The 143,387-nt window shown below is 44.8% G+C and overlaps 2 protein-coding genes, 1 long non-coding RNA gene and 1 other non-coding gene across 7 annotated transcripts; 3 read left to right on the forward strand and 1 right to left on the reverse strand.

Moving 5' to 3' along the window:
- Positions 1 to 22,298: 22,298 nt before the first annotated feature.
- Positions 22,299 to 59,312, forward strand: USPL1 (ubiquitin specific peptidase like 1). 4 transcript variants are annotated; one of them, XM_047878813.1, is made up of 9 exons: positions 22,299 to 22,442; positions 25,717 to 25,882; positions 26,406 to 26,534; positions 33,151 to 33,796; positions 37,781 to 37,894; positions 42,587 to 42,716; positions 46,402 to 46,527; positions 54,727 to 54,884; positions 57,244 to 59,312. In XM_047878813.1, the coding sequence occupies exons 2-9, from the start codon at positions 25,784 to 25,786 to the stop codon at positions 59,127 to 59,129; spliced, it is 3,288 nt and encodes a 1,095-aa protein (XP_047734769.1). In that variant the 5' UTR covers positions 22,299 to 22,442; positions 25,717 to 25,783; the 3' UTR covers positions 59,130 to 59,312. The 4 variants fall into 4 exon arrangements, with proteins under 4 accessions (XP_047734769.1, XP_047734774.1, XP_047734781.1 ...); XM_047878818.1 differs by having other exon boundaries at positions 25,717 to 25,864; XM_047878825.1 differs by lacking the exon at positions 25,717 to 25,882 and having other exon boundaries at positions 22,322 to 22,442.
- Positions 59,313 to 67,924: 8,612 nt separating this feature from the next.
- LOC125168591 (uncharacterized) lies at positions 67,925 to 90,750 on the forward strand. The gene is made up of 3 exons (XR_007153212.1): positions 67,925 to 67,985; positions 88,489 to 88,565; positions 89,231 to 90,750. It is a non-coding gene; the product is annotated as an uncharacterized LOC125168591 (long non-coding RNA).
- On the reverse strand, positions 69,501 to 69,574 carry TRNAN-GUU (transfer RNA asparagine (anticodon GUU)). Its single transcript has one exon. It is a non-coding gene; the product is annotated as a tRNA-Asn (tRNA).
- A 20,191-nt stretch (positions 90,751 to 110,941) lies between the features above and the next one.
- On the forward strand, positions 110,942 to 139,823 carry ALOX5AP (arachidonate 5-lipoxygenase activating protein). Its single transcript, XM_047873896.1, has 5 exons — positions 110,942 to 111,089; positions 117,322 to 117,421; positions 127,290 to 127,360; positions 131,635 to 131,716; positions 139,338 to 139,823. Exons 1-5 carry the CDS (start codon positions 111,020 to 111,022, stop codon positions 139,498 to 139,500), a joined length of 486 nt encoding a protein of 161 aa, XP_047729852.1. The 5' UTR covers positions 110,942 to 111,019; the 3' UTR covers positions 139,501 to 139,823.
- Positions 139,824 to 143,387: the final 3,564 nt, after the last annotated feature.

Below are 143,387 nucleotides of genomic sequence, written 5' to 3' on the forward strand. Positions count from 1 at the left end.
TCAATTATTAAACATCAGGTGAAAGGGTAGAAATGGCCCCTGTATTAGTTTGCATGGGCTGCCATAGCATACGACTACAGACTTGAGTGGCTAATACAATAGAAATTTATTTCTGAAGGTTACAAGTCCAAGATCAAAGTGTCAGCAGGTTTGGTTTCTTCGGAGGCCTTTCTCCTTGGTGTGTAGATGGTCACTTTCTCACTGGATCCTCATGTGGTCTTCCCTCTGCATATGAGCAGGTCTGTATTCTAATCTCCTTTCCTTATAAAAACACCTGTCATAATGGATTAGGGCTCATCCTGAAGATTTCATTTTAACTTAATGCCCTTTTAAGACCTGCCCTCCAAATATAGTCACATTCTGAGGTACCGGGAATTAAAGCTTCGATATATGAATTTGGGAGGGGACACAATTCAGCCCATAACAGGCCCAAAACTTGTCAGCACTGTAGTTTGCATTAATAGTAGTGACTGCATCTGTGTTTACCTAAATGTCACATCTGCAAATGAAAGAATACCACATGGTGATCTGAATTCATTAAAAGGAATCTCTCCCTTTTATCTATACAAACCCAAATCTATGAGTTGTATACATGATTGACTTGATAAATTGCCAGGGCTGGCCCAGGTCTGTAGACAGACCACAAGGAACACCTCTGAAAGATCCCTTTCCTAATCTTAGCTTCTTCGCTGGCTTGCCACAAAACCTAAAATTCTTTTATTCTATTCCTTCATTGGCATTTTATTTCCTCTGAAAATGTAATTTCTGGAGGAGTAATACATTAAGTGATCATCAGACATTAACACCTTAGGGTAGAACAGCTAAGATCACAGTGTTATAATAAATAACTAATTCCATCAGATGGAATGTTCTTTATTATTCCTCTAACATTGGAATGTTAATGACCATCTCCCTTAATAATAAGTTTTAAGATAAAAAGACAAATGACATGCATAAAAACATCTAATAAAGAAACTTGAGAAGAATAAGAGGAAGGTGGCGAAATTAACATTTTTGAGTCTCTGTTCTGTATCATGCACTCTGCTAAGTGCTTAATTTTTCTTATTATTTTTCTTTATTTTTGAGAGCTTAAGTCAGGGAGGGGCAGAGAGAGAGAGAGAGAGAGAGAGAGAGAGGTAACAGAGGATCCAAAGCGGGCTCTGCGCTGACAGCAGTGAGCCTGATGAGGGGCTCGAACTCAGAATCTGTGAGATCATGACCTGAGCCAAAGTCGGACACTCAACTGACTAAGCCACCTAGGCATCCCAAATTTTCATTATTTTTTAAATCGAGGTATAACTGGCATATAACACTTCCTAGCTTCAGGTGTACAACATAATAATTTAGTATTTATATACAATGGGAAATGATCACCACAGTAAGTTTATTTAAAAAACATTTTTTAAAATTAAATTCAAGTTGGGGCGCCTGGGTGGCTCAGTTGGTTGAGCGACCGACTTTGGCTCAGGTCATGGCCTCACGGTCTCTGAGTTTGAGCCCCACGTCGGGCTCTGTGCTGATCGCTCAGAGCCTGGAGCCTGCTTTGGATTCTGTGTCTCCCTCTCTCTCTGCCCCTCCCCCACTCGTGCTCTGTCTCGGTCTCAGAAATAAACATTAAAAAATTTTTTTAAATTAAATTCAAGTTAATGTATAGTGTAGTACTGGTTTCCAGAGAATTTAGTGATTCATCACATATAACACCCAGTGCTCATCCCAACAAGTGCCCTTCTTCATGCCTAGCACCCATTCAGCCCATCCCCCTACCCACCTCCCCTCCAGCAACCTTCAGTTTGTTCTTTACATTTAAGAGTCTCTTATGGTTTGCCTTTTTTTTTTTTAATGTTTTATTTGTTTATTTTTGGGAGGGTGAGAGTGTGGGCGAGGGCAGGATCACAGAGGGAGGGAGAGAGAGAATCCAAAGCAGGCTCTGCAATGTCACCACAGAGCCTAATGTGGGGCTTGATCTCACAAACTGTGAGATCATGACCTAAGCAGAGATCAAGAGTCAGACACTTGGGGCGCCTGGGTGGCTCAGTCAGTTGATCATCTGACTCCTGATCTCCGCTCAGGTCATGATCACACGGTTCATGAGTCCAAGCCCTGCATCAAGCCCTGCGTCAGGATTCTCTCTCCCTCTCTCTGCTCCTTCCCTACTTGTGCTAAGTAAATAAACATTAAAAAAAAAAAAAAAAAGAGAGAGGTGCTTAACTGAGCCACCCAGGTGCCCCCTTCCGTTTTGATCTTATTTTTGATTGCTGAGTCATATTCCATTGTATATACACACACATCTTTATCCGTTCATCAGCTGAACCACAGTAAGTTTAGTTACCATCTGTCACCATACAAAGAAAATTTTTTTCTTGTGAAACTTTAGCAACTTTCAAATATGCAAAATGATATTATTGACTATAGTCACCATACTGTACATTACAACCCATGACTTACTTATAACTGGAAGTTTGCACCTTTTGATCCCTTTCATACCCATTTTTCCCACCCCCCAAAACCCATCCTCTCTGGCAACCCACAATCTGTTGTCTCTACCTATGAGTTTTCTTTTGGTTTTTTTAGGTTCTAAATATAAGTGAAATCATATGGTATTTGTCTTTCTCTGATTTATTTTACTTTGCATAATTTCCTCAAGGTCCATCCATGTCCCAAATGGCAGGATTTCCTTAATTTTGATGACCAATCAGTATTCCGTTGTGTGTGTGTATATCACACGTGTTTCCATATCTTGGCTATTGTAAATACTTTGCAATGCTGTTGCAGCGAGCATAGGGATGCATCTATCTTTTCAAATTATGGTTTTCATATTCTTCATATAAACACCCTGAAGTGAAATTACTGGATATATAATAGTTCTATTTTTAACTTTTTGAGGAACTTCCATACTGTTTTCCATAGTGGCTGCAACAATTTACATTCCCACCAATGCACACGGGTTCCTTTTTCTCTATATCCTTGACAACATTTGGTATCTTGTCTTTTTGATAACAGTCATTCTAACAGGTGTTAGGTGACATCTCATTGTGGTTTTGATTTGTGTTTATTTGATGAGTAATTTTGAGCATCTTTTCATGTATCTGTTGGTCATCTGTATGTCTTCTTTGGAAAAATGTCTCTTCAGGTTCTCTGCTCACTTTTTAATTGGATTGCTTGTTTTTCTGCCATTGAGTTGTATGAATTCTTCATAATACTAACCCCTTATCGAATATATGATTTGCAAATATTTTTTCCCGTTCAGTAGGTTGCCTTTTCATTTCATTGATGATCTCCTTTGCTATGCAGAAGCTTTTTAGTCTGATGTAGTCCCACTTGTTTACTTTTGCTTTTGTTGCCTTTGCCTTTGTGAGTCAATTCCAAAAAAAATCGTTAAAATTCATGTTGAGGAGCTTATCATCTATAGTTTATTCTAGGAGTTTTATGGTTTCAGGTCTTACATTCAAGTATGTCACCCATTAAGAGTTAATTTTTGTTTATGGTATAAGACAGTACTCTATTTTCATTCTTATGCATGTGATATCCAGTTCTCCCAGCATCATTTATTGAAGAGACTGTCCGATCCCCACTGTTTATTCTTGGCTCCTTTGCTGTAAACAAATTGACCATATGGCCTTTATTGTGGTGAGATATGTCCCCTCTATACCCAATTTGTTGGGAGTTTTTATCATAAAGTGATGTTAAATTTTGTCAAATGCTTTTTCTGCACATATTGAGGTGATTAGATTATTTTTACTCTTCATTTTGTTAATGTGGTGTATCATGTTGATTGATTTGCAATCATCAGATATTCAACCATCTTTACATCATTGGAATAAATCCCACTTGGTTATGATATTTGATCCTTTTAAGGTATGTTGAATCCAGTTTACCAATACTGTGTTTAGGATTGTTGCGTTTATGTTCATCAGGGATATTGGCCTATAGTATTTTTTCCATGGTATCTTGTCTGGTTTTGGTATCAGGGTAATGCTGGCCTTATAAAATGAGTTGGTAAGTGTCCCCTCCTCTTCCATTTTTTGGAAGACTTTGATAGAGAACGGTATTAAATCTCTGAAAAACAAAAATCTCCTGGGCACCATGGTGGCTCAGTCAGTTAAGCGTCCAACTCTTGATCTCAGCTCGGGTCTTGATCTCAGGGTTGTGAGTTCAGGCCCAGCGTGGAGCCTACTTAAACAGAGAAAAAAAGAAAAAAGAAAAAAAAAACAAACCACTTTTTTTCTTTTTTTCTTTTTTTTTTTTAATTTTTTTTTTCAACGTTTATTTATTTTTGGGACAGAGAGAGACAGAGCATGAATGGGGGAGGGGCAGAGAGAGAGGGAGACACAGAATCGGAAACAGGCTCCAGGCTCTGAGCCATCAGCCCAGAGCCTGACGCGGGGCTCGAACTCACGGACCGCGAGATCATGACCTGGCTGAAGTCGGAGGCTTAACCGACTGCGCCACCCAGGTGCCCCGAAACCACTTTTTTTCAATGTCTGGTAGAATTCACTAGTGAAGCTGCTTGGTCCTGGACTTTTTGCTGGGAGTTTTTTGATGACTGATTTAATTTCCTTGCTAGTAACTGGTCTATTCAGATTTTCTATTTCTTCATGATTCAGTCTTGGAAGATTGTATGCTTCTAGAAATTTATCCATTTCTTCTAGGTTGTCCAATTTGCTGGCATATGATCATTCATAGTAGTCCCTTATGATCCTTTGTATTTCTTTGGTAGCAGTTGTAACTTCTCCTTTTTCACTTCTGATTTTATTTTAGCCCTCTCTCATTTTCTCAGTCTAAAAGTCTGTCAGTTCTGTTTATGTTTTGAAAAGATATCAAAAGATAGCTTTTCTTTTTCTGATAGAAACATAACTACCCCAGCTTTCTTCTGGCTGCCATTTGTATGAAACATCTTTTTCCATCCCTTCACTTTCAGTCTGTATGTTCTTGCACGTGAAGCTTCTTGCAGGTAGTATATAGGAGGGTCTTGTTTTTCTTACCCATTCAGCTACTCTGTGTCTTTTGATTGGTGAATGTAGTATATTTACATACAATTATTGGTAAGTGTGTATTTATTGCCATTTGTTGCTTTTTGTCTGTTTCATAGCTCCTCTCTGTTCTTTATTATTATCTTACTCTCTTCCCTTGTGGTTTGATGACTTTCTGTAGTGTTATGCTTAGATTCCTTTCTTGTTATCTTTTCTATAACTTCTACAAGTTTGTTCTGTGGTTATGAGATTTACATTTATATATGTTATATCTAACAATCTAAGTTGATAGCAAGTTTAAACACATCCTAAAACTACATTTTTATTCCTCTGCCTATGTTTTATTTGATGTCACATTTTATATCTTTTAATTGTGTATTCCTTAACTATTAAATTTGTTACTTTTCACTACTTTTAACCTTCAGACTAGCTTTCTAATTAATCCACTACCTTTATTACATATTTACCTTTACCAGTGAGATTTTTTACTTTTATATGTTTTCTTAGTGCCCTTTCTTTTCAGCTTGAAGAAATTCCTTTAACACTTCTTGTAAAGCCAGTTTAATGATGAATTCCTTCAGTATTTCCTTGTCTGGAAAACTCTTTATCCCCTTCTTAATTCTGAATGATAACCTTGCTGGGTAAAGCATCCTTGGTTGCAAGTTTTTTTTCATTCGGTACTTTGATTGTATCATGCCACTCCCTTGGCCTGCAAAGTTTTGGCCAAAAAAACCCTGCTGATAGTTGCATAGAGGTTCCCTCGTCCGTAACATGTTGTTTTTCTCTTGCTGCTTTTAAGATTCTCTTTAACTTTTGACATTTTAATTATCATTTGTCTTGGTGTAGATCTCTTTGGGGTCATCTTATTTGGAGCTTTCTGGGTTTCCTGGATCTGAGTGTCTTTTCCACAGCCAGGCAATCAAGGGACGTCCTCTATGTGGACTATGCACCTGCCAGCTTTAAAAAGGCAGCCGGAGAGCACAGGGGTAGGGCACGCCTGCCAGCTTTAGCAATATAGCGGGGGAGCACATGGACTGGGTATGCTTGCCAGCTTTAGTGGGGCAGAAGGGTGCCATGACTGTTACGTGCCTGCTGGTGCCAGCAAGGTAGGAGAGCACAAAAATGGCACCTGCCAGCGCCTCTGTCCCCAGAGGAAGTTGCGACAAGTCCCTACTCCTCTGGCAGATGTTTCAAGATTAGCAAACGAAGCTCCTTCATATCAAGTCTAGGTGCTTTTCAAACCGCTGCTTTTGTGCCGGGCCATGGGGTGAGTGACTCTGCATGCAAGACCCTTAAGAAAGGATCTCAGTTCCTAGCAGCCTTTTGGTTCTCCTAGACACGTAAGCCTCGCTGGTTTTAAACGCCAGTTGTTTTAAAGGTTTGTCTCTTCGACGCGGATCACAAGAGTTGGGGGGACTAACGTGAGGCAGGAATCCCTTGCTCCTCAGGGAGAAGTGTCGCGTTTGTGAGCTCTCTTCCGGCTGTGGGCTGCTGTGCTGGAGATGGGGTGTTCAGCGAGACTACACCGCTGCCTCTCCTACCGGTCTCTATGTGGCCCTTTCATCCTTTGCTGTAGAGGTGCCGTCTCTGGAACTGTTCCACATGTAGCTGTAGATCTGGCGTGTCTGTGGGAGGCCAAGAGTTTAGGGCCTTCCTACGCTGCCATCTTGAATTGCCTTTGCTCAGGACTTTAGAAAGCGAATCATTCAATCCTGAAAATAAGTCTGTAGAGTAGTAGTACCCTCGTTTTACAGACGAGGAGTCAGGCTCAGAGAAATTAACATCACAGAGTTTGCTGGGTGGTAAGGAGAGACTGAAACCCATGTTTTGCTCTGTGGCTTGCTCGTCTGGTGCCTGTGGCCAAACTACTGGTGCTGAGCTTTAGTTTTCTCATTTTGAAAATGAAGATAATAATGATATTTACTTTTTGTAGCACTGTTGCGAGGTTTACATGAGAATCCGCACACATAACAGTGTGGCAGAATGCAAGAGAACCGATAGCATACCACTTCTGAGACCAGCTTTAAGAAGCCTGTAGCCTTCTGCTTTTGCCCTCTTGGAATACTCTGCTGCCATGGTAGGAAGCCCAAGGGAGATTACGAACGAAGAGACCCTGCTCGGAGACAGAGAGAGATGCCCAGCTGGCAGGAAGCACCCTGGCCTCAGATATGTCAGCGCGGCCGTCTTAGACCCTTCCGCCCCGGGCCAGCTGCCAGCTAACCGCAGCTGTGTGAGTGGATCCAGGTGAGACCGGCAGAAAAACTGTACAGTTACATACAGAATTGTGAGAAATAAACATTTTTTAAAGCCACAAAACTGTGGAGCAGTTTGCTGTATAACAAATGACCATTAGACTAAAACATGTTAGTTTACTCCTCCAAGTTCAAAGTAGAAGAATGAGAGAAGAACTTCATAGTCCACACCCTAAAGGTTTCACACCCCCAAATTTCCAAGTTTGAAAAACTGATTTTCCTAGGCAAACCATAAGACACTCTTGACTACAGAGAGCAAACTAAGGGTTGCTGGAGGGGAGCTGTTGGGGGCTGGTGATGGGCATCAAGGAGGGCACCTGTGATGAGCACTGGGTGTTGTATGTAAGTGATGAATCACTGAGTTCTACATCTGAGAAACACTACACTATATGTTAACTTGAATTTAATAAAATCTTAGAAGAAAAAAAAGAGAAAAACTGATTTTTCTAAGGCAGAAAATGTAGAGTCTTAGAACTTGTATGTCCCAACCAGCAGGCTCTGTTTGTCTGATGTGATCAACACTCTTGATAAGCCCTGAGGAAGAACGATTATTTAGTTTAAACCAGGCTGAAGTAAGGTAAGGAGTTCCAACGTATGAGTGATCTAACTGACCCTAACTTATTTATTTCCCTTGTCTTCGAGAGGCACACCATCAGTCTCTCATCTACATTCTCCCCTGTGGCATGTGATCAGGAATGTCCTCAGATTATCAGACTACGTTTCAAGGTTATCCTTCCAATTATGACATGTGAACATTCTCATTTCTGCCTACTTATTGATTATTCCCAAATCTGTAGCTACAGCCCAGATGTCTCTCTTGAGATCAAGACTCACATCTCTTAACTGCCTGATGGAATAATCTCATGGAGGGACCCCAGAGTCAGTTTGAAACTGAACTAACCATTTGCTCCTCTCTTTCTCTTCTCCCTCTATTGTGAATACCTTTCTCTCCTTCTCTACTACCAGACGAAGTCTTTTTATTATAATTTTTTTTGAACATTTATTTTTGAGAGACAGAGAGAGACAGAGCATGATCGGGGAGGGGCAGAGAGAGAGGGAGACACAGAATCGGAAACAGGCTCCAGGCTCCGAGCTGTCAGCACCAAGCCCGACGCAGGGCTCGAACTCACGAATCGCGAGATCGTGACCTAGGCCGAAGTCGGACGCTTAACCAACCGAGCCACCCAGGCGCCCCACTACCAGATGAAGTCTTATTTGGACATCGTTTCTTCTGAGAGATCTTTTAAAAATCTCTGGACTAGGTTAGGTGCTAAGCCTTTCTTGAAATTTCAGCACTTATTCTGGCTATATTTGTATTATGTACAACTGTACATATTATTAAAATCGTAGACTTTGTATACGTTATTACAATTATACTTATTTTACCATTCACTCAATAAATGCAACACGTAAACTGACATATGATGCAGTAAAGAAAAATGAAGTAGCACAAAGGGCTGCATCTACCTAGTGAAAGGGGTGTCCTTTTCCATTTGCATAAAGAGAAAAAGCTTTAAACAATGGCAATAAACTGCTCTTCAACGGGGGTGTGTGTGTGCACGTGTGTAGAGAAGGAATCTGTAGGCACATATAGATTTTGAGCCTAGTGAGAAGGGAAGCCACGGGAATGTTTTGAGCAAAGAAATGACATGACCTTACTGATGTTTTTAGTGATACACTGGTTGGCAGATGGAGAATAAACCGTGGGGAGGGAAGGAAGTAGGGAGAAGAGGAGACGACTGCTATAATCCAATGGTCCTCAACTGGAGGCAATTTTGCTCCCAAGGGGACATTTTAGCAATGTCTGGTGACATTTTTGGTGGTCACAACTGTGAGAGGCACTTGCTACTTGTATCTAGTGGGTAAAGGCTAGGGATACCACGAAGTATCCTACAAGGCATGGGTCAGCCCATCCCCCCAAAAGAACTACTGGCTGCAAATGTCAATAGTGCTGAGTTGGAGAAACTGTTCTGATGTCACAGAATGGTGGCATGGATTAAGATGGCAGTGGTGACAGCTCAAGACGTGCTTAGTTCTGGATAGATTTTAAAAGGAGAGGGGCCACCTGGGTGGCTCAGCTGGTTAAGGGTCTGACTCTTGGTTTCGACTCAGGTCATGATCTCACGGTTTGTGAGATCGAGCCCCGCATTGGGTTCTGTGCAGTGTAGAGCCTGCTTGGGATTTTCTGTCCCTCTCCCACTCATGTTGCTCTCTCTCTCTTTCTCAGAATAAATAAATAAACTTAAAAAAAAAAAAAAAGGTAGAGCTGACTGGGGATACCTGAGTGGCTCGGTTGGTTAAGCAACAGACTCTTCATTTCAGCTCAGGTTATGATCTCAGGGTTCATGAGTTCAAGCCCCACATCAGGCTCTGCACTCCCTCTCTCTCTGCCTCTCCCCCACTCTTGTGGGCACGCTCTCTCTCTCTCTCAAAAAAGAATAAATATGTTTTAAAAAAAAGTAGAGCTGACTGTATGTGTTGTGGGATTAAATGTATAGTATGAGGGAAAAAGAGGCAGAGAGGATATCAAGCTTTCTCACTTGAGCAACTGTAAGAATGAAGTGCCTACTATTGAGAGGAGGAAGAATGTGGAAGCAGTAAGTAGGGAGGAGGTGCTCTGTTTTGTTTGCAGGTGAGAAGTGGCTGATGAGACTCAAGCAATTGTTTTACACATATTAAATGCTGAACTTTGTCTATCTACCTGGTGTCAAGTGAATGTATCAAGTAGGCAGATCGATGCGTGAGCCTGAAGCTCTGGCCAGAGGCTGGGGCTGGAGACAGGCACTTGGGAGTTTCAGCATCTAAACAGTACGAACAGCTACAGGACAGGAGAAGATTAGTTAGGGAGGGAATGAAAACTGAGACAAGATCTGGGTTCTGAGGCATTTCAATGCTTGAAGGGGAGGGGAATCAACACAAACTACTAAAAAGGCAAAGGAGAAGGACTGAGGTAAGAGAACCAAGAGTAAGTGAGAATGAGGAGCTGTGTCAAACGCTGCTGAGAGGGAAAGGGAAACTGAGGGCTGAGAAATGACCACAAGACCTGGCAACACGGATGTCGATGCTGATGTGGAAATGAACGGTGCCGGTGGGAGGCAGGAATGAAAGCCTGACTGGCCTGGAGGCCAAAGAGTTCATAGCAGAGGAAGGTAGAGACAGTGGCTGTAAGCAGTGATACACTCTCTTGCGGTCTTTGTAAAGCTGAGTGAAACAACAGGTAATATCCGGAGGAGGATTTTTTTCCCTCCCAGCTTATGGTACGTGTTCGAACCTTCAGAAAACTTGACAGTATGACAAAACTGCTTATATCTACAACAGACTCAACATTTAACACTATCATGTGTTTTTCCTATTTGTACACATGTATACACACACACACACACACACACACCCCCTCCCGAACACTGAAGGTAACTTCATCTCTAAATATGCTTCAGATACATCTCCTAAAAAAAAAAAAGAAAGGCAATTCTCCGACACAACCGTAATAACCATTAACAACACATCTAGGAAAATAAAATGTACACTCCCAGATACAGCTTATTGCTAGGCATATTAAAATCCCCCCCAAATAGGTTTTGCAGCAGTTTTTCTCAAACCAGGATTTAATCAAAGTCTACGCATTACATTTGGTTATCATGTTCCTTTGGTGTCTCTTAATGAGTTTTTGAAAAGACCTGTCTTACAGAATGGACCTGACTGATTCCTGGTGAAGCCACTTAACTTGTTCTTCTGTCCTGGAAGGGAAGAGTTTGTAAAAAGTAGTAAATATATTCATTATTCTTGGCATAATATCCTAAAATTAACACTTCCCAACTTTCTGTATCTCTCTGCCCTTTCATTTTACAAAAATTCTCAATTTATTCCAGGATTTTTTTTTTCCATTTAACTGCCTCCTGTAAGCTCTAAAGACTCAACTGAGCAACTTACAGGGTTTATACGTTCCATGGTCAAAAAAAATCGACTACAGCCTCTCACTATAAGAATCATGGGGATCTCATCCTAAAGCTAATCAGTACTGACACCAAACATTTTATTGGTTAAGCACAACAAACTACATTTGGAAAGTAAAATGAATTCTCTGAAATTTCTTTCCTGATAAGTAAAATAGTGCCTCCTAATAATTGAGGGTGAAAGCTGCTGTGAAATACGCCCACGTGCCCAGAAATTACAATAGCCAAAAGGGTGCACAGAGTCTGGTGCTGGTATGCTCTATACACCATTCTATGTAGTAAAGAACTTAAATACAGATGCAAGATTTGATTAAACTTGTATTTGGCCTTCTGTAACTGGTCAGTCAGGCATAAATGCTTTACACAACTTAATGGACGTTCTTCAAGCAACTTAAAATGCAAACTGACCAACAATGTTTGGGACTAGAATTCTAAAGAACATTTAGGCATTATCAATTTGTCATAAACATTTTCTGCCACAATCTTAAAATTGTCTTTTCCACAGTGTCAGAAAGCATTAGAAACAGAATGATTTTATACAAATGATTAAACAGTATACAAATTTTATACTGTTTGATCCAATAAATGTTTCATGTTCCCCCTTACATTGCTATTTATTTTTTGCTATGTTACAAAACCTGCATTTAGCATGGCATATGAAATATCATAAAATAAATGAATTCATCTCATTTACGAGTTCATAAGAGTTCATCGCACATGGTGAAATAAATGACTAAAATAAAATGGTTAATGATTTTTTTCCAAAGATTTTATGGGGCTCGAACTCACAACTCTGTGATCAAGAGCCACAAGCTCTACTGACAGAGGAGCCAGGAGCCCCAAAACGGTTAATGATTTTTAACCATTTCCTTGCACTTACTTGGACTTCTTTAGTGCTTTGGCATTGGAATTTTAATTAAACCACTGATGCTTATTTTAAGTGATATTTTTCAACCCTTTCGGGCCTATGGTTTATTTCAGCGAGGTAAATGACCTTCACTAGCCACCTAGTCCCACCTCATTCTGATTACTACTGCAAAAAACCCCTTACTTCAATAAATTAGAAGCTAGGGACCAGACTTCATGAAGCACCTCCCAGAAGTAAATTAATTCATGTTAAAATAAAAATTGTAGCTATTATCACCTGTAATTATAAGTCTGCCTGTAGGTCATCTCAACTTTCAGACTGTCTGGAAGATCATAAAAACCACTGGTAGTCCCTGATCACGTTATGTAAACTTCTCATTTAGATGGAGCGAGATGAGAAGGAGGGGCCAGCAGCAGAAAATTATCCTTTCAACCTATTCTCCAGCTAGGAAACTATGTTACTCAATTATTTGATCTCAAATGAAGCAAAGTGAAGTAACAAAATCAAACTAACATGTTATATAACTGTGGCAGCCAGCTTCCAAGATGGCCTCTAGCGAGTCCTGCCTCCAAGTATTCACACCCTTGTGTGGGTCCCTCCCACAGTAGATCAGGGTGGGTCTGTGCAGGAGAGTGATGGCATAATTTTTTTTTTTTTTTTTTTTGAGAGAGCATGCATGGGATGGGGGGGGGGGGGGGGAGAAGAAGGGAGAGAATCTTAAGCAGGTTCCATGCTCAGCCTGACACAGGGCTGAATCTTATAACCATGAGATCATGACCTGAGCCAAAATCAAGAGTTCCAACACTTAAATGACTGAGTCACCCAGGTGCCCCAAATGGTATATTACTTCTAAAGCCAGGTTATAAAAGACACTACGGTTTCTGCCTCTCTTTCAGATCACCTACTCTGGTGGAAAGCCAGCTGTCATGTCAAAGGACATTCATGCAGCTTTCAGATGACTGCAGTCACATGAGACTCTGAATTGGAACCACCCAGCTAAAATACTTCCAGATTCCTACCCATCAGAAACTGTGTTTAATAATAAATATCTATGGTTGAAGCCTTTGGGGGTACTTTCTTGCACAGCAAAATATAACTATACAATGATATATACTAATTTAACTGGTTGAAGTTATAGCTATATAACATCCCACTTAAGTATTAAAAATCACAGAGTCCTGATGCAATGCAAGGTATTAAAAGAAATCCACTAACAAATACCTATCGAGTACCACTGACGACAAGAAAGCTTTGTCACACTGCACATGAAACTTCCTTAGAGTAATATTCATGGCTGATCTCCCCTTTCTCACTAACTCCTCCCTGGGGTAGGAAGGAGTAACCAGTCTGATAAATTTGAGAGAAAAAATTCTGGGCTCAGCCACTTCCTTTTTTCTTTTCTATTTGGGATTTGTCTAACTGAAGACAGCCATTTATTCTGGGCTGTTCTCTATCACACAGTAAATGTAGTGGGACAAACTCCATTCTTGTAGACAGAGAAAGGTGAGGCTGAAATCAGCCTAATTCCGGAGTGCAATACTAGGAAGTTCCTTGTTGCTGCAAACCTCAGCCACGTTTCCAAAACAACTTTTTGGGTAAACTTGTATTTGAATCTTCATCTATGTGATTTCTACATCTTATTTCTTACCACGATTCAAACTTCAGCAAGGAAAAAAAGGGTGTCATTACTTATCAATCTCTAAACTAAATACACAGCACTATAATGGGTATTTCGTGTCCATATGGACTGTATGGTATATTTGGGATGTAAACTAAGATAACCTGAAGGATTAAATAATAATTACCTGTCAAATGTAAACTATAAGAAGCACATAGTTATTAATCAATAAATGAGAAATTATGATCACTGGTAAGCATCAGAAAATCTGAAGAAGAAAGGCAAAAACACAGATGCCCAGACCCCATGCCAAACCCACAGAATTGGGAATAGGACCCAAGCAATTGCATTTTTAATAAGTTCCCAATATAATGCTGATTCATACCAATTTAGGAACCCGAGCTATACACAAGGAGCGCAATGACTCTGGAAAAAAAGAGACTGCTGTGAGCTATCAAAGGAAAGATTACAGCAAACAGAACTTTAAGCAAATTGTAAATGACATGCAGGGTTTAGACGAGATGGTAGATAACGGAGGGAAACCAGAATGTGCTGAGGGCCTATTAACTGCCAGGCACTGTTCTACGCATCACCTCATTTAAGATAATTTCACTGCATACATGGAAAAACTGAGGCTCAGACAGATGAAATCATTTACCTCAGGTCACAAAACTAGTTAAATGACACAGTGGGATTAGTAGACATTTTCATCATATGGATGAAATTGAGCCTCAGGGAGGTTAAGTATTTTGTTGGAAGAAACAAAATTGGAAAGTGGAAGATCTGTGATTAATAAGTGGACAAGGTGAAATCAGGTCTGTGACTCTAAGGCCTGTTTTTTTTTTTTTTTCTTTTTAGTAAGATGGAAAGGAGAGAATCTCCTTTGCTTAAAAAGAACACAAGAACAGAAAAGCAATAGTAAACTTAGAAATCAAATTAGACCATCAAAAAATAGTCTACACTTAAACTTATGATGTGGTCAGACAACCACACATTAAAGACCACCAATGATATAAAAATCAGTTTTTTTTTTTTTATTTTTTTTTAAATTTTTTTTCAACGTTTATTTATTTTTGGGACAGAGAGAGACAGAGCATGAACGGGGGAGGGGCAGAGAGAGAGGGAGACACAGAATGGGAAACAGGCTCCAGGCTCTGAGCCATCAGCCCAGAGCCCGACGCGGGGCTCGAACTCCCGGACCGCGAGATCGTGACCTGGCTGAAGTCGGACGCTTAACCGACTGCGCCACCCAGGCGCCCAAAAATCAGTTTTAAAAAGATTTTTTTTAACAAAAGACATTCTTGGCGCCTGGGTGGCGCAGTCGGTTAAGCGTCCGACTTCAGCCAGGTCACGATCTCGCGGTCCGGGAGTTCGAGCCCCGCGTCGGGCTCTGGGCTGATGGCTCAGAGCCTGGAGCCTGTTTCCCATTCTGTGTCTCCCTCTCTCTCTGCCCCTCCCCCGTTCATGCTCTGTCTCTCTCTGTCCCAAAAATAAATAAAAACGTTGAAAAAAAAATTAAAAAAAAAATAAATAAAAAAAGACATTCTTGAGTTTTTAAAAAAATTTTTTTAAATGTTTATTTTGAGAGACAGACAGTGCAAGTGGGGGAGGGACAGAGAGAGAGGAGAGAGACAATCCCAGGCAGGGTCCACACTGCTAGCACTGAACCCGACATGGGGTTCAAACTCACAAAACCATGAGATCATGACCCGAGCTGAGATCAAGAGTTAGACATTTAAGCGACTGAGCCATCCAGGCACCCCTTAAAAAAAAAGATCAAAAGAAAAAAATCAAAGGCAGTTTTGTCTGAATTGATTAGTTTACTAAATAATTACCAACTGCAATTAGCAATCAGAATCCAATTATTAGACTGAACTGATGATTCAGCAACTAGTTGGAAAGCACCAACCTAGTCAAAACAGTCAAATTAATTTTACAGTTAGTCTTATAAGCATAATGTTTAAGGCCAGAGTAATTTCATTTATAACTGAAAAAAATTTTTTAATGTTTATTTTTTGGAGAGAGTGTGCACACACGTGTGAGTAGGGGAGGGGCAGAAAGAGGAAGAGAATCTTAAAAACATTTTTTTTTTTAACGTTTATTTATTTTGAGGGAGAGAGAGAGAGACAGAGCATGAGCAGAGGAGGGGCAGAAAGAGAGGAAGATACAGAATCTGAAGAAGGCTCCAGGCTCTGAGCTGTCAGCACAGAGCCCAATGTGGGGCTGGAACTCATGAACTGCGAGACTATGACCTGAGCCGAAGTCGGATGCTTAACCGACTGAGCCATCCAGGTGCCCCAAAGAGAGGGAGAGAGTCTTAAGCAGGCTCCACACTCAGTGCAGAGCCCAACGTGGGGCTCAATCTCACAACTGTGACATATGACTTGACCCAAAATCAAGAGTTGGAGGCTTAACTGACTGAGCCACCCAGGCACCCCATAACTGAAATTTTTAAAGACTGCTTTATGACAATATTTTATAAGACTTTGTGATAAATATTACTATCTTAAGGACTTTAAAAAAAGTGTTACTTGAGAGAGAGAATGTGCAGGCATATGCAAGAGCGGGGCGGGGTAGGGAGGGAGGGAGGGAGAGAGAGAGAGAGAGACAGAGAGAGAGAGAGAGAGAGAGAGAGAATCCCAAACAGGCTCCACACAGCACAGAGCCTGACTTGGGGCTCTATCCCATGAACTGTGAGATCATGACCAGAGGGGAGATCATGACCAGAGCTGAAATCAAGAGTTGGATGCCCAACCAACTGACCCACCCAGCACCCCTTAAGGACTTTCTGAAAAGTGAAGCTAAATACTTACTTATCTCTATTCTCCATGTATCTAGGCACCTCAACTGTTTTTCCATCTTCAAGACCAAAGTCAAAATTCAACTTCGTGAGACCCTTCCTGTAATTAAAATTAACTAGTTTCTTTCCATTGTTGCTACGGAATATTGCTTGCACATCTCTATTTAGCATTTATTTCATTTTGCCTTTGTATGAAAACTATCCATTTACAAATGCTTCTACTTTTTTTTAGGGACAAAGATAATGCATTAAGCACCTTTGTATTCATCCAGCATTTAGCACAGTGCTTTGCATACTCAATAAAAGTGTGTTGACAAATAAGTTAATATTTTTCTCACATCTTCCAAAACCCTGAACTAACAAGGATAAGAACGTGGGGAAATATACTGTGGAAAACACTACATTTTAAGAGTAGGTTTTGTCAGCCCTGTGAACTGGGAACCATGATGATCATTCATTGATTAGCAAATATGTACTATGTACTAGGCAATGTATATATAACCTCGAATAAGACCGACGTAGTCCTTGCCCTCACAAGTTAGTAGACACTTAATATATACATAGGTTGTGAAGAAAACAAACAGCAGGTGATAATAAGGAATTAGAGTAGGGATGGCAGGTAGAGGGCTGCTCATAGGGTGGACAGCCTGACAAGTGAAACCGAGGCTGACACTTGAAGGATGAGTCACATACGCAAGGACAAGGGGACCAGCTAGGAGAATTAAGGCCCTGAAGCCGGGGTGGCGGCCACATGCTACAACGCCAGCTTCAGGGGAATCCAATTACCACAGCATATTCTCTACCCTTCTATTTGTCAGTTCTTTTGCAATTGTTTCTATCACTTCTCTTTTTCTGATGGTTCAGATATTCCTGGCAAAATTGTACAAATGGCATGAACTCAGGGGGATGTAAGGCTGTTTCCAAATAATCCTAATTTCCCTCGAATCTTACGACTGATAAATTCATCTCCAAGAGACATCTGTGTCCCAATTAGGAAAAGAGTGTTTCTCTAAATCATCTTTAATTTTTTGATTTGGGAGTCCTCCTGATTGCTAATCAACATGTATAATTACTTCAATAATTATAGAATGTTCTTTTGTTTTCAGAAAAATGACCTGCTGCTTTCCGAACTGTAAATTGCTCTAGAACCTACGTAGAGGAAACCTACCTAAAGTGGTCCCTAACCACGGGGCATTCTCACATCTGCTGCTACAGCTACCTGTGAAATGGGAGCATGTACTGGAAAAAGCCCTGCATTAGAAATTAGAGGACACAGGTTCTAGTCCCAGGTCTGCCACTTTGTTATGCAAATTTGGGTCAGTTGTTCACTTCTAGGTTTAGTTTTATCATTGGTAAAGTGGGAATATATAGGACACCTGGTGGCTCAGTCGGTTAAGCGTCAGATCGGCTCAGGTCATGATCTTGTGGTTCCAGAGTTCAAGCCCCGCATCACGCTCTATGCTGAGAGCCTGGAGCCTACTTCAGATTCTAGGTCTCCCTCTCTCTCTGCCCCTCCCCCCCCTCTTTCTCTCTGATAAACATTAAAAAAAATTATAAAGTGAGAATACATAAAAGTTGCAACTTCTACAAAGTCAACTCCATGTGCTTGGCAAAAAGTTTAAAAGAAAAATATCAATTTAAATAGTACTCAGTGAGTATATGCCTAGAGGTAAGCATGAGCTGGAAAGCCCAAATATGTTGTTCCATCATTAGTCTCAGTTAAGAGCCTTTCACTGAAAATCTTACTGTGCTGTATGATTTTAGTGTTTAAAGATTTATATACTTATTTATATACGCATACATACACACACATATATACGTGTATACACACACACACACTTACATACTTCTTTGCCTAAAACAAGGTCCCTGCATATCCATTTGCTTCATCCACAGCTCAAAAAAAAAAAAAAAGAACAGTCATTCAGGTGATGTGATTTAGTTCATATGTTTACTCTAGAACCAAATAGGGTACAGACTCCACTACATGACTATACTATACTGCCATAGAGAGCACATAAGTCAAAGTGGATGGAACCCTGGCAATATACTGTTGAGACCCTGATCCATCAATTTTTTTGTTACTGGTTGCTAAATAACATAGTTTACCAACTATGTCACTATCCCAATAGACCTGTGCCACTGTTTAGGGAAAAGATATATTCACATCTGTGGAAACCGATGAATGTACAAAGTTATTCATTGCACAATGCTTTTACTAAAGACCAGGAAAAAAACCTAATGTCCAAAAGGAAAGGGCTGATTAAGTGATACATCATACAGTGGAATATCATGCTGCCATAAAAATGAATAAGGAACCACTTTAGATAATGACATAGAACAGTTTCTAAGATAAATGAAAAAAACAGGGTACATACACTGTGCATAGTACCATTTACATACAAAAGGGGGGGGGAATATATGTAGTATTTATTTGCTTATATACATGTGAAAGTTTTTTCGAAAAAAATATAAGAAACTGGTAGCATTGGTTGCTTCCTAGGGAAGAAACTCGGACAGGAGTGGAAGACTTTTCATTGCATATTCTTTTTTACCTTTTTAAATGTGAACCATGTGAATCTATTACCCAATCCAAAAGAAAATACAAAATTTAGATGAGCACCAAAGTAGTTTGAAATGAAAAAGGATCATGCTCTTAATGTTAAACATTTGCAAAAAGTAGGCATAGCAGGTAGAATATTGGAACTGTAAGTGACCATCTATTCTAAACTCACTTTATAGATCTGGAAACCGAGGCCTTGAGAATTAAGCGACTTACGTGAGGTCACATAACAAAAGAGCGAGGATTAGAAATCAGATGTTCCAAGATCTACTCTACAACTCTTCTGTATCACACCGTCTTCTCATTTTGTGTGGGCAAAATGGAAACAAGTCTAGACTACATAAAGGGTCGTCATGTTCTGTCTAAAATTCAGAGGCTCAAGTACAAAATAACTTCAACTCCTCAGACGACTCATTTTTAGTGTGGCCTTGATGTGGCGACACTTATAAACAGGCCGTGCATATCCTCATCACTGCACATATTACAGTATGATAAATGTACTGTCTTTATCCTATCTCAATTGAATCCACTGAGGGCAAGAACGAGAGTGTCTTCTTTTAATTTTCTAAATTTGCAAACGCCTAGCACAAGTATAACTGCCAAAAATAGTAATATAGGTTTACATTCCCTATCCAAAACCCAGGGTCTGGATATATTTAGAAATAACAATTCCTTGAAATTTAAAAATGTTACAGGATACACATAACACTTCCCACACCAGTGGTCAAGGGGAGCACCCCACAGTCAAACATATAACCTATTTCCTCAGCAAAACATATGGGGTAAAAACTATATCACTTTTCATTAGCTTGGGTGATATTTTGTTACCAAATTAATTTTCTCTCCAAGTTTAGTAAGTTTTTGGTTTGTGCAGCCTCCTGAATGTTGGAATTAAATAGATTATAGACTGCACTCACAAAGGTGCTGCTAAAAAAATAGGGTTAGTTCCTTCAACTCTCATCTTTTTTGACGAGATCAGAACGACCAATCACAGCAGGCAGCTTTTACATCCCAGGTTTGGGCTAAAGACTTGGCTCCTGATTAAGGAATCCAATCCAGCAGAGGGGACAAAACCTGATGCTATGAAAAGAAAACATTTAAAAGAGAAGAGAAAAATCCTAATTGTACATTATATTCCTATTTTGGCTGTTCACGAATAAAAGCTTCCTTTAATCATACTGTGTTCGTTTTTTAAATGGAAACACGTTAAATACAATTTCTGTACCACATTGCTGACCAGGAGATTGCTTTCTACTGAAAGGTAACTGTACTCTTTCTGGGACCAGTGTACATAGAAAGAGGCATTCCAAACACATTCGCAAGGAAAAAGCATAAATGTATTCAATTTTTTCAACCTGGGACTGCTACTGTACTGTAACTGAGAGTTTCTTCCAGTCAACCTCTCCTAATTGTCCTTATTAGCATCACTCCTTTTAGAAAGTCTTGCGGAACTTTTTCTACCTTTTACAAGGGGGGAAAATTCTGGAGTCAAATCTGTATATCTAAAATCCTCTTTTCTTTCCACAACCCAAGCCCTACATCCATTTTGTTTCTGTCACTATTACATATTTTTTCCTGGCAAAAAAATCAAATTTGCACTGCAAGACTATAAATCAACTTCACAAACAACGTTTCATTGATATAATTCAGTTTGGCAATGTTGATTTTTCCATCTTAAAATTGTAGCTACAATTTTAACTGAATCAATTGTTTTGTTCAACTTACGAAGTTAACAATTCGGCAAGCATTATTTACAAAAAAAAAAAAAAAAAAAAAATCCTGTATTCTATCCTGAAAATGGAAATAGCAATGGTGAACAAGAAAAACGCTCCGAGTTTGTCTATTATTTCAAGAAGGAAATACTATGTTCTATTTTCATAATTCATTTAAAAAAGAGAAAACTAGTTAGATCTTACAACAAATATACCAGCATATTAATAATCGAGGACAACAAGAAAGGTAAGCAAAAATTAACCAGCCTAGTTTTCAGTCTGGAGGAAAAACAAACTCCCTACTGGATTTCTTGGCCATATGCATTCGTAAGTACGGACAACTAAAATCCTTTTTACTGAAGAATTTCTTGGTATAAGGGACTTGTTTCCTCTATACCGCCCTATCAAAATTACCAGCATTATTCTAGAATATAGTTATTTACTTTGAAACCACTAAAAACACCCCCCCCCCCGCCCCAGCCCAAAATGCTAACGGTGGTTACTCTGTCACGACAGGGTCACAAAATCCAAACTGTCACTCTAGGTTATAGAACCAGTCGACCAAAAGGACTTCTAGAATATGCTGCCCCAAGATTCAGAATGCAACTCAGAAATAGCACACGCGGTCACGATGTCCCTTAAGCCACATGACCTTCCTACGAAAGCAGAGCCTTAAACTTATCAACTACAGGAGAACTATCCTTTTCTCTTAAGTTCAAGCAAGGCAGGGCAGCTAAAATGAACGCAGCAGGGACAAGACAGATCGGCTGCTGACTAGCAAAAACGGGCGGTGGACAGCAAAGTCCCTGTGCTTTGGCTACTCCCCTTACCGTTAGAAGATCTGGGAGGGAGGAAAGGAGAAACACCCCAGAATCCTGGCAGAAAAGCCCCTGGCCTCGAAGATGGGGTTTAGGGAGACAGGGAGGGGCAGCTCCGTGTGTGGTGACCCTTTGTGAACACACACTCTGTGGCTGCTCGGCTCTCACCGAGGCTTTAGGAGAGCGGACTACGGGGGCCTTGCGCGGCCCACAGTCGTCGTGGAGACCGCAGCGCTGCAGGGACGCGCCGGCCGACAGGCTCCATTGCACCCTCCGCCTCTGCAGGCTGGGGAGCCCTTCCCTCGCCCCACCACCCACCCACCCAGGTCACTCTCCGCCGCGTCGACTTCCGACCCGGGCTCGCGTCGGCCCGGGCGCAACGAGGTGCGCGCCACTCTCTTTCCTCAGCGTAATCCCTCCGCTGCCGAGCGCGCACTAGTTTTAATCACGCCCCACCCCCTGGTCGCCGGCGTCACCTCCGCCACTCGAGCGCTTTCCAGCAGCTTCCAGAAACGTCGCCTCCCCAAACCCAGCCACTCACAGATGCCGGGCTCGGCAGCCACCGGCCCCGCCCCTAGCCGTCGCCGCGGCTGAAACTGCGGCTGCGACAGCCGGGCGGGCAGCCACGCCTCTGCAGAGGCCGTCCGGAAGTGCTCCCGTTCTCACCTTCCCCGCCACGCTGACGAACTTTCAGGCCCCGCGCCGAGCAGGAAGGGGAATTCTTTTGCCGCGGACTCAAACCGGAAGCCGCTTGGCGAGCGGAGAGGCCGGTGGGGGAGGAGCGGGCCGGGGGGAACGTGGGTTGAACGTTGCACGGTGTGGTGTGGACCCAAGCTGGAACAGGAGTTCGGACCGACCCGGTGTGAAGAAGGAGCGTGCACGCGGCAGGTAAGGGAGGAGAGGAAGTGGTTTCCTTCAGCTCCCGAAGTAGGGAAGGGGGCACAGAGCTGGGGAAAAGGGACTGCCGCTGGGGGGGTCCGCGCGCTGAAAGGTGGGCTAGGCTGGGAGAGGGAAGGGGCTGGGACTGGGCTCGGGGGGGAAGGGTTGGCGATTAAGGTAGAGAGTTACTGATTCGTTTTGGCTCAGAGAGGTAAATGCTGAAGAGAAACCAGAGTTGTTTTGTGTTTCGTTCTTCCAAAGAGCGTGGAGATGGGGAGGGTTAACGGAACCCTGCACCTTGGGTTTCCAAGGTTTGGTTTTGAAACTGACATGTCTTGGTCCTGTGCGTCTCTGATTCTGGAGGGCCGGGCACCCAAAGCCGACCCCAGTCCTCGGCTTCAAGTTTACTGTGGTCTTGCCTTTGACAATTCATGTGCTGAGCTCTCTTGGTCTTGGAGGGCAAGCTCAGATGTAAAGTTTGAGGCTCTTCTCGGAGCCGCTGGTTCTCTGGGCTTCCCCACTGTGCACACGGGGCTATGAAAGAAGCTTAATTGCATATCTTTCGGCATACCCCGGGGCAACTTTACATATTCTTTGTGCTGTAACTGGGTTCATACTGGGCTAGGCATTCACACTGGGGCTCCTGGAGTATCAGTGGCTCACCGAAATAATGAAAAGAGGGAGTCAGAAGGAAGGTGCTGAGGTTGAAGTGGAGGAGAGGAAGGTAAGACTGGAAAGCCGGGCTGGTCGGTCTCAAGTACAGTGAGTTTTAAGGTCATAGTATTACCCTTAGGTCCATACTGAGCTGTTTGGACTTTCCTACAATCAGGTTGGGGTAAATGATTTTAAGTTGAGCCGTGACAGACTCAGACTTGTTTTATACTAGCGTTACTTTGGCTGCAATACGGAGTGGGGATCGGATGGAAAGAGGTGGGATTTGAGATGCTTCCCAAGAATTGTCCTCAGAATTTGGACAGGAGGAAGTGGGAAGTGAAAGTTTAGAGAACCACTCGAATTTTCTAGTATGTGTATTTGGAAGGATGAAGATGCCAAAATCTAGGTGAGATACAAGAAAGAGGAGCAGGTTATGTTTGTAGCGAGAACAATGGAGACCATCATTGAGGGCAAATTAACTTGCAAGAATCACCCCCAGGGTTTTGTGTATAAGACAAAGTAAATTGTTTTTGAAAGTCCTGGATAGCTCACCTCTGCTTTTTTTTTTTTTTAAATCAGTTTTCTTTTGCCAGGTTTTGCATAGTCAGAATTTCAACCACCAGCCTATCTGCTTGTCCTATTGAAATGTTGGCTGCTGAGATCAGGATCAGAGCAGATTTGAAGGCTTCTTATTTTTACTTTTATAATTGAGAGAGAGAGAAAAAAACAAAACAAAACAGGCCAAAAAAGTTTTTCTAGATCTCACAGGCAGATGGAAGTTTTCATTAAAAACATCTTATTCAAGGATTATAGCATACCAGGTTCTACCAGTTTCTTTTGAGAATAGTGCAGAATAATACAAGATGGGCTCCATAGTTTCTATAGGGTAAAGTATAAAATTAGCACCAAATAGTAGTTAAAACGTATTGTGTGTTCAGGTGCTAAGCATTTTATATGTATTTAATTCTTAGAACAAACCAATTTTACAAATTTCTGAACCCGGATCTGCTGTTGTAAAGCCCATGCTTTTGGCCACTCTGGAACCATAAGCAGTTTGACTCTTTTCTGTCTAGTTTGTTGCCTTTTGTAAGTACATTATGAATAGAACAAAGCAAAAATGATAAATTTGTGTTTTCTGTGAGGAGCTTATAAAGTAAAAGCACCAAACTTTTATCTTCTTTTTTTTTTTTTTTAGAAGTTTATTTATTTACTTTGACACAGAGAGAATGCAAGCAGGGGAGAGGCAGAGAGAGAGAGAGAGAGAGAGTCAAGAGAGACAGAGAGTCCCAGGCAGGCTCCGCGCTGTGAAGCGCAGAGCCAGACTTGGGGCTCAGACTCATGAACCATGAGATCATGCAGTGAGTCGAAATCAGGAATCGGATGCTTAACTGGCGGAGCTACCCATGTGCCCCTTACTTTGATCATTTTGGCAGTGGTTCTCAGTGGGGCAGTTTCGCCTCCCAGGGGTCTTTTGGCAATGTCTGGAGACTTTGTCACAACTGAGGAGTAACACTGGCATCTAGTAGGTAAGAGTGAGCGATGCCGCTGAACATCATACCGGGAAAGGATAGCCTTCACAAGATGGTGTGGTCCAAGATGTTTTGGTCCAAGATGTTTATAGCGCTGTGGTTGAGAAGTCCTGCCATATCAATATATTTCTTTAGGAAGAGGGAATTGAGATTCACTTACACTTTTCTTCTTAAACATTTTTATTTTTGACGTTATTCCTCGGCTTGAAAGACATGTAAACTTTATATATCTGGAACAGAATAGTGTCACTGGTTTTTAAAGTGAATCTGCGAGCCACAGTTTCCCAGGAAATGGTTGTCATAGAATGATGAATTCTTAGATTTGGGAAAGACTTTTGCTTGAAATTATTTTACAACATCCCTGCTGTTTTCTGCTATAGGTCTTTTGTATCTGGTTTCCCTATATTTTAAACACATATCTAAACTACTCTTAACATATTTTTTCCTTCTACTGAGCTCCAGTCTCATAATTTCGACTTTACTGAATGTGATTCTACTCCATGAAATTAACACTCAAACCGAGCTTGTTAAATACCTAATTTGTACTATTACAGTGTTTACATTTTTGTCGGGTACAGTTCATTTATTATAAAATAGTATATTGGTGGAAACTTAAAAAAAATAGCATTATCCTCTTGGTGACCTGTTCTTGGTGGTTGAAAGCAGTAGGAATTTATGGGGTTCTTTTGTCTCTGTCAAGCAATGGCACAAAAGATCCTGAGTCTTTAAAGTACCTTGTAATATAACGCTGACATACTTGTTTCAGATTATGTATAGACTCTAAGAACTTGAGTTTTCAAACTCTGGTCAGTATAATTTGCTTTAAAGAATAGTTACCTTCTTTTGTAAGTTTTAATAAATTTGCTTACAAGTAAGTCTGAAACTTGGTCCTGTTTCCAGTCTGCCCTCTTCCAACAAATTTGCCAGGTTTCTATGTATAGGTTATTTGATTTCACGTCAAGATTACAATTTTAGGATATGTTTATCTTAAGACCTATGGTTTCAAAGTATATTTAATATATATACATCTTATAGCATAGCTCTTTTTCAAGGTAAATAGAATTTTTTATTTAATTGTCTATTGACTTTTTTTTTTCCAGGGTTCATTGAAAAATCCTTAGTGATATTGACATGTTTCAAGTGACATAAATTAGCCAATGACTCGGAATGATGGATTCCCCGAAGATTGGAAATGGTTTGCCAGTGATTGGACCAGGGACTGATATAGGGATATCTTCACTCCACATGGTGGGGTATTTGGGAAAAGTTAGTGAACTTATTTTTTGCCTCAGTGCAAAGTTGGGTTTTTTCCTCCTTTTTTTAGAGATTTAAATTTGGTTTTAATTTTCCAATTAACTTCTAAAAAATTATATCTTCCACGGAAATCTTAAGCAATGGCGAAAGATTATTTTAATGTTTTTACCTCTCTGTGTTTTATTGGTATGTGAAAGTAGAAATAGAACATAGACCTTGTGGTTTATTATTCTCTGAAAATATGGAACATACATTTTCCCTGGCAGTTGACATTACTTTTTTCTTGCACATAAAACTGATGCTATTTTTAGCACTTAAAATTTAATATTTAAAACTGTAATACATTTCTTTTTGGAATAGTAGCTGTATTTTAAACCTATGTGCTTTTCTTTTATTTGCCATGTTTAAAATATCTAGCCAGAACACTTCCAGGTGAAAATTGTAATTTTTTTCTGGTTCCTTTTTCGTTTAACTTTTTGTAATTTGATATAATTTAGGAATGTCTATATTTTAATTTACTTTATTTCTTTTTTAGAATTATGATTCAGCTAAAGTCCCGTCAGATGGGTATTGTCCTGCTTGTAGAGAGAAGGGAAAGTTAAAAGCCTTAAAGACTTACCGAATTAGTTTTCAAGAATCTGTCTTTTTGTGTGAGGATCTGCAGGTAAAGTATTAATCTTAGATAGTATTAAGGTTTTAGCTTTTTGCTTTTTTCTTAAGTATTTATATTTGTATTTGTTTTGTATCTTTCAGAGTGTACATTTTTAATAGATAATCAGAGTTTCTAGATCTGTCTGGTGTACAGTTTTAAATATTTTGGGTAATTTTTCCACTTCAGTTATTTCCCTGGGGTATCGCATGAAGGTATTTGTTTTTATTATCATTAGACTTAATGAGAAGAGAATCTACATTTCAAGATTTTTTTTTTTTTTCCCCATTAACCTTGTGGGGGTCCTTGTTAGTTGTTGGTATATAATAGTCTTTCACCTCTTTGGTTTATAAACTTTGGAACTTACTGGAAAAGTTATTAATTGAAAGTCCTTAAGGATCTAAATATCTTTTAGAATTAATTATAGACTTCATTTCCAGTGGTACAGCTTTTATATAGGAGCTCATTAAACTCCATAATACTCCACATTTTATTGTACTTGACAGTTGGTGAAATTGTTCTCTATGTATTTAGTTCTCAAAGTTTTGCAAGGTAGATAGTTCCATTTTATGATTAAGAAATCAGATACAGAGGGTTTGGGAACATAACATCTTCCTAAAGTAGCAGAACTGTAATTGGAATATAGTCTTTTAATTTCAGATATGTTTTATTCCGGGTAAAGTAACAGTTTTTCAGAGTCACTTGGAGTACTTTTTAAAAATCTCTGGATCTCACACCCAGATGCTCATTCGGTAGAGTTGACCCAGAATTTTATAGTTTTGTAATTTTTAGGGTGAGGCTGATGATCGGCCAAATTTGCAAAATACTAAACTAAATCACACTGTTGGTGATAGATACTTTTGCTGGGTATAACTTGAAGAAAATCCCAGGCATTCTCACAAATAGAAATACATTTCTTTTTGCATTTATTCAGTAAATTTTTTTTCGAGTGTCACCATATTGGCATTGTTCCAAAGGCTGGGATACAGTGAAAAAGCAAAAATTTCTTACCTCAAGAAGGTCACGTTCTAGAGTAGGAAAGAAAATCAATAAGTAAGTTATATTTTTTGTGTGTGAGGTGATGAAAAGTGCTGTGGGGAGAAATAAAGCCCAGGGAATGGAATGTTCGGGAATGTGTAGGTTGCAATTTTAAACAGAGTGGTGAAGGGAACTCTTCATTGAGAGACATTTGAGCAAAGACCTGAAAGATGAAGACAAACAAGCCATGTGGGTATGGGATGAACAAGCTTTCCAGGCAGGGAGAGTAGCAGATCGAAGGCCCTGTGAGGGGCGGTGGATGGGGGGTGCCTGTGCATGTTCTACTGCAAGGAAACTAGCAGAGCTGGATCTGAGGGAGTGAGGCAGAGTACTAGAAGATGGGTCAGAAAAATAATTGGGAAGAGGTTGGACCCAGTAGGGTCTTACCAGGCTTTTACAGTGACTGAAATGAAGAACCATAGCAGGGAGTGACATAATCTGATTTACATGTTAAAAGGATCATTGTGGCTCCTTTGTTGAAAGTATCTGTAATGGCCAAGACTTGAAGCAGGGAGACTAACTAGTTGGAAAGCAATTGGAGTATTCTGTGGGGAGCAAGTAGTGGCTAAGGTGATGAGACATGTTTGGATTATCTACATATTTTGAAAGTAGATCCAAAAAGTATTGGCTGAAAGATTGGGATAGATACATAGTAGGAGAGAGAGGAATCAAGGATGATTCCCAGATTTTTGACTTGAATAATTGGAAGAATGGAGTTGCCGGTCACTGAGATGAGAAAGACTTTGGGAAGACGAAGATTTTAGTGGAAGATCAGGCCAGCACCAAGTCAAACTCGAGACAGATATCTGATATTGAGGGTATATGGAATAAATGGTTGGATCTGTGTGTCTGCTATTAGGTGGAGAGTGAGGTTTGATAAATTTGGGAGTCATCAGCATGTATATAATTGAACCATGACAGTGGATGAGTTTACCTAGAAGTATGGGTAGAGATTCAAGGACTGAGCCCTGTTATACTCCAGCATTAAGAGTGTGGGGAGATGAAGTGGAACCAGGAAAAGGGTGAGAGAAATAGACAGTGAGGTAGGAGAAAACCCAGAAAGGAGATAATTTTGTCCTGGAAGGCAAGTGAAAAAATATTTAAGAAGAAATTATTTACTTTCAATGCCAGTAAGAACTCAATGAGGATGAATACTCACCATTGGCTAGTGTTGTAGGTCATTGAGGACCTTAATGAGAATAGTTTGGGTAAAGTATTAATGATAAAAAACTTGATTGCAGTGAGTGATAGAAAATTGGAGAGGAAGAACTGAGAAATATAGATGTGAGGTGGTACCTGGAAGAGGAAGTTTTTAAGTTGGGAGAAACAACGGCGTGTTTGTATGCTGACTGTATCCAGTAGTGAGGGGAAAATAGTGTCATGGAATTGCTGGAGAGCTGCTCTCCTTTGAGCAGACATGGGCTCTGTCGCACCATTAGAGGGCTTGATTTTAGGTTGGACGGCTTATCCTAACAGTGGACTATGCAGAGAGTTTACTCATTAGCTGGCTCAGAACAGAGTTGTAGAATGGTGAATATTGAAGAGAGAAAATAAATCTTCCTAGAAAAAAACTACTTTTTCCCGCTCTTCCAAACAACGTATAATACTTCAGTAGGGTTCTTTAACCACAGACTACCATAATGGAGAAGTCCGTGTCCTTAGGACATGAGGTTTTGGCTCGTAAAGTTAGAGGTATTTGCATTTTTAGTTCTGAAGCATTCTTTTTAAGTGATGAGGAAGAAAACATATAACCAAGAATATTAAGTATAAACTTTGCAAATATAAAAAGAGAAGTTTAAAGTAATTATTATCTAAATTTTAGAAAATGTTCTAATCAGTAAGAGCCTGGTATGTTTTATGAGGTAGATTGGTTTACACCAGGAGTCAGCACACACTTTGTATGACACCCACAGGCTAAGAACGGATTTTGAAATGATTAGGAAAACATGAAAAGAATACTCTTTTGTAATACATGAAAATTATGTGAATTTCAGATTTCCGTGTCCATAAATAAATTTTATTGGAACTTAGCTATACCCTATCATTTTTGTATTGTCTGTGGCTGCTTTTATATTATAATGGCAGACTTGAGTAATTAATGACAAGACATCGACTGGCTTACAAAGCCTAACATATTTATCTGGCCTTTGACAGGTAAAGTTTGCTGATCCCTGGTCTAGAAGACCTTTGAATCAATTTGTGAATTTCTGTAGGGTTTTATTATAAAATTTGGAGTCCACTGAACATTCTGCTTTCAGTTGCCAAATTGTAAACCACATGGGAAACTCCTCTTGATCAGAAGTTTCTTGGTTTGAAAACAGCACTAATATTCAAACTCTGCTTCCAAATTAATAAATTGAAACTCAAGTTTTTTCAAACTGTAGGGAGTTTTAACTTATCTTTTCTCTCTTTCTCCTTTTTTTTTTTTTTGAGTATTCCATGATTTAGTCTTTTATTGGAACACTTATTTAGTTTATTTTTTTAAACATGAACTTTATAAGGCTCTTAAGTCTTTAGTGTTAAGCCATCAAAAAACTCATTTTCCTGTTTTTTTTTTTTTTTCATTTGTAAAATGAATGTAAATTATTATTACTTTTTTTGTAAATTATTTTTATAACTTGTTTCTGGCCATACCTTAAGATAATTTTCCAAATGTAAGGTAGTGTGCGATGTTTTCCTTTTTCTGTTTTAGAGGATTAAAAATGGGAGTCTGTTTAAGCTACTCGACAAAATCAGTGAAAGAAGCAGCATTAGATTTTGAATGTTTTTACATGGTTGGGCTAGATGGAGAAATTAGCACTCTGTGTATTGTTTTATGACTTTTCCCTTTCTTTGAAGACAAGCCAAAAACTTCTGTGGCATATTAAGACCTAAAGTTGACGTATAAAAGAGATAAACATCCAAAAGCATTAATTTATAAGAGGGAAAAATCAGGACAAGGACAAATTATGTTTTAAATTTGCCCTATGATTGGACCACAAATTATAGATTGAAAAGTTAAGATATTTTCAAATAATGTAGGGGGGAAACCATCTAGGCCACTAAATTTTGCAGCCCCAGGGCCCTTAATGGTTTTTGTTTTTTTTTTTTTTAAGTTTGTTTATTTTGAGAGCAGGAGCAGGTAAGGGGCAGAAGGAGAGGGAGAGAGAGAATCCCGAGCAGGCTCCACGCTCAGTGCAGAGCCAGACGCAGGGCTCAGTCTCACGATGGTTAGATCTTGACCTGAGCTGATATCAAGAGTTGGACGCTTAACTGAGCCACCCAGGTGCCCTATGGTTTATTGCTTTTAATTAAGAAGGGGTGCTGGTAGGATGTGCACAACATTATTTTAACTCTGTTTGAGACCGATTAAGATTTTTTAGTTTTAAATTTGTTGTAAATTTTTTTTTCATTTAATGTAAAAAAAAAAAACTATGAATTTTACCATCTTAATCATTTTTAAGTGTACAGTTCGGGAGTGTTACTTATATTCCCGTTATTGTGCGACAGATCTCTGGAACTTTATCGTCTTGAAAAACTCAAATTCTGTACCCACTGAATGACAATTCGCCCTTGCCCTCCCCCCACCCCACAGCAGTCACTATTCTACTTTTAGTCTGTATGGATTTGACTAGGTACCTCATGTAAGTGGAATCATACTATATTTGTCTTTGTGACTGACTCTTAGTCCTCAGTGTTTATCCATGTTGTAGCTTGTGACAGATTCCTTTACTTTTTTAGGGCTGAGTAATATTCCACTGTATGTATATACCACATTTTCTTAGCCAACTGAGCCACCCAGGCACCCCCCCGACTGTACCACATTTTCTTTATCCATTTGTTCATTCATGGAAATTTGGGTTGATTCCACCTCTAGGCTATTGTGAATAGTGCTGCAGTGCATAAGGGTGTGCAAGTATCTCTTTGAGGTCCTGCTTTCATTTTTTCTGTATATGTGTGTGTGTATATATATATATATATATATATATATATACACACACCTGTTTATACCTATGAATATATAGTTGCTATTGCTTTTAAAGTGTTCTCTGTTTTCTGACATATGGTAGGATTTAGGAAATAATCTCAGGGCATAAAGTTGAGAGACAAGTTGTTAGCTGATGGTGAGTGCATTACTAGTTGGTAACAGAAGAATCCAGAACTTATCCTATTGAACTAAAGAATTTCCTTAGTACAGCGTTAATGGCGTTCACTTTTATAGAAGCAGCTGTACTTTAAATGAAAGCGTTTAATGCATTTCAGTGTCTGTTGCTCAAAACCTAGTGACTAAAAAAACTTAATGGCTTTACTTATTCCTCATGATTCTGTGGGCTCCCCAGGTAGTTCTTAACACTTTACCTGCTGTTGGCTGGGACACCTAAAATGTCCACATGGCTGGTGTCAGTACTGTTTGCCAACAGGGAACTCCGTGTAGGCAGTCAGCCAAGATCTCAGTTCTTTTCCATAAGGGTTTCTCCTTGGGGATACTTGGGCTCCTCACAGTATGATGGATGGGACTTCTTTAAGAGAGAGTGTTCCAGAAGGAGGGTTCCAAAAGGACTAGCCCAATGAGCCTATACTTACCAGGCTTCCACGTGCATCATGCTTGGTAACATCCCATCTAAGCTGGTCACATGGCTAAACCCAGAGCGTTATGTTGGGGGGACTGACCCTATCAGGGCGTGAATACCGGGTGGGGTAGTTCTGTAGCTCATTAGAGGCCACCAGGGTAGCAGTTAGCATGCTTGTGTAGAAGAAGGCATTTTAAATGACACATAGTATATAGATTTCTTGAATTTGTTTTTTAAAATGTTTTGCTAGTTTTCAAACTAAGTGATTTGTCTACACTTTTGATATTTGGCTGAAATTGTGTTAATACATAGTGAGATTTGATGAAGTTGTTAAAATTCACGCAGATTGACTCTTAGATCCAGTAAGGATGTAAAATTGATAATGCTGATGTGCTTTCAGATTAATACTGTTTTATTTTTTTTAACATTTATTATTTTGAGAGAGTGCAAGTGGAGGAGGGGCAGAGGGAGAATCCCAAGCAGGCTCTGTGCTGTCAGCAGAGAGCCCCATGCAGGGCTTTATCCCATGAACCACAAGATCATGACCTGAGCGGAAATCTAGAGACGCTCAACTGACTGAGCCACCCAGGCGCCCCTAACATTCAGTTTTAAAATTAAGAGACACAGAAATTACTCATGCAGCTTTTTTTTTTTGAAAACACTTTTCCAGTTTGTAATGTTATGCAGTGTACCTGCCCCAAAAGGAGTAACACTCATCATAGAATGCTTCTTTAAATTGTTGAAATTGTTAATTCACTCAGCATTAGATTTTTTATTAAAGCAGAAAAATTTATGTTTTCCTTGTTAGCTTACTCTAGTGTGGATCAGATTAAACCCTTGGTTGTTCAATTTAACTGGGGAAGATTAACTCTTTTGGGGGCCAAACTTTTGGTTAAATTCCTAGGTCCTTTAAATTTAGATTGATAAAATTACATTAATGCTGAAATTTTATACATACATTTCATGACATAGAAACTGTAATATAAAACTTGAGCTTATTTGACTTTTTTTGTAGTTTTTATCATTTTATTTTTTCTTTCTAGTGCATCTACCCTTTGGGCTCTAAATCACTTAATAACTTAATTTCCCCTGATTTGGAAGATTATCATACTCCAAATAAGTCTCAAAAAAGAAAGTTCTTGGAAACCAGCTATAAAGATTCACCTCTTTTAGCAAATGCCAAAAAGACTAAAAATCACACTGTTACTGACGGTGAGCAAGGTTTGAACAGCAAACGCGATGGAGAAACGTATGGTGAAACCTCGTCAAGCTTACCTGATTCACCACACAGTGGACCACAGCACCCAGACAGGACAGTTGGTTCCTTGGAACAGAATGAGAGTTTGGAGGCTGATGTTATTGACATGGCTGCTGAAGAAGCTCCTACTACAGTTGATGTTTCTGGAACTGGAGGGATTTCCCCTCACAATGAAGGATGCACATCTGAACTGGAAGTGCTGTTGGAGAGCAAATGTACGTCACCTTGCCAGTCTTCCTACGTCCAATGGAAAAATGCTAATGCTCTCTGTTGGTTAGACTGTATTCTGTCAGCACTGGTGCACTTGGAAGGGTTAAAGAACACTGTGACTGACCTGTGTTCTGATGAGGAATCTGTGTTCTGGCGGTTGTTTACGAAGTATAATCAAGCAAGCAAGCTTCTGCACACCAGTCAATTGGAAGGAGTTAAAGGTTGGTAATAATACTTTATTTCTCTCTTTATTTATTTTCACATGTTTTTATTTTTGAGAGGGAGAGCGAGTGGGGGAGGGGCAGAGAGCGAGGGAGACAGAGAATCGGAAGTGGGCTCTGCGCCGATGGCAGAGAACCTGGTGCAGGACTTGAACTCCCGAATCATTAGATCATGGCCTGACCTGAAGTTGGAAGCTCAACCGACTGAGCCACAGAGGTTGATCTTCAGTTTTGTTTCATACGTGTGGAAAAGATACAGATACACATCACTCATTATCCCACAACTCCCCCCAAATCTCTATTCTCAATTGAGGGCATATATAGTTTTTTTCTTATAAAATAGGATACCCATGAAGCCACCTCCCAACTCAAGAAGAATTAGTATATTCTCGATTATTTAACCTCCTATGTGTTCCTCCCCGTCCTACCCTCCATCTCCCCTAGGGGAAATCATTATTTCCAAATATGTGTTACCATTCCATTTTTTTCTTTTATGTATGTAGTGCTAAACAGTATATTGCCTACTTTAGTTTGTTTTCAACTTTATACAGACGTTGTACGGTATGTCTTCTGGGGCCTTGTTTTTCTTTTTATAAAGATTTATCTACGAAGTTGGCATGTATTGTTAGTTTGTTATTTTTTGTTGCTATAAATTTACATTTTGTAAATATATCAGTATATTTATTCATTCAACTGTCATTGAGTTGTTTTTTGCCATTGTAAATACCTGGGCTCATCTAGAGAGTTTCTCTTGAGTATACCTTAGGAATGGAATCAAATCTGAGTTCAGATTGACAAGACAATGGCAGATTGTTTTCCAAAGTGCATGTACCAGCACTCCCATTAACAATGTGCAAGAGATCTTCCTTCTTATCTTCCCAATCCATATATTCTCCCTTGGTTATTTTCACGTTTGGAGAATTTTGCTATTTGATGTAAAATGGGTTGTCGTCTTGATTTGCCTTTCCCAAATTTTATTTTCATTCCAGTTAACACAGTGTTAGGTTAGTTTCGGAAGTACCGTAGGGTGAGTCAGCAGTTCTGTTCATCACCCCGTGCTCATCACTCCTTAGTTCCCTCACCTGCTTACCCCATCCTCCACCAACCTGTCTGCCTTTCCCAAATTTTAAAGAGGTTGGACAGCTCTTCATGTGTAGCATTGATCGTATGTTCCCTCTTGTGAAATGCCTGTGTCTTACCGCTATTTGTTCAGTTGTCATGTTCTTATTTGTTTGATTTCTATGGGTCTTTGTTATCTTTGTATCAGGTATGTGTTGCTAAATCTCCCAATTTGTATCTTGTGTTTTCACTTTTCTAAAGATGTCTTTTGTACAGAAATTGTTAATCTTTCCTTTTGTAGCTAGTAATACGACATTTAAAAAGAGTCATTCCTTTTCCCAAGATCAGAAAGTTATTCACCTATATTTTCACTGGAAAGTCAGAAAGATTTGTGGTTGACATTGAATTATTTTGAAGTTTTATTTGTTTATTTGGAGAGAGTGCGTGCAAGCCGGGAGGGGCAGAGAGAGAGGGAAGGAGAATCCTAAGAAGGCTCTACACCAGCAGCGCAGAGCCCGACGTGGGACTCAAACAGACCCACAGTCTGTGAGATCATTACCTGAGCCAAAACCAAAAGTAGGATGCTCAACCAAGTGAGCCATCCAGGCATCCCAACATGAATTTTTAATTCAGCTGAAGTTACCTTTTGTGCGTGATAAAGATCCCCTTTTCCCCCCATTGTCCAGCTCCGCTTTTTTCTTCAATTTACCTGCCAGGCCACCTCTGTCATATAGCCGTCCATTTATTTGTGCAGTTTTGTTTTCTTGGTTACTTTGTCCTTGTGTCAGCACCACACTCTTTTAACTATTGGGGTTTTTTAGGTCTTGCTGCCTGGAAGTGTAAGAATCCTCATCTTTATTCAGCTTGGTTTTGATCATGCAATGCAGTCTTTTATATAAATCTTACACATTGTTTTCCCAAGAATCCTCACCTTTTTCATCTTGTTTTTGGTTAATGCAGTCTGTTACATCAGTCTTATACATAGTTCCCCCATTGTTGACCATGTTTCTGTCCTTGCACCGATGCCACACTATTTTAATTATTGTGGCTTTTTGAGGTCTTTCTCTCTGGTAGGGGCAAGAATCCTTACGTTTATTCAGCGTGACTTTGGTGTTGCAGTCTTTTATATATACGTCCTGCATACGTAAAATATATATATTGTACTTCCATATATATTGTTGACCATTCAGGCTGCTTATTATTTTTTCAGTTATGAATAAGCTTCATGACAAATATCCATATATCCTTTGAATCCACTGCTGATTTTATCCTAGAAGGGATATTAAAATGTGAATATAAAGAATCTTTCTGAAAGGCTTTACAGAAGGGTTATATCAACATATGATTCCATTATATGTAGAGGAAAACATCCCAGAGCACTCAGATCACCTTTGGGTATAAACATTTTAAAAGTTATAATTTTGTCAGATATTTTGTTTCAATTTGAGTTTCCTTGAGATTGAATTTTTTGTAATTTTTAAAATCCAGTTTTTCACGAGCATTTTTGCTTTTGTTTTTTCTTTGTATTTCTGTGATTATAGGAACCCCAGTATGGAGTTAGCTGACAGTTCAGTTGATTATTGCAGAAGAGCATATTTCTCGTTCAAAATTGACTTGCATTCATTTTAATTATGTTTATTTTTTTATAAAGCATAGCCACTTTTTTTGTGTGTTTTTTTTTTATTCCACTATAATTAACATCCAGTGTTATATTAGTTTCAGGTGTACAATATAATGATTCAGCAGTTCCGTGTATTACTCAGTGTTCATCACAATAAGTATACTCTTAATTCTGTTTACTTCACCCATTTTATATGTTCAGTCATTAATTTTTTAACAGAGTAGTTGTAGCTTGTATAATATGGTTGTAATTACATTTAAGTTGACTTACTTTGAATTGTAAGTTTTCTCTTCTCTTTTTGGCATGGTCAAATAAAAGTTCCAGTTTATGCTTACTTCATATTATAGGGGAATCCAGGTATTTTCGTAGTAAAACATACCAACAGAGTGTGATCAGGCTATATGAATTATTTGTAAGAGGTTTCGGTGAAGTCTTTTGTAGCTTAAGAATAGAGTCAGGGGCATATGGTGGCTTTGATTCAAAATAGTTTTCTTATTAATCTTAGTTTTCTGTCACAATAGTTCCATTATGAGGACTTTAACCCTAAAGAAATGAATAAAAACGTGGACAGGTATGTGCCCCAAAGTCGTTTATCACGACAGTATTTATAATAGTGAAAAAAGAAGCAACTTAAACGTCCGGCACTAGGGAAATTTTTAATAAAACTGTGGTTCAGTTGGAGTGTAATAACTAGCCTACAAAATTTTTAATGATGCAAATTCATGTGAAGTAAGCAGGATGTGTAAACATGAAGTAAGCAGAACTGTATAAACATTATGCTGTCATTGAAGACTCCTTCACCGCCCGCCACCCCCCAGAGACAATAGAAGGAGGGAGCTATACATACCAAATGTTAGTTTGGGAAATAATTATACTTTTATCTGCTCCTGTGATCTGGCTAAGTTTGATAAAAGTTCTACAAAAAAATAAATGACTAGATGTCTCTAACATAATAATCACAAGACAAGACGTAGCTTCAGCTGTTTCAGAGGTAGGCACACTATCTGAAAGCTTAGCTCTTTTGCTAGGCCTGTGGTTATTTGGATGAGGAAAGTTTGCACTGAGATTTACTCAAGCACAAAGATGTTAGCTCATGGAATTGCTACTAATGATGCTGGGCTGAGGAAATATTAAGGCAGTAAATGGTATAACACAGAGGAATAAGAATCAAGGAAATTTTGTGTTTTCCATTTCGTCTCTACAAAGTGTATTGACTCTGATGAACTTTCATTCTTGGTAATGTCTTAATTTTCTGTGGAAGATACAGATTGATGAGAAGTTGATAATCTGTATTTCATTTTTAGATGGAGATTGTAAAAAGCTTCCTTCAGAAGTATTTGCAAAGATAGAGACCTGTCTGAATGAAGTCAGAGATGAAATTTTCATTAGGCTTCAGCCTCAGCTTAGATGCACATTAGGTAAGTAATTTGTGTAATTTAACTGTTTTACTCATCTATCATAAAGAAATCCTTACGTCATAAGGAAATACACTATTTTATTACTTTGGGTGATTAGATTCTTGGGAGAAAAAATCTGTGTAGTTTCGTTTAGGAGCCTCCCGCTGGTTAAATCATTTGTTGGGTAGAGCTGTCCCGTATGAATATGCAGGCTTGTGTTCTACCCTTGAAAGTGGATGCAGTTCTCAGAACCAGATGGATACTCAGGGGGTGGACACCTTTGGTTGCTTTTCTAATACTTACCTCCAGTAAACTGATTCAGTGTCTTCAACCTTGACGATGCTTTAAAAAGTACCTAGGGCATTGAAAAGTACTTGACGTCCATTAAATAAGAATCTCAGGGATGCGGCTTAGAAGCCCCGTGTGATTCTTAAGGATGGGCAGGGTTGAGAAGCTCTGATCTAAACCTAGCCATAGTAATTGGACTTCCCTTGCTGGGGATCGGTTGAAGAATTGCCGTACCCAATTTTCACCAAGAGAATATGAGGAGAAATATCCTGATGAGCTTTTGGGAAGGCTTTCTTTTAAGAAGGGCACAGTAACGAGACCTGCTTTGTTCTCTATGATCTGGCCTTGGAGCAACGTGGAGCTAGGGGTGCTAGAGTCCCGGGGTTTCTCAGTTTTTTGGGTATTGCAAAGAAGAGCCAGTAGTGATTTTTTTTAAAGGGTATTGTCTTTTTGTTTTATTTCTCTTTATCCTTGTATCGACTCTTCTACTAATATTGTATTGTGGTAAAAGATACAGGATACCTCTATTAGTATATTAGCCATATTAAATTATATAAAATATCAATGCCTTCAAATTTTTCTCTCAGTGAGAAAAATCTATTTCATCAGACTCAGATACTGCATCTGGAAGCAAGGTCTTTTTGTAAAAAAACCTTGGTTTTTACATGGTAAAAACCATGTAAATGGTAGTATCTTTGGTCTCACATTTCTGTCCCCTACTTTTATTATATTGTTTTCCGTGAGCTCCTACGTTTGTGTTTCCTCTGTCCCTAAAATAATAAACTGAAATTCGATTTGCCAAATCTTTGGCATTATCTCCTTTAGGTCTAAAGGGCTTTTGTAACTTATTATCAGGTAGGATCTCAGATGCGATGAAAATTCTTTTTTCCTTTTTAGCAAAGTATAATTTAGATATAGTAAAACTCTTTTTAAACGTATACGGTGTGTGGAACCATTACCACAATCAAGGTGGAGAACACTGCTGTCAGCCTAAAAGTTTTCTTGAGGTTCCTTCAGTCCCTGTTCTTACCCCCAACCCCTGATCTGTTGGGTGGATACTCATCGCAGAGGAGCCTTTTCCGTAAGATTACCAGAGTGCAGACTGAGGGGCTCCCGTGGTGCATTTTGCAGGTATCGCCTCCCTCCTGGAGTGACCGGAGATGTTTTATTCAGGGTTCCTCCTCCAGTTCCCAGTTGAATTCGAGAGTGGTTTCTTCCCAAGTCTGAATCGCCACCCTTCTTAGTCCTGATCATTATATTTGGAGCAAGGTTGTGTCTTGCTCCACTGCTGCCTTGGGCCTGGTTTTCTATGTAACAGAGAAGGGATTTTTAAATGTTGTGGGTTTTTTTTAATGTTTATTTATTTTTGAGAGAGAGAGAGAGAGAGAGAGAGAGAGAACATGAGTGGGGGAGGGGCAGAGAGAGAAAAAGAGAGAGAGGGGGGGGGAGAGAGACACACACACAGAATCTGAAGCAGGGTCCAGACCCTGAGCTGTCAGCACAGAACCTGATGCAGGGCTCGAACTCACAAACCGTGAGATCATGACCTGAGCCGAAGTCGGATGCTCAACCCACTGAGCCACCCAGGCACCCCCAGAGAAGGGAATTTTAAATTCTTATTTTGTGCAGTCATAGCAGTTGGGCATGCGTACAGCTCTTCTAATACAGTAGAATTCCTCTCTTGTTTGTGTTCATATTACTCATTGCACAGTACTGGGTGCTATGTTAGAGCTTAAGATCTTACCAGTGAAATCCAATCTGTGCTAAATAAATACAAATAAACTTAAAAAGAGCATTTTAAGATTACACAGTGTTTGTGTTCTCATTCTGAGTGTCAATGTGTGTTTGAAAGTACTAAAGAAAGAGAAAGAGAATCTGTACTGACCCCGAATGTTGGGTACATTTTTAAGATCAGCCATAGCATCGTTTTGATTATTGTTTTTAAAAAATGCATCGTAGCCTGTCCTCTCTGTTCCCCCTCCCTGCAGTTTAAGAAATATAAAACATTACAAATACAAGCTAAGCCCCCTTTGTACGCTTTCCTGTTCAGTTCTTCCTTACCTCTCCACAAAGGTAACTGCGCTCTTCAACTTAGTTTTCTCTTTCTAATGTCTAATTTTTTTTTTTTTAAAGATAAAGCTAATATTGTTCTCGTTTGGATTTATTTATGTAATCTTAAAGATTAATTTAGTCTTTGAGATTTGTGTACTAGTGTAAGGATACACAGACCAGTAGAATAGAATAGAGTCCAGATGAAACCCTCCCTTTTTGCTTACCTCCTGTGACAGAGGTGGTGATGTAGATAAGTAGGGGAAGGAAAAAGGCCATCCGGTAAATGGTGTTGGGACAGTTTGTTCCTGAGACAGGGGGGAAGTTGGGTCCCTACTTGACACTGTAATCAGAAAGAAATTTCAGCCCATTTAAAGACTTAAACTTCAGGGGTGCCTGGGTGGCTCGGCTCAGGTCATGACCTCACAGTTCTCGAGTTGGAGGCCCACATAGAGCTCTGCGCCGACAGCAGGCAGCCTGCTTGGGATTCTGTCTCCCTGTCTCTCTGTCCCTCCCCGACTTGCGCTCGCTTGCGCTCTCTCGCTCTCTCTAAATGAATTAAAAAGAAAAAAGACCTAAACATGAAAAAGCAGAATTCTAACACTTTGGTAAAGAATATGGCTGAATATTTTTCCACTCAGTGGAGAAGAATTTCCTAAATAAGGTACATAAAATAGTGGTAGATATGATTACATTGAAGTTTAAAACCTCTGGGCAAAAATAGAGCAAAGAAATAATACCCTGGATATCTTCTAAAGAACTCTGTACATTGGTTTAAAAAAAACAAAAACAATGAGCAGAAGAGAAAACTTGGCTAGCTGGGCAGCAAAACGTCACTGAAAGATTTGCCTCATGGCAAGTGATAGTATTTTAGGGAAATATGAAAAACTAGGTAGTTGGGTAGGAGTTGGGCTGAAGATACTAGAGTCAAACCACTTAACTGATTTCAGCAGGAAGTTATAAAAATTGGAATTAATTGGTATTACGTGTTCTCTAGTAAATGCTTTATGCTTAATACCCATAAGAGTTGTAAACAAAGGAAAAATAATTAAGGTTAATTTAGGAGCTATATAAATTACCGAAAATGATCTGTATGCATATAACTTATTTAACAGTGTGTTTTGAGCTCTTTTATGATTTTTTTCTTTTATGGTATTTTGATTTACTGAGAACTTTATGTATTTTTAGACTTGCAGATTCTATGTTGTCATTAAGAAATATAAATTAGTTGCTTCTCAATATTTAGCTACGGTAGAGTAAGCATTTAAATGCTAGTAACTGTTACAAACATGCTGTACTGTTCCCTGTTTACGCTGTTTATGTGTGTTTAGGAGATTGATTTGCATTTATTTCTACGTACAAAAATTTTGTTTTGATTTTTATTTTTGTATGGAAATAGCTGTGGGGCTATACCACAAAGGCGACTGTTAAAATAGCCTTTGTAACTACTGGTATAGAGTGTGCTCCGGCAGTAACACCTGCTCTGCATTTGCATCCTGCCAAGGTGACTCCTCCTGGCCACGTTCCAGGCTGTGGTAGCTGCAGGCCAGGGGGAGAACTGGACCGTGGAAGCGAGACTGTTCCCGGGCAGGTAGGGAAGGGAAGGACTCCAGTTCTTTCTAGGGCTGGATCAGTACGGCACCATCTAAGCTCCCCTGAGGACAGAAAGGCAAGAAACCAACTGGAGAACAAGTGTAAGAGGAGAATGTAAATCTTCCTATTTGATTTGCCTGCTGATCTCTAAACTGGAGGACCAGATTCACTGTCCGGTTTTTGTTTCAAGGACACCAGAATTCAGATCTTCTCTAGTCTCAAAGTCATTGAAGTTTAATTTTAACTGTTAAAAGATTTTAAGAAGAGTGATAGAAGAAGAGCAGGGAGATTTGAGGCCGGCCCTTGAACCCTGTGTGTCACGTCCTTCACACGTGGAACAAGACGGTTGGAATAGAAGTGGCTTTTTAATGGTTTTGTCCACGTCTGCCATTATCCTACAGTGTTTCGCCAGGTGTACTATTTTTAGTATCTGTGGCAAGCTATGTATTTTTGCTTTATTTTTATAATACTCTAGAGCTGTTAACAGCTCTGAGGAGATAGTATGGGTCTTTTGTGTCTTTTGTCTTAAAAGTTTTCGTACGTGTCCGCCACGAAAAATGGAAGACAGGGACTGAAGTGATAGTTAAATCTTTATGATAGACATTTGTAGAGAAATGCTTTAAGAACTTGCCCTTGCCCCGCTGTGAGTAACTTGCCCTGTCATATATTCATGTTTTCACATACATTGTACTGTGAATGTAGTGAGAACAGATAACAGTTAATGATTTGGGTTTACTTTTTTCAGTCAGTCATGAACAGTAGTTTTCCCTTTTCTTTTTATAGGTGATATGGAAAGCCCAGTGTTTGCACTTCCCCTGCTCTTAAAAATGGAACCCCTCATTGAAAAGCTTTTCGTGTATTCTTTCTCTTGGAATTTTGAATGCTCACAGTGTGGGCACAAGTACCAAAGCAGGTTAGTTTTTCTCTTTTTATTTATTTTTTTAAATTTTAAATTTTTTATATTTTTCGTTTTTCTCTTTTTAAAAATGGACTCATTCTATGGAAAATAGTTCTGAGTAATAAAATTTTAATGAAACTTCGATTTGTGGCATTGCTCTCCCCCTGGTTCCTTCTGCCCTCAGTAAAATTTCCTACCAGGGTGCCTGGGTGGCTCAGGTGGTTAAGCGTCCAGCTGCGGCTCAAGTCATGATGTCACGGTTCATGGGTTCAAGCCCCATGTCACGCCCTGTTCTGACAGCTTCGAGCCTGGAGCCTGCTTCAGATTCTGTGTCTCCCTCTCTCTCTGCCCCTTGCCCACTCACTCTCTGTCTCTCTCTGTCTTTCAGAAATAAATAAAAATGTTTAGAAAAAAAATTTCCTACCATATCTTAAAGTCTCCCACCAGTAAGATTAAAAGGAAAAATTTGAGGGGCGCCTGGGTGGCTCAGTCGGTAAGCATCCGACTTTGGCTCAGGTCATGATCTTACAGTCCGTGAGTTTGAGCCCTGCATCGAGCTCTGTGCCGACAGCTCGGAGCCTGGAGCCTGGAGCCTGCTTCGGATTCTGTGTGTGTCTCTCTCTGCCCCTCCCCCGCTCGTGCTCTGTCTCTTTCTCTCCCAAAAATAAACATTAAAAATTCAAATAAATAAGTAATCAATCAATCAGTGGAAAAATTTGAGCCCCAGAAACTGCAATTTGCTTGCTTCTTTCAACTGGAAGAGTAAAAAACCATGGTCTGCGGGGGTACCTAGTAAGAGTTTTCTTCCGTGGGGACAGATGGGAAGAGCAGTGCATTCTCCCACAACCCCCATTCTGGATTCCCTGCGGAGTAAGAATACTTCTTAGAATTGCCTGAAATGACACGTGTTTTGTTTCCTCTGTTAGCAACTAGGGTTTTTGTTCGGTTACCTTTTTTAACCTCACGGAAACTGATTTGAGGCTCTGGGAGTCTGGCAGTAGTTCTGAGAAGAACTTAGGCTCTTCCGCTCCTCCGCGAAAGACCAGCCACCGCCAAAATCCTCTTGCATGTGAGCTGTCTCAGCCTGCTTCCTACTTCCCTGATGCTCTGGGGGAGGATTAGAGGGGTCCTGATGGATGCACAATCATTTTATGCCCTGAGACTGGGACTTGAGAGGAACCATGGAGAAGAAAGCGGCAGAGGGTTTCTTTTGCTTCCATACACTGAGCCACATAACAAGGAGAGAAAGTTGGTTTGGAAAGAGGAGTCAGGGAAAGTTTTCATCACACATGATACCTTCACTCTGTCCATGTGTGAAAAAGTTGCTGACTGGCAGTTAAAATCACCAAACTGGTTTTGTTGGTCATTTATTCAAATTACTGTCATGGAGATCGATACTTTCCTCTTGCCTTAAACTCACCCACCTACTAGCAAATTAGAAAACTTGGAGTCAAGTTATTAAATAACATTTAAAATTAAAATTATTTAACATTATTAAATAAAAATGTGAGAGAAAACCATTTAGATATTCATTATCTAAATTGAGATTATTTTTGGTATTTAAGGATCACTCAAGGAGAGTCAAGTCTGAGAGAATGTTCTAGGGAATGCAAGCAACAGAACCAGAAGATATTTGTTTTTTACCAGTTGACTCAAAAGTAGTAGAACAGAGTAAGAATGAGCATTCACTCACACCTAGGACTTAAAATAGTTTTCTGTAAGTGAGTATAAGAACAAGTTATCTATTTCTCGGTCTTCTGTCACTGGTTTATATAAATTATCTAATTTTCTCCTCATTTGACAGATAGGGAAACTGAACCTTGAAAAGGGGGTAAATAACACCCAAGGTGACACACACTAGTAGATGGCAAAACTCAGGCTTACGTTTTCTGGCCTCGATTTCTTGCTCACTGTAGTATACACACTCCCTAATCACCACCTGGATTTTAAGTAATACAAACAAGCTTGATGATTAAAATCAGCTTAATTACAGCTTTTCCAAAATCTACATCTGAGTTGTTTGACAGCTTTTCATTGAGTATGTTTTATGTGCCAGTAACTCAACAGAAATAATCTCTATCTGGCCAAATTCAGACCAGTTAGTTAGGGAGATGACATACAAACACATTATTGAGGGCCAGTGACTTAGTAATTATTTTGATCTGTTGGCTGCATTAAGTTACTTTGAATACTTTGAATACAAGAGCATTTTGGAGGTGTGTTAAAAAATCTCAGAGGGCTCAGGGGAAAGAAGCCACTGGCTGTTTGAGTTTGCTGGTTTTTGGTTTTATTTTTTTTAATTCCTTTGTTCTAAAAATAAGTAGTTCTAGAGGAAAAGCTAACATGAAGTGGCATTTCATTAAATCTTAATATATCATAGTTTAAAACTATTTCCACTTAATCCAATGTGAGAATATCCAGCAAACTCACTGGGTTTTGTGCTGCTTTTTTTGGTGCCAGTTTAAGATCTGTTACTTGATTTATAAGGTATATTCTGGAGGCAGTTATTTACATGGTCTTTGGAGTCAGACTCCCTGGATTAAAATCTCAAGTCGGTCATTTATCATCTGATACGCAGTCTGTTTCACTTTCCTCATCTGTAAAATGGGGATAAGAATAGTATCTGCCACTTAGGGTCGTTTGGGAGAGGAGCGTAAACGCCCTGCCCTGCACATAGGACGTGCTCAAGAACGTTAGCTGTCAGGTGGAGCATGAACATTTATTTGCAGAGACAAACTCCCCCTTACAGACTAAAACATGGGAGCCTTAACAGTCACCTGTGAGCACTAAAAATTTAGTAGAAATAAATCATTCCATTTTGTTGATAACTTTATGCTGCTCACTTTTAAAATGTTAGCTTCCCTGAGAACTGCTGTATTTGTAATAGCTTGGGCTGATCTCACTTACGATTGATCGATATTTGTTGTTATTGTTTAGGAAAAAACTAATGTCTATTAGGTAATTAATTGCCCCTTTAAAGGTTTTTTTTTTTTATTAAAGTAGACTCAATTGATGTAGTGTACATCTTGAAAGATCATTTTAGGTGCCTCTTGCTGTCAGGTATCTAGACTAAAGTGCAAATTTGGGACTTCTGTATCTGGGAAAATAAAATTCTGCCACAACTGGCATTCTAATTTTTTAAAGATCAAGAAAGTTAAGTTGTATGTGTTCGTGATTATACATTTGGAACTGTCTTTTTTCCTTTTTGGTTGTCCATACGGGTAGCCAGATTGTAATTTTGTAGGTAAGGGGTGAGCTCGTAATAAATTTGGAAGCGGTGGTTCTCAGCGAGGGGCTGTTTTGCACCTCGTGGGACGTTTGGCGGTGTTTGGAGCTAACGGTCGCTGCGCTTGGAGGCTGTTACTGGCATCTAGTGGGTAGAGGCCAGAGATGGTGCTGAACAGCCCCAGTGCACGGGACAGATGCCTCACAGCAAAGAAATACCCAGCGCAAAATGTCAGTATTGTTCTTGAGAAACCCTGCCTTTCGTATTGTCTTCATCTCACAGCTGAAAAAGTACAGGAGTCACTGTGGAGAGTCTTCACAGAGAGCTTTACTAGGGTGTGCGAGGAACGTTAGCATATTGATTTATCATGTGATATGGGGGAATAGGGAAGTATAAATAAATGAATGAAGGTTTAGGCATTGATTGAAATTAATGTAAACGAATTTAAGTTAATTTATGTCTTCTGTTTTACAGATACATGAAGAATCTGGTCACCTTTACAAATGTCATCCCTGAGTGGCACCCACTTAATGCTGCCCATTTTGGTCCATGTAACAATTGCAGGAATAAGTCACAGATAAGAAAAATGGTATTGGAAAAGTGAGTTAAAATTGTCTTACTATTTTTAGCACGAAACGAAGGTGGATTTAATTTGTAGAATTGAAACTGTTTGTCAGAAGTTTGAGTTGTTACGAATTGCCAAAATGCCTCTCCGTCGTGGACTCTGGCCGACAGCAAACTGTCCCAGGCAAAGTACCGCTGCACCTGTCTCAGGGTGACTGTCTGACCCCACTCTAATGGGGCCTTGCCTTCTTTTACCTTGTTTTCTCCCTTTAAGGATATTAATCATCAGTTTTTGTCTCCTCTGCCAAGTGCCTGGAGTCACTAGAATTCTGGGATTTCCTTAATCTGATTTCAAGAACTAAGATGACTCAAAGGTGAACCAGAGGCTCATCTGTCTGAATTCCCATCTTCTCCCAGACTTCGGCCTGCTAATTCTTCATCCCCTTGGAAGCTTCCTGCTGCCTTTGAGCAGATGTGTTTTTAGTATATTTTGCCAGCTTTTCTATTTGTCCTCAGTGGGACCACTGGTCAGAATTACCTTTTCTAAAATTGCTACCAGAAGCCCATATTTTAAGCTCATGGGTCAGTTCCATTCTAGGCAGTTTGTCTCGTTTGTTAATACACTTCGCGCGAATGCATCCTGTAACCTTCGTGTTTAGTCATCCTCGCCTCTGACTCTCAGTAAAGAAATGTTTGGAGGTATAATGTGATATAAAGAAGCAGGGGCATTAACCTTTTCATACCTTTTCTGATGCCCTTGGATGTGCCAGGAAATCCCTCCAATCTTTTCCTAAAGAGTTGTTTTCATCCAGGTAAAACATTCTTGGTTAATCTAATACTGCCAAGACCTAGAAGGAAAGAGAGCAGTGCCCCCCCAACCTCCTCTCCCATAAGCGTCTACTTTACACCTGTGAAGCGGTATTTACTTTGACGTTTCGGAACAGTGCACTTTTTCCACCTTTTGTTTCTCTTTGTTTTCATTCTTTTTTCTTTTTAAGGCTTATTCCACTTTTATGCAGTCTTTTTTTTTTTTCAACATTTATTTATTTTTGAGAGACAGAGAGACAGAGCACAAGTGGGGAGGGGCAGAGAGAGAAGGAGACAGAATCCAAAGTAGGCTCCAGGCTCCGAGCTGTCAGCCCAGAGCCCGATGCGGGGCTTGAACTCACGAACCGTGAGATCATGACTCGAGCTGAAGTTGGACCAAGCTCAACTGACTGAGTCACTCAGGCGCCCCATTCTCCTTCTTTTATAGTTGTTGAAGACTAGGATTCTTACCCCAATCACTGGGCTCTGTCTGTTTTTAACCTCTCCCTGTCCTTGCAACATGATAACATTTTTTGTTATCAGTAATACTGATATCAGTACTGATTTTTGTAATCAGTGCTCATTATTATTATGAATACATGTGTATTTCCTCTCCAGCCAAGCAGTATATGTGGTTGTATTTCATTTCTTTTATAACTTCTAAGTCTTCCTGGAATTATTTCCTTGTGTTTTCATTTGCTTTCTTTATGTATGCGTTGTGAAATTTTTCCAAATTCTTCAAACACTCATTGATACATTTTCTAAACACTTAAATGTTTCACAATTTTGGAATCCTCCCCCACGTTTTTTTCTAGAAACCTTTCTTCTGCCACCTTTCATCTTTTGCTCCAGTGTTCCGGTCTATACTGGCTCCTCTCTGAGCCTGGTGCATGGGAGCTCTGGATACACTCTTCCTGTCACTACCCGAGTTTTTAGCCCAGGGCCTTACCCCACATTCTGCAGTATCTGTTGCCCATCAGCGTTGAGTCTTCGAGGGGTTCTGTGACATGTATAAGCTCTTCTCCTGAGTGTGCCCACCCCACAGCGCTCCCGTCACCGCTTCATCCATTCTGCTCAGTTACCGCTTCCCTGTTGCTCTTTAATTTTTGCCTGCGGAATATTTGTTGTTTGCTTGTTGCCTCATGTCTTCTTCCCCTTCTTGGCCCTTTCGGTTTCTTTCCTTTCTTTCCCCCCATTCGCTATCATCTGATAGCATTTGAATGGAAAAGAAGAGGAGCTACCTTTAATGGAAAGTCCACAGTCTGTTTTGGTTGTCTGGGGTTTCAAACTTTGAGATTGAAGTGTTGTGGGAGTCTTTTTTGTTTACGCCCTGTCTTGAGAAGGAGGTAGAAAGGCGGCAGGGTGTGGGTATCTGCCATCCTGTACTGGACCGGTGGGTTGCTTGAGGCTGCCTGGTGTATGTGATTTCGTCTAACACTTACACCTGCTTTTTCTCACGCACCAGCATTGAAGATAAACTTTTACTCCGATTTTGTTTGATCTGTTAATTGGATGCATTGCAACGTATGATTTTTAATTATACAAATAAGATGCATTACTTACATTAGAGATTCAGGCTCTGATCCAGAAACATATCCGTTGAATATAAGTGTTTCAATGTGAAATGTGTTTAGAGTTCTAACAGGCCAATTATAAGCCGAGTTTATAATTTGGACATTGACTGTATTCAAAAGTAAACTGAACTAGTGTGTAAAATTTCACTTAAATTTTAAATGACAGGGTCTTTTGAAGTCCTCTGAGTTTTTTACTTTGAAATTTATATTCTTTTTGTATTATTATTTTTTTAACGTATATTTTTCGAGAGAGAGACAGAGACAGAGCGTGAGTGGGGCAGGGGCAGAGAGAGAGGGAGACACAGAATCTGAAGCAGGCTCCAGGCTCTGAGCGGTCAGCACAGAGTCTGATGCGGGGCTTGAACTCATGGACCGCGAGATCATGGCCTGAGCTGAAGTCGGATGCTTAGCTGGCTGAGCCACACAGGAGCCCCTGAAATTCATATTCAACAACAAGATTCAACAAATCAAGATTTATTGTTGTCTAATGGAATCTAGAACAAATTTAATAGTTTTTAAGGATAACTTAAAAGTAATTAGATCCATTATGATATCATGTATAATTCAACCTTACAGTCAGCATTCTAAAAACTAATAGTATTGTGAGTTCCCTGAACACCTTGTCTCAGGTAATCCACACTCTAATATATTCCCATTGGAAAAAGAGTCCATTGATAAATCAGATGAATTAAATCTAGCAAGGCCAGATCTGCTACTTTAAGTGTATTATTTAGGAATTATATTCAGAGCATGGTGATACGGAGCACCAACTTAGAATCTGATTTAATTTTACTTTACAGATCTTGAAAAAAACCTCATTACTAGGAGTCTAAGTCACACAGTACCCTGGATTGTAATTTGAAAAGTTTATTTATTTAAACTTCAGTTTTAACAGTTATTTTTTTTTGTGGTTTTATAATCCAATTTTATTATTATTTTATGGAATCTTCATGTATCAGGAAACAGTACTATGTCATCTCTCCCTGTTATAGAGCGGGTACTCAATATTTTTTTAAAGTTTATTTTCTTTTATTTTTTTAATTTGCATCCAAGTTAGTTAGCATATGGTGCAACAATGATTTCAGGAGTAGATTCCTTAATGCCCCTTGCCCATTTAGCTCATCCTCCCCACGCCGGCTCCCATAACCCTCTGTTTGTGCGCCATATTTAAGAGTCTCGTATGTTTTGTCCCCCTCCTTGTTTTTATATTATTTTTGCTTCCCTTCCATTGTGTTTATCTGTTCTGTGTCTTAAAGTCCTCATATGAGTGAAGTCATATATTTGTCTTTCTCTGACTAATTTCACTTAGCATAATACCCTCCAGTTCCATCCACGTAGTTGCAAATGGCAAGTTTCATTCTTTTTGATTGCCGAGTAATACTCGATTGTGTGTGTGTGTGTGTATATATACACCACATTTTCTTTATCCATTCATCCATCGATGGACATTTGGGCTCTTTCCATACTTTGGCCATTGTTGATAATGCTGCTATAAACACTGGGGTGCGTGTGCCCCTTCGAAACAGCACACCTGTATCCCTTGGATAGATACCTAGTAGTGTGATTGCTGGGTCGTAGGGCAGTTCTAGTTTTTGGTTTTTGAGGAACGTCCATACTGTTTTCTAGAGTGGCTGTGCCAGTTTGCATTCCCACCAGCAGTGCAAAAGAGAGCCTCTTTCTCCCCATCCTCACCAATATCTGTTGTTACCTGAGTTGTTAATGTTAGCCACTTACAGGTGTGAGGTGGTATCTTATTGTGCTTTTGATTTGTATTTCCCTGATGATGAGTGATGAACATTTTTTCATGTGTCGGTTATCCATCTGGCTGTCTTTGAAGAAGTGTCTATTCATGTCTTTTGCCCATTTCTTCACTGGATTATTTGTTCCTTGGGTGTTGAGTTTGATAAGTTCTTTATAGATTTGGATACTAACCCTTTATCTGATATGTTGTTTGCAAATACCTCCTCCCATTCCGTTAGTTGCCTTTTAGTTTTGCCGATTGTGTCCTTTGTTACGCAGAAGGTTTTTATTTTGATGAGGTCCCAATCGTTCAGTTTTGCTTTTGTTTCCCTTGTCTCTGGAGACTTGTTGAGTAAAAAGTTGTCCCGGCAAGGATCAAAGAGGTTTTTGCCTGCTTTCTCCTCAAGGATTTTGATGGCTTCCTGTCTTACATTTAGGTCTTTTATCCATTTTGAGTTTATTTTTGTGTATGGTGTAAGAAAGTGGTCCAGGTTCCTTTTTCTGCTTGTCGCTGTCCAGTTTTCCCAGCACCACTTGCTGAAGAGACTGTCTTTATTCCATTGGATATTCTTTCCTGCTTTGTCAAAGATTAGTTGGCCATAGGTTTGTGGGTCCATTTCTGGTTTCTCTGTTCTGCTCCCTAGATCTGAGTGTCTGTTTTTGTGCCATGATTTTTTTTTTTTAATAACTTTTTGTAAAGGGTAGGGGAGCGATAGGAAGAGAATTAGAAGACTTTGAGACTTTCTTCCAAGCAGATAAATTGAACCATTCCCTACAAAAGTTTGGTTGGAGTACTGACATATAAAATAGTTAAGGGGCGCCTGGGTGGCTCAGTCGGTTAAACGTCCGACTTCGGCTCAGGTCATGATCTCACGGTTTGTGAGTTCGAGCCCTGCATCGGGCTCTGTGCTGACAGCTCAGAGCCTGGAGCCTGCTTCGGATTCTGTGTCTCCCTCTCTCTGCCCCTCCTCCACTCACACTCTATCTCAAAAATAAATTAAAAAAACATTTTAAAAAAGTTAAAATTACGGGTTTTTGTTTTAAGTTTAAGAGAGAGAGGGAGAGTGCGTGTGTGCATGAGTGGGGGGTCGTGCAGAGAGAGAGAGGGAGAGAGAGAATCCGAAGCAGGCTCTGTGCTGGTGAGCATGGAGCTCAACATGGGGCTCCATCTCATGAACCGTGAGATCATGACCTGAGCCAAAATCCAGAGTTGGACTCTTAACTGACTGTGCCACCCAGGCACCCCCAACTCTCACTTTAATTATACCTGATTTTACTCACATTTTTTTTTAATTTTTTTTTTAATGTTTATTTTAGAGACAGCATGAATGGGGGAGGGGCAGAGAGGGAGACACAGAATCTGAAGCAGGCTCCAGGCTCTGAGCTGTCAGCACAGAGCCCTACATGGGGTTAGAACCCACGAACCGTGAGATCATGACCTGAGCCGAAGTCAGCACTTAACCAACTGAGCCACCCAGGCGCCCCTCAATTTTTGTCATAGAATCTGAAATATGAACTAGTTCAGTGATGTAATTAGATCTAGAATGTAATGAGGTTTAAAAATTATATTTGCAGATTTTTTTTGCCTAAAGCCTGTTATTACAGTTCAGGAGTATATATGCACATTGTTAAATCTGCATTTTCTAAAATACAAATTATTACATTACATTAGTTGGGATAAAAATAAAAAACTTGTACTCTATCTAGGCCATTACATAAAACTGGCTGCTCTTTGTGGGATGGGGACTCTGTGTTGCCCTGCTGTCTGAGTAGCGGGGCAATTGGCACGGTTCTCTTGTGCTTCTTTCTCTTTTCTGTCTCTCTTCCTGAGGGTAGATCCTTCTAGTAGGAGGAGTTCAGCCTCAAGTTAAGGAGGTGAATGCAAACAGATCTTAGCTTGAAATCTCTTGTGACTCTCATTCCAATTCTGTTAACCTGTCCCATCCAGGTTTTTTATGGTTAAGTTTCAGCTTAACTCAGTCTCAGCTCTGAGCATCATCCTCGACATGCTAGGCATTGCGAGTAGCAAGAAGCCTGAGAACAAAATCTATTGCCAGCTTCAGAGTAAAGTTGTACCCTCAGCGACGAGGCTGGAAATGAGACAAGCTGGAAGTACGGGTAGGAGAAATCTGTGACTGTTAAAGGACGCTAGAGTCTAGGGACCCAGAGAGGAAAATAAACTCGAAGAGGAGGGGGCATATGCTTTATTTTATTGAACCCAAGATGCCATCATTATAAATTGTACTGGTTTTTTAAATATGCCATTAAGAAAAAAATACTGACCATTGAACACTTTCCATGTGTAATTCACACTACTAAGGGGGCAAGTTTGCGTAATCTAGGGATCCAGGAGAGAATGTTTTAGTAACTAGCCACAGAAGGTATCCTGGGTGGCTCATCAGTGGTTGAGCGTCCGTCTGACTTTGGCTCAGGTCATGATCTCACAGTCAGTGAGTTTGAGTCCAGCATTGGGCTCTGTGCCGACACAGCTCAGAGCCTGGAGCCTGTTTCAGATTCTGTGTCTCCTTCTCTCTATGCCCCTCCCCTGTTCACGCTCTGTCTCTGTCTCAAGAATAAACAAACATTAAAAAAATTTTTTTTTTTAAAAAGATATCTTGAAAAGATATTAGTACTTAAGGAGTCAAGTAGGTGCCTGAAGCCTGCATATCAAGCTGTGAGAACATATCTGTACTTGCACTGTGGATCACTGATTCAGAGGCACATTTTCACATATTTAAAATGGGAGTATGTCTATAAATTGATGGTGTGGTAGAGTTTAGTTAGCAGTTCTCTTTCCTAGTGGTATATTTTATAATCAGTATTATCTTTTTTTTTCATTTTTTATTTTATTAATAATAAATATAGTATATTTAAATAATAAATATATTATAATAAATTTTATTTATTTGTTATTAAGAGACAGAGCGTGAACAGGGGAGGGGCAGAGAGAGAGACACACACACAGAATCGGAAGCAGGCTCCAGGCTCTGAGCTGTCAGCACAGAGCCCAACGCGGGGCTCGAACTCACAAATGCAAGATCATGACCTGAGCCGAAGTCGGACGCTCAATTGACTGAGCCACCCAGGCGCCTCTATAATCAGTATTATCTTAAAGTGATGCTACAGATATGATAAAAGAACAAAGGGGGTTAGCATTATAGACAGTTCTGCAGGACTTGTTATTTATAGGTACTTAAATTTTGAAGACTTGATTCTTTCCTCTAACAGAATGATCGATGAGATAATTTACTAATTATTCCTTGTCTGAATAATCTGCATTTTGGACACTGATTCAAGTTCATTTCAGCTGAATAAGTTTTGATAAGTAAGTTTGACAGCTGTTTAAATATTGGGAAAAGGGGTATTTGACATTTTTCTTAAATCATGAGAGCTTTGTTAAATTTAGTTAATTTGAGGCCCATCTTTGGATTCTGTTTTCTGGTTTGGCATGTGACTATAACGATAAAGTGTATTTTTGAAATTATGGATGTCTTGAAGTGTATGGTAAATCAACCACTATGTTCTATTTTCTTGTCTACTTAGGTACAAATTAAGCTTCCTAAGGAGTAGTTTTACTTTGATGGACCACTCTGCTTCTTGAGATAAAAGTGACATAGGACAAGTTATTAGCATATTGGCAATTTTTTAAATGTTTATTTCAGTGTCTTAGGTTTGTTACTTTGTTTTCCCATATTACCTATGCCATCTAACAAAAGTAATTCATTTGGGCCACTGGATGCCCAAGAAAATTCTAAAAGGTCTGGATTTTTCCCTGTGATTTTGCAGAATAGTTATGTTACTGTGAGATCTTCTTTAAGCCAAAGCAGCAGTGTGGCTTCCAGAGCAATTTTTGTTTAATGGTCTGTGTTAGAGCCTTATTGCGTGATGGCTTCCAACTGTCAGTGATACCATTCGGAGAAGGGTTTACTGTTACATACTTCGTAGAGTGAGTTCTCCATTGCTAATTAAGGCACACATCTGGAGGTTCTCAAGAAAAATTAGTGCAGTTAGCCTTGAAAGCGTTATGTATGACTTCCTTGCTTCAGACTGTCTTTTGTATAACCAGGCACGGGCATGAAATTTGTTTGACTTTGCTTGCCTTCCTCTCCCACAGAGTATCTCCCATATTCATGTTGCACTTTGTGGAAGGCTTGCCACGAAATGACTTGCAGCGCTATTCATTCCATTTTGAAGGCTGTCTTTATCAAATAACTTCTGTAATTCAGTACCAAGCAAATAATCATTTTATAACATGGATTTTAGATGCTGACGGTAAGTGTGTAAACCTTTTTCTTTTATGATAATAGGCATAGAGACTAAATTCTAGATTTTTTTTTTTTTTTAAAGACAGACTTTGTCTTGACTCCTTTCCCTCTCACTTCTTGCCCTTGACTTTAATTCTTCTGCCCCCTCCTCTCTGTGACTCTGGTTTAGAATCACTCCTGTCTTCTGCTGCTTTTGTATGGGTGTACATGTGCTTATGCGTATTTCTTTTCTAGGTGAAGAACGGGATCATATACTATTGTTAGTTTACAATTTGCTTTTTTCCACTATGTTTGCTTTTATTCCATGAGTAATAGGTGGTCAGTACAGATAAGTGAATGGTGCCAGTTCTGATTTCTTAGATATGTAACATGTACTTCTTTTAAAAAGAGAGTGCATCGTACTGAAAGGTTTTTAACTGAGAATAAAAACAATTTTGCTTAGTTTACAATTGTTAGTCATAAAGAAAACATCTATTTCTAAGACTATTGGACATTACAGATCATGTAGCCTTCTCTCCCCATGAAATAGAGTATCAGAACTCTATAATTTGCTATAGCTATGGTCAAGGTAAAGCCTTTATGTATGTATGTATGTATTTATTTACTTATTTATTTATTTTAACGTTTATTTATTTTAGAGAGAGAGAGAGAGAGAGTCAGAGAGTGAGCAGGAGAGGGGTAGAGAGAGAGGGAGACCGAGAATCTGAAGCAGGCTCCAGGCTCCGCAGGGCTCGAACTCACGAGCTGAGCCGCAAGATCATGACCGGAGCTGAAGTCAGACGCTTAACCTACTGAGCCACCCAGGTGCCCCGTAAAGCCTTTATTTAAATAGTTAAACTTTTCAAAAGAAGATTAAATAGTACAGCCCATGAACTTTGCTAGGTTTTTCCTAACATTTATCTAATATGGTTTAATATTGAGTGTGTTTCTCTCACAGTGTTCACTTTGTCTTAAACAAGATAACGCAGCCACTTAAAGTGTTGTATCAGGCTGTTGGTAAGGGGTCTTTTTGATATTTTCTGTTTTTCCATTTTCTATTATTTGGACACTTCTCATAGCTGATATTTCCCTCTTTGGGTGGTTTGGGTGGGTGGCACAATAATGTGTTATAAAAGCACTTTGCAAGCCAAAACTCACATTATAAATAAGATTACCTTAAAATTTTACTCTGCTTCAGCATTTGGAGGGAAGTGGTTCTCAATAACATAAACAAACTGGAAAAAAAATTAATTTTTTACTGTATTCCAGGGAATCTGAAATCCTCTTCAGTAGGTTACATGGTTATATGGTTCCCAACATATAAAAATCAAATGGTTACCTTATAAAAAAGGTCATGGCTCCTCCCTCGAGCATTGAATCAGTCCCTGGGGATTAGGTCCAAATGTTAACCAAGTAATTCTAATGTGCATGTATGGTAGAGAACCACTGACATAAACAGACAACAGAGTCTCAGAAGTTTTAATGGGTATAGAAATAGTAGGTTCAGGTGGTTTATAAGGATATATCCACATAAACTTAGTGAATGGTTTTGTTGGGGGTTTTTTTGTGTGTGTCTACAGGGTCTTAACCTCTTCCCTTGTCCTACCTACATGATTTCATTTTTGCTTGACAAATGAGAGAATAGAAGCTCAGAAATAAAACAACTAAACACATGAAAGCTCTAAAATTTTCGTTTTTTTAATCAGAAAAAAAAATTAAAATAAGAATTCAAACAAATGTTGGTACTTGAGGTAACAGACTTCATGAAAATTCACAGATATGGAAAAAAATCCCCCCTGTTTTTTTTTTTTTTAATGTTTATTTAGAGAGAGAGAGAGAGACAGAGAGAGACAGAGAGAGACAAAGCACGAGCAGGGGAGTGGCAGAAAGAGAGGAAGACACAGAATCCGAAACAGGCTCCAGGCTCTGGGCTGTCAGCACAGAGTCCAATGCAGGGCTCAAACCCACACACCACGAGATCATGACCTGAGCCAAAGTCAGAAGCTTAACTGAGTGAGCCACCCAGGCGCCTCAGAAAAAATCCATTTTCTGATGTTGTTGGATAAATTGGGCGACATATACTGTATTCCAAGTCACAAAAGTTAAATATTTAGACTTCTGTCTTGATTTTTGTGGGCAATTTAGGGAAGAGTAAACACTATCTCAGTTTTTAAAATTTCTGGATGTTAGTCCGTAACTTTAATTGTCCAAATAAAGACTTAAACCTTTGGCAGAAGGAAATGGTGACAACGATAAGGCCATGTTCTCAAGTGTTCTCCTTTGATGGATATTCAGGGATACAGCAGTTAAAATGGCCAGAAGAAAATTAACCTAGCTGGTGCGTTTTGAATGTCTAACCTCATTTATTTAACTTCCTTCTCCCCCAGGAACTTGGCTGGAATGTGATGACCTAAAAGGCCTATGTTCTGAAAGGCGTGAGAAATTTGAAGTTCTTGCTTCAGAGATCCATATTGTTATTTGGGAAAGAAGAACATCTGAGATGACAGATAAAACATCTGCCTGCCTTCCACTTAAAAAGACTAGTGATGAGCATGCTTTTGGTGATGAGGAACAAGCCTCTCCAGCGTGGTGTTCTGTGGGTGATGCTGCCTCCGCCGAGCTGTCCTCAGGAACTCTCCCCACCAGTGTGTCATTTGCTCCTAATACTCTTTCGCAGGGTCAGGCTGTAGCTCACGGACATCATTTGCTTTCCGGTCCAGAAGGTTTGGGGGACGACAATATTTTATCTTTGACACTTGAAGAAATACAGGTTAACTCTGAAAGTTTCCCGTTTGAAAATAAACCTGTGGCAGAGAATGCAGGAGTTGGCAAAACAAAGGCTTTGCAATCACAAGAGTCACTACTGGCTTCTTTAGTATCCGCTCCATGTGTTGGAAACCTGACTCAAGACCAATTCATGGATTTAAAGCTTCCGTCTCAAACTGTAAATGCAAGCGTGCGATTTGCAGCGCCGAATGCCGAAGACACGGGGATTGCTGCACCTGTGAATAATATCCCCGCTACTGATCCTGTACACGGTGGGCAGCAGGAAGTTGAGGGCACAGTGGCCCACGAGAAGGACACTCCATTGACACGGTTTCCTTCACCAAAGACTGAGAAATTAAAACCCGAACAACAGGTTACATCTCAGATATCTAATTTGAAGAAAAACGAAACGGCAGCATTTTCTCAACCTGTAACAGCAAAGCCACTGCAGAATCCATCTCTGAAAGACACTCCGAAGAAACCATTTGTAGGAAGTTGGGTTAAAGGCTTACTAAGCAAAGGTGCTTCTTTTATGCCACCTTGTGTTTCGGCTCGTAATAGGAACACTGTAACTGATTTGCAGCCTTCGGTTAAGGGGGCAAGTAATTTTGGTGGCTTTAAAACTAAAGGTGTGAACCAAAAGGCTACCCGGGCATCCAGGAAAGCTAATAGGTGTGCAAGGAAGCCTCCTACGGTTAGCACCCCGCCACCAAGTCATCCACTGCCTGGTGGCACGACTTCTCATGTTCATGCTAATGTTACTGCTGATTCAGATGTTCTGAAGAAATGTGAAAACGCCCCCTACGGAGCTCACCGCAGTCACAGTTCCTGTGTCAAAGAACATGGTGTTTCTTCTGCAAACCATGGAGACTCAGTTGAGGGTCAGATTCATAAACTTCGTCTCAAACTTCTTAAAAAACTTAAGGCAAAGAAGAAGAAATTAGCTGCTCTTATGTCTTCCCCCCAAAACGGAGCGCTTCCAAGTGAAAATTTAGAACATGTGTCCCATTGTGGGTCTCCAAACGATTGTGACTCGATAGAAGACTTGTTAAAAGAACTACAGTATCAGATCGATACCGCTGAGAATAAATCTGGATGCACCGCGGTTCCATACAGTGGTCAGAGTCATGAAGAAATTTTGGCAGAACTGTTGTCTCCTACAGCTGTTGTCTCAACAGAGCACTCAGCAAATGGGGAGGCTGATTTCAGGTATTTAGAAATGGGAGATGACCACGTCGCAGCACCAGTGCCTACTGAGTTAGATGACATTCCCCAAAATACACACCTGAGACAGGACCATAATTACTGTAGCCCCACCAAGAAGAATCCGTGTGAAGTTCAGCCAGACTCACTGACAAATAATGCCTGCGTTAGGACATTGAACTTGGAAAGTTCCATGAAGACTGATATTTTTGATGAGTTTTTTTCCACTTCGACATTAAATTCTTTAGCAAATGACACATTAGACTTACCTCATTTTGATGAATATCTGTTTGAGAGTTGTTGATTGCATGCTATCTTCTTTTAGTTTAATATTTATTATGGCTCTTGGAAAACTTAATATGTTGTTAACTAGTATTTATACACTGGCCTTGTCATGAACAAAATGTAAGCTACGCGAGGTTTTACCTTTGGTTCTACCCACAAAGCATGTAATCTGTTTTACAAATTAAAATGATCAGGAATTGGTTTTCCTTGTTTGCTTCATTTTGTATTGTAGGAGAGTGAGTTTTTCAAAATGTTAAAAATGATACAGAGGAGTGTCTAGTTTCTGGCAGTTTTTACATTTGGGTACATTAAATTTCTACATTTTAATTTTCAGTTACAGTGGTTCAGGAGAAACACTAGTTTGTACAAACTTAAGTCATTGTACATGGGATATGAATGTGTGACTGGTAATCGTTCTGTGGTCATAGATCCTAACGCCTGTTTCTTATACCAGTCAAGTGCTGTGGAATGTAAACCTCCCCCAAAGAACTTTCCTTCTCTACTTAGTAAGGATGGCAGGAACCTTGTTACTAGAACTTTAAGTAACATTACATGATCAATAAATGATCTCTAACAGGAAAAGAATCTATTTTTGTGTTATATGCAAAGAGTCCACATGATCATAAATCTCATATTTTTCCCACACATTTATTTCCGCAAGCAAATTTGGACGCCATCCAATAGTTGTTCTAGGGAGAAAATAATAACCAAGTGCTTATAAAGCTTGCTGTATGTTACATTCTGTTTTGTATGAAACACTAATTCATTGAAATCCCAACATTTCTGGGGCACCTGAGTGGCTCAGTCGGGTGAACGTCAGATCTTGATCTTGGCTCAGGATGTGATCTCACAGTTTGTGAGTTCAGGCCCCACGATGGGCTCTATGCTGGTGGCATGGAGCCTGCTTGGGATTCTGTCACCTCTCTGCCCCCTCCCCTCGTCTGTGCACACCGTCTCTCAAAATAAATAAACCTTAAAATCAAAACAAAAATCAACATTTCTGTGAGCAGGCTCCTTTTATCACACTTGACCTAAAAAAACAGCACAGAGCTTAGTAAGTCGTACAGCCGGGTTTGAGTAGCGTGGTTCCTGCAGCTGTTAGAAGCATGTGTTCCCCCTCAGGACCCACTTAAAATTTGGTTGCGTAAACAGCACCACTGCAATAGTGATTTGAGTTACTAGGGGTAGTTCCTAAGGTTTTAAGGGTGGCAGTCTTGGGATAGAGTACTCTGGTACTCGGCACTTCGTGATTGATTTGTCCAATTTGCTTTCTGTCCCCTCCCCCGCCCCCATTTTCTTTTTTTTATCACAAAAGTACCGCGTGTTTATTGTCAGGAGAAGCTTGGAACATCCAGAAAAATAGGAAGATTTTGAATCTTCGATCTTTACACTTAGTGGTAATAACTACCACGAACATTTTCACATTTGTATACAAATAGACTTTAAGAAAGAAATTCTACTCGACCTGTTTGTACAATCTGTTTTAACGTTTAATGAGCATTTTTTCCGTCTTAACAGCTTTGGCAACTTTGGGATAGCTCCATAATATTAGGTTGTACGGATTATCGTTGTTTTACCAATCTTGAGATTTCAAGGTGATTTGTACCGTTTTGTTATTATTCATTGTGCCACAACAATTCTTGTTAAGTTTTTGCGCAGATTTTTTCTTTCTTATTTTTGTCTTATTTTCTGGGAGTGGAATTGCTGGGTCAGAGGATATGCATTTTTAAAGTCTTTTAATGATGGCATGATTGGCTTTCCTGAATCCTCACCAACACCAAGTAGTAGCATTGAGGGAGCAAAAAAACCTTGGCTGTTTTTTTGTTGTTGTTTTAACATTTTCATGATTACTAGTGCGGTTGAGTATAACTTTATATGACGTTATATACTTATATAACGATTGGCCAGTTGACTTTCTCCAAGAACTTGCTTAATCATTTGAATATTTCTAGATTTCTGGGAAGTACCAAACAGTGTTGTAAACCTCAGAGATAAAGCAGTAAAAAAAGAAATTCTTGCCCTTTAGAAGGAGCTTGCCTTCTAAACAAGGAAATAAATATGTTAAGTGGTAACAGATACAGTTGATGGTCACTTGTGGTTCTCTTCTAGAAAGTTTCCACAAGCATTCCATGAATATGAAATACTGAACCACTGCTCCTAGGGGAATTGCAGGGTTAGGTTCCTGTGAGCCTCTGGTTGCAACATTATCGTCAACTGATCAACAAATAACCTTGTTTTTTCTGTGCTTCTGTTTAAAAACACCTCAGGTAACATATATCGTTGGTTCATTCCCATTGAGTACAAGGCCAACAGCACTTTAAGTCACGCCTGAAGGAAGCTTATCTAACACATAAGGCACATCACACCTTTCTTGTGCTTAGGAACATCAGACAGCAGTTTAACACTACACTTGAGGTACATTTTGAACAGTGAAATCACCAAAAACACGCAAAAGATGTGGCACTAGATATATTGTAAAAAGGACACTTACAGCATGAGAGCTGAATCAAGGCAGTGTTGACCTGTTAGACCTCACCTGGGGTCATATGTGTTGGGCGGCTCTGTGGGTGTCCATAATAACCACATTGTAAGTGTTGATTTTTAAGGTTATAAATCTAAGCATGTAGGCAAAGTCACAATCTGCATAATGAGGATTTAGTCAAATAGCACTGAATGCTGTGGAGGAAAACAGCAGGTGAGCGCATGGGAGGACTCAGACTGAGTGGATTTGGAAAGTTTTCTTGGAGATGGGTGTCATTTGGCAGGGACTTCAGCGAAGTTAGGGAGTTGGGCCATGTGACTGTGTAGAGGAAGGGCATTCCAGGAAGAACAAAAGTCCAGAGGAGTGAGGGTGCTTGGCATGATTGAGGACTAGGAAAAGTCCATTGCGGTTGAGCAGAGACAAAGGGAAAGAGAATTAAAACACAAGATGAAGGAGGTTGGCAGAAGCCAGTTTTTGAATGGTTTTGTGGGCCATAGCGAAGACCTTGTTAACATTTGAGAATAATGGAGGCCACTAGAAGGTTTCAGGCAAGGGCAGGATATCTAGTCTTAGATTCAAAAGGATCCCTTACGCATGGAGAATGACTATAGCCGGTCAGAGTAGAAGCCATAGTCTGTTACAGCCTCCCCAGAGTTTAGGGTGATCCCTGTGGAGGTGTTAAAAAGTAGCTGGATTACTGTTGCATTTCAAAAGAAGAGCCAACAGGATGTGTTGATGGGTTGGATGTGGGGCAGAAAGAGGAGTCGTAGGTTTTGTTGCCTGAGCAGATGGGTCATACTATTTACTGAGATGGGACAGGCTTGGGAAGGAAAAAATTTAAAGCAAAGCACTCACTCATTCAATTTTGAATATATGTAAGGTTCCCATTAGGCTGCCAAGTGGAGATAATCTAATAGGAAGAGGCGGACACTAGAGACTCCTACTTAGGAATTATGAATACGTGATCGTATTTAATGTCCAGTAAAGGATGGAGTCATTTAGGGAGTTGAAATAACTGGGGAACAGGAAGAGCCATGGAAGGGACGTGAGTGTGGTGTCCTGAAAAGGGAAGAAAGCTTTTTTTTTTTTTTTTTTTGAGGCGGAGCGATGCTGATGTGTCAGATGCTGCTGAGAAGTAGTGTAAGGTGAGGACCGAGAATGACCATTGGCTTTTGTAATTGGAAAGTCTTTGGTAACTTGGTGAGGACAGTTCAGTGGAGTTGGGACAAGTGTGAGTGGGCTCAAGAGAGAAGGGATTGAGAGAAAGTGCAGATAGAGACCTACCCTTTTGAAACATTCACCTGGTGCCCGGTGAGGGAGTGAGGGGTCAAGATTTTTGTTAATGTCTTTAAGACGGGAGATGTCATAGTATGTGTATGTGTGGACCTGAATGGATGTTGTAGATGAGAGGAGTGATAGCTGCCACAGTAAATTTCTCCAGGGCTGGGGACCCAGTGTATAAGAGGAGGTGTGACCTTAACGAGCTAGAAGGAGTTTATCCATTTTATTTTTTTTTAATGTTTATTTTTGAGAGAGAGAGGATCTGAAGCGAGCTCCCCACTGACAGCAGAGATCCCGATGTGGGGCTTGAACCCGCGAACTGTGAGATCATGACCTGAACTCAAGTTGAACGCTTACCTGAGCCACCCCAGAGCCCCCAGGTTTATCCACGTTAATACTAGAGAAGACAAATATATGGGTACAGATATTAGGAGATGTGATGATTGGGCAGTGAGGAAGGTCACATTTTTATTTTCTCAGGGATACAGTAATATTACCAGCTGAGTATGAGTGTTGGGGGAGTTGAACATTGAGTGAGAGAAGTTAGAATTTTTAGTCTGAGAGCTAATTGAACAGGGGCATGGCAATAGGCTCACTAGGCCGTACAGAGAACCCACCAGACGTTTATGGCCGTAAGTTTTTTTTTTTTTTTTTTAATTTTTTTTTAACGTTTATTTTTGAGACAGAGAGAGACAGAGCATGAACGGGGGAGGGTCAGAGAGAGGGAGACACAGAATCCGAAACAGGCTCCAGGCTCTGAGCTGTCAGCACAGAGCCCGACGCGGGGCTCGAACTCACGGACCGCGAGATCATGACCTGAGCCGAAGTCGGACGCTTAACCGACCGAGCCACCCAGGCGCCCCTATGGCCGTAAGTTTTAACCCAAATGAGCCAAGATGGTTGTTTTTCTCTAATCACATTTGCTGCTCAGGACAGAAAGAGTAGATGGGAAGTTGGATCCAGCCAAGGTTAGAGGTATTGCCAGGTAAATGGGACAGAGGAGAAAAGGAATTAAGGCTTTATGCAAGGAAAATGATTTTAAGGATGTGATAAGGAGGGCTAGAGGGACATAGGACAGGTGGTGATCATTTAAAAAGTGGTGGCAGATCTCAGTGGATTGGAGGTGGGTGCGAAGAATGCCAGCGCGGGACTAGTTGGAGTAAGAAAGCAGCGTGCTTGAAACTGAGCTTTTGGGAACAGTGCAGTTATTGGCGATGACAAGGTCTGAAGTGTGACAAGGGAAGTGCATGGCCAAGGGTCCATGAAAAGTGAGGAGATGAAGGAATCAAGAGGCCAGGATGGTGTTTGGATAGACTTTGTGGAAGGCAGAGTCATTTAAATGGCGGCAGGAGTCCTGGTGGAAAGAAATATACAGTAAGCCAGGAGCTAAAATCCTCAAGGAAAGGCGGAATACCACGAAAATGGCTGATGGCCGCAAAGGAACAGCGTGGGTGGTTCAGTCTAATGGTCTGTGCTTCAAAGGCACGGGAGGGTTATAATGAAGAGGGGAACAGTGGTTGAAAAAGCCACGAGGAGAAATTTGATAGAAATTTTACATTATTTTATATTCTTTTCCTTTCGGTATTATGTTTTAGCCAGGTCATTTCCACACCCCAAGTATACAAATATTTACATATATCTTCTGGTAAAGCTAGGTTTCTTTTCTTTCTTTTTTCTTTCTTTTTTTTTTTTTTCAGTCATGAATCTTTAATTCTTTTGGAATGTATTTTGATATGCTGCACTGAGGTTTTTCTCCCCTGATAGTAAATTTGTTTGAACACCATTTGCTGAATCAACTTACTGTTCTTTAACCATTCAGGATACACCATTCACCTATCTTTCATATTAAATGTAACAAATGTTCAATTCCTGTGTAAGTTGAGGGGGAGATTTTGGTGCTCAGTGGTAGAATGCCAATTAAACAGTGTAAATCTCAATTTTCCAGGAGAAAATACGCTGGGAGGAAAGTCTATTAAATTTTAACTGTTTTTTTCTTGCAGTTAACATTATTATAATAATGTACTCTGCAAGTCAGAAACACTGGACGAAAAGTGGAAGATTTGTTAGAGTTTTGTTCTGTTTTTGTTCGCTTCCGGTTGTATTGAGATATAACTGACCTACATCTCTGCATAAGCTTAAGGTATACAGCATAATGCTTTGGCTTATAATCACAAAAATGATTACTGCAATCAAATTTAGGTAACTTTAGAGTTTTGCTAGGTACCACAAATACAAGCAACACAAAATGGACTGCTTCTCCAAACGCAGAGCCTGGGGGCCAAAAAACATTGATCAATATGTGTTATGGCAGAGGATGACGAGGAAGGGTGGGATCCATCTGGGAGGTTAGAGAAAGCATCCCAAAGAAGTCACATTTAAACTAATGACTTCATTCCGAGCAGTTTCCAGAGGCAACCCCTCCTGTGGGTGCCTGTAAAGAGTCCCCCATAGTTGGTTGGCTCTGAACAGGCCTGCTCAGCGAGCTTATCTGTGACTGTCTTTCTGACTCTCTTTCACTTTTGAGCACCGGGACCTCCACACCCCTTCTCCCCAACCAGTGTTCCCTCAGGAAGCCACAGAAGAGGCAAAGGAGGCAGAACAGCATACCAGGTTGTTTCTAATCCGAGCAGATCCACGAAAAGGGGCTTATCAACTTCTGCAACATAGCAAACGGGCTAAAGTGACAACAAATCTAGTACCGGAGAAGTGTAAAATACAGTCGTCAGGAGTTAAAATGTAACCACAGAAGCAAGAGGTCATTGAGAGAAAAGGAACTTGTGAAAGACTTCACATCTCAAGATGGAAATTCATTTTGTTTGGTTATTGCAGGTACTTAATAGCTTGGTAAAGCACCCTTCTTGCCAGCCTTCTCTTTTTAGTATACCTTCCCACCAGGCTTGGAGGCAGAGATTGTGGAATATGCTGAGGTTCAAATGTCTACAACACCAGATATTTACTGCTCCCCCAGCCCTAAGGCAGTGTAAACCAGGCCAATTCAGCAGGATGGCAAAATGTTTGCAGCAGTAAACTGATGTCCCCGCTGGCCACGAAAGTTGTGGTTCCAGTAAAGAACCTCCTTGCTAGATGATTAATGGAGAAATTCTGTATTTCAAACTTCAGTTCTATGTTGAGTCACATCCAATGTAGATTTTCGCCTATGTAGTTTACACTCTAGTGAATTTCAATTATCAGACTAGCCTAAAGTCTAGTATTAAAGTGAATATGTTGTTCAATTAGGTATAAATAAACACCCCTGTGCTCACACACACATATGATAATCTATAATAATCGACTTCCCAGCTTAGTACTAAGATAGTCGGTCTCCTTAAAGTGTGTATTTGATTTACTTTGTCACTTTATCTTAGGGAATAACTAGTTTGAGTCCTCTTTGGCAGACGGTAATTTCTGTTCTGTTTTTACTAAAAAGAAAAAAAAAGCAATGAAAAATGGCTCAATTCCTCCAAGGGGGTAATAAAATATGACAGTTTGCTGGATGTCATTAAAGTAACTTGCAAGGAAAGAAATACAAATTGGTATCTGCTGTGCTGTAAATCCCCATAGAAGCAACCCTTAAAGGATCAATATAGTAAAGCCCTTCACATCAAGTCATTGCAGATTATAAAAATAAGGTATTAAGTGTTAAAACCCCAAAGCAGCCTTTTTTGGGGGTCTGAAGTCATTTATTACTAATTTTGCATATCTACTTAATTGCTCAGCAAAAAAAAAGAAAGAAAAAGAAAAATTGGTTTCTTGGTGGCTTGTCAATAGTATTAGACTATTCTAGTTCTTTGTATTACCTTAAAAGCTTCAGTTTAGTAATTTTTCCATCCCTAAACACTTTGGATTTGACATACTTTATAACCTTTATCACTAATTAGAATACAAATACAATAAATACAGGGGCGCCTGGGTGGCTCAGTCAGTTAAGTGTCAGACTTTGGCTCGGGTCATGATCTCACGGTTCACGGATTCGAGCCCCGAATCAAGCTCCGTGCTGGCTGCCTCTCTCTCTCTGTCTCTCCCTCTCTCTGTGCCCTTCCCCAGCTCACTCTTGTGCACACGCTCTCTCCTTCTCTCTCAACATAAATAAAAACTTTTTAAAAAATGAAGACTGATTCTGGGACTAGGTTTTTTTTTTTTTCTTTTTGGGGCTAGGTTTTAGATGAACTCCATGGTGGAGAACCAGCCACTAGTACGGTAAACTGAAAGTATGGGCAATGTATAATTTCTCCAATTTCAAGATTTCTTTAAGACCCCTCCAACATCAAGCAACACTATCACCATTTCCTGGGTCACCCAGGCTGTAAATGTAGGCACCACCCTCCACATTTCCCTCTTGTTTCGGTCTCTAAATCTTATCCAGTCTTCCCTTGAATTACATCCTTCGTTTCTAAAGTCACCTCATTGCCTCTCCTTTGAAACATAATTTCCTCTTAACTGTTCTCTGATCTCTTATTTTCCCTATTCTGTTGCCAGACCAACCATCAAGACTAAATTGCATTACATCCTGAAACAGAAACCTTTAACAGTTACTCCCTTACTTTATAGGGTAAAGTCTAGCCTCATCCTTTGGTCTTCAGGGCCCTTCCGCAAGCTAAGAACATTTTCAGTGTGCTCTATTTAAGTACATTTGTTCCATATTCTGGTTAGGCTCCTCTCCTACCCACCCCCATCTTGTCTCCAAATTTTGCCAGCTTTAAATAGCTCTCCCCTGCCTTCTGGCCTGTCCAGATCTTTCAGGGTTGTTTCAAATCCTCCACGGAGACACAATCCAGCCTATCTGTGTTGACTTCCTCCTTTACTGCCTGGGAACATTTTTCTGTGGCCCTCACGCTGGCACTTCATCATATGCATTTTTATCTGAGTATCTATCTCTGTTAATCACATACTCTGAGAAGGCAGGGAACGCATCTGTCCTGAGCATGTGCATGTGACAGGCCTGTGCTAGGTGAGCAAACAATGTGAATAAAGACGCAGTCACTACACTCCAGGGGTTCGTATTCTAGCGTAGGTGACAACTCCCTGTTTTCAGGGTAGCGTGATGAATGAATGGAGGAGGGGCATCAGGGGAGGCCTCCCTGAGAAGGTAACTCCTCTGCGGATGTTACCCAGGTGTGTACAGAGGGGGCGGGGACTGGCACATCAGGGTAACGGGAAAGACATCTGGGGGGTGGGGGGTACAGGGCAGCATGCGCCATTGAAGGAACTCCTGGTAAATGCATATAACCACTAGAAGTTTTCACGCAGGAACATGGTAGGAGACAAGGCCACAGATCATGAAAGCCTCTGTGTGTTAAGCTCAAGAATTTGAACTGCATCTTGAAGGAAGCAGTTTGGAATCTAAAATGATCACTAAGAACAGAAGTTGGTCTCTTCCCTCAAGGAGCTTATAACCTAGTATAAATACGATCAGCTTAAAGCAGAAGGATATGCTTTCTAAGGCCTCATAACTTAAGTATTAGCAAATATTATGCCTCCTTCATCTTGAAGTGTTGGACTAGATTTGGACAGTACATGAATGATCTTATGACCTAACTGCCTTCCCTTTTCTTGTTTCTACTATAATCTATCCATAAGTATGAGTAGAAAGCTTGGAATGGGGGGGGGGGGGGGAGGGGGGCCGGCTACTGCTGAATCTGCCTGAAATTCTCCAAGTGCAACACTGTGTCTCCTTTTTTAGGGCTTCTCACTAGACAACAGAGGGTATTTTATTATCAACAATTATTTGATAAATAATTATCAGCCAGCATTTGCCAAGGCATTTCCTAAGAGACCGCCGAGTGACGCAGCTAACTTATTCCTTCTTCCGAGTCTCTCAGTTCTATCCAGGAAAAGTACATCCCAGAGACAAAGCACCCACCACATGACCTCAATCTTGGCAGGAACGAATTATAGCATCACGTTATCATATTATCGTGTGGTTCTCTATCTTTATAGAAAGTCTTATGTGAACCATCTGCTTGTAAAAGATCTGTGTCTTCTGTGAGACCGGAGTTGAAAACACGTCATTGGAAACCTTTTAGCAAGAACTCATACAAACAATTTCTGCCTGAGTTTAATTTCAGGGAAAATTGTGTCAGCGATCTAACGCAAACATTAACACCTTTGCCTAGGTTCAAGTCCATTGTCCAAAACAGAGCTCCGTTTAGCACAGTTACGTGGGGCGATTATGCCCCCACATACTTTTAGGTGACTCCCCTTGCATATGTTCATCGAACAGCTCCTCGGATTCTTCTGGCAGTAGATAAGGCAGTATTGAGTAAGTACATTTACTTTTTGGTGGTATCCGATTTTCTGGGAGAGACTCACTTGCCAAGGGGCATTTACTTCCCCCCCGTTACAGTTACTGCTGTTGAAGCACAATCTTGGGCCGGTCTCCCGAAGACTGTGTGTAGGTTTCCCGTGGATAAATGACCACGGGAACTGAATGACCAAGGCACAAGCTGCCAGTCCAGACGCAGAGTCCCTCTTAGATCCGCCCCCGCCGTGCAACAAATACTGAGAGGACAAGGTCTTCCTCTAGCCTGGAAGCGTGGTGGCGTCGTACTCCCGTTCGACTAAAAATCTCAGGCTTGCCATTTTAAAATGGATCCGTATCGAGGTCATCTCAGGAAAATGAGCGCTGCCCGTCCCTGGGTGGGCTCGAACCACCAACCTTTCGGTTAACAGCCGAACGCGCTAACCGATTGCGCCACAGAGACCCAGCTACCAGGCTCGCCGCGCGGTGTGTACAGATTTCCGCGGCCGCGGAGGCTCTCGCCGCCCAGGGCGTAGCCGCGCGAGCCGGACGGAGGAGCGCGCGGAGGAGCGCGCGGAGGAGCGCGCGGAGGAGGCGGCGGGAGGGGCCGCGGCTGCGGGCGGCCCGGCGCGGGCGCGCGGGCGCGCGGGCGCGAAGAGGCCGAGCCCGCGGCCGCGCGGGGAAGGGGGGACGAGGCGCGCCCCCGCGGGCGGCGCCGGCCCCGGCCCGAGCTCGTGAGCGCGCCCGCGCTGGGGCGCGAGCCCGGGGCACGCGGTAGGGCGCGCCCTGCGTGTCTGCGCGGGCCGCGTGCTGGGCGCCGCCGGGTGCCCGCGGCCCCCAGCAGACGCCGCCCTGGGTCCCGCGGGGAGAACTGGGCAAAGGGGTCCCGGTAGAGCCTGTGAGAGAAGAAGCAAGTGCGGTGTGGGCTCGGAGCACGGGGGCCGCGTGTGTCAGGCCCCAAACTGTAGGGCTGGCTTTCCCAAGCGTCGCGTGTGTCCCCTCGCCCCGAGGCTTCCCACCCCCCCTTCGGCACCACCCCTCACCGTTACCTTTTAATTCTGCAGGCACCGTGCGTCTGCGCCCGGGCCGAACGTCGATCTGTGCTTGGGCTAAAGAATGTAAGATGTGTTTCCCTTCCTGAGCCCCAGCCGGTGCCCCCTTGGAGGGCATGTGGCCTCCGTTGATCAGGCGGAGTTTAGGGGACATCAGAAGGGGGCTTCGTGGAGGGTGTGGCGGTTAAGATAAGCTGCAGACATCCTTCTGGGTGGCCAGTCCCTAGAGCTCGGTGGGGCCGCCTCCCCGCTCCTGGCCCTACAGCCTGGGGAGTCCACTCCAGCTCTCCGGGGCGTAAAGCCGGTCCTTGAGTGTTCCTGTTTCCGTCCGATTTGACCGGACACCCACTCCTCCCCCAAGTTCTTTTTCTCAGCATTCACCCCCCCTCCCCCGTTTAGAAGCGCACGGTTCTGTGCCATTAAGTACAGCTGTATCGCTGTGCAACGGCCACCGCTTCCAGCGCTTTGTCCTGGCCTCAGCTGAGGCTCTCGACCCCTCAAGCGCGAGCGCCTCATTCCCCTCTCCCCCCCGACCCTGCCAATCACCCTTGTCCTTTCTGTCCCTATGACTTTGACTATAGGCCGCTCATGGGAGTGGAATCGGACGGTCTTTGTCCTTTTGCGACCACGGCTTATTTCACTTAGCGCCATGGCCTCAGAATCCAGCCATATTGTTGCCTGGGGCAGCATTCCCTTCCTTTCTCACGCTGAATCATGTCCCATTGTGTGAACAGGCCACATCTTTACCCATTCATCCGTCTGGGGACACTTGGGTGGCTTCCGCCTTTTGGTTTTTGTGACTGATGCTGCAGTGATAGTGATCATGGGTGTGCAAGCATCTCTTTGAGGCCTTGCCCTCCGTTCTTTTGGGGGTCTCCCCAGCTGTATAATTGGGGAATTGTATGGTAATCCCCTTTTAAAAATTTTTGAGCCGCCATCACACCATTTGCCACACCGGGTGTGTGCCATTTCACGTTCCCGCCACCCCGGGTTTCTCTTTCTCCCTATCCTCACCAACCTCCCTGCCCACCAGCGCCCCCCCCCTTTTTTAAGTAGTCATCCCAATGGGTGCGAAGTGTTATCTCATTGTGGTTTTGGTGTGCATTTCCCTAACGATTAGTGATGCGGAACATCTTTTCTGAACCCATCTTCCTCTACTCGTTTCCTCCTAGCAAGCCAGCTCTGCTTTATTGAGGAGTAAGCTGAGAGTGACAGAGGGCAGCGTCTGATAAGAGGGCAGCTTTTGACAAAGAGTGGAGACAGCGGACAAAGTGGAGGCCGCAGGGAAGCCTGAGCCGCGCAAGGAGAGGGGGTGAGGGAGGAGTCTTCTGAGGAGGGCCGTCTAGAGATTTTGTCCTCACGAGGATCTTGTCCATCTGCGTTGGGCGACTTTGGGGGTCCGTTGTGTTTGTCCTGGCTCTGTAGGGATGTTTATGTATGTGTTGCTTGCGAGGGGCCAAGGGTGAAGGAGGGATTGATGACCTCCACCTTGTACGTATCGGAACGGCTGTTTTTGGAACTGCCTTTGCAAAAGTGAACTTAAGATTATGCTAATGTAACAGAACCTTCTATCTGCATTTTCGGTTTCTTAAGAACTGTGGGAATTCTTGTCTAAGTGTTGAAATAATGATCTCTTTTTTGCATGATCCCTCTTAAAAGCACAGGGAGATCTTTCAGAGGTATGAGAAATAGAACTTTCTATAACTCCATTCAACTTTTATTTTCAGCCTTGTTCTGCTGCTGCCCAAAGCACAATCTCAGTTAACTCAGGATTCTCTCTGTCTGCTTCTCTGGAGTTGTTTCCAAGGGCTGACAGTTGGTTTTTAAACTTTTTAAAAAATGTTTATTTATTCATTTGGAGAGACAGAGAGAAAGAGAGAGCAGGGGAGGGGTAGAGAGAGAAAAGAGAGAGAATACCAGGCAGGCTCCTCATTGTGAGCACGAGCCTGATGCGGGGCTCGAACTCACGAACCGTGAGATCGTGACCTGAGCCCAAATCTAGAGTTGGACGCTCAACTGACTGCACCCCGCGGGCACCCCTCCAAGAGTTGGCACTTTGGAGGGGTGGTCGTTCATCTGGTGCTTGAGTCACACGTGCACACAGATTGCTGAGAAGGCCATTTTGCTCCTGTTGTGGGTCCCCTAGCTCTCCTGTGCATCCATTGAGGGATGGGAATCTCTTGTAAACTTGGTGCTGGTGCATCAACCATTCCATAAAGTCCTTCCTGGCACAATCCCCTCTGCTTATGGAGCCTCGTTATGGCCCCCCCAGATTCGCATATTAAAGTCTAATCTCCAGTGTGCTGGGTTTTGGAGGTGAGGCCTCCGGGAGGTACTTGGGTGAGCCCTCATGAATAGGATTAGTGCCCTTTTAAGAAGAGGCCAGAGAGCCAGCTTAACCTTTTCCCACCGTGTGAGGCCACGGCAAGCGGTCAGCAGTCTGCAACCCGGAAGAAGGCTCTCCCCAGAACCTGACCAGGCTAGCATCCCGATCTGAGACCGCCAGCCTTCGGAACTGGGAGAGAGAGGGTGCTGCTGTTTATAAGCTACCCGCTCTGTGGCACTTTGTGGTGACAGATAGGACCGCAAGCTTTTCTGTTCTTGTCATCCGTGCCCGCACCCCTCTGTTTCTCCTGCCCCCTCGTGTGGGATGTGTAAGCGAGGTGTGTGTGTGAAAGGAAAAAGAAACAACACTAGATGTGCTCTTGATATCCCGAGTCCCGTCTGAAAGTCTATGGGTGCCCTTCCAGTCAGACTCGTTTGAAAATATTACCTAATGTTCTCTATCAAGAGACCCTGGGGTCTCTCTTCCTCTGTATTCACGTGGGTACAATGGTTTTCCGAAAAGAAGACGACTTAACAGGCCCGTTGCGTCTAAGAAGTTACAGGTGCTTATAAAACCCTAGAGCGGGCATTCCAGGAACTAGATGGTTCTGTGCATTGCAATTCCACTCTCCCACTAACATGTAAGCTCTCCAGGGACAGAGGTTTTAGCCGACTGTGCTCCCTGCTGAATCCCCAGCACCTGCAACATTCTCTGGCACAGCAGGCACTCAATAACTATGTGCTGAGTCAATGAGGAAATAAAAGCCGTAAGCTCTAAAGTAAACTGGAAAAAAATAGAACATAACAGAAAAATTAAATTGCTAGTATAAGGAGCACTTGCCAATTAATATGAAAAACCTCTTTGCAACTCAACCAAAAGAAATCAAACAAATGCAAAAGAATGGGGGCATGAAGCGAATATTCCCGAAAGAGGAAATACACTTGACCATTATAATCATAAAAGTTTGGCTGTCAAAATCAAAATTAAATGACATAAAAATGTTCTTTTTCCCAAGTAGCAAAAAAAAAAAAAAAAAAAAAAAAAAGAGAAAAGAGATAACACTAAAACACCATCATGGATATAGAGGCTGTTCTCACACAGGGCTGATGGGTGTGAACTTGGAGTAGTTTTTCTGGATGGCGGTTTGGTAACATAAACATTAAACAATGCTTATCCCCTATCCTTCTAGAAATTCTATGTTAGAAGTCACAAGAAAGCAAACAGAGATGTGACTAAAGTTTTTATTATCACAGTATTATATATCATAGTGATAAATAGGAAACAACCTGAACATCCCGCAATAGAAGAAAATGATGAATGTGGCATATTTAGAAGATAGAGTATTAGTTATACAGACATCAGAAATAATTTTTTTAAAGAATATTAAAAACATATAGGCGTGATAAAACGTGGTAAGTTAAAAGCAGGATAGAGAAACGTATAATCATAAAAACAATATTTTCTGTTTTTAAAAAAACCTATTTATTTATTTATTTATTTATTTATTTATTTATTTATTTTTGAGAGAGAGAGAGAGAGGGACCAAGCAAGCGGAAGGTGCAGAGAGAGGGGGTCAGAGGATCCAAAGCAGGCTCCACGCTGACAGCAGAGAACCTGATACGGGGCTCAAACTCACGAACCGCAAGATCATGACCTGAACTGAAGTCAGACGCTTAACCGACTAAGACACCCAGACGCCCCCATAAAGACAATATTTTCAAAGAAGATTTGGCAACAGAGCCCTGATAAAATGTCAAGTTCAAAGGTAAGATGGGGACTTGTCCAATCATGATAACTCAGAACTGCCCGGTGTTTTCTATGCATCTGGCTGGTACGGACGTGACATATATATCACCTCACTTAAACCCCTAGCAACCCTATGAGGCAGACGCTATGATTCTAATTTTGCAGGTGAAAGAATGTACGCAGGAAGCAATTTGTTCAGGTTACAGAGCCAGTGAGCGGTGGGACCAGGTTTCAGACCTGGAGTCAGGCTCCGGAGGCCACGCTTGTAACCTTGACCCACACAGCCTCTCACTGCCTGTGGGGCAGGAGCCCACAGGGCGGTGCGTGTGTGTGTGTGTGTGTGTGTGTGTGTGTGTGTGTGTGTAGTTTTGGTGAAACCTCCAAAAGAGTGTTAGTGGTTATGCCTGGGTGGTGGTTTGTATTTTCTTCTTTGCCTCTTTTCGCTATTTCCTCAAGCATTTGCACAAGCAGTACTTTTAAGGAGCCAATGATGAAAGGCGACAGCAGCAGTTTCCCGAAATTACAGGTAGAGGGTGGTAGGTGGTTATTCTCCACTTGGTCTGTCTGGGGCCAGAAGAGTGCCCGCGTGAGGTGGCGACTTGGGCAGCCCAGCGTGCGGACTTGCGGGTCTTGGCCGAGCACAGCGTAACCGTCAATGCTGGCCTCTCTTCTCCAAGTCTTCAACCCCCTGAGAGAAGGGTGTCTGGGGAACGTGTAAACTTCTGCGGGGAGTTTTACAACGTGTGACTCTTCAGTAACGAATATGCTTTCATTTATTTATTAAAAAAATTTGTTTTAAATGCTTATTTATTTTTGAGAGAGAGAGAGAGAGAACAAGCAAGGGAGGGGCAGAGAGAGGGAGACACAGAATCCGAAGCAGGCTCCAGGCTCCGAGTTTCGGTACAGAGCCCAATGTGGGGCTCGAACCCACAAGCCATGACATCATGACTTGAGCCAAGGTCGGCCGCTCAACCGCCTAAGCCACCCAGGCACCCCAAATATGCTTTCATTTAAAAAGACATGTGGAGTGCCTGAGATTTTAGGTCACTCTTGTATTTCTTCTTAATGTTCAAAAACACTTCTTTGCATTAATCATTTGTCTTTTTCTACCATGAGTCGTTTTCATCTGGGAAGCATAACCCAACCTACTGGAGAGTATTAAGACTTTTCTCTTTAGCGTTGGTGAATATACTATGAAAAATTTAATACCTTTGGGGCTAAATGACAGTCAGCAGATACTTATTGAATCTTGTAAGGAACTGGGCTGGATGCTTCGGGGACCTCCCTTCTGCCCAAGACTCTCTGACACATCATTCCTGCCCACAGATCGCTTTAATCTACTTTGGGAACCAGGAGATATATAAAAACGTTTCAAGACAGCATGTGCCAACTGCATGGCACAGATGGTAAGGGTTTTAGGAATGTGAGGTGGGAATAATCACTGAACAGTCAGTAAACAATCAGTGGAAGGGGTGGGTCTTGGGCTGTCCTTGGCAGGATCCTTTAGCCGGGGAGGAGAAGGAACAAAGGCGGAGAACAGAAGATCAGCCCAGAGGGAGCAGAGGATTTACATAGGCTGCGATGGGACATAAAGAAAGCTAATTGGTGACAGAGTATGGAGGTCCCTGAATACCCCGCGAGAAAATTTGCATTGCGAATGGTATTGTTCATAAGAATGGAAAATTTTTAATGACTTAAATACGCATCAAAGGGACAATGTACACATTTCTATGTCACATTTATCCAAAGTGCGGAGAGGATGCGGTGAAAATTTTGAGCAGAAGGCTTGATCACAGCCAGGTGCGGGGGACGTTTCGTCCAGCACGGGAGGATGGGAGAGCGAGCTGGAAGGAGGCTGACCCATTGGGTGACTGTTTCTGTAAACTCGATGTGGAGAGAGGAGGCCTTGATGGGGCCACAGAGAATGGAAAGGACACGAAAGACAAAGGCTTAAGGAGAAAAGCAGTGGGATGCGGTTGATAAACATGCGTGTTAGAGCCGTTGACTTGGTGCTACTGATGGCAATGACTCTGGCTTTCAGATCTAATGATTGCATAGGGTTTTTTAAATGTTTATTTATTAAATTTTTTTTAACGCTTATTTATTATTGAGAGACAGAGACATGAGCGTGGGAGGGGCAGAGGGAGGAGGAGACGCAGAATCCGAAGCAGGTGCCAGGCTCTGAGCTGTCAGCACAGAGCCCGATGAGGGGCTCACACTCATGACCTGAGATCATGACCTGAGTCAAAGTCAGACACTTAACCGACTGAGCCACCCAGGCGCCACCCCCTCCCCCCACCCTTTTTAAAAAAGAGGTTCCACAATTTTTCTTACAGGTCTGCCATACAATAGAGGCTCAGTACAATGTTTTCAATACATGGGCTGTTCCAGGTGCCCTGTTGTATTGCTGTAGCCCTTACTAACAAGACTGTTTTTCTGACTTCTAATCTAAACATTGCCGTATATTACAACCCCATTTCTCAAGTGCATCTTTTGTGAAGAAGAATTAGTTAGTCTCGCTGGTTGTACACTTCCGTGTGTGTGTAAAGTAAGGCATGCTTCAGCTTGGTTTCATTGTGATAAATGGAAACAACCCCTTTAACATTTGTCTTTAAGTCTGATCTTGCAATACAAATTTGCTTGTACGAGCAAGGTGCTTGTACAAAATAAAAATTGGATTTGTGTAATGTCCCGGAGACCAACAACCTGGAAAGACTTTATTTATTCGTGTATTTATTCATGTATTAACTGAAGCGTTACTTTGTGCCCTAAGGAAGACAGAATGACGACCTCGGGGTAAGGGGGGATTTCATAAACACAAGGTAAGTATGAACATAAAAGGTTGATGTATTTGATTACACTTAAAACGTATGTTAGATGAATGAGCAAAAAGTAAACAGATTTAAAAACCAAACAGACTGAGAGAAGACCTTGCAACACGTGTGCCCCACAAAGCCTTAGTATCCAGAATTCGTAAAGAATGCCTACCAATTAGCGGAAGATAAACAACAAAACAGAAACGCAGGCAAAGCCTCAGTGAAGAGGAAATCCGTATTGCCAGCAAACTCATGAGAAGACCTTCAACTCTTCTAATAATCTGGGAAGCAGCGTCACAGTGAGACGTCATTTCACACCCACCAGACTGGCAGAATGTAAGAGACTTGAAAAACAATTGGTGAGGGTGTGGAACACTGGCACTTGTATCTCTTATGGACGAGAGCTGGCGCACATGCCCTGGAGAGCAATTTGTCAGTTTCCTGGTGAAGTGAGACTCCTTCCCTCCAGTGCAGAGTATCCCTCCTCCAGACTTGTACAGAAGGATGTATACAAGACTGTTTGGTCCAATATTGTTCTTAACACTGAAACATTTTAAATGACTCAAATAGTCATCTAAAGGGTCTGTATAAATAAACATGGCATATTTAGACACTGCAATGCTATATAGCAGTTTCAATGTGTATATATCTAAAAATATAGTGTTGCAGAAAGCATAGGTACAGAAGTCCATGTGACTGGCAACAGATCAAATAATACAGAGCAGGTTATAGGGGAAAGTCGTGGACTTCCACATTTCCTCCCCTCCTTGAATCCCAAACTCAGAGAAAATGTTTTTTCTTTTCCTTCCTTCCTTCCTTCCTTCCTTCCTTCCTCCCTCCCTCCCTCCCTCCCTCCCTCCCTCCCTCCCTCTTTTTCTTTTCTTTCTTCCCTCCTTTCTTTCCTACCTACCTTCCTTTCCTTCAAAACAGGTTCTTTATTTAGTTCTTCTTGTGGCTACCTTCAGAACTCTAGATTATATGTTGTTACCTCTATTTGCTTATTTGGAAGACTTTTGACGTTATCTTTTAACTCTTCAATATGAAGATTTTACTTTGCACTGCCCAGTCTACCACCCTCTTCCCAGTGTTAATATTTATATTTGTGATAGGCAGAGTTTTTAAGTTTATAAGTACTCCTCTGTGGTTCTCTGAATGTTCCATTTTCATAGCAACCTGTTCTTGTTGCATGGATACAAGAGGGCTGGGGGTGGGCCTATGGCTCAGCCTACAGACTTTCACTTAACATTTTGTTGTGGGTGTGGCATCAGCTGAGATTGCATCTGATCCTGCAGTAGAGCCCCTCATTTGCCTGGTAAGCCCCAACGGTTTGCTCATATATAAGGCAGAAAGACTGCCTAGCTGATGTGGGCTTCCATAGTGGTCTGTTCTCAAGCCAGTTATCTTTACCAGTTAGGATTTGGATTCAGAGCTCTGGGTAAAGTGGGCGAGAAGGGGGCTGTCAGGCTGCAGGGGCCTCCAAATAGAGGCTTAAAGAAAGAGGGCTGAAATATTTTGTTTAGTATCTTTGGGTTTTGTTTTGTTTTGCATGGGAGTAAATGCTGAGTGCTGGCTTTCTGGGTCGTGATGGGAAAAATGGTGTGAAGGGTAGTCGTCCATGTAAGACATTCACGAGTTCTCTCTCTTTTCAGCCCACTTCTTGCTTCTGTCTTCTAGCCCAGCTGCTGACTCGGAGCCCAGAAACATGTCAGGGTTCTAGTAGGTAGATCAGCTTCCAGCATCTCTGCAACAACCACAGAAAATTCGAGACTGTGGCTTCTTTTTCAGTTTCATTAGTTAGTTTGTTTCATTCTGTCTTGCAGCTTTCAAAACTTTTAGATACCTCTCTTATTGGAATGGCAGAAACCACCAGCTGAGCACCCAATATTCATACTATCTTCCTTACAAAACCCCTCTATTGGGAGTGGTAGCTGAATAACATAGCCTCGCTTTCCTTGCACAGAGAAATGGCCAATGAAACGTAAGTAAGTGGAAGTCTTTAAGGCAGCCTGCCAGAAAAGAAAAAAAAAAAGCAAAAAAAAAACCAAAAAACCCAATAACAACAACTCTTCAAAGAGACATTGGGCTCCTGGCTGGCTCAGTCAGTAGAGCGTGTGACTCCTGATCTTGGGGTTGTGAGTGTGAGACCCACACTGGGTGCAGAGATTACTTAAAAACCTTTAAGGACACCTGGGTGGCTCAGTCGGTTAAGTGTCTGACTCTTGATTTTGGCCCAGGTCATGATCTCGTGGTTTCGTGGGCTTGAGCCCTGCTTTGGGCTCTGTGCTGGCAGCACGGAGCCTGCTTGGGATTCTCTCTCTCCCTCTCTCTGCCCCTGCCCCACTCGTACTGTCTCTGTCTCTCTCAAAATAAATAAACTTAAAAAAAATTTTTTTAAATAAAAATAAAAATCTTAAAAAAAGAGAGAGAGAGAAAGAGATTGACAGACTCAGCCAGCATTTCTTCCTGCTTATCCTTCCCCCTTTCTTTTCCTTCCTGTGTGGAATAGCTCTGTTTCTTGGAGCCGTGGCAGCCACTTTGGCACAACTAGGAAAGGTCAAGAACTCTTGGAGAGCTCAGCCCTGGCATCTTTCTGTATTTTCAAATATTTGCCCCTTCAGAGGAGGATTAGATATCCTCGCCTGCTGCCTTGGGACTGTGGGAAGAATATACTTCCATGCTTCATTGTCAGGTTTGGCCATGTGATTTGCTTTGGCTAATAAAATATGAGTGTCAGAAACTTGCAGAGCATTGCACACGTCCACTCGCATTTTTGCTGTCTTCCCTTTGCCGTTAAAAAGGCACATCAAGCAGAGAAGCTGTTCCTTTAGCCCAGATTCCGTTATGAGAAGACATCTAGAAGTGACTGGTAACCTATAAAATCAGTTAGAAATAAACCTTTGTTGGGGCACCTGGCTGGCTCGGCTGGTAGTGTGTGTGACTCTTGATCTTGGGGTTGTGAGTTTGGGCCCCATGTAGAGCTCTACGCTGGCAGCACGGAACCTACTTGGGATTCTCCCTCTCCCTCTCTCTCTGCCCCTCCCTCACTTGCGCTGTCTCTGTCTCTCTCAAAATAAGTCAATAAACCTTAAAATAAATAAATAAATGAATAAATAAATAAATACATAAATAAACAGGTAAATAAATAAACCTTTGTCGTGGTAAGCCACGGAGATTTTAGGTTTTGTCACCACAGTGTTACGTAGTGAAAGTTGGCTTGTGCGATACGTAATAGGATACAGAAATTGTGGGTAACAAACGGCGTATTAGGTGTTGGTGTTTCAGAGCTGAAGGAAAAGGGTGAAAAGCACTCACACATCCCAGAGAGAGACGCTCGCTCAACCCGCGGCATTTGGCATGATTTGGGGAGACCGGTTCTGAAATTCTGCACTTGTGACTGTTTGGATCCCCTTGGGAGCAGACACTGAACTGGTTACCAGTGCAGAGCAATGGCTATAAAAGCTGATGGAGGAAACGGGATTGGACGGGGACGCCCCAGACTGTGGTGGCAATCTGAGGAAGTAGTAGCCAACCCAGTGGGGAGCTCTGGGCCAGCAGTTGTCCACCAGTGGGTACCGCATGGGGTAGGCATAGCGAGGCCCTAAGGTGACCCCTGTCTGAGGTTCCACAGTGACCCCTCTGCTGGGGAGTCCGTACGTGTCTATCCCTTCAAGTGGGTGCTCCTTTTCCGGGTGATCTGCCACCACTCGGCTCAGTCCCCGTCCCCAGAAGCAGTAAGCGCTGGCCTCTTCCTGCTTGCGTGTCCCCACGGCAGGCAGTTCTCTGGGCAGGGATCCTCTGGGGCTCCCGACAGCTACCTTCCGCAGTGCCCGTCTGGGCCGTGGAAAACCCTGTGCATCTCTCCCCCTTTTGTTAAGCTGTGGTAAAAACCATATCACAAACTTCACCATCTTGATCCTTTAAAATGTACAGGTCAGTAGGGTTAACTATATTCACATTGCTGTGCAACAGGAACCGTGTGCGTTTTTAGCCGACGAATTCCAGGAGCTCCCGCTGTTACCCTCATCCCGTGCCCCTGGCACCAGGGTCCATGCTTCCCAAACTGAAGACACACAAATCGAGCTCTAGCAAGATCCATCCCGCCGCCCTCTGCCCATCCTACAGCAGCGCCAGGCACATGTCCTTCCGCGTGCGAGAGGGGCTCCCGCTTTCTTCCAGCGGTTCCCTTATATCTCCTTTCACTTGTTGCTTGATCTGGGGGGGAAAGCATCCAGCTCCTGTCTCAGGGAGGGGGAAGGGGGCAACTTTAGAGCTTTCAGGCTAACGTTTCTTAAAGAAAACTCCGTTCCTGGATCCCTAGAAGTAGGTGATTTTTAGGTGATTGTGGAAGCCATGCTGGTGCTCTGGATTCTCTCTACAGGAAAGAACTCGCAGGGGCCCCTGGGTGGCTCAGTCAGTTGAACGGCAGCCTTTGGCTCAGGTCGTGATCTCACGGTTTGTGAGTTTGAGCCCCCGTCAGGCTCGCTGCTGTCAACACGGAGCCCACTTGGGATCCTCTGTTCCCCCTCTGTCTGCACCTCCCCCACTTGTGCTCTCTCTCTCTCCAAAAGAAAGAAAGAAAGAACTTGCTGCCAGAGGGGGAGGGGTGGGGGAGATGAGCGATATAGACGAAGGGGATTAAGAGGTACAAACTTCCAGCTATGAAATCAATAAGGCACAGGGATGAGAAGAAATCGTCAATAATGTTGTAAAAACGTCGGATGGTGACAGATGGTAACCACACTGGAGGTGGTGCGCATTGTATAATGTATAGAACCGTTGACGCACTACCTTGAACACCTGAAACTAACATGACATTGTATGTCAACGAAGCTCCAATAAAAAGAAAAAAGGAAAGAAAGAATCTGCCGGGTGCCGTGAAGAGTGTGGACCTCTGGCCTCCGGCCGTGGCACCCTCAGCGTCTGCTACAGTATCTGAGCCAAGACCTTGTGCTTCTGTGAAGTTCCCAACGGAGGGATTGTCCACGGGACAATCACAGCGGAACCTCCAAACTGGCTCGGAAGAGAAGTAGGCACGGGCTACCATGACAGTGGCCGCTGGACGGCAGAGAGAAGACAAACAGGACCAGCTAAGTAAGGAAACAGCACAGGCACTCCCTTCCCACCCCCACTCCCCGCCGTCCCCCCATCTCTTCATTCCTCTGGTCCTGGGAGTGAGCTGGGGAGGAAGCAGTGCGGGGGGGGGGTTCTCGCTGCTGGCCTTGGCCTGTGCATGTTCTCCATGAGCAAGCTCCGAGTCTCTGCTCTTGGGATTTGCTCCGCACGCCCACTCCAGGGAGGAAAGGATAGCTCCCTGGCCTTGCACACGGAGTGCTGGTGTTTGGTGATGTCTCACAGGGAACATCCTGATTCACCCGGAGGGCTTGGTGAAGTCTCTGATGGGAGGAGCACAAGCAAGGCGGGACTTATCCACACCGGAGAAGACACTTGGAAGACAGAGGCTTAAAGTCTAGCCCAGGGAGACATTTCCTTCTACTCTGGAGCAGAATGGGGACGAGCTCTTGGCAATGTGGTTGAGGACAGACACAGGGGCAGAAGGAAATCCCCGGTGAGGGGAGGTGGACAGAGAGGAGATGACACAGAGAGGACAGAGACAGAGAGAGAGAGAGAGAGAAGGCAACAAGGAGAGGAGAATATAGAATGGAGAAGGTTCAGGATACCCCGATGCCAGATCTAACACTCGTATCCCAAATTAAAGGGCGCGGGGATCTTTTGTTTTTCAATTTTTTTTAACGTTTATTTTTATTTTTGATACGGAGACAGAGTGAGAGCAGGGGAAAGGCAGAGAGGAGGGAGACACAGACTCTGAAGCAGGCTCCAGGCTCCAAGCTGTCAGCACAGAGCCCGAAACGGGGCTCGAACTCACGGACCGCGAGATCGTGACCTGAGCGGAAGTCTGACGCCCAACCGACTGAGCCCCCCAGGCGCCCCAGGGCACAGGGATCTTTATACGTCCTGTGAGATCCCTCCAGGTAGTGTTCCAGAGTCTTGAGCCGAACGATAGGTGGCCCCCCCACCACCAATGCTGTGTAAGCACACTCTTTTCCATAATCACTCTTGCATAGCGTTTTTTCATTTTTATTGATTTGCCTTAATTTAATACATGTATAAGAATATCTTCCATTTAAAAAAAAATTTGCATTTCTTTAATAGCTTTGGAGGCTGTGCACTTGATTCCGTGGTGATTTACTCTGCCAATAAACATGTAATCCTACCGTGAGCATGTTTTATCTGTGTAATAAACCATAATAAAAAATAAAAAGGAATCCGCTGACTCTGAATGAGACACGTTGACAGGTACCGGGGTTAGAGAGGTTAGAGAGCAACTTGCAGTTTGGTTGGGGACCTGGGCCTGTGCATCAAAGGGATTACAATCAAAAAAGGCAGAGTTTATTGGACGCTGGCTGAGCGTTCCAGAACACAAATGCCGGAGGCGTTTCGTGTAGGGAGAGAGCGAGACTGTGTGAGGGATGAGAACAGATACATTTGTGACCTTCATGAGCTCACCCCTGGCACCGTGGGTTGTGCCTGTCGGGGTGGGGACGGAAGTTCAGGCTGGCATAGCGTCGCAGGTCTGTTCTCGGGGAGGCAGGAGGAGGTGGGCGCACAAAGGAAGGGCCGCGGGAGTGAAGGGACAGACGGACCAACGGCCAAGCGGAGGCGGGTCGCACCACCCGCACGCCTGGGTCGCCTGAGCAGCCTGCCCTGCTTTGCCAGCCCTTCCGACCAATGTGTCCTGTCAGGGGCTGCTTCGGGAGAAGGAAGCCGGGAGGAAGCTTCCAGCACAAAGACCCAAAGGGAAATGGCTTTTACGCGCACGGGACTGTTGTCCTGTCTTTCCATATGGAGTGTATCCTAGAAAAGTCCCTTTCTCTGGCAGCGGTTCTAAAGGGAGGGAACGTCCTCTGCGACAGAATCCACAGCAGCGTTCATTCTGCCGTTTATCAACCGCGGACTCCGTACCCGCCTCTGACCGTGTCCTCGCCGTTGCCTGGAGGGCCCCTGGCTTCCGTCTTGCAACAACCACGCTCACCTAACCCTTCCTTGAAGTCTTAACCAGGATTCGAAGGGGGGGGAAAAAAAAAAAGAAGGCCATTTCCCCAACCTGGCTCGGCTGGCCTTGCAGAGATTCTGAATTCCCTTCTGTGAGTCAGGCTGGGGGCAATGGCTCTTGCCCCAAGTGCTGAGCACCCAGTTCGAGAGCCCGGCCTCCTGTCCGTGTGCGCCCCACTGAAAGCTGTGAGGCGGAGGGGAGGGAGGCTCAGAAAGGCCGGCCCCAAAGTAACAGCAGCATGGCCTGTGTCCCCCCACCGTGGAGCCCAGGCAGGGGAGAGAAAAGCCACCGGGGGGGGGGGGGGGGGAAGAGCTCCTGTGACAGAGGACGATGATAGGCAGATGGTGAGAATCGGTTTCCAGAAACTGGGAAACAGCCCCATCTGACTGCAAGAGAAAGACATACCGAAGGAGGGCAGGACGGAAACAGAAAACAGCTGGCCCGGCCGGGCTGGCAGGGATGGGCTTTCTCTTTTGCGGATGAGGAAACTGAGGCCCAGGGAGGGGAAGTGGTTTGCTCAAGAGCAGATTCTTTTTTTTTTTTTTTCCAACGTTTATTTATTTTTGGGACAGAGAGAGACAGAGCATGAACGGGGGAGGGGCAGAGAGAGAGGGAGACACAGAATCGGAAGCAGGCTCCAGGCTCTGAGCCATCAGCCCAGAGCCCGACGCGGGGCTCGAACTCACGGACCGTGAGATCGTGACCTGGCTGAAGTCGGACGCTTAACCGACTGCGCCACCCAGGCGCCCCTCAAGAGCAGATTCTTGAAAGAATCATCTGCTTTCGCCCTCCCTCTCCACTTCCTCACCTTCCCTGCTGTCCTGAGTCTGAACCGAAGGACAGGCAGGCTGGAAACCCCGTACAGAGGGGCCGGGGGTGAGGGAACGTGAGAGGAGCTGAGTGTCCGGGCCTGCGTTTGCTTCTCATTCCGGGCCGGGAAGGCAAGATCTTTAAGACTGACTCTGCTCCCTTCTGCTGATCTCCCTCGGAGCTCTGCACCTCGAGACAGAATCCCGGGGGCATCGTAGCCGTGTGAGCTGGGGCGGGGAGCCACAGGCATGGTTGTGTGCAGAGCTCAGACTCCCGCGGTTATGCAAGCGGGTGCTGAAACTCTCCGGCAACCCTTTCTCCTAACCCCTGTGAAGACATCTCTCCTGAGCATTTCACGTGAAGCTTCGGAGATAAGAAAGGCAGGACCCTGCACTTCTGCTCAGCTGCTGCCTCCTCCGGGAAGCCCTCCTTGTTGCAGCATGAATCTGGGCTCCCCCCAGGGGTCTGCTCACCCATAGTATTAGCCCTACTTTTCTGCCTTAGCCCACTCAGCCTGGGTTTGTTATGTGGGCTTCTGTCTGCTTCCTTTTCTAGACGGGAAGTTGTCTGGGGCCAGGAGGACCCGGTCTCGTTCGCATCTGTACCCTGCCTGCCTATGTCCCTGCACAAATGTGCTCCATGCTTTGGAGCCCGGAACCAGCTGTTAATGGAGGCACATTACACATCTTTGGTGAGCTCCCCGAGGGGTCTGAAGGGTGCAAAGAAGAGGCATTTGGGTGCAGAAACAGAAGGTGATTCTAAGAATGGGTGTGGAAGGAAAGACAAATGCAGTGCGTGGAGTGGAGGGTGAGTGGGAGGAAAGAAGTGAAGTCAGAAGGGAAGGGCGGAGAGGAAGAGCCCAAGCACCAGGGAAGGAGAAGGGGAGGGGAAAGAGGAGGCGGACCTCGCCCACCGGCTCTGCAGCAGGCTCTCTCCCTGCCCCGGACGCCTTGCACAGACGCACAACCTCAGCCAGACCTTCCTGGCGTTTTGTCTGGCATTCTAAAGCTCGGTCTTTTTTTTTTTTTTATTTTAATTAATTAATTTTTTTAAATGTTTATTTTTGGCAGAGAGAGAGAGAGAGAGAGAGAGAGAGAGACAGAGCATGAGCGGGGGAGGGGCAGAGAGCGAGGGAGACATAGAATCTGAAACAGACTCCAGGCTCTGGGAGCTGTCAGCACAGAGCCCGACGCGGGGCTCGAACTCACAAACCGTGAGTTCATGACCTGAGCCGAAGTCGGATGCTCAACCGACTGAGCCACCCAGGCGCCCCTAAAGCTCAGTCATTTAAAAAGATCTTTGATTCCCACCAATACTCTGATTTCGGACATTTGGAAAAAAAAAAAAAGTCATGGCCCTTGCATGCCGCCCTATTGAGATTAAGATAAATATATCGATTGAAACCATCTTCCCCTTAATAGTTATTTGTGGAATCAAAAATTCCCATGATCACTGAAGCTCTAACATCACGTTTGGCTGTTTCAGGATAAAGTTTGCATTGGATGCAAAATAACCATGAGGTATATGTGTCTGTAGGTGCGGGTAATAGGATTTTTTAAAATCATTATACCTCTTGCCCTGTTGTTTCTGCCTTTACATCTTTCAAATCTGCTGCTGTTTGGTAACGATAGCCTGGGTCTCAGGAGTTTTTTGTTTGTTGTGGTTAGGAAGGCTTCTGCCCCCAAACTCCCCCTCCACGTAAGAGTAGGAGTCAGTAGAGACATTTGGTTTGCATACACGTTTCATCTTATGGTCAACTTGTCCCAATATCCTGTACAGCCAAGGGCCTCTGTATAGCGTAGTGATTTAAAGTGTGGGCTCTGGGGGTTCCCCGGGTGGCTCCGTCGGTTGAGCGTCTGACTTTGGCTCAGGTCATGATCTCGAGGTTCATGAGTTCGAGCCCTGCGTTGGGCTCACTGCTATCAGCCTGCAGCCCAGAGCCCTCTTTGGAGACTCTGTCCCCCTCTCTGTGCCCCTCCCCGGCTTGTGCTCTCCCCAAAATAAATAAATATTAAAAAAAAAAATAAAGTGTGGGCTCTAGAGGCAGACTGTCTAGGTTTCTACCCCAGCTCGACCACTTATTATCTGTGTGTCCTCGGGCAAGCTCCCACACAGAGGCTTGTTATTTCATTTATGAAATAATAGTGATGCTTAACATATAAGGTTGTTGTGAAAATCCATCAGATAATATATGTAAAGTGCTTAGAACAGTGTCTGGCACATAATAAGTGCTTAGAAAATATTAGCTCTTATTATTAATAATCAACAGACATATATTTCTTGGGTGGGGTGGTGGGTACCCGGTGTTCATTTTATTAAGCTTTAAAATGTGCATATGTCTTATAAATCCTTTTTATGTGTATGATATGTCTTGCATGCATTAAAATAAATGCATTAAAAATAAATGAGCATTTATGAGGTTTGTTTTAGCAATCATATGTCCCAGGGTTCCAGGAAAACAATGAAATAAAATATTCCATCCCATTATTGGATTCATGTAGCAAACAATGGGACCGCCCAGGTATTCTTATTCATGATTCAAAAAAAAAAAATATGTAACTATAGAAATAGTACCGATTTTCTAGGAATTAATACACGAGCATGTATTTATTTTTTCCCTTCTTGGACCGACGGCAGGTTCTAGATTCATAGAATCACTAGTATTGAATCATTGGTATGCCTGTCCTCTCCAGGCCGCTTCAGAGCGGGGAAGGACAGTACTCAGGTGAGGACTGATCCATTTACCCAGGGAGGGATGCTGCTGAGAAGTCTCACCTGGCGAACTTGAACTTGATCTTAATTGACAGTCCTGTTCCTGTTTCCCTTGTTGGCTCTCAACGCCTTGAGTAGAAAGATGGAGAGGTTGGTGGTGAGGTTTCGTTCTGGGGACCAGGGGAGGGGGTCCAGATCTTTCTGGACAAAAAAGACACAGCTGTTCATCTCTGATGTAGTCTGAGGAGGTTAATGTTGCCCTCAGCAGCCTCTACAGCAGACGCGGGGGTTCCGCCCCCTCACCCTGCAGGCTGGAGAGCATCTTCTGAATTGCCCTTGAAATCTGTTGCTGTCATGCTCCTCCCTTTCCTGTGCTAACGGTTGGTTGTGTTATAGTGCTTTGTGTACCTGTTTGTCTCCTCTGCTGGATTTCAAAAGTCTTAAAAGGAGACACTTCATCTCGTTTATCTTTAAATACCCACAGTGGCTTGCTCAGGGAGTGTTTGTTGAATGTATGAATGGCTGATTGGGTAGGTGAATGAATGAATGAATGAGTAGGAACCATCATTAAAAAGCTGAGGATAAAGTGGAAAGATTGGGCCACAAAATCTTCCAGGTAAAATATTTTTCAAAAATTAGGAATATTCTCGAATATTCCAATGTGCTGAGTTGACAGAGTAGAGAATTTTGAATGTGGCTCCATTTGTCTGGTCATTCATGAGAATTTACAAATGTTTCACTAGGCTGAGACACTGTGGCAGCAAGGACCATGTTTATCCCCGAAAGCTAGCACACAGTAGGCACATAGTATGATGCTAAGTGAAATATTCTCTTCTCTTGTAGGATTTAACCCAACCAGTAACCCTGACAGGAAGGAGGACACATTCAATTCAATAAACCCATATACAGCATCTACTTCTGTAAGTACTTTCCCAAGGGCTGGGTGAACAAGAGAATAGATCATGGGGTCCTTTCTTTCAGGGGTTTTCGGAGGTAGTTAGTTACATTTGTACCCAACTGTAACACAAGGCAGAATGTGATAAGCACTACCATAGAGGTCCAAGTGCTAAGTGCTAAAAAAAAAAAAAAAAAAAAAAAAGAAAAGTGGGGGGTGCCTGAGTGGCTCAGTCAGTTGATTTTGGCTCAGGTCATGATCCCAGGGTCGTGGGATTGGGCTCCGTGCTAGGTGTGGAAGTCACACCTTAAGATTTTCTGCCTGAGATTTTCTCCCTCTCTCTCTCCCTCTGCCTCTCCCCTCTGATTTTCTCCCTCTCTCTCTCAAAAAAAAAAAAAAAAAAAAAAAAAAGAAGAGGAAAGAAAAGAAAATCGAAGAGAAAAGAAAAGAAATGCTAAGTGGACCAGGAGGGGAGGAATTTATTAAAGCCTGTGGGATCTGGGAGGACTTCATGGCCGTGTGAGTCCTGGTTGGACAGGTAGGATTTTGTCAGGTAGAAACGGGAGGAGGACCATTTGTTCAACTGCAGTTCAGGGTGCGTAGGAAGAGACGGTGAGGGTCAAGGTGGAAAACTGTCTCCAAGATGGCGCCCAATGATCCTCAACTCCTGCTATTCATGTTCTTTTGTAGTCCTCCCGGCATTGTCTCAGGGGTGGTCTGTGTGACCAACGGAAGTGATGGTGTGTGACTTCTAAGACTGTGCCACAGAAGATGTTGCCACTTCCCTTGCTGTTCTGTGGACTGCCTGCTGTGGGGGAAGCTAGCTGCCTTGTGGTGACGACACCCAGCAGCCTAGGGATAGACCTGCGTGGGAAAGAACTGAAGCCTCCCGCCACGAGCCAGCGCCAACCTGCTCCTGCTGTCTGTGTGAACCAGCCTTCTTGGAAGCTGATCCGCTAGAACTGGGTCAGAGCTCCGGGTGACCGCAGTCCCAGCTGATATCCTGACTGGAACTTAGGCGAGACCTTGAGCCAGAACCGCTCAGCTAAGACGCTTCTGATTTTCTGACCCACGGTGACTGAGACAGTAGGTGTTCTCTTGATGCTTTAAGGCTTTGGTTTGGGGAGTCGTTTCATAGACAGCAGTAGACACACGTACAGAAACAAAGGCTTGGAGAAGAGTTTGGGAAGAGGCTTCGTTTTCAAGGCGCCATACTTGTATGCAATGGGGGCGATGTTTTTTTAAAGGCATAAAAGATGATGATGACTGTGAGGATGGGTGTAACCTAAGTTGGCGAAAGGAGTGCCGGAGCAGGAAGAAAATTTAAGAGGCCACCGCAGTCGTCCAGACGAGAGGTAATGAGAGAGCGGAAGCGGAGGCACCGCTGGGGGACCGGAGAATGGCACGTCCACGCAGGGGGGTGAAGGCGAAGAAGTCACGAAGGTGACTCCTGGGTTTTGAGCTCAGGAACACGGGGGAGCCATGATCTCATTTACCCAAAGAGGAAACACAGAAGGGAGCCCGCGTGGGTAGGAGTCAAGAAGTGGGGGTGTCTATCTCCTGGCGAGGAGAGCTCCCTGTGTCCAGAGCTCCGCGGAGGGCTGGCCACCAAGGCTCCTTCACAGATCGGGCTGGTCGAGAAGCCTCTCCCTGAAGGACGAGGCTGTTCCATTTCACCGCACATCTTCCCCACTGCCAAGTGTTCCCTGGTGACAGCCTCTGCCATCGATATTTTTAGCATGTGGCCTTTCTGAGCCTGAAAAACAGCATCCACTTCCTGGAACTTCTCCTCCAGCTGACAGCCAGTGACCCACGCGGGCGGGAGCTTCAGCTGGGCCTGACGGGCGACAGTCTGCCAATCTGCTAGGGGAGAGGAGGGCAGGCCGCAAGTTGGGCACGAAGGCCTCCACCCCGCTCCCTTCTGTCCTGCTCTTGAGGCCTAACGACGTCAGTGCGCGTCAGAAGCTGGAAAGTAAGGAAGCCTGTGAATAAAGCCCCAGAGGCAGGAAGCTTCTCCTGTCATTTCCTTCTATGACAGCTACATCAAGTCTGAAGGTAGTACCTGGCCGGGTGACGTTAGAAAACCACCAGGGCATAAATATTGCTTTTGTAGTAATCCTAGGACAGGCCTGCGTGAAAACCCCCTGGGACTCGTCACACGTGCTGTTGCATCCCGTGGAGTCAGATCTGAGGCGCGGCCAGAAAAACATTGAGGGAAACATGAGAGAGGGTGAGGGGTTTCTCCGATGGGGTCTGCAGCCCCGGGCCAAGGCTGGGGGTGGGGGGGGGGTGGCGAGAACCCACCGGACTGTTCCCCAGAGTTGTAAGAGTTCTCTGCCAGAATTTTAGAAATTGTGCTTTGTAGAGTTTATGATCGCCTAAACGGGTCAGAATAAGCGTATTCGGTGCTGATTGACCCCTTATGTAGGAGTACTACCTCGCCCCTCAGGACCCATATCCACAAATGTGTTTGGATGCTAAGTGGCATTTTATTTTATTTTATTTTATTTTATCATTTTTTTAAAGTTTATTTATTTATTTATTTTGAGACAGAGAGAGAGCCCAAGCAGGGGAGGGGCAGAGAGAGAGAGAGAGAGAGAGAGAGAGAGAGAAAATCCCAAGCAGGCTCCACACGGTCAGCGCCTGGAACCCAGTGCGGGGCTAGAGCTCAAAACGCATGAGCTCCTGACCTGAGCTGAAGTCAAGAGTCAGACGCTTAACCGACCGAGCCACCCGGATGCCCCCTCCAGTGGCGTTTTTAAAAGTGGTTGCAGACCGATGGAAAAGACGAAAGGGTGGTTTCAGTACGGAACAAAGCGCTGGTGTCCCGTGGAGACCAGGTGACATCTCCGTGCCGTGTCTCAACAAAGGTGTAGCAGCAGCTCAAAGCAGGAATGCCAGCAAAGCTGCGGGGGACAGGCAGGGCCACTTTCTTGGTTTGAGGGTTGGGGGCTCAGCAAAACAATATCACGTGTCACTCCGAATGGGTGTGGTCCTCAGAACTGGGGGGGGGGGGTTGAAGAAAAAGAGCCACCCTTGGGGGGAATATAATCTTTGCAGCATCACCATCACCCCCCCCCCCCCACCACCACCATCGGCAAAGCATTTACCTGGCGTGTGCCCGAGACGAGCGGTAGGGATGAGTAATACAAAGGTGTTGTTAGTGTTTTTCCGTGAGAACTGCATGGACGTTGAGAATGTGTTGGGATCAGAACACAAGGGTCCGTTGCTAATGATGTGAAGGCCCCACATGAATCTACTCTGGATGATGTGCTGCAGATGGCTACTGCAGGATTTTCTTTCTGGAGCCTCAGCGGGGGGATAGGGGAGGATTTGGGGAGAACGCTTGCCCTGGAGCCGGAGGACAAGACTTATGTCTGTTGGGTAGTGATAAATGGGCAAGGGAGGAGATCTTCCACGGAAGGTCCTCTACTGCCTTGAAAACTGCTTTGAGCTAATACCAAATCACCACATATGTGGCTGGGTTGGATACCAGGGTGCAGGATGGGGACAGAACCACCAGCGGGACCTCAGAAGGGGTCCAAGCACCAAGGATACGCCCCCTCTCCTCCCTTGGCAAACCTGACTCCTATTCTAGTTTGGGTTTCTTGGAACGTCAAAGATTTGGGTACGTTTGGTTCACACACCCAGTTTTCCAGCAGTGAGTTTTTTGGGGTTTTTTTTGATGGTTATTTACTTTTGAGAGAGAAAGAGAGAGAGAAAGAGAGAGAGCAAACAGGGGAGGGACAGAGAGAGAGGGAGACAGAGAATCCGAAGCAGACTCCAGGTTCTGAGCTGTCGGCACAGAGTCGATGCAGGACTTGAACTCGAGAGCCGTGAGATCGTGACCTGAGCCAAAGTCGGAGGCTTAGCCAACTGAGCCACCCAGGCGCCCCTGCAGCTGTGTTTTTAAAGCTGGTCCCAGGATGTCAGGAACATCTGGTAGCCCACCTTCCCCTGGGCCTGAGCTTCCCCTCAGGAATAACTATATGTGTCCTATTTCCATGCAACATGACTGATAGGTACACAAAGCTTACCCACCTACGCAAGAAACTCCATTCAACTATATGATGAATGCAATTAATTTTACACGCTTTTACATGATTTAAGGGCTTGCGGACGGAGGTATGCTGCGTACCACACTGCCTGCTGTTGATTCTTCATTTTCCTGTTATTATCTTTATATTTTTTGCTCCAGTTTTTCCTTCCTGAATCAGGATGGATGGCATTAGCCACATTAAAAGAAACACGACGGCAGGGACTTAACCAAATAAGGTTTTTTGCTTAGTTTAGTTTAGTTTTGTTTTTGAGATATTTACATGATGTAAATCCACATATTTTAAGTTTCCCGTTCAGTGAGTTTTGGCAAAGGTACTATATAGTTTATGAAACCACCCCATTGGTATATAAAACATGTTTATCACCCTAGGAAATGATCCTATGTCCCTTTCTTGTGAACCCTGACCCCTTCCCCTAGGCAGCCACTGTTGTGATTTCTCTTACCATAGCTTAGTTGTGCCTGCTTCTAGAACTTCATATAAATAGAACAATACCGAATGTATCCCTTTGTGTCTGACTTCTTCGATTCAACGTAATATTCATAGTATTCATCCACGTGGTTGAAAGTTTCAGTAGTCCTTTCCTTTCCTTTCCTTTTCACTGCTAAGTAGTATTCTAGTGCGTAAATATGCCACACTTTCTGTACCCATTCTTTGGTTGATACACATTCGGGCCGTTTTCAGTTCTTGCCTGTCGTGAATAAAGCATTTAAAAACATTCCTGTATACGTCTTTTAAGTTTTCACTTTTCTGGGGCAAATAGCCAGAAGGAAAATGGTTGGGTAAGAAATAGGTGCATATTTAATATTTCGAGAAACCGCCCATCGGTTTTTCCAAATGCCCACGATAATTTGAACGGCAACGTGTGAGCGTTCCGTTGCCCCGCATGCTCGCGGACAGCAGTGTTGCCAGTTTTAAACGTTTTGGCCATCCTGGCGGATGTGAAATATCACGTGGTTGTGACTACATTTCACTGATAACCGGTGATGTTGAACGCCTTTCCATGCGCTCTTTGGTCATTTCTGCAGCTTTCTCTGTGACATCCCCGTTGAAGTCTTCAGCTCGTTCTTTAAAAACCCTGGGTTGCATTTCCCTTTGTTTTCTTTTCTTTTTAATTTACAGCAGTGTGTATATTGTGGATACAAGCTCTTTGCCCGATAAATGTGTTGTGAATATTTCCTCTCAGCTTGTGGTTTGCCTTCTCATATTCTTAATGTCTTTGACGAGTGGAAACTTTAAATTTTGATGAACTTCAGTAGATCAGGTTTTAATTGTATGGCCAGCATGGATCCATTTCTGGGCTCTCTGTTTTGTTCTATTGATCTACTTGTCTACTCTCACTTATGCCAGTTTCCACCTTCTTGATTCAGATGGGGTTTTTAGTTTGTTTCCAGAGGTAGGTGGACCCGGGCTGGTAAAGCTGCTCAAGGGAGTTGTCTGCGCAGAGCCAGGTTCCTTCTGGCTCTCTGCTGCATCATCTTCAGTGAGTGGATTTTGTTTTCCTGGAAGCAAGATGGCTGCTTCGTCAATGGCGTCCCATTCTGGCCTCTGGCAGGAAGAAGAGGACAGACAGGTTAAGACTCAGCACCCTGCTGAGTCTGCCCCTTTATAATCGAAGAAAAAGAAAATCCCAAACCCAAATAACCAAACCATCATAAAAGCCTTCCGGAGGCCCCAATCAGGACTCTGTTCGCATCTCAGAACCGATCACATGGCCACCCCCTAGTGGCAACGGAGACTAGGGAGAGGAATATTTTCACGCTGTGCGACGACTACATTAGTGTACCCACCACTGCGGCAGAAGGGGAGTGATCGCACCTATCACTTTGGACAAATCAGAACCCACCCTTGCAGCTGGATGTAGGTCAATCTCACAAACCAGGAGAGTGCTACAAAACGTCTTGGGGGAAAAATAAAGAGTGAGGACGGGTGCCTGGGTGGCTAAGTCGGTTAAGCGCCTGACTTCAGCTCAGGTCATGATCTCATGGCCTGTTTGAGCCCCGCATCGAGTTCTGTGCTGACAGCTCAGAGCCTGGAGCCTGCTTAGGATTCCGTGTCTCCCTCTCTCTCTGCCCCTCCCCTGCTTGTGCTCTGTCTCTCTTTTTCTCAAAAATAAGTAAACATGGAAAACTTTTAAAAAGAGAGTGAGGACAAAGAAACAACCAGAATATATATATATACATATGTATATATGTATATGTGTATATATGTGTGTGTGTGTATATATAATATATATGTTATTATATATATATGTTTACTTATATATATGTTTTTATATATATGTTTACTTATATATATGTTTACTTATATATATAATATGATATATATAAGTTATTATATATATTATATATAAGTTATTATATATCATATTATATATATATATAAGTTATTATATATATAAGTTTATTTCATGGCTTCTCAACCCGGTAAGGGCTACGCAGGAGGGCATAAGATTCATGAACGGAGTTTTTCAGCCTTCCTTCCACAAGGCTGCCCCTATTTGCAATAGAAGCAGCACTGTCTTATTCAGGTCATGAATTACATTTGCAAGTTTTTTTTTTCAATATATGAAATTTATTGTCAAATTGGTTTCCATACAACACCCAGTGCTCATCCCCAAAGGTGCCCTCCTCAATACCCATCACCCACCCTCGCCTCCCTCCCACCCCCCATCAACCCTCAGTTCTCAGTTTTTAAGAGTCTCTTATGCTTTGGCTCTCTTCCACTCTAACCTCTTTTTTTATTTTTCCTTCCCCTCCCCCATGGGTTTCTGTTAAGTTTCTCAGGATGCACATATGAGTGAAACCATATGGTATCTGTCTTTCTCTGTATGGCTTATTTCACTTAGCATAACCCTCTCCAGTTCCATCCACGTTGCTACAAAGGGCCATATTTCATTCTTTCTCATTGCCACGTAGTACTCCATTGTGTATGTAAACCACAATTTCTTTATCCATTCATCAGTTGATGGACATTTAGGCTCTTTCCACAATTTGGCTATTGTTGAGAGTGCTGCTATAAACATTGGGGTACAAGTGCCCCTATGCATCAGCACTCCTGTATCCCTTGGGTCAATTCCTAGCAGTGCTATTGCTGGTCATAGGGTAGGTCTATTTTTAATTTTTTGAGGAAGCTCCACACTGTTTTCCAGAGTGGCTGCACCAATTACATTTGCAAGTTTTGAATCTCTGAGAGGTAACCGCCTCATGAATATCTTAACCGAATCTATGTCTTAAAAACTCAAAGACAGAGAAAGCATGATGGCAAATGTTTGGATCCTAGAGATGTCGGGGAGAACAACAGCCACTTCTGTTCAGAACCTGCTCTTCGTGCACTTAGTGACAGACTGTATTACCTTGTCCCACATCAGGCACTGCTCAAGTTCCCAGCATGGATATTGTACCATTTCTTGCCTTGAGATCCCGTAAGTCTGTCTATACTGCCTGCTATTGAGTAATTCATTTAGCCTTTAATATTAACCTATCCTTGTTCTTGGAAGAAAATGATTCGAGGGACAGGCAAGTGCCTAGCAGGCCTCGACTCAAACGGTTTTCCATTTGGTGGGGTGAACTGAGGCACAAGTATCTCCTGTCGCCGTGATAGCTAGTGACCGTTAAGAGTCGACTCGAGTTGGAACAACCCGTATTTACTGCGGTATTCATTTCCTAGAGCTGTCATAACAACGTACAATAAACTGGGAGGCCTCACACAACAGGAATTCATTCTGGAGGCTAGAAGTCCCAAATGGACATGTTGGCAGGCCATGCTCTCTCTGAAGGCTCCAGGAGAGAATCTTTTCCATGATTTTCTCTCAACTCCTGGCATTGCCTGCAAACCTTGGCTTGTAGATCCATCACTCCAACCTGTGCCTCCATTGTCACATGTGCCTCTGTTGTCACCCCCCCGTCCCCCGCCCCGAGTGTCTGTCTTCTTATAAGACACCAGTCATGTTGGAAAATGGCCCCCCTGACCCCAGGATGATCTCATCCTAACTTAAATAACTACCTCTGCAGTGACCCTTTTTGCAAATAAGATCATATTCTGAGGCTGCAGGCATTAGGACTTGAGCATATCTTTCAGAGGATGCAATTCAACCAGTAACAGCTGCTAAGACATGTCATGGAGTTTGTAAGGTGGGCCGGGACCAAGGTGCCAGGATTTTTTATTCTGCAAGGTCCAGGAACAAAGCCATGCTAACAGGAAGAACACATTTGCCTCAAGTCAAGCCAGACTGGGTTGCTACTCCAGATTACAACGGATACCGTCTGTCGTCGCTCTCATTGTTGGGGACTCTGAAGTGGAGTGAAACACCCACCACCACCATTGCCCGTGAATTAGAACCCGACTCCAGCTGGAGGGGAAGAAGCCGGCTCGCAAAGACACAGAACTGTAGGCAGGGAGCATTGTCAGGATTTTTGGGTCCTGGTCCTGGATGTGCCTAAGCCAACTTGCCTCCAGCCATGCCTGGGGATAAGAGCCCACACATCTTCTCTGCTGCATTTCATTTTCTCCAATCCTAAATTGGCAAAAGTTGAGCAGAAGAGAGGTTGTGCATCTGAGCAAAGCCTGAGAAGCTGGACTTTCCAAGACATAAGAAGGAGAACTTTCTGGGGATGCGGGATGGTGGAAGGGGTGGGGGTTGAGGGGCTGGAAATGGTGGATGGGGAGGATTAGCTTTCTTTTTTATTTTATTTTATTTTATTTTATTTTTTTTAATTTTTTTTTCAACGTTTATTTATTTTTGGGACAGAGAGAGACAGAGCATGAACGGGGGAGGGGCAGAGAGAGAGGGAGACACAGAATCGGAAGCAGGCTCCAGGCTCTGAGCCGTCAGCCCAGAGCCCGACGCGGGGCTCGAACCCACCGACCGTGAGATCGTGACCTGAGCCGAAGTCGGACGCGTAACCGACTGAGCCACCCAGGTGCCCCAGGATTAGCTTTCTAAAGAGGGGAAGGAGCGAGGACACCGGGCTGCGAGGGTAGAGTAGGAGACAGATTAAGTGGGGGTGACACAGACGTTTGAAAAGAGGAAGTGTCCACGTGGGACACTTGTCCTTCTGTGGACCTGAACCTATGAGCCTTCCTCTCTGCAGGGTACAAGGAAATGAGTAAGTGAGATAACATTGCAACTTCGGGTCCTCTCCTTGCACTGCCTCTGACCCCACAGTCAGAAGACTGTACCAACCCCCATCCTCATCTGAAGTGTGTTTTGTCTGGTGAGGCTGGTGAGGCATGAGGCACCCAGGAAAGGAACAGAAATCGCTTCCTGGCACATGGGACTAGGGAAGTGAAGGTGCCACAGCTCTGGCAGAGGTGAGGCTGAAGGGGCATCCGCTCCCACTGTGGGGACTCTGCAGGTCCTGATTTCCCCCCCCCCCCCACCTCTGCCCCTCTCTCCCCTCCCGCCCCCGTGCAAAGGGGGCGTTCCGACACAGCTGGATGATCTTGCTAGAGCTCTGTAGAGTTGTTGTCACTGCAAACAGGGCCTCGCACAACTCCGGGAAGTCAACAGAAGCAAAAAATGCTGGCATTTAACCGCAGCTCTCATGGAATGCACGGGAAAAGTCTGAAAAACCTCTGAATTTGGGAAATCTTTAGGCCCCCTGGGGAGCCTTGGGAACATAGAAGATGTTGGCTGTCTCTGAGGTGCTCGTTGTGCGTGTGTGCGCGCGCGCGCGCACGCGTGTGTGTGTGTGTGTGTGTGTGTGTGTGTGTGTTGGAGGCATCTTCTACGTGCCCCCCTACAAACCCACCTGAGTCTTCGGGCACATGCAGTGGTTTTAAGAGCCGACGGCTCCCAGAAGCGCGAAGGTCCTGGGACGTACGTCCAACTTCACCTACTTCTGAACCAAATTTCTTCTCCAGTCTTGTTCCATAAATCTGCATCATGGGGTCGCACTCCTAATCAGCAGCTAAGGGATTCTTACTTGCCTTGCACTGAATAATGGTGAGTCCCTGAAAGCTACTTTGTCGAGGGAACTCCCAGCCCTGGCTCTTTCTAAAGGGATGCTGAATAAGCATTAGGATAAGTGACGGATGTACTAACCTTTCAGAAAAAACCTGAGCCGCGTGTTCCGAGATTCATGAAGGGCTTAGACTATGTCTCCGTTCCTCCGGAGGGAGAGGCCAGAGGACCCCTTTTCCTCTCTCCTGAGAAAGACACCTGGGCAGGGAAGGGCTCCTTCCCTCCTCACAGAAAGGCCTTTGCTGTGCAGGGGGAGGGGGAGGGCAAGGAGAGGGAGACATCCACAGGTGCGGAAACCAGGGGGGTGAGCGCTTCGTCATCGTCGTGTGTGAGTGATCCCTTTCCGCAGGCTACGCTCGTTCTGCCCCGCTCTCCCTCCTCCCCTGGCTCCTGGCCGAGAGGCAGCGGCTGGCAGGGGGCTTGTGGGGGGGGGGGACCCCTGCCAGGCTGCCAGCTGCCCGGGAGCCCAAGGGGTGCTCCGGGGACCAGCACGTGGTGTGCAGTCCGCTGTCGGGCTCTCGTGGCCGCGCCAGAGGGGAGGACCCTAGACGTGGGAAACATTGGCAGGTGGTTCCGTTGGGGGACTTCTTGTGGCCTCTCAGAAGACCGCCTGCCAACGGGCCCTGGGCATTTGGCAGAACGTCTCCACTTAGCTTACGGTCTCTGGTTCCTGTTGGGAAACTCAGGGCTTGCCAAAGTGTTCATTTTACTAAGTGAACAACGCCATTCTTGGCTTCTGTCTTGCTACTGACTGCAGTCTTGTGCCGTGCTCCCCCTTTTGAGCGTCTGTCAAGGTCGTGAGAGATTAGCCCTTGGCGGGGGCGGGGCCCTTCCGAGGTCAGATCGTTTCTCAACTGGCTATGGCATGTCGCAAGATATAGGAGGGCTGTCCTGGTCCTTGGGCTCGCCACCTTGCTCCTTCTCCAGGTCGACGTGCGCCCATGACCGGTTGCCTAAGCCCCCCGGGGCCTCCATGAAACACCTAGGTCTCACTGGCTTTGGAGACTGACAAGTATGGCCTTAAGTACCGCGCTCTAACTTGCCGTGTGACCACGGACAAGTTGCTGGGGTTCTCTGAGCTTTACTCTCCTCATTTGCAAATGAGGGCAATCATCATAGGGACTTTGGAGACGTTGAGTACGAGCCACCTGGTACCGTGCCTGGTGTATTTACCGCACCTGATCTATGTTACCTTTTGCTATTAGGAAGATTCTCTGCTGTGAGGAATACGGCTGTGCCACAGTGCCCTGGCCAAGGTGAAGGTGGTGCTGCCTGCTCAGGCAGTGGGCGTGCAGAACATCTCCACGTGCATCCAGGCTCGCTCGGGAACCTGGATGCTTCTCTGTCGGCGGCGCCGTGCAGGGGAAAAGGCAGCCACAACCTGTTAGCAATTACGTTATTGTTGTTATGATTCTCTGAAGCCAAAGCAACCTTGACTGGGACTTCGGTTTCACCTCCTGTTTACCGGGTGACCCCTAAGTCTCAGTGTTCTTCTCTGGATAAGGGGACAATAATACCTCTTCGTAGGGTTGTTTTAAAGTCTAAATAAAGTGACGTGTGTAAGATTGCTTGCATTTAGCTGCATTCGATAAATATTCCCACGTTGTCACTCACCTGTCTCCTTATTCTCTTGCCGGAAGTATGGACTTCAGACGACTAAGCTTGTTACGATCCTGTATAAAATGACCAGCCTTCTTAGGGCGGTTCAGAGAATCAAACGCTGTTTTGTTTAGTGAATAGTCTCCGTTAAATCTGTTTGAGCTGCGCAGGGTTGTCTTCGCTATGTCGGACTTCGCGGCGTGCGCTGGACAAGTGGGGCTCACGGACAAGTTCCACGTGAGTGAGGAGGGACAATTGGGGCGGTTCTGCAGGTAAACTTGAGGCAAGTGCTCACTTGTGCATGTAATTCAAACACAGCCTGAGGACAACGAGGCTGTGGTTCAAATGCTCCTTTTTCCCTCTTTCCAAGGATACTTTTAAAATGTGTGTTTGCGTTTGGAAAATGTGACTGGCATCTGTTTCAAATTTTATAGTGTCACACACTATCGGATACTGTGGATTACTTAAACCTTAAGCCCTCTGGCCGACTAAAAAAAAAAACCTCTAAGTGGTTCTCAGCAACCTTCGTATACAATGTAAATTGCAATATCTATCAGGATATGTGAGAACATCTGTTTTTCTTCTAATGCAGTAAACATATAAGGGTCTCTCGGGACATATTTTAAATAGACTTAATACAACATGCAGGAATGATAAGCAAAATATAATCACGGTCTTAAGGGAATGTGAGCATTTCATATTAATAACATTGGAAACTTATGTTTAATGCAGTGCTAAAAGTTGACAATTAAGCATGTAAGAGTCAGGAAATTCAATTAAAATTATCACAGTAATATGAATTTAGCCACATCCTGTATTGGTTATGAAATCCATTTAGCACCGCAAACAATAATGTTTTTGGCTGGTTTATTCAAAAGGAAAACAGGAACAAAAACACTCTAATGCTATATATATTCTGGTACTGTGGTCAGGCTAATTTTGCTGGGGGAAGAAGTTTAACTTCTGAATCTTTAAATGCCCCGTCATTTGATCTGAGTATTCTCTTTCCTTGCCTGTTGCATCATTTCTGTCAATAAAATAAGGCCGAGCACCCCCCACAGGACTTCTCCTCGCCTCTCCCTGCTCTCTGCGGAGGACAAGGACCCGTCTGCCGCCCGAGGGCACCCTCCTGGGATTAGAGCCGGTTTTCTAATTTGTCCCTCCACTTCTCTGCGGGCGCTGTGGTCGCAGGGATCGGAATTCTGTGCGGATGCTCCACCCCTCATCTCGAGCAGGGAACCCCCTGTGGCCATGTACTTGGGGGGAAATGAAGCTTGTAATTCCATTCTCCGTCACGGCACAGGGTTCGTGGACCCTTCACTGAGTCTACTCCACATGCCGCCCCCCCCCCCCCCCCACCGCTTCTGCCGGCCGCACACGCCTCCCTCTAGTCCTTTGCTATCCGAGACCACGGAAGACGGGCGTTCATTTTTAATACACACACGTCCGCAGCAGGTCTAATATTGCCACCTCACTGTCGTGTTGCCACGCGACTGTGTGCGAGCTAGGGTGCTTATCAAGCATTCACTCGACGGTAGCCCGAGTCAACGTGGCACCGGGAACTTCAGCTGTGTGCCCACACGCTCCCCCCAGCAAAGGGCTGCAAGGGCAATGATAATGAAAGAGTCTCGAGAGAAACTTCTCAGGGAATTACACCAACACTCGTCTGGAAGGCTGTCAGACCTCTGAGAATCACCCTTGACTCCTCTTCCTTTTATCCCTCATCCCTCGCTAACCCTTGCAGTTACTCTTCAAGAAACAGTCCTCCAACCCACCAACTTCGGCCCAAGGTCACTGCCACCATGCCAAGTCTAACGCATCCCCTTTTCTCCATAGACCTCTGGCGCGGCCTCCCAGCTGCTCTCCCCGTCTCCACCCTGCTCAGCTGATGGCAAATGCCCATCCTGTTTCGAGACAACTCCCCTTAAAGTCCTGGAGTGGCTTCTCTCTGTTCCCAAGATCATTTTGAAACTCCTGGCCGCACTGGCGAGGCCCTCGGTGAAGCGGTTCCCCAGGCCCCTCCCCTCCCATCTCCTGAATCTAGTTTCCAGCTAAATGCCGAGCGTTTCAGTTCCTCAGCTGCCTTGTGACCTTTCTCCTGCTCGGGATCTTTGAACACATCATTTCCTCTTTCCTCTCGTCTCTGCTAAGCTGATTCCTACTCATCCTTCAGGTTTTAACGTAGATGTACAGGTCGAAGATTTGTCAACCCTGCATAGAGCAAGGCTATGGGTGCCGTTTTTGCTCACTTAATGTCTCTGTGTCACATTCTGGTAGTTCCCATCGTATTTGATTATTTTATTTTGATGAAAAAATTATTTTAATGTTTATTTTGAGAGAGAGAGACAGAGTGTGAGCAGGGGAGGGGCAGACACACACACACACACACACACACACACACACACATGTGCGCACACACACACGCACACACACAGAATCCGAAGCAGGCTCCAGGCTCTGAGCTGGCAGCGCAGAGCCCGACACGGGGCTCGAACTCAAGAGCTGCGAGATCATGACCTGAACCGAAGTCGGGTGTTCAACTGACTGAGCCGCCCAGGCGCTCCTCTCGTGATATTTTAAACTTCTTCATTATTATCCCATTTTTTACAGTGGTCTGCGATTAGGGTTCTTTGATGTTATTATGGTCATTGTTTTTGGGGTGCCGGGAACCACGCTGATATAAGAAAGTGAAACGAATGGATAGATGTGTGTGTTCTGACTGTTCCCCTAACCAACCATCCCTGTCTCTCTCCCTCTCCTCAGGCCTCCCTGTGCCCTGAGACGCAACGATATTGAAATAAGGCCAGTGAGTCACCCGACAGCGGCCTTTAAGTGCTCAAATGGAAGGAAGAGTCGTATGTCTCTCACCTTAAATGAAAAGCTAGAAATGATGAAGCTTCGTGAGAAACGTGTGTTGAAAGCCGAGACAGGCTGAAAGCGAGGTCTCTTGGGCCCAACCGGCAGCGGAGTTGCGAATGAAAAAAGAAAGTTATTGAAGGCCCTTAAAAGTGCGGCTCTAGTGACCACACAAATAAGAAAGTGAAGCAGCCTTATTGCTGATGTGGAGGAAGTCTGAGCGGTCTGGATAGAAGGCCAAACCGGCCACAGCATTCCCTGAAGCCAAAGCCTGATCCAGAGCAAGGCTTAGCTCTCTGTAACGCTATGAAAGCAGAGAGAGGTAAGGAAGCCACTCGAGTTTCAAACCAGCAGAGGTGGGTTCGTGAGGTTTAAGGAAAGAGGCCGTCTCCGTAACATGAAAGTACAAGGTGAATCTGTAAGCACTCGTGTAGAAGCTACAGCAAGTTCTCCAGAAGATCTGCCAAAGATAATTCATGAAGGTGGCTACACTCCAGAACAGACTTTCAGTGTAGGCCAAAGTGCCTTCTGTTGGAAGAAGATGCCACCGAGGACTTTCAGAGCTGGAGAGGAGAAGTCAATGGCTGCCTTCAAAGCTTCAAAGGACAGGCTGACTCTCTCGTTAGGGGCCAGTGCAGCTGATCACTTGAAGCTGAAGTCAATGCACATTGTCCATTCCAAAAATCCTGGGGCCCTTAAGAACTATGCTACATCTGCTCTGTCTGTGCTCTATAAGTGGATCAGCGAAGCCTGGAGGACAGCACATCTGTTGACAACATGGCTTGCTGAATATTTGAAGCTACTGTTGAGATCTTCTGGTCAGAAAAAAAGATACCTTCCAACAATTCTGCTCATTGACAATTCACCTGTCACTCAAGAGCTCTGAAGGAGTTGTACAAGGAGATTAATATTTTTTTTGGATTAATGCTGTTTTCAGGCATGCTAATGCAACATCCATTCTATAGCTCATGAATCGAGAAGTAACTTTGACTTAGGAGTCTTAAGAAATACATCTTGTAAGGCTAGAGCTGCCATAAATAGTGATTTCTCTGATGGATCTGGGCAAAGTCCATTGAAAATCTTCTGGAAAGGATTCACTATTCTAGATGCCATTAAGAACATTCACGATTCGTGGGAGGAGGTCAAAATATCAACACGCACAGGCGGTTGGCAGAAATTGACTCCCACCCTCCTCTCATCTCCCTGCATAGTTCTGGGTTAGTGTGGACTACAGGAGGCATTTGACATGAGTTTGGAAGGTAGACGTGAACCAGCAGCCATCTTTTTATGCTTAGCAGTTAGGCAGGGCACATGGCTCTCTGGCACACACATTCTTGCCTATCTGCTGGCTCAACCAGTTGACTTAGGGCAGTTGGCTGGGCCCTCAGTTCTTCCAGCTTGTTCTAGGAACTCCTTCAGCTTCTCTGACTGGACTGTGACGAGGCTACCAGATTCTCCGGCAGAAAGCCGCAGTCATTGAGGTTTGGGCTTAAAGTCGGTGTGTGAAAGATATGGGTTCCAGCCTGTCCTCGTGGTTTCCTCACAGATTTTAGCGTCTGTCCAGTTCTTGCTTCCCCGGCTTCATGTACCTCTCTACCTGCCCCTGTTTGCCTGTCGGCTTGCCCTTTTGGATTTGAGGCTAGGTTTCAGAAGCTGATGGCCCCGCCAACACCTTGATTTTGGATTTCTTCTACTCTCCAGAACTGTGTCCCGATAGATTTCTATTGTCTTAAATTTCTTTACAGCGACCCTAGAAAACAAATACATTCACACAGACAGTTGTGTAAGCTCGGATCCCTATGACACATGCGTATACGTGTATGGATTATATGCATAAATATAAATATATAAACATGTATATAATCTTCTAGCAGCTCCGCTTCTCTGGTGAAACCCTGACTGCGACAAGACACGTGTTTTCATCCCTTTTGGACAAATATCTGAGAATGGACTGCCAGGTCATAGAGTAAATGTGGATTTAGCTATTTAAGAAACTACCAAACTTTTTCCGAAGTGTTTTATTTGTATTTTGCCCCTTTTTTACATTTACCACTTTACGCTCTGACCAGAAATGGGTTAGATTAAAGTCCCATTTGCTCCACGTCCTTGCTAACCATTCCAGAAGGTTTATGGTGGGATCCTTTACTTTGCGTTTCCCGATGACTAATGACACCGAGCATCTTTTCACGCACTTATCGGCCATTTGTAGATCTTCTTTTGTGACATGTCTGTTCAAGTCATTTACCCATTTTTTTTTTAAAACGGGGATTGTTCATCTTCTTATCACTGGCTGGGAATAAGTTCTTTATATATTCTGGAGAGACTACATCCTTCATCAAGTTTATGTATTACAAATATTTTCTCCCTGTCTGTGGCTTGCCCTCTTATTCTCTGAACGGTGTCTTTTGAAGCACAAATGTTTTAAATTTTGATTTTTTTCTTTACCCAGCTCACACTTTTTGTGTCTTTAAAAAACAACGACAACTTTTTACAGCCTAGGGAATCTAGTCCATGGCATTGTAATAGCCTTGTCTGGTGACAGATGGCAGCTTCACTTGTGGTGAGCACAGGATAACATACAGACAAGTTGAATCACCATGTTGTATGCCTGAAACTCATGTAATGTTGTATGTCAACTGTACACAGAATGAAAAAATGAAAGAAAAAATTAAAAAATGACAAAATGAAAAACAAATGAAAGAAATGAAATAAATAAATAAATAAATAAATAATAAATAAATAAATAAAATATAAATAAATAAATAATAAATAAATAAATAAATAAATAAATAAATAAAATGAAAAATAAATGAAAGAAAAATTTAAAAAATGGAAGAAAAACCACTTTGCCCTCCATACAGTCACAAAGACTTCCTTTTATTTTTTTCTTCCAGAAGCTTTGCAGTTTTCGTTTTAGGTTTGGGTTGAAGACCCATTTCTAGTTATACGTGTGTGATTTGGGCATAGGGTCAAGGTTCATTTTCCCCCCCATGAATTGCCAGTTGTTCTAGCACCCTTTGTTTGAACAAATTTTTTTTTTTCAACGGTTTTTATTTATTTTTGGGACAGAGCGAGACAGAGCATGAACGGGGGAGGGGCAGAGAGAGAGGGAGACACAGAATCGGAAACAGGCTCCAGGCTCTGAGCCATCAGCCCAGAGCCCGACGCGGGGCTCGAACCCACAGACCGTGAGATCGTGACCTGGCTGAAGTCGGACGCTTAACCGACTGCGCCACCCAGGTGCCCCATAGCACCCTTTGTTTGAAAGACATTCCTTTCCTCATTGAATTACTCTGTCAAAAATTAACTGGGCGTATATGAGCCTCACAATTTTTTATTTCTATTAGAACTGAATGCGTCCACATCTGGTCATGCCCACTACTGACCTCCTTTCCATAGAGAGCCTGTAAGGCAAGCTGATAGCTGGGGGAAAGGAACCCACACGAGATACCTGTTTTTGTACGGAACACGTATGATGTTTTCTGCTCTTATGGGTGGCTTACTTAATCTTTCCACAAGCTCATAGCCACACACTGTGTTTTGTGTGTTTGTGATACGGGAGGGAAGACATTTCCTGGATGCTACCTCGGTTTCTTACAGTCTGCATTGAGTATCTGCGGACTTCAGCTTCTATTCGTTTCTTTGCGCTGGTATTATCAGCTTATAGCTTGAGACTCTAGGACATGGAGATCGTATCTGTGAATGTCATTTTCCTTTGTAAAGCACCTAGCTCAATGCCCTGGGCGTGTGTGCAATTTAGTCAGTAGGACTGAGGTTATGGCCAATTCACTATCCCTCAGTTTCCTCATCTATTTATTGGCATGAAGGCTCATCTCTATTTAATTCAAGTCAGGACCATGGGCTGTTTGTTCATGTAAAGAAAGACCATCTGATAGTAGCTGGGGAAGGAGACTTGACAACTTTAATCAGGCTGATTTGGTTCTCTTGGAGACTATTGATGTGTGATATCTAGAATGCACCATGGCCTGGTCTTTGTTGATATCACCTATCTTTCAGATCAATGTGGTCTGAATAGTTTTTAGAATAGCTGAAATTAAAGGAACTGCTTTGTACCCCTCCACAGTGTGCGCCCGTGGGCCTGGGCTATATCTCTACGTCCCAGCTAGAGTTGATGGCCCCAGCCCGGGAGAATTCTGTGCCTGCTGCCTCGCTCCCAGCACTTATGTACAGGGAAGTCTTCGTCCTGGTGAACACGGAGGGCCACCCTGTCTGGAAAGTGAAGGGAAGAGATATCATGGAACGGCAACATGTACTGGAGGTGAGATGAAGGATATGTGAATGTTGTTGCTTGACAGCCTACGAAGTGGCCCCATGTTGCCATGGTGATGGAAGCCTGTTGACGCTAAGTGTATGAGCAGCTCCCATGTTTTTTATAGCAGCTGGTCAGTGCCACTGCCTTCTCTGAATTGCTGCCCCCCTGAGTGGCTGCGTGGCCCCAGCTGTCCTGATCTTTGTTGACAAATGGTTGTCCTTCACAGTCAAACTACCAGCAGTACTCTAATTAATGAATGTGCTAATTATCCTTCCCTACTCCCAGCACATTTGTCTAACTAACCTGTCACACGCTGTAAGTGCAGCACAGGCATGATCACGGGGGTGCTGGGAGCAGGGATCTGGGAGCAGAGGGCTGGGCTCATAGCTCGGAGCTGTGGGATAGTTCTAGTTAAACTACCTTTACAACAGTGGGGTGTCTGGGGAATATGTTCTTTCCTGTGACGTGTATTTGTTTTCCTTTCCTTCCTTTTAAAAAAATCTTTCTTGGGGCGCCTGGGTGGCTCCACCGGCGAAGCCTCGGACTTCAGCTCAGGTCATGATCCTGCAGTTCGTGAGTTCGAGCCCCGCGTCACGCTCTGTGCTGACGGCTCGGAGCCTGGAGCCTGCTTCAGATTCTGTGTCCCTCTGTCTCTGCCCCTCCCCCTCTGTGCTCACACACTCTGTGTCTCTAAAATAAAATAAACTGAACATTAAAAAAATAAAAAATAAATCGCTCTTTAGGGGCCTTGGGCCATTGATTAATGCCCTAGCCTCTGAGGGGCCCCCCCAGCACCGACGCAGAAGCACCAGCGAGTCCCAAACTCTGAAAACTGTTCCCGAAGCAGCATTCAGAGCGGTTGAGGACCTAGCCTTTGAAGCTAGAGGAGCCCGGGTTTGAATCCTGGTCCTGCTCCTTTACTACACGTGGGTCCTTAGGCGTGGAGTTTAACCCCTCTGAACTTCAGTTCTAGCCCTTTGGGCAATGGGAGGAGTAACCTGTGCACAGGGCGCTGTGTTGAGAAGCAAAAGCACAGGCCGGTCAGGGCCTCGGGGCCTGTGCCTGGTCTGGTCTGGGCCCCGCCAGGCCCGGCTGCCCACCCGGGGACCATCTCGTTAGCAGTGGGAAAGGAGAGCCGGCCGTGCGCTCCCCTCCCCCGCTCCCCGGGCGCCCCTCGTCTTTTTGTTCTGTCTCAGCAGCTCTCTATTGAGATGAATGGCATTTCCAGAGGCTTCACCTCTGATAAGTGTTCCTCTGTGGCGGCAGCGGGAATCTTAATGTGCGCCCTGTAATTTAACGGCCATCTCGGCTGACTATTAAAACGCTCTTCCCGGGTGAAGTGAACTCGCTCCATCGGCACGTGCTCACGCTGCCAGGGTGACTCCGGGGAGCTCGGATGTGGCTGGCCCCCGGTGGGAGGGAGGGGGGTGCAGCTCCTGACCTCCTACCAGAGCCTTCTCTTCTAAAGGGGAGATGGCTGGGCATCACCCACCCCCACCGCCAACCCCCTCCCCCCCATCCCCACACCCCCACCCCACCCCACTCCCACATTGCGGGGCGGGGGGCGGGGCCTGGAGGCTTGGGAAGCAAGAGGAGAGGTTGCCCTTCTTGGAAGGCAGGAGCCCAGGCTGGGATGATTTTCAAAGACATCGTTGGACTCTGTCGATGCTGTTTGTTGTGTGCCTGTGGACACACACTTACACGCCAGAAACACAAACGCCCAAGCAGGAAGGAGACTAGGCTGAGCCTTAAAGACATCAGGCTGTATGAGAGAGACACTTCTTTGATAAGTGGGTGTTTCGATCTGGAATTACAAGGAGTGGACAGTCACAGTGTGATAGTATTTACATACACCTGGCATGCCTCCACCCCTCCCAATCTTTCTTTAGGGAACGATATGGAAACCACCAGTTCGTTCGTTTTCCTGCCATCTGGTTGTCCAAGGAATGATATGTGACTACCCAGAGCCCGTGAGATCGTTCTAAGAATTCAGATGAGAGAAGTCAGTCCTTTAGAGTGTGGGGAAAAGCGATCTGCAGAGAGAATAAAGCTGACAAACCAAGAGAAAGTTGAGAGAGGAAGAGAGACTGAAAGACAGAGAGAACTCTATTTGAGAGAGAGAGAGGGAGTGAGAATGCCTGATCTCCAAGGCCCAACCACATCTCTGTTCTTTCCAACTTTTGGTTGCTTGGTTCCTTGGATTTTTTGAGCCCCATTTCCCCCTTTTTCTTTTTGCCCACGCTAGTTTGAGCTAAGTGGCCACTGTTTGCAACGGGAGTACTTTAAAAAGGGACTAGCCTTCGCCTTTGATGCATTATCTCTAAGTTATGATGAGCATTAGAAAGGCAACCTCTTTATGAGGGTCAGACTCCTTATCTACACGGCCCTAAGCAGCTCCTGAAACTTCACCAAACTTCCCATACGAATCAGATCTCATTAAGGCTAATACACAAATCTCGCTGGTGCTGAGCCCCCTAAGCGGTCTTGTGACATCACACCTGGCAGAGTGCCCCAGGCACTCAGCGAGTACTCAAGAGTGTCAAGACCATATCTGGATCGCCCTAGCTACTGGCCTCCACGCTTCCAAGCTCTGGACACCGCCTCCACGGACGTCTGTCTCTTCTCAGTTGAACGGAGGACACTCAAGCCGGCCTCTCCCACACTACGGCGCAGCTCCCTGCGGCCACCGAGTATAGTGGCTAACGTTCTCTTTCAAAGTGAGGTTTTGATAAAAGCTCCACTCCTCGCTGCTAAAGAGTTGTTGGGCCTGGGCCGAAGATCGCAGGAATCTCGCATTTTCTGTGTGGCTTCCGAGGGATTGCCATTTACACGGAGAAAGCTGTCCCGTAAAATGCCAGGTCACCACCTACCTGTCCCAGCCCGCTTACACCTTCTCTCCTCTCTTATCATTAATTACAGTGAGGCCATTGCAGGAAGGTGTTTCAACAATGAGCTCTGAGGGGTCAAGCCACGGTGTTTAATAATACTTCTGTTCAAAGTTTTCCTTAAGGGTCATCTGTAACCTCATTTCTGTTCCTTATCTAAATTCTTTGGTTTAGTTTTAATTCTCTTGTTGCCTTTTTTTTTTCCCCCTTGTGGAAATAGAGATGTCAGCTGTCCCCCTCTCACTCATTCATCCATTTATTCACCCATCCAGGCCTTATTCTGTGGCTGCTACTCTGGACCCTGCCATGTGTTATGTATTCAGGGTTTTTTCCTGGGAATTCAAGAAAGCAGTGACAGCATTCAAAACACAGATCTCTTTGCTGCTCTCTAAATAAAACACAAGTTTTGTTTTTAGTTTATTTATTTTTAGAGAGCGAGCGAGAGAGAGACCCAAGCACGTTCCATGTTGTCAGCACAGAGCCCGACGTGGGGCCCCATCCCATGAACCGAGAGATCATGACCTGAGCTGGAATCAGGGGTCAGACGCTTAACCAGCTGAGCCACCCAGGTGCCCCTAAAACATAAGTTTTATTTTGTCTTTCCTTCCGGCTTGGCTTCCAAGCCCTGCTTCTCCTGGCAGGTCACACTGAGCCAGGACACTTTGGTGGCTAGTTAAAAAAAAAAAAAAAAAGAAGAAGAAGAAAAAGAAGAAGTCACTGTGTAACTGTGCTGGGACCTTTGGAAATTCTAGTGATGAAAGGCAGGGCCCTCACTTCCTCTTTCTGAGCAGCACAGGGTGTCACCAGACAGGAGCAGTCCTTGCCGGGGAGCCTGAAGCAAACATGGATCAGGAAACCGTGGGCAATATTGTCCTGTTGGCCATTGTCACCCTCATCAGCGTGGTCCAGAACGGTAAGGGAACGCCCTCACTCAGAGGGGGAGACAAAACCGATTTTGTTTGTCAGTCGCTTGAAAGTCAGAGGCTCACACCGTTCTCTGTGTCTGTGCACACTTTTGCCCACTTCCCCCTTATTTGTATTTGTTTTCTTTTTGCTTTGAATGTATAGGATATATGCATTTATGCATGACTTTGGGGGTTTCCTTCTGGTATTTCTTGCACTTCAATGTTGGTGACTAACCATGTTTGTAAAGCTGGGGCTGCGATCTAGAAGCTTTATAAAAACCCTTACTAAAGTGTCTGCAGTCAGCATTTTAACTATTAATTACTGTGGCCAGAGACCGGGTGGGAGGCAAGAAGCCTAGAAAGGGAAAGTGAAATACATGTTGTCCCAAGACACTGGGCTTTTGTTAAGCGCAGCTGGGCTGACTTCAGTGAAACTGACGTTACCTGTCACCTGTAGGCTAAAAAAAAAAAAAAAAAATTGAATTTGGATAGTGGGAGGAAGAAATCACCTTATTATCATTTATCTCTGTATTGCTTCTTTTTTCTTTGGAAGAAAGAGATTCTTTGTAATACTTTGTTTTTTTTCCTAGTGATGTATAGTTTTGAAGCATTTTTCATACGCGTTATATATTAACTATTAATGTAAAGAGAGAGAGGAAACATTTTTTCTTGCGCGGGGTTTGCATTTCCATCCACCTCGCTATCACTTAAGAAAACCGAGCAAGGAAGAAAGAAATACGCAAGGTACCGGGACCTGAAACAGACAAGACCGTGTAGCATCTTCTCTTTAAAGTTCCGAGTTAGGACTGCCACAGATTCTTTTTCTAAGTATTTCCAGTGGCTTTGTGTTTTGCAGTTTATTAAGATAGAGGAAAAAGGAAAGTAACTACCGAGGGCGGCTGTTACCACTTAATGGTAATTATTACGTGTTCACACACTGTTGTCACACTTTGGAAATTTGAATGTTTCACCAATTTGGGATCCTCTGTTATTTCCCCCCAACTTGAACCTGGACAGAGGCTGAGGATTCGCCTTCTGAGCCCTGAGTAAGGCTTCCCTGAGACCTCCCCACACCAGAGAGACCCGCTTTCCCCTGTATGTTTCCTCCGTGGAACAACAGTTGGCTGCTTTTTGACCCAACCATTTTCATGTTAAATCCACACAATAAAGTTGCGGCTCCGAGAGGGAACGGGTGGGTTGTTTAGTCTGCCATTCCTCGAGCCATTGCTATTTCCTGCAGGCGTCAGGAGCTCCCTTGGCCTTGCGAATCAGCAAGGGACTCATTTATTCAACGTGCAGGGACACCCCCGCCCCCCGCCCTTGTGATGGTCAGAGTCCTGGCTTTATGGGGACATAGCTGTGGGGTGGGTGTCCGAGGAAAGAAAGGATAACGAAAAGAGATGACCAGGCAAGGTCAGTAGGAAGCCTTCGAAGACCGGTCTGATTGGGTGAGTGGGTGGTGCTTTTCCAGCTCTGTGTAGGGTCTCCCCTCCCACCCTCCCCCTTGTCAATGGCAACGTAACTGACAAATACCGGTGGACCCGGGAGCCAGTGCCTTGTCACTGGCCAGTATGGATGGGGCTAAGCTAGCTGGAAGGCTGTAGGTCACCCCGAACTGCTGCCTCTCGGTTCAGAGCTGAGCTGGGGGAGGCCGCAGGGTCTCCTGTTGTGAGAATAGAGTCTCTTCATCACTCCCGAGATGCAGAACCCGGTCCGGGTCTGTCGAGTGGGTCCCGGGCTCTTCCCTGAGTGCAAAGCAAGCCCTGATCCGACTTGAGGGGGACGGCGAAGTTCCTATTTTTGGCAGATGAGATTAAGTCTTCTTCCTTGGTACGGTGTGGAAGGGGAGATGACAGGCGGCCAAATGTCTGAGCCTTAACAGCCGCGGCGTGGGGGCCTTGACTCTTGGCAGGCCATTTCAGAGAGATGGCGACACAACACAGTGGCCTCGCTGCTAGAGCTCCGGCCGCTGATGCGGGATGAAGGCTGCCCGGTGGGGAGTTGCAAACCTGGACCAGGGTGGAGCCACCGTTTGGGGCCCGGAGACTTTTTCAGGCTCTTTTTGAAGCCACATGAAAGCCATGCTTTCCCTCTGAGGCCGAGACCCGGACTGCCGTGTGATGTGGAGACCGCCGGGTGAGGCCTTTTACTTGTGACCGTCAAATGTGCCCATGTCGGGGAACAAGACAAATCCAAACGACCCGGAAGAGAATATCTGTGCTCGCTTACACCTGGGCTTTGAGGCGAACGAACGCAAAGGTTCAAGTGCCTGTCCCGAACCTCTCTTTGCAATGCTAATTAACCTCAAGGCTGCAACCGTGGGTCCTCCTCAGAGAGTTCAGAAAATATGCAAAAACGGTGCCTTTCTCTCCCTGCCCCGCCAAATGCCACTTCAAACCCTTCCTCTTAGTTTTAAAAAATATTTCCGTGTTGTCGCCCGGCACCACAGACGTTGTCTTTGCCCCACGACAGAGAGGTCCAGTCCGCATGTGTCCGCGATGGTGTCCTGGGTCTGTGCTCTCTGTTCACTGTGTGAGAACCTCATTTCCCAGAAAGAGGCCAGAGCCCAGCCTTCCCCCAGAGCCCAGAACTTCCCCCTCCGACTCTGAAACGTTGTTGAGTCATCAAGATCTTTGAACCTGTGGCCCTCTTCCAGCTCGATCCAGCAAAACACAGATCTGGAAGCACAGAGCAAGTTTCAAATACGTCGTTCCAAGAAAGCGGGGCCAGAACCACCAAAGGCTGGCTTCCCAGGGAATGCAGATAGATGCATTTCCTATAAATAGCATCCAGAGGGCCTCCGACCCCTCCTGCCAAGGTGCCAGCAGCGTTGACATGCAGAAACACGCAGGCAATAAGCATGGGTTTGGAGAAAGTGATTTCCATAAGCAGCCCAACTAGTTAGCTTGAGAGGAGAAGGTGAGCCGAGGGGAAGGGCCACTGAGCCCATGCATGGAAGCCTGAGCGGCAGCAGAGAAGAGATGTCCTCCGGCAAGAGAGCCGTTCCGGCCGCCCTTCTGGTTGTGGGGAAAGGCGGTGGGAACTGGCATCATCCTCCCGCCTCAACTCTCTTCTTACCGTGAAGCCAGGAAGGGAGACATCGTGGCCCTGCTCTCGCAGGGGTTTGTGAGCACAGGACAAGGAGGGCTAGAGAGCTGGCTGGGAACACCTCCATTTCCGTGCCATCCCTGGTATTCCCACCCCCACCACAAGTGAATCTCGCGGGCACCATATTGGAAGACCTAACGGCCCAACGTAGGGTTAAATGGGCCGTGGAAACAGGACTCAGGAGGCGCCCCCAAAGCAGAAATCTTATTGGCAGCATTCTCAACAGCTCTGGCCTGGACCCTCCCGTGATAGAGAGCTCACGGCTACTGGACTCCCCCTTTCCCTTGTTAGGTGTATTGGGAGTTTGCTTTGTGTCGAGCATGGTGCTTTGTGCTGGGCATAATACTATTTCACTGAATCCTTGCAGCCTGTGAATTATATCTATATCGATCGATCGATCGATCCTATTTTACAGATAAGCAAAGTGGGGCTTGGAGAGGCTAGAACAATGGTTGGACTGAGATTCAATCCAATTCCAAAAAGTAGACGCTTATGCTATGTTTATTGCCTCAAATTCATTTATTCAAACGCTCCCTACTCAAGAAGTTCTTTCTTACGCGTGCTGAAATCTACTGCCTTGTAACTTCTATCCACTGGTCCTGTTTCTATTGTCTGGAAAAGCTTGCTGCTTCTAGGTTTACAGAGTCAGCTATCCTGTCATCAATGTATCATTTCCTTTGTGACTTGGTTTCCAGAGTCCCTTGTCATTGGGTTACACCCTCCCACCCATCTTGCCCTGAGCTTTCTAAGATGCAGACAGACGCTTCCTGTACAGGGAAACTCACTCTTCCTGAGATCCAGACATCAATCCGATTAAGATAATCACAGGTGCATTATTCTTTTGAACACTTGTTATCGCACTGCTGGCTCGTATTAACTTTGTGCCTAACTAAGTCCTCAAGATCGTTTTATGTGATCCTGAGAAAGCTGTTTGCCTTCTCTGACTCCCAGCTTCCTCAACTGACAAGTGGGGCTACGATGACTTCCGTCCGTGTCTGTTGAATATGTCGCACGGAGAGGCGCCCGGGTGACCCAGTCGGTCAAGCGTCCAACCTTTGATCTCAGCTCAGGTCTTGGTCTCAGGGTTGTGAGTTCAAGCCCCGCACTGGGCATGAAGCCTACCCAAAAAACAAACAAACAAACAAACAAAGCCACCCTGCAATGGAACAACCTAGGGAAAGTAGCCTGCGGTGCTCGGCATGTGGTGTGTGTGCTCTTTAGTGGTCGGCAGCCTTTCGCTGTGTGTCTCTGACTCTGGCGCTATCTCTCTGGTTTGGCTCACCGTCAGCAGCTGGCCAAGATAAGCCTATCAATGGTCTCTGTGCTCGGGGTTTCTGTAACATGGTGGAAGATAACACGGGGGTGGGGTGTGAATGGGTGGCGAGGCGTGGGCAAAGGAAGGCAAATTCGTTCAAGTGTAGGTAAGAAGGAGGGAGAGGGAAAGCCTCGTAGGCTGGGGCAGGCTTGCTTTTTTGTTTAATGGGTAGGAGAGATCTGAGTATGTTTCTAGGGTCAAGAGAAGGAGGAAAAAAGAGAGGGAAGGTTCAGGAATTGGGGAGAACACTGATGAGACAAAGGCCAGGAGAGGTGGCAGGAATGGGCTGGAAGTCACAGGTCGAGGGCAAGCCCTGCACACGAGGAAGGCATCTGTCTGAGCAAGGAGAGAGAGAAGGCAGGCAGGCACGGAGAACTATAGCCACGTTGTGCTGCTGGTTGCAGAAATCACCTCTGACTTTCTTAATACTATCTCTGCCACCTGTTCAGAGGCGAGGGCCTCTTAGGTTCTGGACCCTTAGGTTCGGAACCCTTAGGTTCTGGAAAGCCAGTGAGCAGGACTTCCTGCTGTCCTTTGTGCTAAGAAGAGACATTCAGAACAGACAGATGTGTACTTAAACCCCGTGTGGCTCGTGGGTCCCCTGCGGTGAGCTGCAATGTGACAGCAACAGGAAGAAAATATCCTCATCTGCCCCCTTGGATCTGAGGCCCCAGCTTCACTGTTCCCCAGTGGGGTGGCTCTGAGAATGCCACCCAACCCCCCTGAGTCACTGGGGCCTTGTCTACAAAGTGGAGACAGCATGGCTCACTCCGCGGAGTGGGCACAAGGCCCATCGAGGCCAGGTGTCTGCTGGAGGGCGATGCCCCCTGCTTACCAGCGGGCCCATAGCTGCTATGCCCCCAGACAGGCACGTTGCTAGGGTACAGCTGTGCTTTTGCCCCAAAGGAAACCAGAGAAGGCTTTTATTCCTATACACGGTTGATAAGGCATCCATTTCACAGCTTTTTGAGGAGGCTAATATCAAGCTGATGAAAAGGGATCCCACGGGGACCCCTGATATTCTGGAAATAGGAGCAGAGGAGTAAGAGAGGAGGGGAAGGGAGAGAGACCTTCACCCCTCCCTGCTCCATCCAATCTATAGACAGACCCTTGGGATTCTGGCTTCTCGGCCCCCCCCCCCCCCCCGCCCACCGCCCCACCTTAGCGGGCTCCCTATCTTCCGCTGTCCCGGTCCTGACCCCTCTGGACGGTCCCCATGCAGAAGACCGAGTGGCTTCCTGCTTCCACCACTTGCTCAGCTTATCCCTGCCAGTGACTCCTTGTGGCTCATGAGATGGGCATGAATTCTGATTTTCTTACCGCGGCTCACATCAAGGTCACAGTCACGCCACCAAATCCGGCAGGCGCTTCTCAACTATCCTCTTCTCCAGGCCTGGGCTCGCTTAGTGCTTTCTCGCTCTGTCCACCCTGTGGGCACCGCACGTGGCCCCCCACCAGGCTCTGCGTTCCCCTCCATCCGCGGCTGGGCGCACTGGATAAATTTCATCTAAGTGTTTTGTTCGCGGTTTACGGTCTGCCTCCTCCTCTTCCACCCCCGCCAGAGCATGAGCTTCTCAGGCCAACGTCCTTTGTGTGTTTTGTTCTCGGATGCAAGCTAAGTGTCTGGCTCGTGGCAAGTCAGAGGTTAGTAGAGACAGCTGCTGAGTGAATTTCTGGCAAGTGACGTTCGACAGAAGACATTCGGGGCTGTTTGGAGGGCACACCGAGGAAACATTTAACGTTCTAGTAAAATAAGGGGACGACAGGCTCATGAACGTGACCATGGTAAACCAGATCCAAACCTTTCCCTCTGTCAGGGTTCTTTGCCCACAAGGTGGAGCATGAAAGCAAGACACAGAATGGGCGGAGCTTCCAGAGGACGGGAACACTTGCCTTTGAACGCGTCTACACTGCCAAGTGAGTTCAAACCCTGATACTGCAAACTAACAGAGTGGGGCCCTGGGCAAAGGGGGCCCTCCTACTGGAGTGAAGGCCACCGTCAAGGCTACATGTCTGTCTGGGTCGACCTTCAGAGTGCCAGGAAGGCAGAGCTCCCAGGGACGATTGAACCTCACCTGGGTGGGGGGTGTTGGGGGCACCCTGGGTCATCTTAATAAGGGCTAGTGTTTAAAGAAAGGAATTAGGGGTAGTGGGGGTGGGAGTGGGGAGAGGTGCGATCGCCGCAGCTCCCCCGTGCTCCAGAAGCCTCTGAGCCAGTCACGTAGCCACGGCGTTACCGACTTCCTGGGGAATTCGTCCAAAGGGACTACCATGCAAACCAGCCATGCAAACTCATCGGCTGGCTTTGGAGGCAACAGGTGGGACGCGATGGTGACAGCCTTCAGCTCACTGTCCCTTGCGTCCCCCTTGGGGGGACTTCTGGAGGTGTGCTGGGACCTTTCGTAACGCCCGCTCTCCTTGAGCAACCAGAACAAGAACAGAAAGAATGGGGGAGCTGTGCAATTCCTCCCCATCCCCCCCACCCCCGCCATTCTTTACTTTTGAATAAAAAAGCTGTTTGAAAATACCTGAGCAGCTCAGAGAAGGAGATGGGAGCTGCTCTGGATGCAAATCTGAATGGACGTTATTCACACACGCGTTTTTCCTTTACGCAGAATGTATTTGAACAGCAGTTTCAGGCAGTGGCCTGTCTGCTTCTCTGTGCCTGTGACCAGGGGCCTGTCACGGGGAAAGGCTTCGGAGAGGAGCTGGCCAAGGAGCTGGCCTTCAGTCTCAACTCGGAGGTGGCTCTGATGGCCGCAGAGATCTTTCCACAGGGGCAGTCGTGGATACCCAAGGAAATTGTCACAGGCTGATATCCAGGTCCCTTCACCCTTTCTGAGCCCTTTGCCTTTTGGGCTCGGGACCTGAGGCCACTCCCGAGTGCTCAAAGCCCCTCCAAGACCTCCCCTTCACTCGGGCCCTCGCCACCTGCCGCGGGGCCCCCCTGGCTCACACTCTGCCGTCCTGAGGAGTTTCATTCCAGCAGTCTGGTCTCAGGGAAATCCTTTGCTAAACTACCTACCTACGGGGATATTTCTCTTTTAACATGTGGACCTTTGGGGTATTAATTCTCAGAATCAGTCGAAAAAGTTTAAAGATGTGTCTGAAGCCATTTTAGACACTGACACTTAAAGGAGCGTAGGGAACGTAGTAGGGCGCATCTTTGTGCCATTTGCAGGGGGAGCCGTGAGAGCGCCTCTCAGACACTCTGCGTGCGAGAGGGTGCGAAGAAGGTGTCTTTGATCAGGGACGACCCGAAACGCTCTCTGCAAACAACCCCGAAGGGCACATTGACGCTATTTGACTACTTGGGAAAGAGAAGCTTCTTTTTGCCCAGATCTCCGCGTTATTAGCAGTTGCACCGGGTGGCTCCGTTCCGGAGAAGCCGGGTGGCGCAGGTGGCCTGCGGTGGTTTCCCCGCACCTCGTGCGGAAGTTCAGTTTCCGTTTTGGCAGCAACGAAGACGAAGAGGAGACGAAGAGGAGACGAAGAGGAGGAGGCCAGGCCGTCTGGGTTCTGCCGCGGCCCCCAGGGGGGGCGCTGGCTCTGCGCCTAAGGAGCGCCTCCGCCCATACCTGGCCCGGGGCGCCAGCCTCCAAATTGCAGAAGTCGCCCTTTGGTGGCCGCTGCGCCGCGTCATTTGGGAGGGCGGTTTGGAAGTTCCGCAAGGCTGCGGGGTTCCGGGAGGGAAGAAGGCGCTGGAGGACCGTGGTGGCCCATCCTGGCTGCGCCGGGGGTCCCCACGGTGTGGGTGCGTGGCCCAGCTCCCCAAAGCCACGCGTCTGTGCTTCACCTCCGTGGAAGGAGAGCCACAAGAGTTGGGAGGAGAGGGAGCTGCAGAGCGGGAGCAGCTAAGGGGGAGAGACGGAGAATTTTCTGGAAGAGGGAGGCGCCCCAGACGCTGCTGTGGTTCTGTTACAAAGACCACTTCCTCCCTGACCCAGCTGACGGCACTCTGTGTGCCTGTGGTGGTTTGTCCAAGGGCTGAAAGATCAGGGCCACGGGCCACCACGTGCTGGCAGAACCCAGAGGCGCGAGTGTGCCTGCGTCTGCCAGGAAGTTCCTGCCAAGGGGTCCTGTGTCATAGGGACTCTTCTCCAGCCATAGCTCGTCTGGCCCCCAAAGCACCAAAGAGGGTGCGAGCTGAGCCGTGGACGTGCAGCAAGAAAAGAACAGGGATTTAATCTTGCTATAAAAAAAAAATAAGAAATTAAGCTTTGCTCGGTTTTAATACACAGGTCGAGAGCGGTGTGTATGTTATCCCCGTCACAGGGTTGCACGATCAGATCTTCTGGTTGATGGGGTGTGAGATCATACATGTTTCCAGACCACGGCTGTAAAGAAAAACTAGCGTAAAGGATAAATGATGCTGGTGGATTGAAACGCCTGATGCAGATTTTTCAGCACCAAATATGACTGCTGAGTGATGCAGATGGTTCGAGATCGGGGGGGGGGGGCGTTGATAAAAGGGTATCGCGGCTGGGTGTGGCCCATCGGCTCCAACGGGGCCCCGGTTAACGGTCTACGAGGGTAGAGCCGAGTCAGGGTTTGAGAGATAAAAAGAATCTTGACCTTGACTCTGTTCACGTGTGCAAGGCGTAGTCCAAAGCCCTGTTCCCGGATGATGCGCACAGCTAGAACAGAGCTTGATTTCTGGAGAAAAATCTCAGTTAAACTGACCCAAGATTCTTCCCCATGATGCTGGTAAGCACGGGCTGCAGAGAGGTGACGGGTCTCTGGAGAAATGTAATTTTCTACACATGTCCCATAGATTACACGTTCCTGGGCTGGTAACAGGTATTACAGAGGAGAGCAAGTTCTGTAAAACAGGACTTTTGAGAACTTGTAAGGTACTGAGGAACACTGTGATTCTTGGTTCTCCAAGAAGGGGAAGTCTTTTTTAAGTACAGATACACCCCCCATCCCTTTTTTGGGGCAGATCATATCCAGGGTTTAGTGCTTCACAAAATGCATTTTTTGGAAAATGCCACCCTAATATCCCTTCTCCCCTGCACCTCTCAAGATCCACTTTGTTTATTTTTATTTTTTTTAACATTTATCTATTTTTGAGAGAGAGAGAGAGAGAGAGAGAGAGTGGGGGGGGGGGCAGAGAGAGAGGGAGACACAGAATCCGAAGCCGGCTCCAGGCTCTGAGTTGTCAACACAGAACCCAACGCCGGGCTTGAACCCACGAACCGCAAGATCACGGCCTGAGCTGAAGTCGGACGCTTCACCGACTGAGCCACCCAGGCACCCTTCAGAATCCGCTTTAGGCTCACTTCTAAGTAGGGTGGACTTGTAAATAACTTGAAGCTAATAGTTCTGCATTGATTCTATCCATTAGTACAGCTACTATTACCATTATTAGTGATAATTTACTTGCTTTAAGTTAACCTAAACAAAACCCTTAGTAAGTTCTCCTGCACTTATTCCCGAAGGTGGAGAAAAGCAAAAGGGAAAATACGAGTCCCTTTCTCCATGAGCACACAGAGTGTCGTGCATCACATTGAACACAGCAGAGTGACTTGTCGACAAATCGGGCAAGTGCCTCAGAATCAGACCTGGGGAAATGAAGAGAGCCAAGATGGGTCTGCCAATTTTGTCTCGTAGAAAGAACGGCACAAAACCCGCCACAAAAGAAAATTTGGAGTAATAATAATTTGTCCGCAGGAAAGGCATTTCCACTGGGGACTGTAAGAAGGAAGGCATTGGAGAGGTAACAGTCACCGTTTATTGAGTGCCTGTTCGGAGCTGGGCACTGCTCTATCTCATTTTGTTTTCATAAGCCAGGGCGGTAATTACTTACGTCTCCACTCACCTCTTATAGATGAAGAAAACTGAGGCTCAGGGCACTCACGCGGCGGCAGAGTAGGCATCGGACCCAGGCTTTGTGCCTTTAAAGAGCGTGTGAACATCCATCCGGCTCCACCTCAAGGGACGGCCCTGTCACTGACCAATGCCACTTGAATTCAGCCCGGCGGTGGCTCTCTGCCAAGGAGGGACATATGCGTGGGGAGCTGTGGATCGAAGGCGGGTTGGAGACTCTGGATCGGAAAAAGACTGGCTTGAGCTAGATCGAGGGACAGGAGTTGGGAGTTTCATTCCAATCCAGACAGACCGTGTTTTATGAGGGACCCGGGTGACTTGAGACAACAGGCAGGAATGATTGAAGGACTGATCCAATGTCACATTACTATACCGTTCTCTCTAATGAGCAAATTCCTTAGATAATTAAGCATTTTGAAAAACTGCATCACCCAGCCCAAACCAGTACTCAAATACAAACAAAACCAGAAGCATGTGAATGAGGAGGACGTAGGGGCGATCTTTGGCATTAATAGATCATCAAATTGTTGGAGCCCCAGGTATTAGATCCCATCAGACATAGAGCCTTATTCAATTAAATAAATAATAACGTGACCTAGTTTTCTAGGGTCACATTCTCAGTCCCAAGGCTGTGGGTTTGTTCCTCTAATATGTAATAGCTGTGACGTTGGGGCGCTCCATAGCTGCGTACGGGACCTGTTTGTTCGCTGAGTACTTCACCCCAAATGATAAGTTGGTTCAAGGCTCCTGCCCTTCCTCCGGGTCTGATTCTGAGGCGCTTGCCAGGTTTGTGGACAGGTCACTGTGCTGTGTTCAGTATGATGCACCACACCATCAATGTGTTCGTGGAGAAAAGGACTCGTATTTTCCCTTTTGTTTTTCTCCACCTTTGGGAATGAGACACAGAAGTACTTACGTAAGTACTACTGTGTCCGCTAGATCAGTGAAACCCCTGGGTACCCAGCAAGCTCAGCGGGGCTGTGCTCTCTCCCCTGTGCCCGTATCCCAGGGTAGGATACGCTGCTTTCTTACCTTTAATTTCATTGACCTCTCCGGTGGCGGATCTTTTGATCATCAGAGGGACATGAAGCTTCCTGTGGCCAGGACACGGCACATCCTCTCTGGGTTCTCTGCGGGGGATGGACCAGGGCTCGGTCATTTCAGAGTCCTCGATGGTACCACTGAGGCATGAGACGCTATCAGTCTGAATAAGGGTCCGTCGCCGATTTAGGAGGAAAGTCATGAGAACCAGATCAGGGAGGGTCCAGATGAAGGAATCCAAGGAAGGAATTCGGATAAAAGGCCAAATACGCTTTGAAGAGTGCATCTTTGCTTTGCCTGTTAGTTTGAGTGACATTAGACCAGTGGTTTTCAAACTTGAGTGTGCTTCAGAGTCACCTAGAGGGCCTGTTAAAACAGTCAGCCTGTTAAAACACAGATTGCGGGGCCCCACCCCTGGAGTGTTTAATTCTGTAGGTCTCCGATGGGCATTAACACTTTCAGTTTTAGCAAGTTCCCAGGTGTTCCGGATGCCTGCTGATCCAGGGACAACACTTTGAGGACCACCTCACTAGAGCATCAACTCTTAAAGCTTACGTGGATCTTAGAGTTACTATCAGTCTCTTAGTGTTTCAGGTGGGAAAACTACATCCAAAGTGATTATTTTGCCATTGACAAACAGATGGTGAATGTCAGGTCAGAGGCGAAACCTTAGTCACGTGCCCTTTCCACTCCATCGCACTGCCCTTCCCCATTCACGCTTCCATGTCTTGTAAGGTGGTTTTTCCACGGATGTGCATGTATTTTTTTTCTTTTTTCAAGTTTTTATCCAAGGTATAGTTAGTTAAAATATAGTGTCATATTGTCTTCAGGAGTAGAATTTAGTGATTCATCACTTACATACAACACCCGGTGCTCAACGTGACAAGTGCCCGCCCTGAATGCCCATCACCCATCTAGCCCATCCCCTACCCACCTCCCTCCCTCAACCCTCAGTTTGTTCTCATCATAAAGAGTCCCTTGTGATTTGTTTCCCTCTCTCTTTTTTTCCCCCTTCCCGTATGTACATCTGTTTTGTTTCTCAAATTCTATATATGAGTAAAATCATAGGGTATTTGTCTTTCTCTGCCTGACTTATTTTGCTTAGCATATCCTCTGGCTCCATCCACGCCATTGCACATAGCATGAGTAATACTCCATTGTATTTATGTATACCACGTCTTCTTTATCCATTCATCAGCTGATGGACATTTGGGCTCTTTTCATAGTTTGGCTATTGTTGATAGTGCTGCTGTGAACTTTGGGGTACATGCACTGCCTTTGAAACTGTACTTTTGTATCCTTTGGGTAACTACTTAGGACCGCAATTGCTGGGTCGTAGGGTAGTTCTATTTTTAACTTTTTGAGGAACCTCCATATGTTCTCCAGAGTGGCTGCACCAGTTTGCATTCCCACCAACAATGCGAAAGGGTTCCCCTTTCTCCACATCCTCGCCAACATCTGTTGTTTCCAGAGTTGTTCATTTTAGCCATTCTGACAGGTGTGAGGTGGTGTCTCATTGTGGTTTTGATTTGTATTTCCCTGATGATGAGTGATGTTGAACATCTTTTCATATGTCTGTTAGCCATCTGGATGTCTTCTTTGGAAAAACATCTATTCATGTCTTCTGCTCATTTTTTCCTCTTCCTTCCTTCCTTCCTTCCTTTTTCTTTCTTTCTTTTCTTTCTTTCTTTCTTTCTTTCTTTCTTTCTTTCTTTCTTTCTTTCTGAGGATGGGGAAGGACAGAGGAAGAAAGAGAATCTTAAGCAGTTTCCGTGACCAGTGAGGAGCTCGGCATGGGGCTCGATCTCATGACCGTGAGATTGTTACCTAAGCCAACATCAAGAGTTGGACTGACTTAACTGACTCAACCTACTGAGCCACTCGGGCACCCCTTGTGCCCATTTCTTAACTGGTCTTTTTTTGGGGGCGGGTGTTGAGTTTGATAAGTTCTTTGTAGATTTTGGATACTAATGCTTTATCAAATGTCTGCTCCCATTCTGTAGGCTGCCTTTTAGTTTTGTTGTTTGTTTCCTTCACTGTGCAGAAGCTTTTTATCTTGATGAAGCTCCAGGAGTTCATTTTTGCTTCTTGCGACATGTCTAGTAAGAAGTGGCTACCGCCGAGGTCAGAGAAGTTGCTGCCATGTTCTCCTCTAGGATTTTGATGGTTTCCTGCCTGACATTTAGGTCTTTCATCCATTTTGAATTTATTTTTGTGTATGCTGTAAGAAAGTGGTCCAGTTTCATTCTTCTGCACCTTGTTCTTCAGTTCTCCCAACACCATTTGTTGAGGAGACTGTCTTTTTTCGATTGGGTATTCTTTCCTGCTCTGTCAAAGGTGAGTTGACCATGTAGTGGTAGGTCCATTTCTGGATCTTCTATTCTGTTCCACTGATCTATGTGTCTGTTTTTGTGTCAGTACCATACTGTCTTGATGACTACAGCTTTGTAATATAGCTAGAGGTCCCGAATAGTGATGTCTCTAGCTTTGTTTTTCTTTTTCAGGATTGCTTTGGCTATTCAGAGTGTTCTGTGGTTTCATACATATTTTAAGACTGTTTGTTCTAGCTCTGTGAAAAATGCTGGTGGTATTTTGATAGGGATTGCATTACATGTATGGATTGCTTTGGGTAGTATAGACATTTTAACAATGGTTGTTCTTCCAGTCCATAAGCATGGAATATTTTTCCAGTTCTTTGTGTCCTCTTCAAGATATTCCATAACTGTTCTACGGAATCAGTCATAGAATGATATACGACTGAGTCGTAGAAAATATCTGTACCTCTTTGGCTAGGTTTTACCTCTTTGGCTAGGTTTATTCCGAGGTATCTTACCTCGGATATTTTACCTCTTTGGCTAGGTTTATTCCGAGGTATCTTATTGTTTTTGTGTGATTGTAAATGGAATCAATTCCTTGATTTCTTTTTCTGCTGCTTCATGATTGGCGTATAGAAATGCAACAGATTTCTGTACATTGATTTCACATCCTGCGACTCTGCTGAATTCGTATTAGTTCTACCAATTTTTTGGTGGAGTCTTTCCGGTGTTCTACATAGAATATCATGTTATTTTCAAATAATGAAAGTTTGATTTCATTCTTGCCGATTTGGATGCCTTTTATTTCCTTTTGTTGTCTGCTGAGGCTAAGACTTCTAGTACTATGTTAAATAGTGAATGGTGAGAGTGGACATCCCTGTCTTGTTCCCGACCCCAGAGGGAACACTCTCAGTTTTTCCCCATTGAGTATGATATTACCTGTGGGTGTTTTCATATGTGGCCTTTATGATGTTGAAGTATGTTCCATCTGGCCCTACTTTGTTGGGGATTTTTATCAATGTGGATGTGCATATTGATGGTCCTGACCGAGACTGTCAACTTTTCCAGAGGATATTTGCTATTTTTTTAGTGTAGTCGAAGAGCTAACAGATATGGTTACAGAGTTGGACTGACCAGGACGTGCATCCTGGCCCCACACCTTGTAGCTCAGTGACACTCAGCAGTTAGTCAACTTCTCCCAACCTCAGTTTCTCATGTGAAAATGAGGGTAACTGTGGTAGACTGAGTAAAGAGCCCCCAAACATCTTCACCTCCCAATCCCGGGAACCTGTAGGTTCTGTTACATGGCAAGAAGGAATTCAGATTGTTAACCACCTGACCTTAAAATCAAGAGATTACTCTGGATTATTTGGGTGGAACCAATGGGATCACAAGAGTTCTTTTCCTTTTAATTTTTTTAATGTTTATTTATTTTTGAGAGAGAGACAGAGAGTGAGTGGGGGAGGGGCAGAGAGAGAGACACACACACAGAATCTGAAGCAGGTTCCAGGCTCAGGTGTTAGCACAGAGCCCGACGCGTGGCTCAAACCCGTGAACTGCGAGACCATGCCCTGAGGAAGTCAGATGCTTAACCGACTGAGCCACCCAGGCACCCCTAACAAGGGTTCTTTAACTGTGGAGGAAGGAGGCGGAGGAGTGGGTGTCAGAAAGACCCTCTCGGCCACTGCTGCCTTTGAGGTTGGAAGGGGGCCACAAGCCAAGGAATGCAGGTGATCTCTAGAAGCTGAGAAAGGCAAGGCAAAACGGATTCTTCCCTAGGGTCTCCAGCGGGCTTGCAGCCATGCTGACCCACCTTGACCGTGGCCCAGTGAGACCCATTTGGACTTCTGACCTCCAGATGATTTGTCTTCTTTTAAGCCCCGACGTTTGGGGCTACCTGTTCCAGCAGCCGCAGAAAACGCATGCAGTCACCCTGCGCGCTCACACGGCTGCGGTGAGTGTCCGGGGGGACAAAGGGTGTAAAATATCAGCACGGTGGCTGGTGTGAGGGGAGAGCCCCTCCCCGAGAGTGAAGACTGAGCCCTGAACACGGCGATCGCACCACCAGCACAAGACCTTTCTGAGCGTCAGCTTTTCTGAATCGACCCTGGTTTCTTTCACGCTCGAAGCTCATCCCCCCCCCCCCCCCCGAGCCTCGCCTGTGGGTCTGAGCTGACTTGTGTGTCTGACAAAGGTTTCTCAGTTGGGTTCCTCTCTCCTGCACCCCCCACCCCCCACCCCCAATCCTGACAGCTGCCACAGCCCTGCTGTCTGTGTTGCTCACTTTTCAATTCCAAGAAGCACTTTGGCACAGCCAGGAGCAGGAACCCTGCCAAAACGAATCCATCAAGAAACCGAGTCTCCGACTGGCTTCACTGAGGAAGGGACTAAATGGATTCTGAGCATGTATTTGCTTTATGCCACTGCCTATGTCTCATGCGGCAGCCGGGTCCTACCGGTAGATATAAGTGGAGTCATGAATGGGCTTCGTGCTTCATGTGTGATGGTGATTATCAGCTTGGGGTTTCAGATGATTTTCAGACGGTGCCGCGGTAGCTTGTTTCCTGATGCTTCTTCTCCTTATTTTTTTTATTCTACAGCCAAAACTGTGTGGACGCGTACCCCACGTTCCTTGTCGTGCTCTGGAGCGCGGGGCTGCTCTGCAGCCAAGGTAACTCTGGCTTCTCCTTGTGTGTTCTCTTTCTGGAGCGTGCGCCGTGGGGAGGTTCAAGCGCGGGCTCTTTTGTTGAAAAGACTTTGCTTGACCTCCAGCTCCGATCCCCGTGAAGCCCTCGGAGAGGTGAGAACCCTCGGGAGGTCGTGTTTCAGGCATGCTCTGCGCCTGTGCGGAGTGGGTGCGATAATGCATTGCTAATGCTTGCTCCCCGGTGGCTGGTTGAGAGCTCCTGCGCCAAGGGTGGTTTAAGGCTAAATGTGACTCAGAATCCTTAAGCAGTGTTAGCGCAGATACAAGGGCATTATAAATGAGGGCGCCTGAGGGATCTATTCTGGGACCGCCGTCACTCTGCTCTTCTGCTAATAAGCTTGCAGGGTGGCAGGTCCTCTGTCGGGCCTGGGTCTGCAGAGCCACGGGCCGGATTCCAGGTCCCCAGCCTTCTCCGGGGTTAGCAGCCGCCCACGGTCTTGACTTCAGCAGGTTGACTCCCAGAGTTGACCTAAAAGGACCAGGAAACCAGAGTCGTGTTTTTCGGGTCCCCTTTGGAGATCGGCACTGTGCCTGGCCGGGGGGGGGGGGGGGGCTGGCGTGACCTGGCCAGCTTCCACAATGTGGCCCCCCGCGGGGGTGTGTCAGAAAAGGCCACAAGTGTCCCCCGAGGGACTCTCTAATCCTTACCTCTTCTCCCACTTGAGGGAGTAGGTAGAGGGCGTATTATCTCCCTCTGTTATCTTTTTGTTAAGTTTCTTTATTTCTTTTTGAGAGTGGTGGAGAGAGCGAGTGGGGGAGGGGCAGAGAGAGAGAGAGAGGGAGAGGGAGAGTCCCACACAGGCTCTGAACCCAAACCGAGAGCCAGACGCTTAACCCCGCGGAGCCACCCAGGCGCCCCTCCCTCTATTCGCCTGGAGAACACTTTGGTTCGGGGAGATGAGACGACGGGCTCAAGGTTACTCAGCTGGTGGAATAACAGAGCCAGAAACAGAGCCCAGGTCTCTGGCGCTAAGTCCTGGATTTTGCAACAGGGCTTTTCTGCATCATCCTCGTATATGATGCGTAGACCTTGAGCACCTCCTACGTGACAAGCCCTGTGCTTAGATACACAGTGATAAATAACAAGACGTAGCGTCCGAGCACATGGCACTTGGTGAGATGAACCACAGGAAAAAAAGCGAATGGATACATTGTTGCCGAGAGTGAGAAGCGCCTTGAAGGAAAGGAATCAGGCGCAGGGACAGAGAACAGAGGTGAGGGATGGCAGCAGAAACCCCTTCAGGGACAGCATGTGGCCTCCTCCTGTGCTCCATAAGGCTGTCATCACTCACTATTTATTTACCACTATCTATCCCGAGTGTCTGGCGTCACTTGAAAAATCAAGCCAAACTATGCTTATACGAGGAGTTACGATTCCTTTTAGGTCCTAGATGATACTCGATAGAGGCGGATCTAGAGTTGTTCTAGCTAGATAAATACAAAGGGAGTGTGAAGGTGTTTCAGAGCCCCGGAACTATGCATTTTCTGCCAAACAGTTGTTGGCATTGCTAGGGGTCAAAAGTGTCAGTAAGCCCTCTTCGGTAATCGTCATTTCTTATGCTCTATAGTAAATTACTGGATTATTTAGTCAGAAGGAACCTCAGAGATCATTCTCGCCCAGATTCTTCGCTTTACAGGAGCAGGAGCCCGAGTCCCAGAGGGACAAGCGGTTTGCTCAAACCTCAGAATTTTCGAGTCCAGATTCGAACCCACTGTGCCTTTCCTACTGTTCCAGGCGGCCTGGGGGGTCCACGAGGCATAAGCACAGCCATTTTCCACCCCTGACTCTTGTGAGCTCATGTTCAGTTTAGCTCCTGTTGAGAGAGAGATGTGCTGGTAAGTTAGAGCAGAGCCATCCCGATGGGACAAACCAGGAAAAACTTTGTTCAGGGCAGATTGTGAATTGTGACAGTTTCGTGACTTTCAGATAATAACGTGAACTTCATAAGTGGTTTCTTTTGTGTTTTGGTTTTCTTACCTGTCACATAACACTAGTATTTTGGGAGGGTCTGGGGACTGACAGACTGGAGACAGTTCTTTTTTTTTTTTAATTTTTTAAGTGTTTTCTTTCTTTATTTTGAGAGACAGAGGGACAGAGAGAGAGAGAGAGAGAGAGAGCACACATGCATGAGCAGGGGAGGGGCAGAGACAGAGGGAGAGAGAGAATCCCAAGCAGGCTCTGCACAGTCAGCACAAAGCCTGATGGGAGGGCTCTAACACACGAACTGTGAGATCATGACCTGAGCCAAAATCAAGAGTCAGATACTTAATCAAACGAGCCACTCAGGCATCCCTAGAGACTATTGTGAAGACACTCATTGCTGGTGTTGTGACCCTGGGCTGTTCTTCACTCATCCTTCCTAAGCCTCAGTTTCCCCATTTGTAAAGCAGGAATAACTGAGTTCCCAGGGTGCTTGAGAGACTGTGCATAAAGTCCCTGACATAGTGCATGACATATATCACATTGAACCATAGAAAACTGCTGATGCCTGACAGTTCAGAAATTGTCACAAAATGGCAGTTCATATAGTTCAACCTAACAATAGAAGCCCAGTAAATGTGATTATTGATGGCACTGGTGGTGGTAACACGGTTTTAAAATTATACAAACTTGGTTTCAGATTCCACCTTGTTAAAACATAAAATTCAACCGAATAAATTTGAAGACCTAATCGGCTTCATTAAAGGATTCACGAATCCAACATCCCATCTAGCAAGCGGGGGGGGGGGGGGGAGGGAGGGGGGCAGAGGGGTTGTACAAAATGGAAGGTTTTTATAGGAAGGAGGGTGAGGCAAGAAAGTTGTTAGCAAAAGAAAAGGATTTTTCCGGGCAAGGTTTCTTTCCCTTAGAGAGGAGAGGAGGGGCCCTTATCCTGCAGACCTCACCTTCCTTCCATCCTGCACGTGGGAGAGGGCCCATGCGACCCATGACTGCCTTGGCTCGGATCAGAAAATTCCTGACTGCAGATTAAGACTGCATTTTGGAGGGAGATGGAAATTGCTATCAGGTTAGATAAGAAGCCCGGTTTGGGGACTTGGCCTAACTGATGCCATTTTGGGTGTGTGGTTTTCTTTTTAACACTTTTCTTTGGCTTACTTGATGTTTATTAATTCAGTTAACAAATAATTTTTGAAAGCCACTATGTGCCAGGCACTATGCCAAGCACAGAGATGATGGCTGGCCAAAAATGTGTGTCCTCATGGGCCTTTTGGTCTGGTAAGTGCAGCTGGGCAAACTGACTTCCTTGAGCCTAAATTTCTTCATCTGCCCAATGGCGACAGTGATACATTCTTTACCAGGGGGCTGGGAGGATTGGAGACCCAAGTACCCAAAGTGCCTGGGGGCAGTGCCTGACATATAAAAAGCACTCTGTAGACACAATTAATTTGGCATTTGAATAATGCTGGGAGGTCTTCAGGGTGCTTTTATACCCATCACTTATATCACCCTCATAATTATTCCTGAGAGGTAGGAAAGCTGCAATCACCCCTTTGTCCAGATGTAGAATGAGTTAAGTATTAGCTCCTGATCCGAATGGTTCTTGTGGGGTTGGGTTTTCTAACTCTCAAATCCAAGGTTCAGGACTCCCGATGCTCACGGGTGCTCCTCAGGGGACTAGAAAGCAAAGGGAATCTCCTTCTCTAGAGATGTTTTCTGAATTGGCAGCAATTTTTCAGAAAAGGTTGAGCATTGCACTGCCTGGTGGCCCAGAGGGGAAGGGTATACTTTTAAGAGAGCCAGCCTAGAGCTGGGCTTGGGGTTCCGGGTCTGGTTCCCCATCCCCTGCCCCGGATCACATCACACACACACACACACACGCACACATACACACAAACACACACACCACCCATCCCACCTGGCAGTCTTACACAAGCCCTTTGACCCCTGAAGCCCAAGTTTTCACATCTCGAATAAGCAAAGATGATATTGGTCATGTGCGAAGGGTTCAGATTACATGATGGGCAGGAAAACACTTTGTAAACTGTACCACGACGCCCATAGAAAGTAACATTACTATCATCAAGGTTCTAGGTTTCCACCAGCCCTGGGCATTTGCTGAAGTCCAGCCCCAGCAGCCAGCACTTGAGGCTTCTGCTAGATTTTGTGACCAACATTCGTTGTATAATGACTGGATTAATGCTAACATAGCTAACTGGATTAATAACTGGATTAATGCTAACTTAGCATGTTCTGGCATCTGTGAAACTCACACGGGTGTTTCCCTTTCTCCACTTAGTTCCCGCCGCCTTTGCTGGCCTGATGTACCTGTTCGTGAGGCAAAAATACTTCGTCGGCTACCTGGGGGAGAGAACTCAGAGGTAGGCCACTGGGACTGTTTAAGAACCAGGGTGTGAGCCACGCTTTTTGAGCAAGCAGAGGGATCGTTCACCACCATATTCTGCCCAAGATTTAAGGCTCTGGGCTGGGGGGGGGGTGTCACTCGGGGCTGGAGGGTGAGGGCTACAGTATCCCTCTCCCTTTTCCCCCTGAACTTTGCGGGCTCGGCAAATACCGCTGGGGGACTTGATTCCTATGCCCAGTAACAAATTCCTCCACATGGCGTCGGGCCCACGAAGGATGCTTTCACACCGCACGCTGCCCATTCTTGCCCCCCCGTGCCCCCTGCTCTACTCCCACCCTTCAGAGTCTGACTTTCTGGGTCTGGCTTCCCAAGGCCTCCGGTGAGTGAAGCATTTCATTGTTTGCCTAAAGAAATGAGAACTAAAACGTGCACCTTGTGATCAGTTCTCTTGAGTAACAGATTTTCCAGGGACCAGCAGGAAGAATGTTGCAAAAATAGGACGCACCAACACTCAGAGGACGGAGCCTGTGAATAGAGTCCCCGTTGCATTGCTGATGGAGGCTGCCAGACGGAAAGCCCCAGAGCAGCAGCTATAACTTTGGCTACACCCGGTTTGGGAAATCCGGATTTCCATAAAATAAATGAGGATACTTACAGGAGACATGTTATAGTCTGCCACCAGTTCCTCAGGATTCTTGTTAGAATTTTTTTTATTTATTTATTTTTTGAGAGAAAGAGAGAGAGAGTGAGCAGCAGAGGGGCAGAGAGAGAGGGAGAGGGCGAGAGAGAATCCCAAGCAGGCTCCGCGTGGCCAGCGCAGAGCCCGATGTGGGGCTTGAACTCGTGAACCGTGAGATCGCGACCTGAGCTGAAATCAAGAGTCGGACACTTAACCGACTGAGCCACCCAGGCGCTCCCACTTCTTTCAAATTCTTAATGTACCAGCAGGGCTCCAGGAGCCAGGCGTGTGTTCTGGGAGGCTGCCGCCTGCCCGAGTGGTGACTCCAGCCCTCCCCTCCATTTTTCTCCCTTGTCTAGTTTCACGTCCCCCCCTGTCTCTTACGATAGCACCCTCCTCTCGCGGTTAATGGGCTCTCCGTTTAGATAACATCTGCAGCGGTGACAAAGGCATTGACATCCCGGGAGGTCGGCAGGTGAAAGCATTCTGTCTGGGGACCTTGGGAGCCTGTGAAACTAAATGGCTGGGGGCCGGGGGCTGATGGCGAGCTGCAGCCAAGAGAAGAATGACTCGTCTCTCAGAGATTCTTTCCTGGGCTCGTCTGCTATTCATTCCTCTCTAGTGGGGTTCTTATTTACCCTTGAAAACCACAGTTCCATTATCTCTCTTACCCTTATCAACACTCTCATAAGTGATATTCCTCATTCTCTTCCACTCTGGAAAGCCTCTATTCCGCCTTTTCCCGGGAGAGCACCTGTTGTCAAGAAGCGAGGGGTGGTGGGGTGTCTCTCAGTTAAATAAGGGGGTTCTGCTCTCTTGGGCTGCCTCCTGTGCATCCCTGTCTTCCTCCGCAGAGTCTCCGGGGTCTGGCCCAGTCACTGTTCTCTTCGCCTGTCACCTCTCGCCTGAGATCTTAAAGTTGCTTTAATTCTAAGACAATCTGTGGAGCATGACAACATTTGTTGATTTGCCCGTAGGCTCTCTGCATTTTAAAGGTAATCGCTGCTAGGGAATGAACCGAGGTGGCAAAAAATAATAAGATCTAGACTTCAAATCTTAAAAATACTAGACTTCCCTGGACCTCATTAAAATGTAATTGGCCTACGGGGCTCCTGGGTGGCGCAGTCGGTTAAGCGTCCGATGTCAGCCAGGTCACGATCTCGCGGTCTGGGAGTTCGAGCCCCGCGTCGGGCTCTGGGCTGATGGCTCAGAGCCTGGAGCCTGTTTCCGATTCTGTGTCTCCCTCTCTCTCTGCCCCTCCCCCGTTCATGCTCTGTCTCTCTCTGTCCCAAAAATAAATAAACGTTGAAAAAAAAATGTAATTGGCCTAACCTCTTAAATCCTGTCCTGGTCTCCCCCGTGAGATCCCACCGGCCCCTTTACCACTGTCTGTGGTGCCTTCGGAGCCTTCTCATCTGTCCCGCACCCACAGCCTTCATTACTCGTCCATCATGGTGCTTCTTCCTGCTGAGACCGGACACGGCCTCACAATACTTCTGAACACAGAGTTCGGAGCTATTGGCATCAGGAGAAATGACATCTATGGGATGAAATGTCTAATCCTAATCTACACCGACATATAGTTTGAGGTAGATGCAACCCCGAGAGCCTCCATGGCTAGGTCCAAGAGGATTTTCAATTCTGCCTTCTGGAAACTATGTGCTAATACCCTCTTCCGCTGTGGACCCCCTCCTTCGGATCCCCACTTCCGTCCCTGGGCCGTGTCACACTTGTTCTCTGCAGATGCTCTAATGGCCAAATGTCTTCGGGATCTGCTTTAGTTCTTGGGCTCACCATAGAGGAAGATACTGCTCAGGGAGACCCTTCCAGGAATTTCTCCCGGGGGGCTGTCAATCATCTTTGCTCCTCCCCAGAAGTTGCTTTGGCCCTATCCACATCAGAAGTTCTAGTGTCATTTTGGGTGCAGTGGGTGAGCATGACATTCCTTGATGTGTCTCCCCCACCGAAGCTTCTTCCTTCTGGAATTTTGGAGCCCCCACCTTTGTCCCTCCTAGAAGCTTATGGCTCTGATTCTCAGCCCTACATCCTACTCCCTGACACTTTTCTCCCTGTTTTGATTACGTAGTTTGTAGCATCTCAAACCACATGAATTTCAGGGGCGCCTGGGTAGCTCAGTAGGTTAAGCGTCCGACTCTTGATTTCAGCTCAGGTCTCAGATCTCAGATCTCAGGGCCGTGAGATCGAGCCCAGTGTTGGGTTCTGTTCTGACAGCATGCAGCCTGCCAGAGATTCTCTTTCCCTCTGTCTCTCTGCCCCTCCCCCGCTCACTGTCTGACTCTCAAAAAAAAATGAATTTTAGTTTCTTCCCCTTTCATTCTAAGCTACTATTGGGACCCAAACTCAGTGGCAGTTGGCATTATATTACAAGACTATTTGCCTTTTATCATCTACCTTTACTTGACTTTTTAAAAAAAAATGTTTATTTATTTTTGAAAGAGAGAGAGAAAGAGAGAAAGAGAGAGCATGAACAGGGGAAGGGCAGAGAGAGAAAGAGACATAGACTCCAGGCTCTGAACTGTCAGCGCAGAGCCCGACGCGGGGCTCGAGCCCACAAACCGCAAGATCATGACCGGAGCCAAAATCGGACGCTCGACCGACTGAGCCCCCCAGGCACCCGTACCTTTACTTGACTTTTATCATGTACCTTCCCTAGCTGGTACCAAGCTGCTCTCTCTTCCCGTCCCTCAGGGCCCTGTTCCCTGTTGGAGCTCCCACTAAAATCCCTCTGTGCATTTTGAAGTTCTTAACCTAGCGGTGGACGAACAAGGATTGGCAACTCAGGTTAACCAGCCCCACCTTCACTCCCCATGCACTCAGCACCCGTGTAGCAAATATTTACTGACCACCCCTCCCCCGGGGTGGTAAGAGTCAGTTGCTGAGATGATAATAAACACGACAAAACCCTTGCCCTCAAAGAGGCCCGGGGTCTGCTAGAGTCAGGAGCAGTACCAAAGTTACTCACCTTATAGAAACAATAACGGGCACAGTTTTCAAAAGTCCTGATCCCTCATAGCCATTTTCCCCTTTCGTGTCAATATTTTAGAATCTCTTCCTCCCCTCCCCCCCCTGAAGTGTGGACTCTGGGTTACTTCACCAGAGTTAGAGAATGAACTTGCTTTCTTGGAACCCCCGGGGTGAGTGTATGGGTACCAAGGCTGGTGTTTCTTTTTTTTTTTTAATTTTTTTTTTAATGTTTTACTTATTTTTGAGACAGAGAGAGACAGAGCATGAACAGGGGAGGGTAGCAGAGAGAGAGGGAGACACAGAATCCGAAGCAGGCTCCAGGCTCTGAGCGGTCAGCACAGAGCCCGACGCGGGGCTCGAACTCACGGACCGTGAGATCATGACCTGAGCCGAAGTCGGCCGCTTAACCGACTGAGCCACCCAGGCGCCCCTCAAGGCTGGTGTTTCTAAAGTGCAACCCACCAACCAACAACCAAGTGCACCAAGAATTGCCTGGGGGTGCTTGTTAAAAATAGACATTCCTGGGCCTCACCCTGAATGTACCGAATCAGAATCTCTAGGGTGGGAGCCTGGGAGTATGCATTTTAACAACTTCTGCACACAGTGTGGGAATCACTGAAGGCTGTTCATGCCTCTTTTCTAAGAATGATTCATTTGACAAAAATCTCTGGAGGGCCTGATTTATTGGAGATATGTGGGTGAGCAGAGGAACAATATCTTGTTCTCGTGGGCCTTACAATTTTTATTCCCTTTAGAAGTTACCGGGTTTAAAGTGGTATTTCCTTTCTGAAAAGAACAGAATTTTAAGGCCAGATGGGACCATGCAGTTTTCTTTTTTCCACCCACATTTTGTATATATTTTTATGTGAGGCGGGGGAGGGTCAGCGACTTGCCCAAGGCCACACAGCAGGGAGGGGGTGCTGGAGCTCAGGGGTCCTGGTGCCTGGCCCCAGCTACACCTCACACCACACCTCCTCCTCCTCGAAGTTTTAGGCACATTCGAGATGGGAATTGTCTGTCATAATGCCTGTTTGAATTTTTTATTTTATTTTATTTATTTTTGATAGGGAGAGACAGAGCACAAGTTGGGGGGCGGGGGCGCAGAGAGAGAAGGAGACACAGAATCCGAAACAGGTTCCAGACTCCGAGCTGTCCGCACAGAGCCCGACGCGGGGCTCGAACTCACAAATGGTGAGAGATCGTGACCTGGGCGGAAGTTGGATGCTCAACCGACTGAGCCACCCGGGTGCCCCTGTCATAATGCCTTTTTGATGTTTTCACGTAGGTTTGATGCTGTGTGTGTGTGTAAGTGAGGGGGGATACGTTTATTTCGAAACGTAACAACAAAATCCTAGTCTCCAAAGGAGCCCTCGGGAAGGTAGACAGAGCAGGACTCTGGCCTCACCCAGACAGGTTTGAATTCCCACTTCGCCTCTTCCTGGCTGTGTGCCCTTAGGAACATCATTCCACCTGTCTCTTCTCAGTTTCCCCACCTGGATAATGGGTTACCAATACCTCACAAAGTCACAGATATAAAATGCCTGTCCCTCAGATGCTTCGTTTAATTCTGACCTTCCCCGCCCCATTTAGAGAGAACTGTGCATCAGCTTCCAGAGACGATCATAGAGATGCCTTGGGTTTCAGTCTAATTATGCAGGACGTGTCCCGCGGGCCCCCCCACCCCGGTCCTTCCTTCTGCCCCCACCGCGCCCACCGCCAGGCTGGACAGATTTCAAACTGAGGCTCCCGAAGTGCCCGAGGTGGGGACCCCCATTCACACTCAGCCCTGCGGGTGGTGGGCACGTGCTGAACCCTTGCCTTCCACGCCCTTCGCACGGTCCGGGAAGAGTTAAGGCACCACACAGCCGTCTCCTCGGGGGCGGGATGCCTTGAGACCTTTGAAAAATGCTGCCCCGAAGTCGAGAACACCACTATTTCAGCAGCAGGCGCTGCCATTTCATCCTTCACCGCAGATTTATCTCGAGCACATTCTGAAACAGCTTTGCAGATCGCTTTTTCTTGTTTCTGTAATGAGCATATGGTGGCCTCATTCCTGTGATAAATCTGAGCCACCACAATATTTGACTTTTCACAAGTGAATTTCCCTGAACCCTCTATTCTCTGGCTAAAAGATAGCCCTTCCTTAGACTCTGTTACTTTCTCATCAGCATTAGCAGGTGACTGTATTTGTCCGCCAGGGCCACTGTAATCAAGTACCACAGACGGCGTGGCTCAGACAACAGAGATTGATTGTCTCCGGAGGGTAGAAATCTGAGATCAAGGTGTTGGCTGCCTTGTTTCTTCTGACGCCTCCCTCCTTGGCTCACGGGTGGCCATCTTTCCCCTGTGTCTTCCTTCTGTGTGGGTCTGTGTCCAGATCCTCTCTTCTTAAAGGACACCAGCCATATTGAGTCAGGGTCCACCCTGGTGATTACATTTTTACCTTAATTACCTCTTTAAAGATTCTGTCTCTAAACACGGCCATGTCCTGAGGAATTGGGGTTAGGACTTCAACACATGAATGGGAGGGGGAGGGGAGAACACAATTTAGCCCACCATGCTCTCTTTAGAGAGCATATTATTTTTCTCCCCAGTAAAGAAACAGGAGGTCTCACTTCGTGAGCATGACTGTAAACAGGGAACCGAGGACAGAAGAACAGGTCAGAACGGGGCAGAAGAACACAGCGGGCCAAGGAGCAGGGACAATGTCGGCCAGCCATGTTTCTCAAGCTTTAATGGCCTGTGAGTCACGGAGGGACTTGTCAAAACGCAGATTTGGATCCGCTGAATCCAGAGAGGGACCTGCGATTCTGCATTTCTTAACAAGCCAATGCTGCTGGTCTGCGGCCCACACTTTGAGTAGCAAGGAAATAGTCGCACCGCTGAACGTTTTTCAGACCCTTGACATAGGGAAGTTAGGAGTTCCGTGATGAAGCTTTGGGGTCCATTTCAAAAAGATAAAATTTCTAACGTCGAGCCTGGGGATGCCAAATTCTGCTCTCTCTCAATTATGTCAAAAACCATAATGCTCAGCAGCACTGACGCACCTGTTTAGCTGAGTTGGCTGTTCTCGTTGAGCAGCCATGATTGCCAAAGGGTCCCCTCACTGGGTCGTGACTAACAGCCTTAACGAGCCATTTGGCTGGACTTTCCAAACGCACTAACGCTACCCGGGTTGGATCCGGCCACAGCGGTCACAAAAGGATCGTTCAGAGGGAAGCCAGGGCAGCCGCTGTGCACAATTAGGTGGTCACCTATCACTGGGGAGCTGCCTCCTGACCCCAGCTGATGACTTGCCTAAGCAGCGTAGGATTTAGAGCCTTTGAGAGAAGAATATGAATGTACTAAAACATCTCTGCCCCACCTCCATTCACTTAAAATGTAAGAGCCTGTCTTCCGCTGCTAGGGGTCCAGCTTTCATTAGTGTGAACATGGCTCATTCCCAAGCAGCCTCAGGAGAATAGATTGAACCCTCGGATCCTGAAGCACCTTTTAGATTCCATCAGCCTCACTGGTTCATGAAACCAGCCCCTGTCTCGGAGAGGCACTTCAGTCCTGGGGGAGACACAGCGGCCAGCACGGCTTCGCAGGCACTCCTGGAGCAGAGCGGCTGCAGAAAGGGTCGGAACGAGTCACTGGGGTTCCTAATCCCGGGTCAGAAGGCCTGACGACCGACCGACAGCACCCACTGCCTTCACGCCATGAGGGTTCAGAAGGACAATGGGGGAACGCAGAGAAGCTGTAGAGCAGAGCCCTAACGATGATGGGGTTTGGGGTCTCGGCTCTTGTAGCTTGGTTCTGAAATACGTTCAGTGACTAATAGTAGCAGAGACCCTTCCATTCTTCATAGGAAGTCAATGGAGCATGCCTGAGTAAAAGGAACTATAATCGAAACCCCTTGTGTCTCAAATTGGTGACGTTCTTTGTTAAGCCCATCTCAGTTGCCGCTTCTACCGTTTTCTCTCTTTTCCAGCACACCGGGCTACATATTTGGGAAGCGAATCATACTGTTCCTGTTCCTCATGTCCCTGGCCGGAATCTTCAACTATTATCTCATCTTCTTTTTCGGAAGTGACTTCGAAAACTACATAAAGACAGTAACCACCACCGTCTCCCCTCTACTCCTCATCCCCTGACTCTCCGCCGAATACAGGGTCGGCATTTCCATCTGATCGATACCTAAAGTCATCATAACTCAGCCCTTGGAAAGATAGAGCTCCTCTTTAGACAGCTGTAAATCGAATGACCATCTGGGCTCCGCAGCTTGAGTTAACCTTGCTTTCCCCGGAAGAAAATAACTTAGCGTCCGCTCCCCCGCCCTTGAGAATGGCAGTGGCCCCGTATCTCTTACTCAGACCCGTTCGGTAGTTCTGTAGGTGTCCTGAGTTACCCCACTTCCCGAAGATGTTTTGTGACCACATTTATGTTTTCCTCAAATAAAGCGCAGAGACATGTTTCAGGCTGGGGGTCGAGTTTTTTTGTGGGTTTCTTGCTACATTTGAACACCTAGTCGGTTTTCGTCGACCTCGACGACGATAATAGAAAATACACTGTCCTTACACGCAGGCGTGCCTGGAAGGCATTCACCAAAATGTCAATTAGGATTATCTTGGGCTGAAGCGATTTTGGGGGTGAGTTTTACTCTGTGTTTATGTTTTCATGTATTATTTGCGGCAAATAAATGGCACTCAGCACAGAACCAGAAGAGACACAGCCAGAGCGTGGCCTTTCTGGGAAGCACTTCCCATCTCCCGGTTGGTCTAGTGTTGCCCTCTGACCTCCCACAGCACCCTCTGAATATCTCAACCGCAGCAAATCCATATTACAATGGAAAGATGTTTATTAGCGCGTGTCGCCCCGTCCCACTAAATCATTAGCTCTTGGATATCCCTGATGTCCCATCTATTTTGCTTTTCCTGTGCCAAGCTCGGAGACTGTCACATCGCAGGCATCCTGCCTCAAGCTAGTTCGGAACTCAAACAGACGTCCTGCAAAGTGATATATGGTAGGGGGCAGTTGGGGTGTTTTAGGAGATTAAGATGTTTTCTTTCGATGTTTTAATGGGATTAATTGTGGAGAAATGCAAAAGCAAAAACGAAAACAAACCTCCCGCCCCCCACACTATCCTTCCTTAGACAGACTTCCTGAAGGATCTTTTGTTGACTTCCTTAAGAATCCTTCACACACCCCATGAGGATTAGGTTGGTATCTTTATGTGCTAGCATCGTGCCCAGCACCCATCGTATCATCTCAGTTTAAAATGTGCTGTGGGGCGCCTGGGTGGCTCAGTAGGTTGAGCGTCGGGTCATGATCTTGCGGTTCGTAAATTCGAGCCCCGTATCGGGCTCACCGCTGTCAGCGAGGGAGCCCACTTCAGATCCTCTGTCCCCCTGTCTCTCTGCCCCTCCCTTGCTTGTGTGCTCTCTTTCGGAAATAAACATTTAAAACAAAACAAAACGAAACATGCCGTAACTCAGTGTCAGAGCCTAGGATAATGCCGGGCCCATTGTGGGGCCCCCAGGTATTGGTTGAATAAACGAATGAATGAGTTTATAAATCACTGGCTAGCAGTATTTAATAAAATATGTCTGTAGAGCGAGCCATTTCCCATATTGAGGATGGATTCACGGTGGTGCAACCGTCACACACACACACACACACACACACACACACGGTGTCCCTTGTCACAATTTAGATAATAGCTGGGTGTGGTCAAGGGTCCAGGACTCCCGACAGAGAGAAGCCAGCAACTCCTGAGTACTGAGCTCTCGGCTGAGGTGAACAGCGATGGATGAGTCCCTGCTACCCCTGCTGAGTGTCATCATGGTCACAGTCTTAGGCAGAATGAGACAAATCCAGGGGCCACAGCTCCCCAGTTTTCTCGGAGTTGCCTGCTTGGGGCGTGGAGGGAATGAAACATGGAATCCGGCCCGTGTGACGTCTGCTTTGCATGCAATGCCCAAGGCAAGCAGATTTCTCAGTTCGCGGGAAAACCCCCATGTGGGCATGGTTTCCTAGGCCTATCTGATGGTCCAGACTAAAGCCCCGCTTGGGGTCTTCTGGCCAAACCCCAACCAGCAGAAGCTTCTCCGTGCCCATGGCTCCAGCAGAGTTGCTTCCGCTCTTAGCTCTCTGTAGAGACCAGGACCCAAATGTCCTACTGGGCAGTGGGAAGGAAAGGGCTTCGCAGACCGCAAGGTGGAGGGAGCTCCAGGGGCCACCTCAGCCTGGCTTGGTGTGGAGGGCAACAAGGTGACCAGGCATCCATGTTTGCCTGGGACTAAGAGATTTCCTGGGAGGAGACGCTTTCGGTTTTAAAACTGGGACAGTCCTGGGAAAACCAAGATGAGTGGGTTGCTCTAAGGGCGAGCTGGGCCAGGATATGCTCGGGGGAGCCTGGGGACCCCTTAGCTCCCAGAGGCCTCATCGTCCGAACTGACCATGGGACCTCCAGAGTGCAAAGACAGGAAATGACGTCATGGCCCATCAGAGGCTCTGCAGACTCTGGCTTGGGTGGAGAGTCCACGACTGAGGGCACTCAGGGGTTGAGGTGCAGGTAGAGGAGACTTGACTGTTACGAAGAAGAGGGTCTCGGGGCAGAACTCCTGCTGTCTGGTCGGAGGCGACCCTGCCTAGTGGTCAGACTCTGTCTTCAGAGTTCCAGGCCTGGGCTCAACCCTTGCCCTGTCACCCCCTCCATTCTGTGACTTCCCCCCAAGCCTCCAGTTTTGCATTTATTAAATTGGGATAATAATAGCGTCAAAATATGGGGTTGCTATAAAGAGAGAAAGCAATTGAAAAATTTTAGCATATAATACGTGCTGAATATTATCCTCTGGTATTGCTATACTTATTATATTTATTATCGTTACGTTGTTCGATTCATTTTCTATTGCTGCATAAGAAACTCCCACAACCTTAGTTGATTATCACCCCATACGTTGCCACCTCACCGTTTCATTGGGTCAGAGGTCATATGCTTGAGCTGGGTCCTCTGTTCAGGGTCTCAGCAGGCCATAATCAACATGTCGGCCTGGGATGCAATCTCCGCCGAGGCTTGGCATTCTCTTCAGGCTCACTGGTTGTAGGCAGAACTCGGTTCTTTGCCACTCCAGAAGAAAAGCCCTCAGCTCCTGGTAGCCCCTTCCCTGACACATGGGCTTCTGCACAACATGGCATTTTTACCTCTTTAAGGCCAACAGGAGAGCAACATTGGTGCCTTTTTCATCTCTGACCTCTAGACCCACTTTTATAAGGTTCTCCTGATTAGGCCAGGCCCACCCAGGTCAAGCTCACCTTTGATGAACTTAAAATCAACTGCTTTGGCACCACAGTGACATTGCAAAACCCCTTCACTTTTACCTTATAATGCAACTTAGTGAGATTACAATCTAGGCCCTGCTCACCCTCGAGGCGGGGGGCAGATGATGCAGAAGGGTGAGTCATTTTAGGATTCTGACTACCCAGCTTACCTTCCAGGCTCAGAGGAGCCAAAGGGAGCGGGATGGATGGTGAGATTATGGGTCTTCTGGGCAGAAGCAGGGTGGAGTGTGTGTGTGTGTGTGTGTGTGTGTGTGTGCTCGTGCATGTGTGAACATTTGGGTGAGAATTCTACTAGGAAGGAGGCTGGGGTCTCTCCCAACTCCTTAGGAGCAGGGAAGCTTCATTCATAACCTTTTCTATCCCCTGTGGGAAACAGTGCAGTGATAGAACAGATGAAGCTGAGACAAACAAGAAATGAACCCCACCCTCCCCTTCCATTTTGACTAAAATACGCTATTTTCATAAGAATGTCCCTGACTGGCTGTCCCCGTTGCCTGAGCCGACGTTATGTCTCTCCTGGACCATTTCCGTAGCCACCTCCATTGGGTGCTACATCACATGCCCTCGCTTGAAACCTGCCAGGGCATTTTTATCACTCTTAGGATAAACCCCAAGTGCCTTGATGTGGCCTTCCAGGGCGTCTGCGGTTGGTGGCCGTGTTCCTCTTCAAGCTGCCCGCCTTGGCTCACTGGGCGTCAGC

The sequence above is a fragment of the Prionailurus viverrinus genome, chromosome A1, assembly GCF_022837055.1.
Source record: "Prionailurus viverrinus isolate Anna chromosome A1, UM_Priviv_1.0, whole genome shotgun sequence".
NCBI classification, from domain to species: domain Eukaryota; kingdom Metazoa; phylum Chordata; class Mammalia; order Carnivora; family Felidae; genus Prionailurus; species Prionailurus viverrinus.

Bases quoted from the DNA above. Each gene is read 5' to 3' on its own strand.
- ALOX5AP (XM_047873896.1), top strand. From the start codon at position 111,020: ATGGATCAGGAAACCGTGGGCAATATTGTCCTGTTGGCCATTGTCACC. The intron at 111,090-117,321 runs GTAAGGGAACGC...TCCCTCTGTCAG, and splicing joins CATCAGCGTGGTCCAGAACG to GGTTCTTTGCCCACAAGGTG. The intron at 117,422-127,289 runs GTGAGTTCAAAC...TTTATTCTACAG, and splicing joins GAACGCGTCTACACTGCCAA to CCAAAACTGTGTGGACGCGT.
- USPL1 (XM_047878813.1), top strand. From the start codon at position 25,784: ATGATGGATTCCCCGAAGATTGGAAATGGTTTGCCAGTGATTGGACCA. The intron at 26,535-33,150 runs GTAAAGTATTAA...TTTTCTTTCTAG, and splicing joins TTTTGTGTGAGGATCTGCAG to TGCATCTACCCTTTGGGCTC. The intron at 54,885-57,243 runs GTAAGTGTGTAA...CTTCTCCCCCAG, and splicing joins ATGGATTTTAGATGCTGACG to GAACTTGGCTGGAATGTGAT.